Source organism: Tenrec ecaudatus, chromosome 14, assembly GCF_050624435.1.
Source record: "Tenrec ecaudatus isolate mTenEca1 chromosome 14, mTenEca1.hap1, whole genome shotgun sequence".
Classification (NCBI taxonomy): Eukaryota; Metazoa; Chordata; class Mammalia; order Afrosoricida; family Tenrecidae; genus Tenrec; species Tenrec ecaudatus.
The window spans coordinates 10,256,659-10,385,631 of NC_134543.1; the positions used below are offsets into that span (position 1 = coordinate 10,256,659).

The 128,973-nt window shown below is 52.5% G+C and overlaps 1 protein-coding gene across 3 annotated transcripts; it reads left to right on the forward strand.

The window, feature by feature from the left end:
- The first annotated feature begins 36,619 nt into the window (after nt 1-36,619).
- On the forward strand, nt 36,620-106,671 carry PRIMA1 (proline rich membrane anchor 1). Of its 3 annotated transcripts, XR_012779664.1 has the most exons (6): nt 36,620-36,755; nt 37,488-37,609; nt 46,027-46,162; nt 89,577-89,706; nt 99,461-99,595; nt 103,499-106,671. XR_012779664.1 is itself a non-coding variant. In XM_075530577.1 (5 exons), exons 2-5 carry the CDS (start codon nt 37,517-37,519, stop codon nt 103,599-103,601), a joined length of 462 nt encoding a protein of 153 aa, XP_075386692.1. In that variant the 5' UTR covers nt 36,620-36,755; nt 37,488-37,516; the 3' UTR covers nt 103,602-106,671. The 3 variants fall into 3 exon arrangements, 2 of the variants coding, with proteins under 2 accessions (XP_075386692.1, XP_075386693.1); XM_075530577.1 differs by lacking the exon at nt 99,461-99,595; XM_075530578.1 differs by lacking the exons at nt 36,620-36,755; nt 99,461-99,595 and adding an exon at nt 36,795-36,908.
- The last annotated feature ends 22,302 nt before the right edge of the window (nt 106,672-128,973 follow it).

The window sequence follows — 128,973 nt, forward strand, 5'->3', positions numbered from 1 at the left end:
GGACCCGGTTCTCTCCTAAGGGGATAGGCTTCACCTTCAGGGTGCGCACTGTCAGGGAGCGGTCAGGATGCCTCCCAGGGTCCGCGGCAGCACATTCCCGGTCTGGCCTCCCGTCACCAACGGCAGGTCCCTGAAGCTCTTTACCCTCCTCTTCCCCATCAGCAAGGCTAGAGCCACAGGGAGGACCCACTGGTGGGGAACTGGGCAGGAAGGCAGAGAGAGGCCTGCCCTCCCTAACGATCTACCATCTCTCCCCACCCCTTTCCAGCAGCTCAGTGCCATGGCTGAAGTGATTCCCAACTTCCATAAATCAGGAAGCTGAGGTTCCCAGAGAGCTGAAACCATTTGCTCCGCGTCACATAGCTGGCAAGAGACGGAGAAGAGCTTCAAATCCAGAACGGCCTCCCTCCAAGCCCAGCTCCTCTCCACCCCAGCCGGACGCTGCCCGCACCCTCAGAAGCACCACATTCCTGTCTCGAGCAGGGAGTGGGGTGGGGGCACCCCACATGAGAGGTAAGGGGAGGAATATGAGAGATGGCTCCTTGGACCAGGTCCTCGCTCAGGAAGCAGCACTCCCAGAGAAACGTAGGTGCACAAGGGCTGGGCCCACGGGAGGGCAGAGCCCGTGGCGGGGTACAGTAGAGGCCCCCTGAAAGAAGCAGAAAATAGGAAGAGGGGCAGTGGCCTTTCCAGAAGGGGTGATCTCCCAGATGCCAAGCCTGTGGGCACCCTCTCGATTCGGACCCACAGTGACCCCGTGTGTTATAGAGTGGGTCGGCTCCACAGGGCGTTTTCTGGCTGTCACCTTGACAAAGATGGCTGGGTCTTCCTTCCACTGTGCTGCTTGGCAGGTTCAAACCACCAACGCCCATGTTAGAGTCCAGTGGGAAAGGGCCAGGGGAATGGGGACCAAAGAGCCACCTTCTCTCTCCGCTGCTCCAGCCCCCCAGCTCTCAGCCTAGGTGAGAAGAGAGGGCCCATGAGGGCCAGGAGGATGCACTCCACAGGGGCAGTGAAGGGCCTGCCTGTCAGTATGTTTGGGGGTGGGGGGTGGAGGGGTATGTGGCAGAGTCCCAGTGCCCTCAGAAGTGGCTGCGTCACTTGCGGCTGACTCCCCAGGTATTGGTTATCCAGGTCTTCCACAGACAGGGGGGGCATTCTGACAGTTGTGAGTTCAAACGCCAGCTGAGCAGCCTTGAGTAGACCACTTCCCCTTTCCCAGTCCCCATCCCTCCTCCATGGGACTGAGTAGGATGTCAGCCTTGCTGGGTCATTGGGGACATTCACTAAGGCCACCGGGGCCATGGAGATTCATTGGAGAGGCCATCTGGAGACCAGAGACCTGGCACAACCTGACAGCCGAGCCTCGATCCTGCCTCTTCCATTTCCAGTTGGTGACTCAGGGCCAGTCACACTGGACCACCGCTTCCTCTCCTGACAAATGGAGAGAGACGGGCGTGTGCCAGACTGCCAGCAAGACAAAACCAGGGTGTTGTCTAGAAAGTGCCCCGCATGGCAGCTGGTCTCCCAGACAAACTGAAATACCAAAGTCACTGCCACTGACTCATACAATTTAAAGGACAGGATAGAGCTGCCCTCTGAGTTCCTGAAACCCTCTTTGCATGGTAGAAAAGCCTCGGATTTCTCCTGAGGAGCGGCTGGCTGGTGGTTTCCAACCACAGTTGCACATGAGATAACCAAGAGTTATTATAGACCCCAGAGTGGTCAAAGGCACCGTCCCTTAAACTGGATTCAGTAGGGAGACCCTTCCCTGACCCTGAGCGGGTCCTTGGCAATTCCGCTCCCCAGTATAGCCCATGCAAATGTTTTTGTTGACTGTATTGGTGGGGTAGTTTTTTCAGCATCTATTCTGTGTCGTGTTTTTTTAACCACCTCTCGTGATGCTGGCTGTGGGGTGCTGGGGAAGCAAGCTCCCTAACCTCCAGAAGCGTCTGTTTGGGGTGCAAATGGCTCATCTACACATAGCTTTCAGCCACTGGGGCAGAGGGCAGATCAAGTGCTGTTAGCACGCAGGGAAAGCAGAGAACCATGCTGGCTGCAGTGGGGAGGAGGCCGGGCTGGTGAAGGCCAGGGAAGAATGCCGGCAGGAGGGGGCACTCCAGATGGGCTTTAAAGAGAGCCTTTGTTGTAAGTGAGAGGGGCAGAGTTTTTTGGGGGAGTGGGCAAGTTTAGCCCGAACAGAGGTGCAAGGCTGAGACAAGAGAAGTTATGCTGGGAGACTCTGTGCTTACAAAAATCTCAGTGAGGGAAGGGTGTTACAGTGGGTTTTCAAGAGAAACAGTGTGTCTATAGAAAGAGATTTAGTTCAAGAAATGGTTCCCACCGTTGTAGAAGTAGTGGGTGCGCCCAGGTCAGGTCAAGCCCACACATGGGTCAGATGTCAGCTGGTGGCTTCTCCTGACTCCTGCTGCTGCAGGGGCTGAGACACAGGAAGCAGGACAGTGACGCTGGAAGACCCCAGGCTGGCGGACGCAGAACTGAGTGAATCCAAGCCAGCCGTTCCGCTGATGGTGTGTTGGATCAGCAGGAGATAGGACAAGGGACCTAGGGACCAGATGCAGGATCCAGTTCCAGCCACAGAAATGAGCTGACTCACTGTGAATCCATACCAAGTGACAGGCACACCCACACCCAGAACGTAACCTCCCTCCGTTGAATGTAGATTGTGACCTGATTAAGGAGATGGCACGCCACCCTGTTCTTCGCACAGCATCTTGGCTGTTCCGCAGAAGATCCCGTCATGGGGTCGACCACACCACACTGTACCATGCTGCTGTTGCTAGTGTTTGGTGCTGTTGAGTCAGTTCCGACGCACAGTGACCCCGTGCACAACAGAACAAGACACTGCACAGCCCTGTCAAGACGGAATGAAGCAGGCACTGGGGACTCACAGCCTTTTGGAGGTGAAGTCAATGGCTCCTCCCCAAGGAGGAGATGCAGAACAAGCGTAGGGGACAGGGGACCATGGAGGGGTACCCAACATATTTCCTAGACGTTGTGCTGAAGCAAGGAAACCTGACTGGGCAGATGCCTGACTCCTGGCCTAAAGGCTGACAGCTGGAACCTGCCCAGCCAGCTGCAGTGCGAAAGTCTGTCCTGGGGATCTGCTTGAGTAATGACCGCCAAGAACCCCCTAGGGAGCAGTTGCGCTCTGTGACACGCAGGCCTCCGGGAGTGGATGCTGAAGGCAGGCTTCATAAGCCGCTGGAGGGACAGGGGCACCATCACACGCACAACTGGGCTTGGGCGGGGTGGCCATCTGACAGGCTCCTTTGACGGCGTGAAGAAGTGTATCCTTACAGTGGGGCCACGCCTTTGACCCAGGGCGGCCGGCCTGAAGCTCTTTTGGCGAGGTTTCCTTGGCTCTGTGTGGGTACCAGTAGGGTCTCTGGTGTCCAGCTCTGTGGAGCTGTGGGCAGGGGGCCCTCCAGGAGGGGCACTGAGGCTCTGGAAGAGGGGACTCCTCCACTGTCTTCCTGGCAGTTCCAAAGGAGTCCTGGGCCGCCTGTCTTGAAGCAAATGGAACAGCCAAGCCTCCACTGACGCTGCCCAGGCCCTCCCTCTCTTGCCTCCAGGCGGCTAGGAGCACACACATCCCCGACAGCACAGAGGAATTCTTTACAGAACTCTGTCTCGGTGGGGGTGTGTGTGCAACGTGTATTAACGATTGGCTCATTTGCTAAATAATTCAAGACGTCCCTGCTGGTGAAAGCATCGTGAAGATGACACAGGTGTGAGTCAAGCCGGCACGTGGCCCCTTCCTGGAGCCGGACTGGAGGCCGGTTGTACTTCCAGAGCAGATGGATGAGCCTGATTGTGTGTGCACGCTCTCACAGCTGGGGACAAGTCCAATGACTGTGGACACCTTGTCTGGAGGAGTGGGCTCGTGGGTGCACTCCATGCACATGTGCGTGAGGAACATGCACGTGGTGTGGGTGGAATTTTGTGTAGGAAGGGGACGGCCAATGGTTGGTGGGAAAAGGGAATGAGAAGAGAGTGGGGCTTCCCCGGGAGCTTCGTGAAGCCCCTGTGTGTTCTGAGTCAGAATGACGCTCCGAAGGAATTACTCTGATGGTCTCAGGATCGATCGTCTGTGCTGTTAGCATTTCTTTGGTTTCCTGTGCTAGACCTTGAGAACCCAGGTGAGCCTGACCCAAGCCAGGCCTCATAGGCACGTGAATGTTGGACACTGAATGAGTTGAATGGTGGGGTGGGGGGAGAATCTTGATAGCGCAGTGGGCTGCTGAAAGGACAAGCCAATCTGTTTTGGGAAAAGTGAGGAAGTACAGCCAGCTTGCACCTTCGAGGCAAGGAGGGTGAGACTTTGTCCTCACATGCTTGGGACACGTTGGCAGGAGAGACCAGTCCCTGGAGAAAGACGGCATGCTTGGTAAAGCAGAGGGGTGGCGAACAAGAGGAAGCCCTCGAGGTGGATGGACATGGTGGCTGAAACAATGGGCTCAGGCGCAGGGACAACTGTGAGGCTGGCGCAGGACTGGGCAGTAGCTTGTCTGTTGCGCACAGGGCGGCTATGGGTCAGAACTGACTCCGTGACGCCTAAAAATAACAATAAAGTCCCCGTGCTGGGAACAGTTGTTTGTTCTTAATGTTCTTAACGATGTACGTAAATCCTTCTTAATAAAAACCATTCAGGTCAGAAGAAACTGGGAAATATTGAGGGGCAGTGAAGAGCTGGACTGTGGGGGTGGGAGGACGGAGGTTGGAAAAAAGCTAGAATCTTGTCTCCTGCTTGAAGCCTTCCCTAAATCCCCAGGTTGTGATGCTTAGCATGATGCCTGGGCCGCAGTCATTACCGAGCCATGTAGTAATTAAAGAATAAACAGGAAGAGGATGAGAGGAAGGATCCGGTAAATGGAAAGACCTCATGCCTTCCTTGTCAATACGTTTCTGCCAGAGCCGTTTACAGGAGGGGGCCTGGTCCAGCCAGAGGGGAGGGAGGGAGGGCGGGCGGGATGTGCTAAGGTGTCCACTTCGGGTTCTATCTGCCCAGTGCTTGTCGGTTGCTTAGGTTTCTGGGCTCCTGTCGAGGGCATCTGTTTGGTTTGGCTAAAACATTTTGTTGAGGTTTGGGTGAAAGTTTTCAGAGCAAGTTAGTTCCCCATTCTACAGGTCATACCCATTTTGCTTTGTGAACTTTCCTTCAGTCCCTTCAGTGGGATAGCATTCTGCCCACTTCCTGGCTGGGGACCAAAAGCCATTCAGAAGATGGACAAAAACCCACAAGATCTGAATGCTGCACCTCTGTCTTGTGACCACACGGACACCTGAGGTCCCTTGGAAGAGAATGGAGGGGTCTGTGCTCGGGGCCCCATCGTGTCTTAGTCTTCTCGCAAAACCCCAACAAAAATCCCACAAGGGAGGGGGTGAGTTTTACAAACGGAAAGGAGTTTTCTCACGCAAGTCTGAAGTCAGGGCGTCGGTTCTAGGACGATGGGAAAGGTTCTTGTCCCGTCCTCTGCTGGTCCCTGGTTCCTTAGGGATTGTCACATGGCCCCGGCGTCTGCCTGCCTCCCATCTCATCTCTACTTATTCTCTCAGTTGGTGGCTCAGTCTGCTCTTTTGGTTTTTCGAACGAGATTGCTCTAAGATATGTCCTAGACGATGCCTGCCGCCTTCACTTAGCAAAGAAAGCCCATTCCCTAATGGTATTACCCACACAGGGGTAGGGGTCAGGATTCCCCACGCAGATGTTTCTGATGTGTAATTAATGTAATAATAGGGCAACACGGGGAGTGGTCTCCGTCTGGGCTCCTCCACCCTGGCCTGTTGCCCTGTTTCTTCCAAACTCCGTTCCCTCACATGACCCCATAGTTCATGCAGTCCATGTTCATCCCAAAGGGCAGCTCTGGGGCTGGGGGTCGCCAGCTCCTCTCCTCCCAGGTCCCACAGACTTGTGTGCAGTTGTGACACCAATTACAGAGACATGAGTGTCAAAGCCCCCAATGCCGACCGTAGAGGTGTCTGCTTCTCCACTTGGCTTGGTCATTCTCTGCTTTGAGCGTACTGCACCTCTGTGACGATGAGTCAGTCTGTCTGTGCGAGTTACGTCTTTCTGTTGAATACCCGTTCCGTGAAGCCTGGAAGATCCCCATGGCTCCCCAGTAACATTCTTTGTCTAATAGGACGACGATGCACATGCTTCCTTTTGCTCGGCGTTCCCCTGATGTGGCTTCTTCCACCCATTTACTTGTGGCAGAGCAATAACTTTTTGCTGAAAGAGCCTCTTTTGTAGACAGGCCTGGCGGTTTGCTCCAGTCTGACACTCCCTGCTTTTCCGCTGGACAATTCAATCCATTTGCATGGAATGTAATCACTGTTGGGGTTGGTTCCAATGGACAACCTCACTCCGTTTCTCTCTTCATCGCTGATGGTTTGGCTTTCTCTCTCTCCTGCCCTGCTTCCGCATTGTCAGCATTCCATGCCAGCTCTATGACTCTACTTTTAAGGATAGTTAAAAATGCCTCTCTGCGTCTCAGGTCTTAAACGCTTGAAAATAAACAAGCTGTCGTGCGTTCATTTCCCACCCTGTGCTCAGTCTGGCCCTGCCCTCCACTCAGGTGCCCAACTCCTGGACCCTGGCTCTTTCCAGTGAAAGAAGAGGCAGGCATCAGTGACAATGGGATGTCAATTGAGTGAGTCGTATGTTCCAGGTACTGTACACACCCTCTCATGTAATCCTTATGAATCCCCATCACTAAGAGCCCCACAAAACAAACCCACTGCCATTGAGTCTATCCCGACTCCTGATGACCCTATACTACAAAGCAGGACTGCTCCCTAAGCTTTCCAGGATCGTGCATCTGGACAACAGACAGCCTGGCCTTTCTCCCTCACAGTGGCTGGTGGGTTTGAACCTCTGGCCTACTGGTTAGCAGCCCAACCCTTAACCCTCTCCACCACCCCTGATAGTTAGGGATACTGCTGCCACTTAACCAGAGGAAATGAAGGTCCGGGGAGCGTTGTTTCTGGGAAGAACAGGTCTGAATGTCATGGGACAAAAGGTGTATGTGTACAGAAAATGAATTTGCTCGGTCGCCTTTCACCCAATCTACACTAACAAAACACCACGAATATATATCCAGCTGTTAAATGGTATTTTATAGAAGAGAGTGCCGAATGAACTTGATAGTAGGGGGGCTGAGTTCAATGAAACACCTTTTTGTATTTGAGCATTTCCGCACAACAAAAGCAGGCAAAAGAAAGTTTGTTTCCAAACAAGCAGCCATCTAAGTGAGATGCCAACTAAGATCACATGGAAGAAGCACACCAACACCAGTGACTCCAGGACTGCAAGCCTATAATCTAAAGCTGAAGGAGGGACTAGTATCAAAGCCTCCATGGTGAGATTCTGGTTTGCAGAAGTGGGAGCCCAAGATACACTTGTGAGATCTGCATAGGAAACCAGCTGCCGGTGATTTCTCTCCATCCACAATGGAGGCGTGGGAAGAAACTGGTCACCAAGCAGAGTGCACTGGAGAGACGACTACAAGAGATCTAAATGGTGAACCCGACTTGAAAGGTTAGAACTCTGTTAGTTGATCGCCCCTCTGATGCATGTTGGGCCTGATCTGGTTTTCAATATTATCTGTGATTTTCTGTTTTTTGTTTTTTCATATTGGGGTTTATCTCATATGTATTTTGTGATTGGGGGTAGCCCTTTTGAATTTTTGTGATATGTTTTCTGTTGTTCAGTATATGAAACCCAGGATTGATGAACCTTTAGAGATTGCAAGTAGAATAAGGGTTCCTGGGGGGGGGGGCGAAGGGGGAGGGATAGTGGTTGGGGGGGGGGAACAAGGGGTAAAGGGGAGCTGATATCAAGGGGTTCAAGAAGGAAGACAATTTTCTGAAACTGATTGTGATAACAATTGTACAATACTGTTTGATATGCTTGAACGATGGAACAATATGATACCTGTATTAACTCCCAAGAAAATGGGTTGGGGGAGGGGGGCGGAGGAAATAGGGAAGAGAAGGGAGGATGCAGGAAGTGGGGAGGAGGAAGGAGGGAGAAAAGCAGGCAGGCCCGTTTCCCTGACTCTGCCTAGAGCTTTTTCAGTTACAGGTCTCAGTTCTGCCCGCTCCTCCTTGGGGACATCTACCTGCCCGGCCCCACCTGTCGCAGTACATTCTCACAACTTTCTCCCTTTTGTTTTCACAACAGAGATAAACCTCAATTTTTTGGGGGGGGACCTTGAAAATATTAAAAACCAGATCAAGGTCAAAGTGTATCCAATGTATCCATGTGGGCTTAGTGGCTGTCTCACTTAGATGACTGCTTGTTTATACCAGCCTTTACAACCCCAGGCGACATTCTTTCTGGGGGCTGGGCACCGTCTAATGCCCTCATCACACTGTGCTGTAGCACCCACTTCCTTCCTGTGTCCTTCCGGAGACTGCGTTTCTCCTAGTGCCACGCCGTGACAATGAATTGTTCTTAGAGTGGAGCTAGGGTTAATCGAGATCCCCAAATCCATTCCTGAATCTCTGTTTTCGATGGGCCTCTGGTTCACCTTAGTGACAGCTTGGTTATTTTATGACAGAGAATCTTACGGATCACCTCCCTGGGGCAAAGGGCCTTCTGGTTGTGGTTCTTTAACTGAGCCCATGGTGGTGTATTTCAGACTCTTGAAGCTCTGAGAACATGACACTTCAGGGCACAACTGTGTGTGTGCTCCAAGTGGGGTGGGCCACGGGTTAGATCTTGGAAGGGCAGGGCTGCTCTGCACATCCCGTGTGATGACACTTGTCACTGGGTGAGGACTTCTTGGCACCAAAGCACGCAGCTGGTCTTAGTTCTCACTAGTGAGTACGCATTGTGCTGTGATCCGCATGATCATCAGTTCGAAACCACCAGCAGCTCCTCGGGAGAAAGACTGGGCTTGGGCTTTCTATTCCTGTAGAGTCTCAGAAACCCACAGTGGGGAGGGGGTGGTCACTATGAGTCAGCGTTGACTCGATGGCAGTGAGTTGGGTTTGGGTTTCCTCTTACCAGAAAAGACACCCAGGTCCTTCCACACAGTCCAAGAAACCCCGAGCTGCCCACAGCCAGCTCAGGATGGCCCTCCTGACAGCCTGCTCTTGCTTTCTCAGTCCCCTGTTCCTGCAGACTCTTCACTTGGCCCCCTGCCTCAGCCTGCTTTGTGTGGAGCCCAATGTAAAACAGCAAGTCGCATCCCTTCATGTATTAGGATGCGTTTTCCAAAGAAATAAAACCAGGGACAGCCATAAATGTATCAGAAACAGCTGTACATCAAGGGACCAGCCCAGCCTAGTACAACTCAAGTGCCTGGGTCAGCCGTTAGCTGGAGCCCTGTCCCATACTCACCCAACTGCTAGCTGATGCAGCAGGAAGGGGAGCAGGAGGCAGGGCCCTCGCCGGCCGGTGGGGACAGAGTCTCATGGATCCAGGGTTGGCAGGAACATGGCAGGGTACCTGGACTGCCACCCCAGAGCCAGACAGAGAGCCCTAGCAAGCAGGAGTGAGGAGCAAGAGAGAGGTCAGTCCTCCTCAGGGTCCCTCTTATAAAAAGACCTTACTTCCAAGAAGGTGTCACCAGGCGCTGACCTGATGGGTAGGTTGGGCTCCACCCCTACCTTCACTCGGGTGCAACAAGTTGACGTAAACTCTAACCCTCACACCCCTCTTCTGTGGAGGCCACACTTTCTAGGTCCATCGTATTCCCTGCTCCTTGTATTCAACCGGCATTGTCTGAGCACTTGGTATGCGGCAGGCCCCGGGAATAGACTGGAGCAGGCATGACCTCAGCCAGCAGTCTCGGCACGGTCGCCCCAGACAGAAGCACCGGCAAGGGGAGTACCCTGTCAAGGCCACAGGGAGCCCAGAGGCGGGTCTCTAAGTCGGAGGGGGTCTGAGTAGGCCTGCTGGCAAGGTCGGCAGCTAGAAACCACCAGCCACTCTGAGAGAGAAAGGCGAGCTTTCCATTCCTGCAGAGAGTTACAGTCCAGGAACCCACAGGCGGTTCTACCCGGTTCTATAGGGTCACTATGAGTTGGACCCGATTAGATGGCGGTGGAGTTGGTTTTGGTTTGTATGCCTGAGCAGAGCAGTACAAAGGATACAGAGTCATTAATGAGACCAGTCAAGGGTTAAACGTTACTTCGATCCCGCCCGGTCAGGAGTGAGAGAAAAGGCTTTGTGAGGAAACAAGTGCTAGGGACTTGGGGTTTGTTTAGTTTGTGTTTTAAGATTTCTGAAGAGCTTTTTCCAGGGTTCAGCCATGTGCCCCTTAGAGCTTCCTTCATGCCAACCTCTCCACCATCTTTCCAAGATAGGCACAATTACCTAAGCAATGGAGACAAGAAATGAGATCACCTGCCTGCGCTGACACAGGTACTAAAGGACAGAACCACAATGCAAGGATAGACCAACCAGATGCTAGATCCCAAGGTCTTCCCTCCCAGAATGCACTTCCTTTGACAGAGCTGGTGGAGAAGGCTGGGGCTAGATCAGAAGGAAGAGGCCCCGGGTGGTGAAGCAGTTAATGAAAGCGGCAGTTACATAGTCTCCTGTCTTCTTGAGTGAAGGGGTGGAGTCTAGCCTGTCAATCAGGTCATAGCCAATGAGGCCTCTGTGTGGACATGGCCTTCTCCTGAGGATTCTGGGAACTCCTGTCTTCCTCCCTGGAGGTGGGACACACATTCTCTCTGCTTCAGATTCCTGTTGACAAGTCACATGGAGCCACACTGATGGCAACCAGAGCCCTGGAGCTGGAGGAGCTGTGAGTTAGCCTGAGTGGAACCATCTTTTAACAGTCTCCATTTTGTATCAAGCTATGGAAATTCCCCTGAGGTTAAAGGTCAAGCAAACATTGGCCAGAAAATGGCAGCTGCAAGATAAAGGCCACACACTATTCTCGAATTTTAAAAAGTTTTAAAATGTCAAACTAACTGCAAGGTCTGCTTCTGTTCTTGCTTGCTTGCTTGCTTGCACAGCTGCAAAGCCCCATTGCTTACCCCACCCTAAAATACCCAAGTCTGTGAGCAATCAAGGCCAGTCCCTCGAGCTGTACTCATGGGGCGCTGGTCCCTGCGCAGGTTTTTCTCTTTTCCCTTTTTCAAAGAAACTGTTTTGTTTTATACCAGAATCTGAGTTGTTCTTGTCCAGTTTATGTATATTTGGAGGTTCCACCAAGATCCGGTGACTGAGTTGTACATTAGCGGGACAAGCGAGACACCGAGAACGGGTGTTCTCCTCAGTCAGTGCCGCAACTAGGGGAAAGCCTTGGAGAGACGTTCCTCCACCCCCGTTGTCGGGTCCTGCCCAGAGCGCTAACAGGTTGGTGTGCACACTCCGGGTTGGGAGGATAGGCTCGGTTGGACGCAACCTTTGGGCACTCCCAGAGGGCCAGAGAGATGTCTCTGCATTCTCCTGATATCTTAAATTAATGCCCTGGTGGTGGGATCTTATTATTTGTCTTGTATGGTTAGGTCTCGTATTGACTGTTTATTGTTGTTTTTGTTGTGTGGGGCTTGCTTACGCTCCGCTTGTCTTCCGTGGCTGTTTAGTTTTCTTAACAGGCGAAGTGAAATGATGGGACAGACACAGTCAACTCCACTCCAGTGACTTTTTGAATAATTTCTCTGACTGGTTTATGTCATGTTTGGGGTTTAAAACAAAATCTTCTCATCTCAGGACCTTTTGTGAGACAGATTGGGTTGTGGGAGTGCCTGATTGGCCCTTAGAGGGCACCTTTTCCCTACTTCTCTTATACCAGGTGCAGAAATATGTCTATGGAAAACCAGGTCACCCGGATAAAATCCCCTACATAGATGTGTGGATTGACATAGCCTCTAATCCTCTTCCGTATATTCAGAAGTTTTTCCTCCCAAAGCAGGTCCTGGTGGCAGTGGAAAAGGAGACTCCGATAAAAAACAAGAAGCCCCAGGGACTTTACCCTGTCCTCCAGAGTGCTGAAGGGGGGAGCTTGAAACCCGTCCTCAACCCCAAGCCCCTCTTGAGGCAGCCAGGCCCCCTGCTCTGCTTCCTCCCCCATACCCGTCTGCCAGGGTAGACCTGGCACCCAATACTACGGAGGCTGCCCCATTCAGTCCTCCCCACACCCGGCAGTGGGGGGGAGGGGGAGGTATACACTGAAGCAGCAGGCAAACAGGGCAAGCCTGCTGAAGTCCCAGTCGGTATTTTTGCCTTGAGACAAACTGTTCCTCCACCTGGGGTGGGCCAAGCGGTACCTTTCATGGTTTATGTCCCTTTATCCACCAGTGACCTTTACAACTGGAAGCAACAAAACCCGTCCTTCTCTGATAAGCCCCAAGGCTTAACTCCTTATGGAAACTATTTTTCATACCCACTAGCCCACGTGGAATGATTGTCAGCAACTTTTACAGGTTCTCTTCAGGGCAGAAGAACAGAAAAGAATCCAGAGGGAAACCCATAAGATTCTACTCAGGGCAGACGGACAGCCAGTGGCTGCCCCGCATTTACAAGAAGCTTTGTTTCCAACCCGGCACCCGCTATGAGACCCCAACAACATGCAGGGCAGGGGAGCCCTGATAAGTATCGCCAATTTCTGTTGCAGAGCCTCGGGGGTGGGGGGGGCTGCTAAAAGCCCATTAATCTGTCTAAGGTGAGGGAGAAAGTGCAGAAAGCTATGGGTGAATCACCAGCTGCTTTTCTTGAACATCTGGTGGAGGCTCACAGTCTGTATGCCCCAACTGACCCAGAGGCCCCTGAGAACCACCGGGCCATCGATGTAGCTTTTATAGCTCAGTCAGCCCCAGACATCTGAAAAAAACTTCAAAAGCTTGATGGGTTTGAGGGGAAAAATCTTAGTGAATTAATAGAGATAGCCCAAAAAGTTTATAACAACAGGGAGGATCCACCAATAACTGCTTCATGGCAGATGGCTAATCATGGCAGCCGCTTTTAGAGAAGAAGAGGGAAAAAAACATGGTCTTGTAAGGGAGGGAGTGAAAACAGTGTGTTTATTGCAAATGCATGGGACACTGGAAAAAGATTGCCCGGAGAAGCTACAAAAAGACATTGAGAAAGTTCCAGTTTTACTATCCCAAAGTGATGACTAGGGCCTTCAGGGCTCCAAAAATTCAGGCCCCCAGGAGCCCAGGCTAACTTTAAATGTAGGGGGCCACCTGGCAAACTTCTTAGTGGATACCGGTGCAACCTTCTCCGTCTTAAAAGAGACTCAAGGGACTCTGTCCTCGACAAAAGCTTCTATGACTGGAGCCACTGGAAAGCCTAAAGCTTGCCCATGGTCTACAGCCAGGGTCACCGACTTAGCGCGGCACAATCACCCATTCCTTCCTTGTCATCCCTGACTGCCCGTACCCATTGCTGGGGTGGGATTTGTTACATAAATTAAATGCCGTCATTTCATTTAACTCCACGGACAAAGTGACATCTGTGAAAATAAACCCAACTGAAGAACCGGTGCCTCAACTTACAGTATCTGTTCCATTATCTGAAGAATACATTCTATTCTCAGACCCGGAGCCAACCTCAGGCTCTGAGGAACTGTTAAGTTAGTGGATAAAAACTATCCCTGAGCTCTGGGCTGAATACAATCCCCCAGGATTGGCCCACCATCAGCCACCAGTGGTCCTTCAGCTTCTCAGCACCGCTACTCCCGTCAGAAAACGGCAATACCCACTGTCCAAGGAAGCCCGGGAGGGCATAGTGCCCCACGTCAACCGGCTGAGAGAGGCAGCTATTCTAGTGCTCTGCCACTCGCCCTGGAATACACCCCTGCTCCCAGTTCGAAAACCAGGAACCAATGACTTTACACCAGTGCAGGACTTCAGGGAAGCCAATGCCCGGGTAGTCACTATCCATCCAGTGATGCCTAACCCCTACACCTTGCTAACCTTTTGCCCCCTGAGCATACTTGGTATTCAGTGGTAGATTTAAAGGATGCCTTCTTTTCTATTCCTTTGTCTCCCCTAAGCAAGCCCATTTTGGCCTTTGAAAGCGTTGATCCGCAAGGAACTTTCACTGGGCGATTAACCTGGACTCGTTCCAATGGTTCAAAAACTCTCCAACCCTCTTTGGGGAGGCACTGACTTAGAATCTCCAGGAATTCAGAGTAAACAATCCCCACCTGACCTTGCTGCAGTGTGTAGATGACCTCCTGCTAGCAGCTGCTGAAAAAAAGAGTTGCCAGGATGCAACCAAAAACCTACTGCAGCACCTGGCCTTCCTGGAGTACCAGGTATCAGGAAAGAAAGCACAACTATGCATCACAACGGCCATGTACTTGAGTTATCAGCTCCAGGTGGGACAGAGAAAATTGTCTGCCAGCAGAATCAATGTAGTCCTTCAAATAGCCTTCCCAGAGACGAAATGCAAGGTACGTGAATTCTTGGGTGCGGTAGGATATTGCCATTTGTGGATATTTGGTTTTGCAGAGATCGCCAAGCCCCTGTATGAAAGCACCAGAGGAGGACAGGAAGTAACAAAACCCCCCGAGCGGGAGGCCGCCTTTGAAAAGCTGAAAGGGGCCCTCTTGGCAGCCCCAGCCTTGGCTCTTCCAGACCTGCAGAAGCCGTTTGAACCCTTTGTGGCAGAAGGTAAGGGGGTAGCCAAGGGAGTCCTTACGCAGTGCCTGGGACCATGGAGTAGACCCATGGCCTACATATCTAAAAAGTTGGACCCAGTTGCTGCTGGCTGGCCAGGATGTATACGAGCCATAGTGGCCACTGCGGTGCTGGTAAAAGAAGCTTCAAACTCATGCTGGACCAGGACATTAGTCACAGGAGGGCACTCAGTCCAGAGCCTGCTAAGAAGCCCTCCTGACCACTGGATGACAAATGCCCGCTTGCTCCAGTACCAGGTATTGTTACTCAATCCTCCCAGTGTCCAGTTCTCCAAAACAGCTACCCTCAACCCCACAACTCTTGCCGGATGAGGTCGGGGAATAACTAATCCACAACTGTGTGGAGACCTTGGAAACCATCTCCAACATCCGGCCAGACTTAACTGATGTAGCCCTGACGTCTGCAGACCTAGAGTTCTTCTCAGACGGCAGCAGCTTCGTAAAGGATGGCGTCCGGCAGGCAGGGCTGCGGTCACCACGGAAACTGAGGTTTTGTGGTCCACCTCCCTGCCCCCAGGGGGCCTCAGCCCAAAAGGCAGAACTTATGGCCCTGACACGGGCACTCAAGCTGGGAAAGGAAAGTCCGTCAACATATGGGCAGATCGCCATGATTCTTTTACTTCAGCTCACTTCCATGGAGCCCTTATCAAGAAAGGGGCCTGCTAACCTCCGAAGGAGAGGAAATCGAGCACAAGGCTGAAATACAAGACCTCCTTCGAGCCTTGTGGGACCTAAGAGTCTCGCTATAATCCGTTGCAAGGCCCATCAATGAGGAGACTCAAAGGTGATCGAGGCAACCACCTGGCTGACCAGGCAGCCAAGAAGGCAGCATTGGCATCACCAAGGCCAGTTATGGCACTGAACCAAGGCCAGTTATGGCACTGGCACAAGCAGAAGGTAAGTGGCCTCTTACCTTGTTCCAGCCAAACCTGCCTGCTCGCCCCTGCTACTCAAAACAGGAACGGGAATCGGCACACCAGCCAGCAAAAAGGCTGGTCAGATAGCTTGTGCTGAAGACCCTGACGGGTGGCTGATTCTCCCTGATCACCGCAAGTTGGTCCCTGAGGCGATTGGCAGGGAATTGGTGGATCAGTTGCATCAGACCACTCATTTGGGAGGAACCAAACTGTACTTGTACCTGTCTAAACAATACAAAATTCCAAATCTCCAAAAGTGGACACAGGCGACGGCTGAAAAATGCCTCACCTGCGCCCAAGTAAACAACCCCCACAGAACATGCCAGCCACCTCAGCCACGAGAGCGAGGACATTCCCCCAGTCAATACTGAGAAGTGGACTTTACTGAGGTAAAGCCAGGATTGTATGGTTATAAATATTAGCTGGTCTTTGTAGATACCTTCTCTGGTTGGACAGAGGCTTTACCAACCACAGCAGAAACGGCCACCATGGTATGTAAACTGCTGTTAAGTGAGAGCCTCCCTAGATCTGGCATTCCCTGGTGCATTGGCTCTGACAATGGCCCTGCCTTCATGGCACACATTTCTAAAATTATAAGAAAAATTGTATACATTAACCTAAAACTCCATTGTGCCTATGGGCCCCAAAGTTCAGGTCAAGTGGAGAGAATGAACAGAGCCTTAAAAGAGGTGCTAACTAAAATATGCACAGAAACTGGCGAGAACTGGGTAAGACTTTTGCCTTTTGCTTTAATGCGTGTCCATTGAACCCCTTACCTCGAAAACCTTGCGCCTTATGAAATTATGTATGGTAGACCCCTCCTTTCCTACCTTCGGTTGGAATGGAGCAGTTGGCTCACCTCACTAATATATATAGAACTTTTAAAGTCTACACAGGCTGTGCAGGGAGTCCGCAGCACTAACCACGCCTTGTTGCACGGCCTCCACCATCCAGACACCGCAGGAGATCCCAGATCGGAGCAGTTGCATGGATCGGGACCCTTCCATGACCTGACCTCAGAGGACTGGGTCAAGTGGCACAAGACCCCTGCACTCTAGCCAATGTGGACTGGGCCGTACCAGGTAATCCTCGCCACTCCCATTGCGGTAAAGGTTTCAGGCAAGTTGCCATGGATCCACCACACCCAAGCGAAGAGAACCATGGTGGGGCATGTTCCCAAGAAACGAACCAGACAGAAAACAGACAACCCACTCAAGGTAAAGCTGCAAAAGATGCCCTAGTTGAACGAATCCTACTGTGTAGTATCGGGGTCAACGCTAACCCCCATTGACCACACCGTACATTTGGATGCTGACAGACTTTTCTGCCGGCACTGTCATAAACACCAGCGCTCCCTCCATGCTTGCCCCCACCTTTGAGTTTGATTCATGTACCCTGTTTAAGCAAAAGATAACAATTGACCCCACTTCACATTATGGCTGGGGGGGGGGGGTCTGTCCTTCAAAATTGTTTATGGGTGTGGGGATGCAGGGATAGAATGGTTGCTGCAAACAACAGATATATACGCGTGCCCAGCCGACGGTGGCCCTTCATGCCAGCCTAACACCGAGTTTTATTGTGCCAGTGGGGATGTGAAATTATGGTAGCTGGGAACTGGGAGCCTAACCATAAAGGTGCTTGTTCCCATTTTTGGAGAAAAGGGCATTATCATTGGTCGGTATGCCAGGTCGGGGCTTGCAACCCCATAAAGTGGCAAGTTAAAAACCACCAATCACGAGAATGGTAACTGGAAAAACCTGGGGAGTTAGATTATATGTCAGTGGACCAGATCAAAAGCGGCTTGTTCCTACAAAACCTGCCCAGCCTATTGGACCCAACAAGGTTCTAAATCCTCATCCTGTAAAACCCAGGCCCACACCCCTGCCTCATGTTACCAGGACATATAACACTGAAGTAACCTCACACATAGCCCAGAGCCTGAGGAAGCCAAAGTAAACTCCCCCGTGTTAGCAGAAGTAAAAACCCTAGAAACCTTTTCGGCTTTTATAAATGCTACTAACCCAAACTTCACCAGCGATGGTTGGCTATGTCATAACCTGGCACCACCCTACTTTGTAGGAATTGGATCTAACGATACGTCCTCAGTAGCCAACATCACACTGTCCGATTATAATAATAACAGTAATGTGTGCAGGTGGAAGGAAGCCGGGTAAAGGTCTGCCCTAACCCTGGAAAACATACAAGGGAAAGGACACTGTTACCAAACCAGCTGGAAACCCCAGCGGTATAGTCAGTATTGTGCCAGTGTTTCTGTTATACCCAGGTCCAAGGAACCCTTTCTGTTAGTAGCCCCACCAGGAATGTGGTTTGCTTGTTCTACTGGAGTCACTCCCTGCCTGTTCTCTACAACCTTACTCGCCTCTAACCATTCTGGACTTTGTATATTACTTCATATTTTACCCCCAAGTATTTCTGTATTCCGGAGAAGCTGGGTGGCAGCATTTTAACACTTATTCCAGAGTCAAAAGAACCCCCATATTGGTTCCTTTATTTGTGGGACTAGGTGTAGCCGGGTCAGCATCAGTAGGAACGGTGGCCTTAATACAAGGAAATGAAAATTATAAAATTTTAAGTCAACAGATTGATAATGATTTACTGGATGTAGAGAAGTCTGTCAGTTATCTAGAAAAATCCCTCAATTCCCTTGATGAAGTAGTATTACAAAACAGGCAAGGATTGGACCTTTTATTTCTTAAGCAAGGCGGCCTTTGTATGGCTCTGGGTGAAACTTGCTGCTTTTCTGCCAACCATTCAGGAATAATCAAAAATAGTTTAGCTTCAGTCAGAAAAAGATTAAGTGAGCGAGAAGAAAACAGAAAAAGCCAAGAAAGTTTGTCCAGCAAATGTTTAGCTGGTCTCCATGGCTCACCACATTTAATCTCCAGCCTAGCAGGCCCTTTGCTTTTGCTTTTAATAGGACTAACTTGTGGCCTGCTAATCATCAATAAATTAGTGCCGTTGGTACAAGACCAAGTACAGTCTGTCAAATTGTTGGTACAATTTAAATCGTATGAGCGGCTAGCCCAGAGTGAGCCCCCACCACAGCCCTATGAACGCTCGCACCTGGAAGATTCACAGGTGTAACAACCACAGGGAGGAATGTGATAGTTAGCCTGAGTGGAACCATCTTGTAGCAGTCTCCATTTTGTATCAAGCGATGGAAATTCCCCTGAGGCTGTAAGATAAGGCCACACACTATTCTCGAAGAAAAATAAGTTTTAAAATGTCAAGCTAACTGCAAAGTCTACTTCTGTTCTTGCTTGCTTGCACAGCTGAAAAGCCCCATTGTTTACCCCACCCTATAAAAACCCAAGTCTGTGAGCGATCAGGGCCAGTCCTTGGAGCTAGACTCGCGGGGGGTTAGGGGGGTGGGGGTGGGGAGTCTGGTCCCTGAACAGGTTTTTCTCTTTTTCCTTTTTCAAATAGACCAGAATCTGAGTTGTTCTTGTCCAGTACAACAGAGCCACATGGAGACCTGAGATGCTTCCACCACCACTGGATCCACAAGACTTTCTACCCACTAGCCTGTGATCTTCCTGCATTCGGCATCATTGCTTGTGTTGCGTGAGTCTGCAGAAGAATTTATAGACTGGTACTGGACATAATGGGCTAATATTGGACTTATGGACTTGATCTGGACTGGGCTGGGATATTTTCTTAATAAACAATTACTCCTGGATATAAAACTCTCTCTTACACACATATGAGTGTCTCTGGATTTGCTTCTCCAGTCTACCCAGACTAACACAATGAGCTCAGCTGCTAACCCAAAAGCTGGAAGACAGGTCTGGTGATCGATCCCCCTAACCCCCACCCCAAAATCCAACCCATAAGCCGACTCCTTGCCATCAAGTCCATTCTGACTCATGGGGATGACACGAGACAGAACAGAACAGTGCCGCAGGGCTTCCAAGACAGTAAATCTCAGTGCCAGTAGACAACCTCATCTTCCTCCCATGGATTGGTCGGTGGGTTTGAACCACCGACCTTGTGGTTAGGAGGTACAGATCTCCTTGAAAACCTGATGGAGCCCAATTCTCTACCCAGGGTGTCATCATGTGTTGGCTTCAGTTCCAGGGCTGCTGCTGTCATGGAGAGCAGGAAGCTCCAGGATCCGGACTCAGGAGTGTTCAGCTCAGATGGGATTTTTTCAAAGATAAAGGTGGAGGGTGTTACAACCTGCCCTCCTGTGTTCTACAGTGTGAGGACGGCCTTGACCAAAGTGGGCCAGGTGGTCAAGGGTCAGGAGTGCCCCTGTGAAGCAGGCGTGGGAGTGGCAGCGATCATTCACACACCCCTCCCCTTTTTCCTTGAGGTTTCAGGGTGCCTCCCCAGTGCTAACCTTCCATGGTCTGGGATTTTAGTTAGGAAAAGTGACATTCTCCTATGGTGTTACTCCTCTCCAAAAAAGCTAAGCAGCAGCATCTCCTGAGCAGCCAGGCCCTCCAGGGTGCGATGACAGACCCACGGACTATTTTTGACTCATCCTGCTCTTTTCCAGAACAATCTTAATTAAGTGGAAGGTGCCAGTGGTTGGAGGAGAATGTACCAACTGCCTCTCAAAGTAACTCTGATTAATAGCAGAGCCACACAAGTGTCACCATAACTGGGCCACGTGACATCATACAAATGACCGTCTGTTGCTATTTTTAAGTAATGTTTATTAGAATCTCTCGGCGTGTAATAAATTTAATTTACAGCCGATCTTGCAGCCCGCCTTACCCATGGCCCCCCCTGTGGCTCTGCTCATTAACATACTCAGGGAAGAAATGAGTTTTCTCCCGAGTTCTCCCATTCTGTTTTCCCCTCCTAATGAGGGCAGCTTGCGGAGCTCTTCGAGGGAGAATTTTCTCCAGCCATCTTCCAAACCAACCATCCTAGATGCTCACACTTTTAAATTATCACAGAGCACACGGCATAATTCACGTTCGATCCTGGGGCCAAGTGGGGAGGGAAAGAGTGAATCACCCCGGCTCCTGTGAGCAAGAGCCCGCAGGGGGAGGAAGAGAGGAATGAGGAGCATTCCGGCTGGAGACTGAGAGCTCTCCAAACAAATCAACTGCTGTAAGAAAGTACAGCCAGACGGGTCCTTAGACGCCAGGGTGGAGAGAGACTTCACCACCAATCCAAAGTAAGGATCGACCAGATGTAAGGACCAATCCAAACGCAGATGGGGAGGGACAAATCCTAGAAAAGCACTCCAGGTTTGGTATAATGGAGGGTCAGGGCAAACGAGGGACACACCAGAGAGATGGGGTGTTCAGCTGAGTTCTCTGGAGAAGTAAAACCCGTGGTGTGTTGTTGTTGTCAGGTGCCATCGAGTCAGTTTCAAGTGATACGTCCCCGATGTACAACAGAACCAAAGATTGCCTGGTCTTGCCCCATCCTCACACTGGTTTTTAAGTTTGAGCCCATCGATGCAGCCACTGTGCCAATCCAGCTGGTTGAGGGCTCCTCTTGTTCGCTGCCCCTCTACACTACCGAGCATGATGCCTCTCTTCAGGGCCAGGTCTCTCCTGACAACATGCCTCTAAGGGGCACGTTGGCTGTACTTCTTCCAAGACTACCTTTAGGCAGTCCATGGTACTGTCAGCATTCTTCGCCAGCACCATAATTCAAATGCATCGATTCATATTAAAAAGCATTTTATATAATAAGAAAGTGGCTCAGACAGGTGTAGCGGTGGTCAAGTCCAGTCTGGTTCAAGTCCATGGATCAGATGCTAAACCGGAGCCTTTCATAGCTGCCAGGGCTGATGAACCAGGAAGCTGGAAGACCCCAGGCTGGTGAAGGCAGAGGTGCAGGAAGACAAGATCAGCAATCAGACTCAGGGCTGTAGAGCTGAATGAACCCACGGTTAGCAGCCAGTATGACAGGCTGCTGAGAGCACTTGAGGTTAGCAGGAATGTTGGGAGTCGACGAGCCAGGTGCAAGATCCAGACCAGGAAGAAGGAAAACGGTTCAGGCCTTCCTACTGCCACATTCCAGAGGAGACTTCCTGTCAGTTGTATGAAGGCTATGCCCTGATTAAGGCAGTAGCACTCCACCCCAATCTTCCCACAAATGCTGGGCTGCTCACAGAATATTCCATCATGAGGTTGATTACATTATGCTAGACCACATCATCCTGGCTCGGCCAAGTGGGCATAGACCCTAACTATCACAGATGGATTGACATAATAGCCACGGCCACAGACTCAAACAGACCAACACTCATGAAGACGGTGCAGGGCCAAGTGTCCTAGGCTGGTTTCTTGAGAGAAGTAGAATAAGCAGAGCACAAATATCTCAAGGAAATGGTGGCTAGGGAGGCGGGTAAGTCCCAAATCCACGAGTCAGACCTCAGGTGGAGGTTTCTCTGAACTCCTGTGGCTGGAAGTTGCTGGTGAACCTATCATCTATTGGTCAGAACACAGTCTGTTGGCTCTCAGACATGCAGAAGCTGGTGAATCCCCGACTCTGCAGCTCAGGCAACAGGCTGCTAGCCTAAGTCCCAAGAAAATGAAAATGAGCCAGATCCAGGATTCAGAGAAAGATCAAGAGACTTCCAGAACAATATCTGTCTGTCTGTCTATCTATCTATCTATCTATCTATCAATCTATCTATCTATTTAATTCAGGTCACATTCCCTAAGAAAATCCCCTTACATCACTGAAAGAATATGACTTAAAAGGTTATTACTTGAATGACCCCCTCTTCTAAGGCTGTGACTCAGCATACAGCCCCCCTAATCTCACCTCATTACAGATACCCCCCCAAAAATAAATAAATCATGGCCATCAAGTCTATTCCAACTTAAAGCAGCCCTATATAGAGTTTCTGAGACTATAAATCCATCTGGGAACAGAAAGCCTCATCCTTCTCCCACAGAGTAGCAGGTGGGTTTGAACCACCACACCTTACAGGTAGTCATCCAATACTTAACTCATAGCACGGCCCTGTCTCCTTTCATGAACTTATTGAGGTAAGAATTTACAACACATAATATGGAGGATAATTACAAGGTGTCACAATAGGGAGGACAGACACACAGCACTGGGAATCACAGCTGCCTCTATTAACCACCACACTGGGCAGCACTTCATTCTGGTGGAGTCAACTACTTAATATGGCCCTTTCCGCCAGAATCCCTTTGGTCATGTATTGTAAGTTCTAGCCTCTGTGCCTGTGATTATGATTTCATTTTGGAGGGAGTTTTATGTTATGCTAATGGGCAGGATTCAGGTGGGATGTATTTTGAATTCCTACTGGATGTTTACTTGTGTTTCATTGACTATGTGATGGCATTCAATTGCTCCTATGGATTTATGAACTTTGGACTTGGGACTTCACAGCACCCACAACCACGTGAGCCATTTCCTTAAAGTTTTATGAGTACTGTGAGATATTGTAGCAAACTGAAGAACCCCAGGGCGTGATGGGATATACTAAGGGGAGAGGTGGTAGCGGATTCTGGGGATGATGGAGTGATACAGAATTTTGGAAAGGTTGAACATATGTGACATCTTTAATCTCCACAACATGGGGACTAGCCTTGGATGAATTTTTCTAAAATGAATACTTTCCCCAGGCATGTTGGAGCTAACTTAAGAGCCCCGAGAACCACCACAAATCTATCCAATTGATTGTTGTCCTTTCTGGAGAGCGAGCGAAGATCTCTAGTCTAGAAGCCGAGAGACCAGGGTCTAATCCTGCTTCTGAAGCTGGATTGGCCTTTTAGGGAATGTACTCTTCTTCGTCCCTCCCTGTTTGCTGTTAGCTAGAGAGTCGGCATGACTGGGCATCACCTGGTACCACTAGGTTAAAAGGGCCCTAGACAAGGGCGGTGCATTAACGAGCTGGCAGCAGCCTCGGTCATGCTCTCTGGAGCACCGTACAGGCCCAGCCTCCTTTGACCAGAGAGATAAATAAACATGTTCAAGCCTCTGTTCATTGGGGACATCTGCCATTCTCTGCTGACCCTAATTTTGAACTAATCTATAACCTTGCTCAAAATGTTGTTTCTTTATTATACTTAAAATTACATATAATTCACAGAGCTCCACTGAACGATTTTCATGAGCTCCCATCCTAACTAAATCCATTGCAACCAAGTCAATTCTAATTCACAGGGTCCGTATATAGTGTTTCTAAGATGTTGGCAGTCCGTATGGGAGCAGATTGCCTCATCTTTCCCCCTCAGAGAAGTTGGTGGGTTTGAACCACCAACCCTACAATCCCACACTTACCCAACAGGACCATGAGGGCTCCTTTTCAGAAGCCCCGGAGCTTTAAAAATGAAGTAAATATCAAAGACACAAATTTGGACAAGTCACTTCCTTTCCTTAGGCGTCACCAGTCCTACCCGGCATTTGCACGGCATTTCTCACTCCTGTGCTCCTGCGGGCATGGTTGTTACGCACTGGCTGCTAATTGCAGTGACAGCAGTTCAAACCATCAGCTGATTTTCTGCTTCCATCAAGAGTTACAGGACGCCCACGGGGGCAGTTCTACCCTGACCTAGGGTCCCTACGAATCAGATTTGACTCGACGGCAGTAAGTCTGATTCTCGCTTTTGTGGTCTTAGGCAACACCAGCACTGTCGTGATTATCTCTTCCCACAGATGAGACAATGGAGGCTCAGGGTGTTAAATAATTGCTCACGATGACACACCTGGAGCCCAACTGTTATTCAAATCTAAACCCTGAGACGAGACTCCAGCTCAGGCGCTCAGCCGGTGTGGCTCACCTGCCTTCCTTCTGTCCACATCCCCTGCATCCAATTCCTCCTCGTCGTCACCAGAGTGTCCATCACCATGTACCATGTCACACTGAAGGATCCTAGGGGGACAACATTGAATGACCAGGAAGCCTCAAATGAGGACAGAAGGAATGCCCAGGGAGAGTTACTGTCCCTTGCAGAACTGGTTGGCATCCCACCATTTTAGGAGGTAGCATCTGACCAAGAACCAGCGGTAGTAAAGGTTAAAGGCAGAGATCCACGCTGTACTGAAGCCATTGGCCCAAATCAAGGCTCTAGCAGATGAGAGAATACCAAGCGAAATGCTTCAGCAACCTAAGGTAGCCCTGGAAGGGCTCACTTACCTATGCCAAGAAATTTGGAAGACAGATACTTGGCCAACTGACTGGGAGAGACTCACACTTGTGCTCGCTGGAAAGAAAGGTGACCCAACAGGACATGCAAATTACTGGACAATATCTTTCATGGCACGCACAAAGGAAAAGATCGCTGAAGGTAAATTAAAGCTTCTTACGGCAGGACAGCAACAGGAAGCTGCCAGAAATCCAAGCCAGGTTCAGGGCTATCATCGTTGACATCAGATGGATCTTGGCGGAAAGCAGAGAACACCAGAAGGATGCCGGCTTGTGTTTTATTATCTATGCAAAGGAATCCGACTGTGTGGCTCATGATAAACCGTGGAGAACGCTGTGATGAGTGGGAATTCCAGAACACTAACTGTGTTCATGCAGCACAGGTATCGCCTTCAGGAGGCAACCATTGGAACACAGCGGGGAGAGACGGAACAGTTCGTTTGTTTTAGAAAGAAAGGTGTGCATCGGGGTTCTGCCCTTTCACCAGACTTATTCACTCTGTGCTGAACAAGCAGAGAAGCTGGAGTGGATGAGGAAGAGCGGGGCATGGATTGAAGGAAAGCTCATTAACAACTTGCTTGTAGTATGCAGATGCGACCGCCTTGCTCCCTGAAAGCCATGAGGACTTGAAGCACTTACTGGTGAGCATCAGAGACGGCAGACTTCAATGTGGGTCATACCTCAACAGAAAGGAAACAATCCTGGCAATTGGACCAATACACAGCATGGTGATAAAATGAAAAGAGATTCAAGTGCCCGAGGTTCTGCTTTAATTGGATCCACGATCCACACTCATCTAGATGGCAGTCAAAAAAGTTCAGAAAATATGTTGCATTGGGCACATCTGCTGCACAAGACCCCTTTCATGTGTTGAAGAGCAAGAATGTTCCTGGGATCCAGGCCTGGCCCGGAACCTGTAGTCAATACCTGTTTGTGGAGTGGCTAAATGAGCAAGTGTAATTTCAACCACCTTCAGTAACAGTCAGATCGAATGAGTGCTTCCTGCAGCAGATCCGAGGCCTCGACTGATGCACACGGTCCACACTTGGCTGCTAACCCTCTAGGTGAGCTGTTCGGACCCACCCTCAGGTAGCTGAGAAGACAGACCTGGTGGTGCACTTCTGAATCATCAGCCATGGAAAGCCCTTTGGAGCCCAGTTCTAGCCCGACAACACATGAGGCCAGGAGTCGGGAGCCACTTCACCGTCACTGGTTTATCCTCCTCTGAGAAGCGCCTGTGCTGAGAACGCTTATCTGCAACAGTTGGGTGCTGGGCTGACCAACTTAGGTGTTAGCAGCAGATTTTCAAGGCCTGGAAGCTTCTGACATTTCTGACTAAAGTAAACAGCAAAATCCTCATTCCCAGCACACACAAAAAATCCCCAAAGCGCAACTGAAAGGCAGGTTTGCCTCCAGGCAGACACCTCGGTGTGAAAATCCCACGGTCAACAAGAAGAGACCGAGTCTAGCACCATATGGGGGATCAAAAGCCACTCCCGCAAGAGGAGAAGCCAAATGTAAAGCCGGGCAAGTGGTCTCTCCCTTTGTTCGTTCAGTCCACAAACGTGCTGTGGGCCATCCGCGGTTGTCGGTTCCCACGTTATAGTTGGTTGCAGCTGCTGTGTGAATCCAGCGTGTTGTCCCTGTTCCAGTCCCCTGGAGGATGGTGGGCTCTTGGTTTGGGTGCTCCCCACAGCAGAGTGGAGAACGAGGGCGTGGGGGCAGGTGATTTACTTGGGAGGTGTTTCCAGAAGCAGGTGAGGGGGACCTGGGGGAGCGAGACAGAGCCGGAGAAGTCAGTTAAGGTTGTGCTACAGAACTACGTAGTACTGAGGGATGGAGTGACCACTGGGGACCCACTGAGACTATGCAGATTGACCCTCCCAACTGTCCCTGCCAAACAGCCAGCTGAGTTCCTGTCACCTTCCCACCTGACCGCTCAGGGCGGTGTGGAGGTGGCAACTCCAGCATTTCCAGGCTGTGCCCACTGAGCAGGCTGCCTCGAGGTCTCTGCACCCATGGTGGGGCATTCTGGAGAACCTGTCTACAGGGCTTTGACTGACACCCTACTTGGACCTTGGGTTGCCTCCAGCCAAGGAATCCTGCCCTCCTGGAACATCCATCCTAGCGAAGGAGATTCTGAGTAAACAGAAATAAGACAAATCCATCAATGATGGGTTGGAGAGGGGAAGGATTGGGGGGAAACACAGCACAGAGAATGAGAGGGAGTGGAGGGAGCTGCCCTGTGCGTCGCGTGTCCAGGCCCCAACTTGTTGGAAGGGGACAGCTGAGCTAAGACTTAGATGACCCGAGGAGAAAGAGAGGCATTCCTGATGTCTGGGAAAGACTGCTCCAGGCAGAGGGAGCAGCAGGGTGCAGCGCTGGGGCACGGGAGAGACAGATGAGGAGAAGGTGAGGCTGGACAGGTGAGGAGGGACCACACCCACCCCCCAGGCCCAGCAGCCTGTTCATTCATTTGATGACGTGCATCTCCAATATGCACAGAGTTCCTCGGGCATGCTGAGGAGCTCCTGTGGTTCAGTGGCCAAGGCGCTAGGAAGCGAACCCCAAAGTCAGCTCCTTGGATCCACCGGTGGGTTCAAGGTGGGAGCAAGGTGACAGTTGCTTCCCTGAGAAGCCATGGAAATCCTATGGGAGAAGCTCTCTTCTGTCCTTGAAGGTCACGAAGACTCAGGATGGACAAGCTGGTCCCCTGGTCTTGTAGTAAAGATTGGACACTGTCAGGTACCTGAATTCAAAGGAAGTACACGTGGGAGGTTCCCTGCCTGGATGCCTCTCCCCACGAGTGGAGGAATCTCTCTGCAGGGCTTAGACAGAGCTGCTTTCTTGTCAGCTTGTTCTGCCCCAGCCCTGAGCTACTTGCCGGCTGTCTAACATCCCCTACAGCCATCCAGCAAAGGCACCACATCCCCAGCTGCTGGACCCAGACTCAGGGCAACCCCACGGAGGCCAAAGTCGCTCTGACCACCACCCGGTTCCCGGTAGCTGATGTTTCAGCAGTCGATCCCTGGACTTGTCTTCTAACGTGTCTCTGGGTAGACCCCAACTTACAGACTTTTGGTTAGCCAGCCCCACCCAGGGACCCCCAAGGTGAATACAGCATGCCACTTTTACAGCCAGGGAAACAGCTCAGGAAACTTTCAGCTTCAAGCACTCAACGGCAGAGCCCTTTCCACTATCCTCCCTCCGTGGCTACACACACCCTTTTGACTGCAGTCCAGCATGAGAGGTGCCACTGAGGATGGGAGAGCAAGCACTGGCTGAGTAGGAACCAGTCAAGACAACAAGAAGGAGAGGCAGTTTTTGTTTTGTTTTGTTTTGTTTTGTTTTCTCCAGAGGACGCAGCTCAAGCAAGGCAGGGAGGTGGGGAGTAGCAATGTATTTGCTGGGGAGCTGCGAGGCCATCGAGGGAGGAAGGAGCCGAGTCTGGGCCAGAAGTCCTGTGTGCAGGACTGGGTTCATGAGGGGCTTTCAGCAGGGAAGAGAAACCACTGTGTTTGAAGTTTAGAGGGTTTGCACAAGAGCAGCACAAAGATCACACCAACCTCCTCCAGCTACACCAGGGGGAAGGAGGATCTCACCAGGGGGAAGGGGGATCTCACTCCACATCAGCCCAAGGCTGATATCTAACTCCCTACTTTGTCTGACCAACCATCCCTCCCACACACTCCACTTCCCTGCTGAATTCAATAAGCCATTGCAATGGCCACCCCGAACTCACAGACAGTATGGATTTTTTTTTTAGGGAAGTTTAGCCGGCTACAAATGAGCATCAGAAATGTTAAGGACACAGCTCTGTTGTCCTTAACACCTCTTCCCAGCCATGCCATTCTCTCTCTGGTCCTCAGCCTCTGAGAGACCTGGTTCCATGATCTTTGCCCTTCTTGGGAAAGTGTTACAAAGTTCCTGTAGAGCTGATAAAAGGGCACTCCACTCAGCCAATCAGCTTCCCACCTGAAGGTACGCTTTCTCGGAAGTCCACCTCTCTGCTTGGGGCTTCACTGGTGCTGCCTCTGCTGCCACGGCCTCTTCACAGAGGGATCTCAGGACTCAAAAGATAGGCTTGTTTCATGGTCACGAGGGCCTTCATTCCTGCTTCTAAGATGGCTCACTTTATACCCAGTGCAATGGAAAGGCTGACCAATCCCAGGTTAGAATCCCATACACCTTATTTGCATGCTCCCACCCAGGAATCTGGTGACAGTTACAAAGAACATGGGTGGGAGAGGCAAAGCAAGTAATCTAGTGCAGTGCCGCATGCTTCTCCTCCCTCTATTTGAAAGTGAGATCTTGGCTAATAGGACCTGACTCTTTGTCCTGAGCTCAATTGAGGAGCTGGCTCTCAGCTAGGAGGGCATCCCTTCCTGGTGAAGGTTAGGGTGTTTGGACTGGACTGGCCCTGCCAAAGGAGCAGCCTGGATGGTCTCTTGGATCATGCCTGTTTGGATTCTTCAGGGGAGTAGAAAAATGGCAGGAAGTCAGGCTGAGACATTGGCCAAGCCCAGTGTGAATACCTGTCTCCAAATGCTGGCTCTCTCCCTAATACTGAAGCGATGAAGGCATGGAAGAAACAATACAGATGGTCTCAAATGAAAGTTAAGAATATAGGTTGCTTCTTGACTCTCCCCAATGCTCAAATGTCAATATGCAGAGGGATTTGGACTAAAATGTTCTCAGGGAAGAATTAAGTCAAAATTTGGAGTGAAGCAAGGATGTTCACACACACACACACACACACACACACACACACACGCACGCACACACACACACACCCTACATAAGGGATCCTGCACAGCTCTTTGATTACAGGTGTGGGACTAACCTCAGAGGGACAGCTACCCAGGCACACCTTGTGTGCAAAACCCAGCAGGGACTTGAGGCTTCCACCCACCACCCCTGGCTCGTCAGGAGAACGTGCTTTCTGGACAGGTTGACCATGACCTGTGACGTGTGACGCTGACTGGTCCCTACTTCATTCAAGCAGAGGCCTGCTGTGCATCCGGGGGTCACTAAGGGTCAGCGCCGACTCGATGCACCTAACAGGAGCAGCCATGTTCTTTTAAAAGTAATTGTGTGTTCATTTGCAGAATCTTCATACATAATTAGGGAATTTCATGGTTTGGCAATGAATACTCCCTCACAGGTTAAAAGCATGTGTGTGTGTGTGTGTGTGTGTGTGTGTGTGTGTGTGTGTGTGTTTTATTCCAAAACACCCTGATGCCTTTTAGCACCCTTACAGAAAAGCAGCATCTTGCCCCTTTGTCCTTCAAGTCATTCCATCGGACAGGGTGTTATGCTGTGGTGACTTGTCCACTGCTGTGATTCTAGAAGCTGCGTCCCCAGGTTTTCAAACCCCAGCAGGGCCATCCATGGTGAAGAAGGCTTCAGCAGAGCTTGAAGACTCACACAGATGCGTAAGAAAGGCCTGAGTACCTACCTTAGAAAACCCGCCAATGCAAACCACGTGGATCACAACCAAACACTGCCCAGCAGCTTGCTTGCTTGTGACACATGGTCTGGAAGGACCCATCGCTGGAGGAAAGCGTCACGCTTGATGGCGTAGATGTCCAGCGTTGGTGAGGAGGACTCTCGGGGTGGGGGGCGGATGGGTGTCATAGCTGTGAGATAGACTGGACAGTGCTGGCGGCTGTGACGAGGATGCAGAACGGGCCAAAGTTTTAATCTATTGCAGGTTAGGTTACCAGGAGTAGGCGGGTAACTCATTGACATTGGATGGTCCTTTGAAAAATACTAGCGATTGTCTTCGCTTCTTTCCTTCCCTTTATTTCTCTCTCTTCCTTGTTCCTGTTTTTATTTTTAGCAGTTACTATGTGTCAGCCTAAGTGTTCCTATAAATTGCCTCATTTAATCTTCTAAGAACCCTGTGATCTAAGTATGATAATCCCGGATCGATGGAGGAAGTCATCAGACATCAGAGTCTTAGGGAACTCATCGATGACACAGAGAACAGGAACCAAGGAAACTCACCAAGGGTGACACAGCGAGCAGGAATCAAGGCGCCTGACTCAGGGAGCTAGGTGTTCTTGGCCAACATGAGCCTTTTCCCTTCTAGAACTTTCTGGTGCTTACAGGAAAGGGGAGAGCGGAGGAAAACCACGAGGATGGTCTTTCAGTTCTTTCAAGTCTCCAGAGTTACGCAAATGAAAGAAAATACCTGGCTGTTAGGTTTCTCCTGTCTGATTTTCTGCATGTGGCCACAGCCTCTAGAAGCTGCCTCCCTCTGGAGTCCCTGGAAAAGAGGGCTTGCAGGAAGGCTAGTGGGGTGGCACCTGTGGAGTGTGCGATCCCAGCTCAGCAAGAGCCAGGGGAAACGGGAAGGCAGGCAGCGAGTCAGAGGCGGTGCTTCATTCACCTGCATATCATTTTGCCAGGGAACACAGCCAATGGTGCCGTCACGCATGACATATTTAAATAAGCCAGATGCTACCATGACGGGAGAAAGGGAGAAGACTTATTGATAGGATCATTCTGGAGTCTCGCTTCTCACTGATCAAAAGTCATTGAATTCTTTCAGGCTGTGTCCCTCATCCTTGCTAATAGCTACCGGGGAAGCCACATCCTACTTGTTGGGAGTTGGGGGGCAGCGGGATGGGGAGTGGAGGTGGAGGGGGCTTCATCTGAGTCTGGGATCGGTGGTAGGATTCCCAAATCTCCTTAGACTCATCTCCCACACAGTTGTGGCCTCTGACAACGTGGCCTGGTGGAGGCTCTGCTGGAACTCAGCCCTCACTCTGGCAGAGGCCGAGGGAGACAGAGCAGTGGAGCTCATGGCAGCCCTTTCCATTCCACAGCATCCACGGGCTGACGAGGTGGGTGGGACCAAGCAAATTTGGCGACTCATAGATTGAGTCCAATACAGTCCACCCCTTGTCTCATTTAGAGTTGCTGGAATTCCTGTGATCTTTAGATCTAATTTAAGATAAAAATATCAACCATTTGAGAGAGGAGGTATAAGTGCAACTGTTCAAGGTGGTGGCCCACGATTTCCACCTAAAAACACACGAAAGGAGGATCATCTCCTGCAATAGTTCCACAGCGTCAGCTGTTCCTCGTTCCATACTTGGTACTCCATATTTGATCTGTGCAGTTCCCCTATGCAAGCCTTCAGGGAATAGCCACCAATGATGTTCTCGAGGACGCCAGTGCCCCTTTACCGGTGTGGCTCTGTCTCAGTAAAGGCCATGTTCTCTGGGGCTCTGGAGCGCATGGTTATGGTGATCTCGGGTCTCGGATGTAACATTTGCACCTCTCTGAGTCTTTTCTCAAAATTGTGCCAAGGGAGTTTGTCATTGTCATCTCATTTACTGTAGGCTATGGTGGTTACACGTTGGGCTATGAAACCACCTGCCACTCCAAGGGTGAAAGACAGGACTTTCTACTCCCATGAAGAGTTAGACCCTCAGAAACTCACAGGGGCAGTTCTACCCTGTTCTATAGGGTTGCTATGAGCCAGTATTGACTTGAGGGCTGTGCACTTGGTTTTATTTAATTTATATTTGGGTTTATCATCATAAGAACAAGCACCCACTCATGGGGTGCCTGCCCCAATGAGGTCATAGCTTGGTCTCCAAACTATTCTATTCTGACAAGGAGTAACTAGGTGCTTCTCCCAGCCAAGGGATTTGGGTATCCAAGGCTTTCAGACTTGTCCATCCAAATGTCTGTATTCTAGATCAGGGGGTCAGCAAACTGTGGCTTGTGAGCCACATGCAGCTCTCTCAGAATGTACGTGTGGCTCTGAAGTAAAACCGAAAAATCTTAAAGAATACTTTCCAGATAGTGGTGATTGCATTTGTTTGTAAATATATATTTATGGCCCTCAAACCATTTTTAAATTGTCATGAGGGACAGGATTGACCCTTCCATCTCAAAAGTTTGCGAACCCCTGTTGTAGGTGGTGTGGTCCACCTATTTCCTCTCAGATCTCTGACCTGGATGGATGATACTTTTGAGGCTGTGGATTTAGTCATCTTTTCAACTATTAGATCCTAGGCTTGATCTGATACTATCAGATCCTAGGTTTTCAGCACAGTCAGTCTTGTGGATATCGAGAGATGAGAGTATGCTTAAAGCTTTCCCCACAAATGCCTTACATTGGCCATTAGCTGCTCTGAGTCTATCATGTTCTTCTTGTGGGACCTCCAGGCTGTAAGAAGAAGTAACCTAATCCCACAACCCTTAAGATGACCAAATAATTCCCCTACATTGATCAGGTGCAGCAGTCACCTGTACCTCACTTCAATTGGCCACAGGTTAAAACTCTAGTAGTGGTGACATCACTGTGTGCCGGGTGTGACCCGTGCTCACCACCAGCTAACTCCAGAGTCCTGTCCTAAAGGTCTGTTACTAAGACCACACTTGAGGTACCCCTCGCCTGAGCCTGAGCTTTCTAGAAACGGGAGCATGTGACGATGCTTGTTTGCTAGCTTTCCATGGCATGATGGGACTCTAAAGCACTTGGGAAGGGAAGCAGGCGGGGAGAGTGGTGACGACAGGGCTGTGAGTTCCTGAGCTGGCCCGTGTTTCACACTGGACATCTCCTGATGGACCGATGTCAGTCCAGGTGGACTAGAGAAACAAATCCATAGACACTCATAAGAAAGAGGTTTGTATAAGAAAGAGGTTTATATACAAGAAAATTGAATATTGAGAAAACATCCCAGTCCAGTCCAGATCAAGTCCATAAGTCCAATATTATCCCATATGTCTGATACCAATCTATAAAGTCCTCTTCAGACTCACACAACACATGCAATGACGCCAAATGCAGGGAGATCACAGGCCAGTGGGTGGGAAGTCGTGTGGATCCAGCGGCGTTATAAGCATCTCAGCACTGGCAGGGTCTCCATGTGGCTTCTCCAGCTCCAGAGGTCTGGCTCCATCAGCCGATGACTCAAAGGGAGTGAGTAGAGAGAGTGTGTCTCCCACCTCCAGGGAGGAATACAGGAGTTAACAGATCCTCAGGAGAAGGTGATGCCCACACAGAGGCCTCATTGGCTATATCCTGATTGACAGGCTAGACTCCACCCTACACTCTTAATCCTCAAATGGACACCTGATGCTGTAACTGTCAAATGGAATCACTGCTCTCCATGTGGTGGATCGCTGGCAGCCCTCATTGTTCACGGTCAACATTTGCACCTACAAGCCCCTCAGGCCCAGCATTTCAGGGTGGAGTTCCCTGGTCTTTCTGGACAGATCCCATGAGCCGTGCTGTGGTCTCTCCCTGCGGAAGGCTGGCATTTGGAGGGCACCGGCAGGTGAAGAGGTGACTCTCAGGAGACTCACAGGTTGGGGTCAATCTAGAAATACTGAGGGCCCAATGAGTAACACAGCTCCTTTCCAGGACACAAAAGGGCAGTGGGGGGGGGCGGGGGCTCCAAAATGTTGAACCTGTAGTCAGGGTCCACTTCTCAGTCCCGGGTAAAGGTGGGGAGCCTGGATAAGTTGCTACATGAGACAATGGCATTTGCCTCAGAAACAAAGTAAAACAGTGATGCAAAGAACCATGGGACAGGGGCAGGAACGGGGGGAGGGGGAGGTGCAGGGGCTGTTTGCAAAAAGGGCAGAGGTTGTTGCCACAGCTTCAACCTGCAGTCGGATGTATGGGTATGGAGCTTAGCCCCGCCCCCCCTTCCCCACAGCATGAGAATATACACTGTTGATTTGACTTCGGCTGACCAAGAGTGGCTCAGAGTCCTGCTTCCAACTGTTTGGTGAGAGAAAATCAGCCCCCCCACCCCCCTCCCACCCCAGTCCTTTTCTTCCCAGGCTTAAGGGCAGGGACAATAATCAGTACTGCATTGTCCGCTTTTCTACGCCCATCCCCAGGGGCTCTGTCTGGCTGTCAGTGGTACCCACAGACACTGTATATGCACGCATGAATGAGACATTGAGTGCGTGCGTGAACGAACAAACGTCTCCTCATCCTTGTCAAGGAGGTTGGTTCGCAAGGCCCGAATGCTCCCCCACCCCCAGTAGGCCAACTCATCAGAGAACTTCACTCCAGGACCCCACAGGCCCCATGCCGGTCCTCTCCTCCCACACCACAAAACACCAGGTGCCTTCAAGTGGGCTTCAACCCCCACTCACGGCAGCCACGTCAGTGTGTCCGGAGTATCGTTTCCAAGAACTGGTTCGTCAGAGGCACATCAGTGAGTCACTGCCATCAAGTCAATACTGGCTCTCAGAGACCCGAGTGGTTACGACTGGGGCTGCCATCCTCAAGGCCGGCCGTTTGAGACCACTGGCTGCTCTGAGGGAGAAAGATGGGGCTTTCTATTCCTATAAATAGTTTCAGCCTCAGAAACTCACAGGGGGCAGTTCTACCTTGTTCTGTGGGGTTGCAATGAGTCAGAAGCAGATAGCCAGACTCTTGTTTTTCCTGAGGTGCCTCCAGGTGGACTCAAATCTCCAGCCTCTCTGTCAGCAGCCAAGTAGACTTCCAAAGGGTGAGTGAGTTGTGCTGTGGGGTAGGGGACAGACCCTAGAGGACAGACCCCTTTCTCAATCACCACTATCCTGGGGCAACAGCACCCAGGGAAATGGCTTAGTTGATCATCAGTCTCCCTGATCAAACCGGAGTTCCAGGAACGGTGGGATGGGGTGCATCAGTCTCCCGCAGGGTGCCGCGGGAGTCACGTGAGAGGAGGCTGGGTGGAAGCAGTGTGCAGGCACTAAAGGGAGGCGGTTGTTGATAGCAGCGGCCACCATGACCCTAGGTAAGTGACGTCTGGTCCACTCCATCCTCATGACCTTTGAGGTGGTTGAGGCAATGATAGGGCTTCTCAAAGTGACCTACTTTTTAGCCAGCACATGCAAGGCAGCTACTTTTAATTAGAGTCTCTGTTTATCTGGGGTGACTTGAAGGGAAACCCATTGGCCTCCAGTTGAGTTGCACGGGGTTTCTGAGCCTACATCTCAGCGGCTCAGACAGTCTCATCTTTCTCCTGCTGAGCACCTGGTGACCTTGAACCACTGGCCTTGAGGCTAACAGCTCAAAGCTTAACCCAATGGGGGAAAATGCTCAGAAACAATTTATTCAGTTAAGGCGCTTGGGTATGGATTCTCCTCTGGTCCCCTGAGACCGCTGGTCCCCTGGCTCAGCCTAAAACTGGACGAGGGCAGACATTGGTGGCCATCTGGGACCCCACAACGCGGTGCCCAGGCTGAAATGCTGCCCTGAAGCCCCCCAGGCCCACTGGTTTGAAAACAGTGGGTTGGGGATACTTCCCGGAGGTCCGACTTGTTGATGAGCTTTCCTGGAGCAGAAGAGTCTGCAGTTGGTCAAGGAGACGTCGCAGGGAGTCTGAGGACCTCCCTACAGCTGCCCACAACTCTGGCCCATAGGAGATGGAGGTATGGGCACGAGGCCCCAAGAAGGGGAGGTGGCCTGCGGATGCTGACCCTGTGAAGCGCAAAGGGCGTCTCCCCAAGTGCGTCCTTGCCCCTTGACCGCTGAAGGAATTGGGAAGGTGGTAAGCACAACCCCCCACTCCTCGCCCCCACTACCCCCCCACCGGGATGGAGCACCCTGGTCCTCCCCGGGCGGAAAGAGAGCTCTCAGCGCCCACTACACAATCGCCTCGCTAGATGGAGACGCGGCCTCACTGCAGCGGCGGCGCCTGCGGGCGCGGGCGGGCGGGCGGCGGCGGCGGGGCTGGCGCGGCTCACGTCTGTTTTCCTCTTTCGTGCCGTGTTGATCTCGCCTCCGCCCGCGGCCCTGCTGCCCGCGCGGCCGCCCCGGCCCGCGCCCCCGCCGCTGCCTCTCGCGGGCCGGCGTGACGGGCGCGGCCAGCCGGCACGGGCGCGGCGCGGCGCCACCGGGCAGCGCGGGCACCCGGGCGGCCTCGGCGCGGCCAGCTCCCGGCGCCTGGGAGTCCTTCCCCGCCTCCGCTCGCTCGGCCCGGCCCGGGGTGCCGCCCTCCGGCCCCGCGCCCCGCGCCCCGGCCCCGCACCCCGCAGGCCCCAGCCGCTCGCAAACTTTTGCTCCGGTGCCGGACGCTCCTCCCCGCACGCGAAGCCCCCCAGCGCCCGCGCCGCCCCAGGGTGAGCACCGAGGCCCCGCCTACGGGGCGGGAGACTGGGGAGGCGGCGGGCTTTAAGTGGGGGCCGTCCGGCGGCTCGGAGGCAGAGCTGCGGCCGGGGTCTCGGAGCGCCCTTCCCGGCGCCCAGGAGCCGCTGGGGCCTCAGCCAGCCCAGGTGGCACGAGGCACAGGAGGGGCGAGGGCGGAGCTGGAGGCGGCGGCGGGGGGCGGGATGGGGGTGTAGCGGGGAGGGCAAATGGGGGTGCGCTCTGAGGATCCTCTGTTGCAGTGTACGCAGTGAGAGCCGCGGGGCAGAGCGGGGGCGCGCAGCTCGCGGTCTCGGCTGGTGTGCCCGCAGGGTTAGCGAGTGTGCCCACAGGAGGGGGAGTGGTGCCCGCCGGTTGGAAGGGTGCGCGCAGTGGGAGTGAGTTGTGCATGGCTGTTGCTAGAGGTGTGCACTGGCCAAGGTGTGCATGCACGCAGGATTGTGGGGGTGTGCGCGTGGCCACGGTGTACTCTCAGGGTTGGGGTGCAGCGGGAGAAGGTGTGAGTTCTGGGCTGCAGACTTCCTAAGAGTGTGCACGCACGGGGTCAGCGGGTGGGCAGGCTGCGCTGAAGACATCCCAGGGTGAGGGGCGTGCCTGCCCCCGCTGCGGGTTGGTTTGTGTGTGCAGTGGAGCGGCTGCTGCAGCGGCGGTGGTGTTGGAGCGACAGCGCATCTGACCCGAGTCTCCTCGACTTGGTCCCCTGACAGTTCGCCCGTGAGCGGCGCCCCTGGCCGAGATGCTGCTCAGGGACCTGGTGCTGCGCCCAGGATGCTGCTGGTCCTCGCTGCTGCTGCACTGCGCCCTCCACCCGCTCTGGGGCTTCGTGCAGGTGAGCCGGGCGTGGGCTGGGCACTGCTGCCAGGCGTCCTGAACTGTGTGCCTGTGGGCAAGTGCCCCTGCAGCGGCCCCTCCTATTGGTCCTGGAAAGAGTTTGGGATTCGAAAGGATGCTAGGGCCTCCCAAATGTCCGCCACCCCTTTAGAGAGAGACCTGGTCAGTGGCCTGGTCCCCTGCAGGGCAGGGCCTTGAAGCAGAAGGGGCAGAGGAATACAGTATCTTGCAAAAACGTGGAGGGAAAAAAAAAGCAGTGGGGCTTAACAAACAAACAAACAAACAAACAAAAAAAGAACCAGGAATTTAGAGTCTTCATTTCCCATTAGAAACACGGAAAAACTTAAAATTAGGCTTCTCCAACTGGCCTTCTCAGCAGTTAGGAGTTAGGATGTGGAGAGCCTGTCATGGGGGACAGAGGGAGGGACTGTCAGTCAGGACTGCCTGAGGATGAGCATCCCACCCTGGACCCCCAAGCCCCCCAGGCAGAAGTCAGGCAGCCACCAGCTGGACTTACTTCTGTTGGGGAGAGAGATTGACTAACAGGGTTTGAGTGCCTTCCAGAATGTTCCCAGTCAGTGGGACAATGGAGTGAGTGGTCAAGGGGTGGACTTTGGTGGCATCCAACCCTGCCTTTTGCTACTGGGAGACTTTGAGCAGGTCCTTCATCTCTCTAAGCCCCATCTTCTTCCTCACTGTGTGCCATAGTGAGTATGTGATGAGATCAGGCTAGGAAGGAGCAGCGTGCAGGACCCAGAACTTGAGAAGTGCTGACTGAGGGTAATCACGGTTGGCAAAGGGGAGAATAACGTAGCTCTTAGGTCTGGCCACAGCGTACCTCTACCAGCCCCCCCCCCCCATACACACAAAACACACCCCAGTTGTTATTGATTCAGCAGCTCTGGAAGGTGTTGTTGACCCCTTCATGTGGTTCTGGTAGCACCTTAGGGCTTGGGGACTGCCCTGAGTTGGAGCCTGGAGAAGTATAGGGGTCATTTGCCAGTCTGTGCTGGTGGGGCCTTTGCTGGGCACCAGCTCCATCCAAACTGCTCAGATGGTGACCTAGGTGACAGAGGGAGCCAGTGTAGTGTAAAGGGTGGCCAGTGGACCCCTCCTCAACTCCCCAGTGGCAATCTGCCTCCGTTACCCTCTCAGGCTGGCCTCTGTCTCACTCACAATTGCTTTCCTTTCGGAACTGGCAGCTTGTTTAATGTGTGAGGCGGCAGTGAGGAAGCTCAGCTGAACCTGCTCCAGAGTCGGGTTTTGTCACTTCTAAGCCCTCCGGCGGTTGGGGCCAGCTTCCCTTGTCAATCAGCTTTGAGCTGAACCTCTAGGGCTGCGGTCATGCATTTTTGATCCCCCCGTTGTTTACCGTTTTCTCTCTGCCCTACGAGTTCTCTGATACTCTGGACAGAAACTTGTCGATGTTGCTGTTTCCAAAGCTAGACGTTCTGATGCGCAGACTGCGGTTCCTGGTGTAGTTGGGTGCTGTGTACTCAGTTCTGCCTCCTGGCAACCCCGAGTTAAACAGAATAAGGCCCTGCCCCATCCTGCACCACCCCCGCCACCCCTGCCACCCATGGTGGCACCGCAGCATCAGCCCACCACGCGGAGGGGACGCGTCCTCTGTTTCACCGCACCTCTTCTCTGCTGACCATGGTGTCTTTTTCCTGGTCCCTGCCAGATTCCCTTTTTAAAGTATCCTTTAGCCAACAGTACTCACACACATTGTGCGTGTGCGTGTGTGTGTGTGTGTGTGTGTGTGTGTTTCAGATGTTGCCCAATTCAAAGCCACGGAAGTTCAGTAAAAAAGAGGTTCTGCCGACAAGTACAGTAGGTAACATCTTGGCTTCAGACTTTGGGGGAAAAAAATGAATTAACGAATGATTGGGACTTAGACATGGGGCCTTTGGAACCAGGGGCCTGGTCTCAAAGCCAAAGGGCCAAACCCAGCGGGACACAGAAGAGGGATGGGACAGCAGGCAGACATGTGCTTTCTTATAAGCCTAGGGAGTGAAATCAGTCTTGTCATAGGAGTTTCTTCACTCTAAAGGAAGCACCGTGAGCGCTCCATACCTTCCTGAGCATCTTGCCAGAGGACAACCCCCCAGATGGTCAACAGTAGGGAGGGTGCACCAAGATCGCAGGATGTGAGGAGGCAGAGGACCTGTGGTTCCCCAAAGCACCATGTTCCTCCGTTGAAATCAACCCAAAGTCCCTAACTGCTCTCTGGATGCTCAGAAACGTACTCCTTGAAGTCAGATGGCACTTAGATGGTCAGACGACATGGGGGATGGGTGGACCATGTCCTAGCCATTCGCTTCCTTTCTTTCATGGGCCTAGCACTGAGCTTTTGTGATTTCGGGTTCTTCTCAGTTCACTCCCTCCGATCAGAGAGGCTGAGAGATTTATTGGGCGTGACAGCAATGTGTCTCATCAAGTTACTGTGGAGCTGGCTGGCCTCCATAAAGGATGCCAGAAGCCGTCATTTCTGATGACCAGGGAGGCAGGCCCTGGCCAGGCGGTGGGGCTCCAGCGTCCTGAGGCGTGGCTCCCTCAGACCCAAGAGGTGCCAGCTCCCCCTCCCCTCCACACACACACACCCGAGCCTGCTTCAGGAGGCAGCAGACTCTACAGGGCGCTTGCTCTGTGCAGAGCCTCCTGTTCCTGCCAGGAAAGGAGCCAGGGCTGCCCTCAGAGGGTTGATAGTGGGTGGTAGAGAGATCACCAAGCACGTTATGATAGGCAAGAGAGCTCAGATGAGCCAGGGGTCAGCCAGCAGATCAGACTTGGCTGAGGAGCCCAGGATGTCTGACAGATGCAGTACGTAAGGGTGAGGGTGAGGAGGCAAGGTGAGCAGCCAGGTGATGAGCGCTGGCCGAGGGAGCAGCCCCGAGGCCTGAGGAGAGGAGGGGGCCTTGGAGAAAGCTCCCACAGGCCAGCACCAGGGAAGGCCACTAACCAAGCGTGTTCGTTTTGGGCTTGACTCTGGGGGCTGTAGAGACAACTGGGGGTGTTAAGCAAGAGATGACACCATCTCAGATTGACATTGTAGAAAGTTCTAGCACAGGCAATGCGTTTGAGAAGGAGGAACGAGGCCAGGGGCAGAGACGCTGGTGAAAGAGTGTCGTTACCTCACTTAGTAAATACAAGTACAGGACACCCAGCCGAATGGAATGCCAGCTGAGCGTGGTTGATGATTTCTTTTTAAGTCCTGTATTTTAACTGGCAATTCCTGGGAGGAGTGCTGTTCAGGAGGAGACAGCGGTGGTGGCCTGGTTTAGACAGGTGGCAGTGATCTCAGATGGCATGGTGCCCACAGCCCAGCATCAGGACCCCTTCTCCACAATCTGTCTCTCCTCAGTGGCCCCCCACCAGGGGCACAGAGGCACAGAGGAGGAGAAGGAGGAGTTCTGTTATCTTTCACAGACCCAGTGGCTGTGCAATGGGTTGCAAACTGCAAGGTCAGCAGTTTAAAACCACCAGCTGCTCCATGGGGGAAAGACAAGGCTTTCTACTCCCATCAAGAGTTACAGCCTTGGTGATACTGGGAGGGTGGGGGGAGGGTAGGTTAGAAAGGGGGACCCAATTACAAGGATCTACACATGACTTTCTCCTTGGGGGATGGACAACAGAAAAGTGGGTGAAGGGAGACGTTGGACAGGGCAAGATACGATGAAATAATAATTTATAAATTATCAAGGGTTCATGGGGGGCGGAGCGGGAAGGGGAAAAATGAGGAGATGATGCCAGGGGCTTAGGTGGAGAGCAAGTGTTTGGAGAATGATGAGGTCAATAAATGTACAAATGTGCTTTACACAATTAATGCATGTATGGATTGTGATAAGAGTTTTATGAGCCCCTAATAAAATGATTGTGATATAAGTTGTATGAGCCCCTAATAAAATGATTTTTTTAAAAAAGAGTTCCAGCCTTGGAAACCCACAGGGATAGTTTTACCCTTTCGTGTGGGGTCGTTGTGAATTGGCCTCAACTTGATGGCAGTGAGAGAAGTCCCGGTGAGCAAGGGGACCTACCTGCAGGACCTTTTCTCCGTGACTATAGCGCTGACAGCATGCGGAGCCCACCAGAAGGCTGCAGAGCGGGGACAGGAAGTGGTCACCAGCAGTATTTGTGGCAGTGTTTGTTCTGTGAACTGAGAGCAAGTCACTTACCTCCCCGGCCTCCACCCCTTCTAAGGCGAGTCCATCCTAGAGCAGGTGAACTTTCTGTAGGGACTCCCCAAGCTGTAGAGTAGCCAGGAGCTGAGACCTGGTGCCCCAGGCTTCCTCTCCATGGGGCTAAATATAGCAAAGTCAACTGATAGAACCACAAATGGAGCCGGCGGGGCAAATGGATGGTTACTCTGCTCCTGGGGGCACCCATCCTCCAAGACTTCTAGCCAAGCACAGACTTCTTACTGAGCAAGTGTGTTGTCCCAGCCATTGAGTGTGAATGAGAATACCGGTCACTCTGGTCATTCACAGGACAAGAGGGTGTGTGTCTTGTGTCTGCTACCCAATAACTCAAAACCAAATTCACTTCCATTGAGTCAATTCTGACTCACATGAGCATGTAGGGCAGAGTAGAACTGCCCTTGTGGGTTTCTGAGACTCTAACACAGGATTTATGGGGAGTAGAAAGCCTCATCTTTCCCAAAAAGCGGCTGGTGGTGTCGAGCTGCACCGTACCACCAGGGATGCTTTGGAGAAGCAAAGCACAGGCTGCCTACCTGCCTGCTCCGAAAGTCGTTCACAATAAATTGTGGAGGAGATGTCCCTCACCACCATTGAGTGGATTCCCTCTCATTATGACCCCATGAGCCGGGGTCGCACCGGCCCCACAAGGGAGACAGAAAGGATAGGTCTGGGTCAGGGCAGCTTGCCCAGAAAGGTCCTTTCAGAGCTGCGTCATTGAAGAACGACTTGAACTCGGCAATTGTATGTTGTGGTTGTTCGCTGCCATCAGTCATCCGGACCCCACACACACAGAGGAAAGACAGCCGAGTCCTGCCCACCCCCTGTGATGGGTCACAGAGCTGGCCCTTGGCTAGTTTTCACAGAAGTATCAGTCGAGATATCAAACGAACGAAACGAACGAGCGTCACAGTGCATCAATCTGCTGCAAACAACCTCTTTGAAGGGTTAGCAAGGATGTTGCTTTGAGGGCGAAGGTGCACTTGACCCAAGCCAGGGTGTTTCCCATCACCTCCCACGCATGTGACAGTTGGGCAGTGAGCAAGGAGGACAGCAGAAGAACTGATGTGTCTGAATCCTGGTGGTGGCGAGGACGATGGAAAGTCCCGGGGACTGCCCGAAGAACAGATGCATCTGTCTTGGAGGAAGGCGAGCCAGGACGCTCCTTAGCAGCCAGGAGGGGAGACTTGGTCACGTATTTTAGACCCGTTCCTGAGAAAGGACTTCGTGTTTGACAGCGTAGAGGGTCAGCGGGAAAGAAGGAGACGGGGTGACACAACTGCTTCAACAAGGGGCGCAAACATAACAACAGTGGTGAGGACGGCGTGGGACGGAACTGCGTTTTGTCCTGCTGTTCGTACGGTCCTTCTGAATCTGGGAGCTCCATGACACACAGCCTCCGTGGACAGACAGACAGACAGACAAACACAGACAGACAGGAGGAGCTTCGGCCAGAAATCAAACTGTGTTTTCCTTCATGGAAGGTGAGAACTCTACCTTGGAACCACCTATCATCTGCCTCCTGATAAATATATTAAACTAATTTTTTAAACTCACTGCCATCGAGTCAACGCCGGCTCCTAGTGACCCTCTAGGACAGGGTAGAACTGCCCCTGTGAGTTTCTGAGACTGCATATCTTTATGGGAGTACAAAGCCTTGTCTTTCTCCCTCGGAGTGGCTGGTGGTTTCGAACTGCTGACCTTGATTAGTATCCCAATGTGCAGCCTCTACACCACCTGGGGTCCAGATAACCAAAGGTCCAGTTCACAGAGGCTCAGCAGCCCCAGACTCACGTCCTGGAGGCTGGGGAGAGATGCTTCAGGTGGAGCATGCCCCTAGGGGGAGGGTAGACCAGAGCAAATGCTTTTGTGACTGCAGTCAGTTGGCTAAGCGTGGAGTCGGCTGAGGCCTTCACGTTTGGGGGGGGAGGGTCCCTGATCCCGTACATCCTACAAGTGCCACACGCTCCCTCCCTGCCACCGCCCGCTGTCTTCAGCCTGGCACCTTGGCCCCGATTCCCCCGCGACTGCACAGAATGTAACACTTGCTCACTCCCGTGCCCTCATAGCCTCCCACAGAAATAGGTCACTGGGTTGGGCTGGTGATGCAAGCGTGTTGCTCTTGAACTTCTGCGCGTAGACCGCACTGCACCGAGTGGGAAAGTAATTGCTTTGGCAATGACGTTGCTGGAAGTTCAGACACTGTAGAGTTTGGCGGGGACACGGTTGAAGTGGCCAGCCATGGAGGGAAGGAACTTTTGAGTAAGCCCCGTAGGCTTCAGAGATCAGGCTTCAGGGTGGGCCATGGGACCCCAGAGCCCTCAGAGGAGCCTGTGGGCTTGGCCCTGGCCTGGAAGGAGTTAACTGGCTGGCTCTGTGGAATACTTCCTCAAATGTGCACACCTCCCCACCCCCTATCCTGGGCCTGTGCTTCCCAGGGGGAGAGGAGATTGCTTTCAGGTTTGACAGGCTGTCAGTGGTCCTTTAAGAACCAAGACCAGGGGCCAGGAGGAGCCTCTTGGAGTCCTTGGCTTTAAGTGATACTGCAGGCCAGCCACCTCCTGCGGCTTTCCCAGCAGCCAGTTACTCCAACCTGGGCAGCCCAGGGGAGCTCTTTGAGTCTCTGCTTTGCAGCCCAGGCCACTGAACCAGTGACCACACATCAGCTCCGACTCACGGGCCACACATGTGGCAGGGTAGACCTGTGCTTCACAGGGCTTGCGATGGCCATTTAACAAAAAAATTTTTTTTTCTGGAAGTAGATTTTCAGGCCTTTCTTCTGTGGCCTCTCTAGGGGTGGATCTAGAACCCACCCACCGCCAAATTAGCAGCAGAGCATGTTAACTATTTGCACCACTCAGGGACTCCCAGGGCAGGGAGGTTGGGGTTCTGGGTATGTGAGCTCTTTGAGTTGACAGTCTGAAAAGAGAGGCATGGCTGTCTTTGAGAGGGGGTGTCCTGGAGGGCTGGGGCACGGGGGGTGGGTGGGATGGTGGGGCACCAGCTCTTCTCTTTGTGCCTTAAAATTGGCCAAAGACACAGAATGTGAGACTCCTGGTGTCATGAGGTGAGCACTGGACTGCTAGCTGAGAGGTTGGTGACCCGTGGGATGGCCCTGGCTTCACTGTTACTCCACCAGGGCTCTGCTGGGTTCTAAGAGCAAAAAGACCCAGCTCCTTTCCTCAGAGAACTTCAGTCCACTGGTGAGGACAGACACTGACCAGTTAGTCTCCTACCCATCACTTTCGGTCCCCAGGTGGAAACTGATGTCAGAAGAGCATTGTAAGGGTGTCATCTGCCCAGAGAGGTCAGAGATGCTGCCCCAGGGAGAGGCTCACCAGTAGCGGTGGCAGGGGGACAGGGAACGGGGCACATCCTGGACACGGGAGCAGCCTATTCCAAGGCCGTGAAGTGGGAGTGACCTTGGCCAGGGTCCAGGAACTGAAAAAGCATAGCAGAGAGGACACGGTGGGCTTGTGGGACCAGGTAGGGCTGGAGGCATTGCCTGGAACCCTGAGATGCCCTGAGTGTTGGGCAGGCCTTCTGGAGCTCTTAGAGGTGGAGGAGGTTGGCTGGGTGTGCTTTTATCTGGAGACTAGATGGCAGGTTGGGTAGGCTGCTCTGAGCCTCTTGACCTTGGGGACAATGGAGTAGAGGCTCCGACGGATCAGGTCACCCTCCCTCCAGCATGATGGCTCCCCTATCACATCCCCTGTGTAAGGCAGCGAGGCCATCCCAAGCCATAGCAAGAGAGAAGACAGTGCCTTGGCACAGCCTAGAAGCAAGGAAGACCAGAGGGGTGGCATACTTGGCTTCCGGGGGAGGGGACGGGTGATGTCACTGTCCTGCCACTGTCCAGTGTGAGAACTCTGGCAGGGATTTCTCCACCATGAGCATCAGTTTCCCCACTTGTGCAGTAGGGAGGGTATGCAAGCCAGGCTTCATGTTCTCGTGTGGGGCTTCTACTGCCCAGGTGACTTGCCCAAAACATCCCAGCTGGCCCCTGGCTGAGCTGGAGGGAAACCCTGCTCTCTAAACCGCCCCAGGCGTCCTCTCCTTTGAGCCATCTGTCTCACTTCCCTCTCCTCCGTGCCTGGGTCTTGCAGGTGAACCAGTGGGTGTGCAAAGTCACAGGCTGGCCAGGAGGTGGGCAGGGACCATTTCAACTCCTAGGGAGCTCACGGTCTTCTCTGCCTTGGGCGGGTGCCCATATCCACAGGTTACTCTCGGTGAGCCCCAGAAGTCCTGCTCCAAGGTGACCGACAGCTGCCAACACATCTGCCAGTGCCGGCCCCCTCCCCCTCTGCCCCCACCGCCGCCTCCACCGCCGCCTCCCAGGCTCCTCTCGGCCCCACGTAAGTAAAGGCTAAGGTTCACTCCGCTGCCGGGTTTTCTCAGTGTGTTTTCCGGGGCTCAGGACAGCCCTGCTTCCTTGTAATTTTCCACTGGCCGAGCAGGAGGGAAGCCAAGTCCCAACTTTTCCCTGCAGTCTGCAAACCGCCTTCCCCCCACCACGCTCCCGGGAGCAGAGAGGCGTTCTTCTCCAGCGGTTAATCAGATGAAAGTCAATCTCTATCTAATGAGTGGTTCTGCCTGGATTCTTCTGAAGGGCAGGCGCTCCATGGAGTGGGGGGACTGGGGGGTTGGCACTGGGCACTGTTTCGAAATACCCCTCTCAGCCACACACGCTCATGTTTCGATCATAAATCACAAATGAAGGAGACGATTAGCGTGGAAACTGACATCGAGAGATGATGAGTGTGGAAAGGGACATCGCGGCTCAGGGAGCAGTTACATGGATACCTCTTGGCCATTTGCTACGGATTCATCTCAAACACCACCACCACACACATTCACACATACTCCCAATCACACACACAATCATACACACTTGTTTGCTTGGACCATTTCATCTCTGAACAATTTGATTGCTTGATCGATCTGACAAAGAAGGGTGTCTTTAGCTAGAGGGTCTCAGGGGCCGCCTCCACTTATTTCAATGCTCAGCTTACAAGGGCTGGTTGATAAGGTTTCCAAACAGGGCATCTGTATTGAGACTGAAAGCTCACACCGCAGCCCCGAGAAAGCCCTCCATCCTGCCTGTTTCCACCTAGGAAACATCGCCCTGCAGTTCTTTGGGGCGTGTGTTAAATGACCTTGACCGGGCTTATGGTCCACCTGGGAGATGATGATCCCAGACTCTTAGCATCCAATCAGGCTGCAGTGTTACAGGGACTCTGCAGTGTGTGGGGATTTCTGCATGTGTGTCTCAGGCGCCACCTGTGTCTCCATCCTTATCTGCCCCCGCTGGGGCCCCAAACCCAACCCACTGCCATCAAGCCGATTTTGACACACAGCCGGGTTTCAGAGGCTGGCAGTCTTTCTCAGAACAGACAGTGTCATCTTTCTTACTCAGAGCGGCTGGTGGTTTCGAACCTCTGACCTTGCCGTTGCCTCTCGGCAGTTCAGAGCCACCAGGGCTCTAGTGCTTGAAAGACAATGCTGGAATTCCCCGCATGGCTCGAGGGCCGTGTGATCCAGTGCAGGCTCAGGGCCTGCTGAGTCTGATTCATTGGAGTTATTATAAAATGTCGGGGGAGATTCAAATGCAAGTTAATCAAGTTGGGACCCTTGGCCTCACAGACCACTGCTCCAGACCCCAGACAAGTCCTGTCTCTGAAGAACCCTACGCCGTGATGCTCCCTGTCCTAGTTTCTTATCACCGATGGGAGCCATTGAGTTAGTCCCACTCATAGGACCCGTGTGACCATAGAACTGTCTCCTAGGATTTGCTCAGCAGTCGTCTTTACAAAAGCCGACCCCAGGGCTTTTCTCCCATGGAGCCCTTGGGTGGGTGTGAACTGCCAACCTTTTGCTTAGCCGTTAAGAACTTAGCCGTCAGTGCTTCCTGGTCCTTCATATCTCAGTGCTGCTAAAGCAGATATGCCATTGGTGGGCGGCCTTCGAGAGCAGAGACTTCTCTACCAGTTTAGGAGGCTAGAAGTTTGGATGCATCGCTGACTCGAGTGGGAAGATTCGCCCTCTGTCTACCTGTGGCGGGGTGGGAGAGCATTCTTGCCTCAGTGTCTCCAGTGGACAGTTCTTGGTGTTCCTGGGCTCGTCCCCTGGTCGGTCTCTCCATTGCCTTCACGGCTCTTTAACATTTCAGAAATGATCGACCTCGACACATTGTGGTTACTTGTTAGGATCACACTGTTCTCTGAGTACCATATCCACGTAGAGTCTGAAATCATCTCCCTCTACTGCAGGGACCTGCATGGATCCTTTAGGGAACTCCGGGCAGAGAGGAGCCCTCCTCTCCACCAAGGTGCTAAGCAGGGGGCAGGATGGGATCCTCTGGGCAGTATGGAGGGGGGTTGGGGTAGTCAGCAGGCTGGACTCAGACGTGACAGTGATGGTGAGGGTGGCGTGGGACCGGGCAGTGTCTCCTTTTGCTATGCACAATGTCGCCACAAGTCAGCATCGGCTCATAGGCGCTTAACTCTACGCCAGGCTGGAGTCCAGTGGAAGACTCGAGATCAAGCAGGCTCCAGATCAGGCACAGGGGTGGCGGGTGGGGGAGTCACAGAAAGGGGAGGAGGGACAGGGAGTCTCCTCTGAGAGTGGAGGGGACAGAGGAGGCCTAGCCTTGAGTTTTGGGCCTAAGAGAGTCCTGCTGCGGAAGGCATCTCAGGGGGGTTTATTACCAAAACTAAAAGGGAGGGGCGATGGGAAGGGTCAGGTTTCGGTTTAGGCTCCTGCAACAGAGTGAGGAAGACAGCCGAAGAAGGGCAGCATTGGTGTGATGGTGGTAGGGAGGGGAAGGACACGATGCTTGGTCAAGTCGAGGGTCCTTGTAAAAGAGGAAGACTCTCAAGGAGATGGACTGGCCCAGCGGCTGCAACAGTGGCCGCAAAGACAATACTGATCATGAGGCTGGGGCGGGACCAACAACATGTCCTTCTGCTGGGCGCCAGGTCACTGTGAGTCAGGACCAGCTAGGTGGCACCTGCGGAATATTCAAGCAGCGGCCCTGCCAGGCCCATACTCTTCAATGCCGGGGCTCGTCCCCTGGACCAGCGGAGGTCCCATGCCCACCCTTGGCCCCATTATGGTGACCGACACTTGGTCAGGCCTGAGCCACGTGACCACACCTGGAGTGGGGTCTCCGGAAGGGCTAGTGCCCGTTTGAAGGGTAAGGACAGTGTAAAGAACTGCTGGGTCCCCACAGGAAGAACAGGCCGGATGGGCAATAACCCAAGAAAACGGACACAGACTGGGAGGGGAGCAGCTGAACTCCACAGCCATGGCGGGCCTGGGAGCTGGGAGACCAATGAGACCAGTGCCCAGGAATGTGTATACATGATACATTCTCTAGATCATCCGGGTCCTCCACCCGGGAGCCTGTTCACAAAAGACACGCATCTGGCAGAGCTGTGGTCCATGGGTAACATCTGCCTGTCTGCTGTATAATCCCAGAGGAGTTACCCTCTCCCGGAGGCCTGGCGGCTTTGAAGCTGAGCATCCTTTGGGGGCCTTCCGGGGGTGAGCCTTGAGTTTTCTGGGTGCTGGGCTGCCGAAGGATGGAGAAGCCAGTGCCAGGTCATCTGCAGAAGGTATCCACTGGAGTGGGGGTGGGGTGTCCTTTCCTGCCGACTTTCTGGGTGCGTGGGCTCCAGCCACACCCCAGTCTGTGACCCTATCAGGCCATCTGGTGTCTTTGCATCCCTGTCCCTCACACGGGCCTCTCCTCACCTGTCACTCACTGGCAGCCTGCTCTGCGGCCCGCCTGGCTTTGGTACATGGTGGGAAGCAGAGGCCCAGGGTTTGAGTCATGGCCAGGCCATGGACCCAGGTGAGGGGCCGGGTTTCATGAGTCAAAGGTGGTGGGCTAGCCCTGCCATGCCCTCTGATGTTAAGAGGGCCGTTTAGTGCATGCCTACTTGAGGGCTTCCCCTTCCTCCTGGAGCTGATTTAGGGTTGGAAGCCCACGGGTGAAAAGTGCACAGAGCTTTGGGAAACAGGGCAGGTGTATGCTACTGCAAGCCTCTCTGGTCAGGGGCAGTGCAGGGGGCAGGGGGCGGGTGGGGGTGGGGGTGGCTGTGTGGGGAGGAGAGGCTGCTGCCGGGAAACCGCACCAGCTGCCGTGCAGTCTGTTCCGACACACGCCAGAGAAGAGCTGAGCCCTGCTGGGTTTGCCCCGGTGGGCGCGCCTGACGTAGCCCACCAAGCCTTTTGTCCTCAGCACGTTGGGACAGACTCAAACCTCCAACCTTCTGGTGAGCAGCTGAGCCCCTGCATCATGTGGGGACCCTACTTGGAAGTGGGTACATCCCAAAGGGAGATGGGAGAGGGAAGACCGGAGAGGGAGGAGACCCCAGGGTCCAGATTGTGTGCAGGGAGAACAGGGGAATCCTGGCTGCTAGTAGTGGAGATGGTGTGCCTGAACTCGGAGCCCGGGGATCTGGAAGGTGGTGTGTGTGTGTGTGTGTGTGTGTGTGTGTGTGTGTGTGTGTGTACCAGAAAGACACATCTGTGGACAAACAGACCTGGGGAAAGGGGCTTGCCCTGTGTAATGGCTGGAATCGGTGGTCAGGATGATCAGTCTCGTCCCTCCTCCAAACACAGAGGCCAGGACTTCTCTCCTGTGCAGGGTGACCCCTGGGCCCAGTTAACCTGGGATTCCTGATTTGAGCCCGAAAGTCCTGCATTCTGGGAGACCCCTCTGTCCCGGGCAAACAGGGGCAGTTGGCTATTACACAGCTGGACAACCTTTGGGCCACCTTTGGGTCAAGGCTAATGATTTTGCAAATTTGGTTCTTGTTATATCAGGCGGTTGCAAGAGGTTCATGGGAAAACCGAACAAACCAATCCCACTGTACTTTCAATCTCACTTTCCCACGAGCTGTTCGAAGCCCTCTCTTCTTTGTATCTGATGTCTTTGCTGCATGTCATTTTTCCATGAGCCTCTCACTCAGCCCTGTGTCTCCCTCCCCAGCCTCAGAGGGAAGCCAGGTGAGACCACCCCGTTGTCCCAAGCAATACCTGTGGTCCAGACGGAGCAGGTCAAGGACATGGGTGGCCAGAAGGTTCCACAGACTCTTGGGCTCAGGGGATGTCTGCCCTTTTGTAAGCATTTGTAAGTTCTGTACTCTTTGTTGGGGGGGGGGTGTTCCTCAAGGCTGAGTGTGCATCAGAAGCCCCCAGAGAGTTGCTCACCCCAGTATTCCTGATCAATGGGGAACTAGTTGGCATGGAGGCAATTCAGAGCCCGGCGACCCATGGGAATCAGTGTTGAACCTTGCTCCCTGACTTCTCCCAAAGCTGGACTTTCAGACCTACAGGTGAGGTCTGAGGATTTGTGCTTTAACTCAGTGTTCTGGGCCCGCAGACACGGTTGGCTGGGGAGCTCATGCGGGGAACCAGTGCCCTGGAGTTGACTCAGCCTGCCTGCTCCTGGCTCTGTGACGCTGGGCTCGTCACGTCCCTCTCTGTCTCCCTCTCTGTGAAGTGGGGTTGGTGCGCAGGGCAGCTGTGGCAGTGGGTGATGATACAGGCTACTTCAGGCAGACAGATAGTTGGGCCCGCAGGGGGGTGGCTGAGCCCAACCCCTTGGCCCTCCAGACCTGGCCCCACCCTTGCTCATAAGCTTAACGGCTCAGAGTTTCAAGGAATTTTGGTGGTGTCGTGGGCGACCCATGGGACTGCTAGCTGTAGTTCGAAACCAACAGCTGCTCCTGGGGAGAAAGATGAGTCTCGGGAACCCAGAGGGACAGTTCCACTCTGTCCTGTAAGATTGTGAGGTGCCAGAACTGACTCTGTCTCGGAGCTTCAATGTCCCCATCTGCACGCCGACTGCAGAGGGCTGTTGGGAGGTGGCAGTGTACGTGGACTCCAAAAATTCATAGAAAAATGGAATGAAAAGATAGTGGCATTTTCCCACAACTTTTTGAAGCCCCCCACCCACACACTCCCACCCCTGCCCTCACGTAAAACACGGCACAGAGGCGGGAACCCAGTGAACACGCAGCAGAAACAGCATCGATAAGGCTCTCTACTCCTGTAAAGAGGGACAGTCTCAGAAACCCACAGGGGCAGTCCCACCCTGGCCTACGCGGCATCGGCTCAGTGGCAGTGAGTTGAGTGGATTGTACCAGCAACAGGTCATTAGCCTTCCAAGGGCGTCCCTGGGCAGTGCCAGCAGCTCATGTGCTTGTCCTGACCCCAAATTCGAGGCTGGAGTCCACAGAGAGACACCAGGAAGACAGGCTTGGCGCTCTCCGTCCCATCAGCCGGCCCAGAAGGCCCCGTGAGGCCCAGCCCTGCTCTGACACGAACAGCCCCGGGATGAGTCAGAGTCGGCCCCAGGGCAGTGGTGAAGCCTCTCGTGGGGAACTGTCTAAATCTGGTCCCGGCTGCTACTCCACTGAGAAATCAATCAGACAAGGGGCTCAAGGAAGGAGTGGGCTGTTCAGGGGTGTCTGCAGATGCCCCGAGCTAGGTTTTCAAAATAACGGAAAACTTAATGCCGTCAAGTCGACGCTGACTCACTCCGACCCTGTGGGGCAGTGGGTAGTACTTCCCCTGTGAGTTTTCCAGACTGGAACTCTTTGTGGGGGTAGAATGCCCTGTCTTTCTCCCGAGGAGCGGCTGGTGGTTTCAAACTGCTGGCCTTGCAGTTAGCAGCCTAACTCACAACCACTAAGTTGCCAGGGCTGGTTTTCAGTCGGGGTGGGGTGTGGGGAGAGGCAGGGAGGAAGAAGAACCGAAAAGTTTTTAGGAGAGTTCCCCCCCGGATCCTTCCAGGGGATCTCTGCTAGGCATGTGCTCCTCAGAGCCGAGTGGGGTGCTCCTGCAGAAGTCGTGTGGGTGGGGGTGAGCCCTGGCAGAGGCAGAGGATGTGCTGGCGTCTGCCTGAGCCCCTGGCTGGGCTCTGGAGCCAGGCTGGCTCAGTGAATGTCAGTGAGGCCGTGACTCAGATGGCTGAGGTCGGGGAAGCAGCGAGGCCGGCCCTCGGGGAAGAGCATGCCCTCCCCCTCGGCTTCAGCGCACTGCAGCCCAAAATAGCTGTAGGAGGCCGGAGGCACCAGCCCCCACCTCCATCCGAAGTGCCTGATGGGAGTTCAAGCCCTGCTATAGATTCCATCGGCATGTCTTTTGTTCTAAGAATAAAATCACCAGAGAGGTTAGGTGCCTCCTCGGAGGTCACCAAGCAGGGCTGGAGCAAGATATGGTGCTGCCCAGCCTTTCACCAGGAAAGAAGCAAGTGGACTTCATCCATTCTTGAAAGTACTTCTTTCTCACCCAGAAAACTTGGAGGGGAAAAAAAATCCTGTTGCTCTTGAGTTGGTTCCAACTCTTTGCTACCCTATCCTATCCCACTGGGGCTGAGCAGAACCATCCCCCAAATGCCAATCTTTACAGAAGTGGACTGACATGTTTTTTTTCTCCCAAGGAGAGACTGGGGCCCCCCGACTTCCAGCCTTTGGGTTAGCTGCTAAGCTCTTGACCACTTGGCCACCTGGCTCTGTAGGAAACTAAATGTATTCCAGCATTGTGGCAGGCATGGCTTCCCTTCCCTCCAACTCAAACCCAAACTCCCTGCCATCGAGTCAGTAGTGACTCATTGTGACCCCTGTGGGTTTCCCACACTGTAACTCTTTGTGGGAGTAGAAAACCCAGCCTTTCTCCCAGGGAGCTGCTGGTGGTTTTGAACTGCCAACCATGTGGATCGCAGCCCAAGGCATACCCACTACACCAGCTAGCATAGACTGGGAAGACAGAGAACAGTGTGTGCAGTGTGGTTGGCCGGTGCTGTCAAGCTGGTTTCGACTCAGAGTGACTCTGTAATAGAGTTGTTTGAGCCCACGGTCATAGGCACGGTCTCAATCCATCTCCTTGAGGCCCTTCCTCTTTTCCGTTGACCCTCCACTTTACGAAGCACAATGCCCCTCCGCAGGGACTGGTACTTCCTGCTAGCCTCTCCAAAGTGAGATGAAGGTTCACCATCCTTGATGCTAAGAAACATGCTGGCTGCACTCCTTACAAGTCAGATTGGTTCGTTCTCTGGCAGTCTTTGGTACTGCCCTAGTCCTAGCCAACAACATTGTTCAAAGGCAGTACTTCTTTGAACTTCCTTCTGACTTGCCCAGCTTTGGTATGTATCTGAGGCAATGGAAAAGCCATGGCTTGGTGTGTCAGTCCAGGTAGACTAGAGAAACAAATCCAGGGGGACTCATGTGTATAAAAGGGAATTTTATATAAAGGGTAACTGTACAATAAGAAAGCATCTCAACCCAATCCAGTCCAAGCCCATAAGTCCGATATTAGCCCATCTGTCCAACACCAATCTATAAAGTCCTCTTCAGACTCACGAAACACATGCAATGACGTCAAGTGCAGGATGATCCCAGGACAATGGGTGGGAAATCTTTGGGTCCAGTGGCATTGTAAGCATCTCAGCACTGGCAGGGGTCTCCACATGACTTCTCTATCTTCAGAGGTCTGGTTGCATCAGGGTAGGTCCATATGGCTCCTCCAGCTCAGGGCACTAGAGTAGTTCCATGTGTCTTGTCAGCTGCAATGTCTCCCAGGAAGTAAGCCGAGAAAGAGAGAGAGAGAGAGAGAGAGAGAGAGAGATGTCTCCTACCTCCAAGGAGGAAATACCAGATTTCTCAGAATCCTCAGGAGAAGGCCAGGCCCACGCATAGTCCTCATTGGCTGTGACCCGACTGACAGACTAGACTCCACCCCTTCACTCTTCATCCTCTCAAGCCCTAAATTGACAGCAGATGATGTCACTATGACACTTAGGTTAGGGGCACCATAGTCTTCAAAGTGACAGCTTTTCTTTCTTTTTTTTAACACGTTAAGGGGTCTTTTGCAGCAGAATTGCCCAAAGCAATGCATCATTTGATCCCCAACCACTGCTCTGAACGTGGACCCAAGTCGAATGACGTCCTTGCCAACCTCCATCTTCCCTCCTTTTGTCTTTTGCACTCAGGGGCCCAGTTGTGAGGGGTTTTGTCTCCTTTCTGTCAGGGGTTCCCCTCTTGAGCTGTGTCAGTCAGTGTTCCGGGCCTGCTTCACACTTGGCAGATGAGGTGGTGTTATCTGTGGACACTCACTGCTGTCCAGCCAGTTCCGCACCTTCAAAATCAAACTCCTTGCCGCCAAGTTCGTGCCGACGCACAGTGACCCTGTAGGATGGAGTCGAATGGCCTCTGTGGGCTTCTAAGACTGGAACACATCATATACCGGGAGCAGAAAGCCCATCTGCTGTCCGGGGAATGGGTGGTGGTTTCTAACTACTGACCTGATGCTGATCGCCCAGTCCTTCTTCAGAGAGTCCGGTTTCTCAGACTTTACTCAGCACACGGATTGAATCTGTGTGGCGGACAGACAGAGCCCTGGTGCATGCCTTCCCTGACTTTGAACTGCCCGGCGTCCCCTTGTTCTGTGGGGAAGGCCTCCCCTGGGTCTACGCATGGGAACCACATGCGCACTCCTTTTCCACAGCCAACAGAACGCGTTGCGAGAGCGACTCTTGTTCCCAGACAAGAGCATCTGAGACCTATAAGAGCTTTCATAGTCACTGCCTTTTTAAAAGGCGGGTTCCAGTTGCTTTTTGTTTTTAAGGACTGAACTCCCCCTCCCCAATTCAGTCATCGGCATTGTCTCCACCCTTCCCCTTGTGCCCAGCATGTAAAAGATGGCACGTCTGTACATTTACTTTACAGACCTTCATCGATGTTTGGTGGTCGAGACCCAGCAGGTTCTGGGGATACAGAACGGATTCAAAACACGACCCTGAAAACAGGGAATGGCACCCCTCTGAGGTCTCAGCCCTGGCTGCCTGTGGGGATCCCAGGGGGCTGGTCCTCCCCGGGGGTGTGGGCTTGATTGGTCTGCAGTGGGGCTGGGCACAGCGTCTTTCCCAGCTGGCCTGGGATTCTCAGCCCCCAAGATTGCTCCCCTGACAGTCACACGGGTGCCACCGGCTCTGCGCCAGAAGAGAGGGGCAGAGGAGGTGTTGTGGGCCTTCAGGGGAGAAACGGCTTAGCAGTGGGGTGATCTCAGCCAGAAGTCGAGCCAGCGGGTCCTGGCAAAGCACCCAGCAGCCTCTGCTACGGCAGTGACATCCTTTTTCTGTTTGTGACTGTCCTGGGTGGTGACCTACCCCTGGTCATGCCCAGGGGACGCCGTGAGGATGGGGCTCTTGCTGGACCTATACTTCTCTCTCTACTCCCAAAAAGTATGTTGGTGCTCAGTGCACATTCTCCTATTTTTGTTGTCATTGGCTGTGGTCTAATCTATACAGACCGCATGTGGCAAAGTGGAGCTGCCCCTTCGGGTTTCCTGGATGGTCATCTTTAGGGTCCTTTCTCTTGAAGCCACCAGACAGGGATCAGTTCTCTTTCAGAGACCTTCGTCCGGTTGTAGCCTTTGCTGTGGGGTTTATTTACCCCCCTGGCCATGCTGCAGGCTGGAGCAGAGCGGCCCTGAGGCTCCCGGAGGCCGGGTCAGCTGTATGGAAATGGACACATCGTGCTCCATCTGAGTGACAGCTGGGTTCAGCCTCAGCCATTTGGTGAGCAGCGAGTGCTTATCCGCTGTGCCACAGGCTCTCTCTGTGGTTAAAGGGAGACCGTGTACTATGCAAGAAGGAGTCCTGGTGGTGTCGGGGGCTAGGTGCTGGGTTGGTAACCACCAGGTCAGCAGTTCAAAACCACCAGCCACTCTGGGCAAGAGAGGAGGCTTTCTACTCCCGTAAGGAGCTCCAGTCTCAGAAACCACCAGGGGCTGTCCTACCCTGCCCTGTGGGGCTGCTATGAGCTGGCATCGACTCGATGGCAGAGAGAGAGATAGGGATTATGGGCATAGGGACAGAGCAGTAAATCACGCACCAGGTGTTTATAGAGTGCTGTGCAGGCGCCAAGCACTACGTAGTGGTCACAGCCCAAACATGACAGTGTTCAAGACAGCACGCAGCCTCGGAGAGAGTTCACGGGGAAGATGGAGATTCTGCTCCCTCCCTTGTGGAGTGTGAGGCACCTGCGGTAGCCAGGGAAGGCAGGACACATGGGCTTTTACCCACAATGCACTGGGGTCGGCTGGGAGGGCGGTGTCTATCCCAGGTGAGTACGGCAATCAGGGAAGGTGCCCTGGAGCAGGTTGTGGTTGAGCTGGGCTGCAGGATGGGCATCAGGGAGGGGGGCAGGCGATCCGGCAGAGGGAACAGTGGATGCACAGGAATGAAGACCCAGGAGAGCCTGGTGCACCAGGGTTTGGGAGCTCATGGGAAGAAATGAGCTTGAGGCAAGGCCAGGATGCATGTGGAGAATTGGGGGTGGGGTTTGTTCCTGGGCATTGGGGGGCCCTGAGGGTCTGAGGATCAAGGTTACCTTTAGAAAGAAAGCACTGACTGGGGCTCAATTGCAGGGGACTGAAGGCAATGGGAACAGGGAAGAGGCTGCGGTCCCAGGAAGGAGGAGGTTGGGTCTCTGGGAAGGAGGAGGCTGTGGTTCCAGGGAGGAGGAGGCAGGGGTCCCTGTCTGCCTGGGCCAGGCAGTGCCTGTGGACAGGGCAGGAGATGTGCACAAGAACCGTCAGGATCAGTGACCACCCAAGCCTGGGGTGGGGGGTGTCAGGGAAAATGGAGAATGCAGGTGCCCTGTCTGCGGAGAAACCCAATGGGAGAGAGGACTCGGGAGGGACAGTGCAGCCGTGGGTGTTCTTGAGTTCCAGTTTTTGTTGGTGGCTTTGGGGGACCCTCAGTCAGCCACGTGGGTCTAGAGTTCAGGGGAGAGGCCTGGCTGGTCTTAAGGATCAGGGTCTTCCAGAAGCAATGGTTCCAAAAGGTCCAGAGAGCCCGCAGGGAGGAAGTGAACCTAGATTGGGCAAGTTTGAGAAGGGGCTGGCAAAAGGGAGGAGCCTGGGAGCCAAGAGATGGAGCTGAGCACTGAACATGGTCACTGTATTGGCAGCTAGCTTCTCCCTACTCAACTGGCCCCTCACAACTGAACTCCTTCCACCAGTCAGGGGTGGCTGTGACTGCCAGCCGCTGTGAAGGTGGAGGTGGCATTAAGAGCTCCACACTCAGGAGCCACAGAGACGTTGAAAGGCAGGTCGTGATGGAGGCTGGTGTGGATATCATCCAGGGATGCCCCACGGAGGAGATGGAGCTCACTGTGGGCCTAGAAGATGGGTTTCATGAAGGCACGCAGCCTCCCAGGGGAGAGAGTAGCATGGGCAAGGTTCAGGAAGGAAGGATGGACATGGCTGGGGCAGCTGAGAGTCCCCCACCAGAAAGTTTGCTCAGTGCGGCTATAGGCACGTGCAGAGGCATCAGACGCAGAGCCCTTGGGATGCTAGGAACTTGGGCTGGGAAGAGTGCTGGGGAGGGCATTTTTTAAATAGTCTGACAGTGTTCTATGAGCTGGGGATATGCTGTTGAACAGAAATGCTAAGCTCTCTGCCAACCTGGGGGGGATGTTCTGGGAGAGAAAGCGGGGCTGAGGCCAGGACACAAGGCCCATGATGAACAGGTGAGCCAGCATCATGTTGCCGCTGCTCCTGCTGGTGGCCACGGAGTCATCCTCCACTGACCCTCCACTTTGCCAAGCACGATGCCCTTTATGAGTGACTTGTCTTTTCTGATAGGGTGGCCCAAGTAAGTGAACTGAAGTCTCTCCAGCCTTGCTTCAAGAGAGCATTCTAGTTGTGTTTCTTTGAAGACTGGTGGGCTCCTTCTTCTGGCTGCCCAGGGTATATTCAATGTTCTTCACCAATGCCACACTTGAGCCGCACCAATTCTTCCCTCTTCCCTCTTCATTGTTCATCTTTCACTGCATAGAAAAAGACGGGAAAGGCCATGCCTGGGGTTAGCCATTCATGGCCATCCAAGGGACAGCTTGGCTTTTTAATACTTTCCAGGGGACTTTGACGGCAGCTTTGCCCAATGCAACAAGTGACCTGGTTTCTTCAGTCCTGCTTCCTCCCATGGACACTGATTGTTGGTTAATGTGGAGTGAAATTGTTGCCAGCTTCCATTCTTCTCCATAAGGTGTTAGAAATGGTAGATGCAACCTCCGTAAAGCAGCAAGGTAGGCCAAGGAGGAGCTGGACCAGGCAGCATTCTGCAATGGGAGGTCCTGAATGCAAGGTGACCTTGGAGTGAGGCTTGGCGGAGGTCAAGGAGTGAGCCAGCCAGTTTCTGGGACTATGACCCGGGCTGAGGGAACAGCCGGTTCTGAGGCCTGAGAATTGGGTTGTGGCTAGTGTCGTTGACCAAGCGGACCGAATTGGGGGTGGAGGGACTGGGTGGAAACTGGGATTGGAGAAGACGTGAAGGTGGGGAGAGGCCGATGGATTGGGCATAGAAGAGTTGTGAGGATGTGATTTTTCCTGAGTGACGTGAGGAGACTTGGAGCAGAGGAGGGAGATGAGGTGATGATGGCTTGTCATCGGGCCACTCTGGCCACTGTGTGGCGATTAGCCAGGACAGAAGCAGGGTGCTCTGCCACCGTAAGCTGGGGAAGAGGCGGTGGACACTCAGACCTGGGGCACCAGTGCGGGCCTAATGGTGGAATTCCAGAGGGGAACCATTGACTTCTGAATAAGCCGGCTTCCCGTGGATGGGGTGCTGGAGATGAAGCACAGGGAGAGCTGCCTTTAGTCTGCAACAAATAGCAGCAGTAAATCCCCCTGAAGGTCCCCAGGGATGGTGATGATGGGGCTACATCTTTCAACTCCCCACCAGCCTGCTCCCAGCAAGGCATTCACGAAGCAGCCTCTTAAAGGGCCCTGGGCCTGGTATCATAAAAAAGAGAAACAGATTTCTACATCTGGTGGTTTGAAGATGACCATCTGCTGGGTGGCCGAGGATGGCGGCTGGGTCATGAAGCCTGAGTCCGCCTGGCTTGCATCCTCCCTGGACCTTGGGACAAGCGTTCCTGAGGTTTCCTCTCTGGTCCTCCGTGCCATCCCCTAGCTCCTCAGGCCGGAGGTACCAAGAGGGCCGTGTGTTTGGATACAAGGAGAGAATTGGAGTCTGCAGAAAGCACAATACTTATTTGCTGGGAAATCAATCATTGCTGACATATGCAAACAAAAACCACCATCCACCCGCTCAGGAACAAGAAGCTCACAACCCAAAGCTCTGGGAACTCTGAATCAAGAACCAAATGAGGTGGCGTTTCAGTGGCCCGTAGGAGATGGCGGATGCTCAGGGGACACTTGTTCCTTCTGTTATCCATTCCACATCTACCTCTGAGCTCTTACTCGGGACCTGACCCTGCGGTTGGGGCGGGGGGGGGCGGCATAGTGGTGATTACAGGGGATGAAATGGAGACTACAGAGGGCCCTACTTTAGTAGAGTGGCCAGAGAAGACCTCTCTGAGCTGGCTAATGCTTGAAGGAGCAGGGAGGAGCCTTGTGAAGAACGCTGGTGTAGGTTGTGCATTGAAGAAAGAAGTCCCAGCTCCCCGCAGAGAGCCTGCGGTAGGCCATCGGGCTGGTTCGAGCAAGCCAAGGATGCTCGTGCTGCCAGGGTCCCACGACTGGGGAGGGGGCACGTGACATGGAGGTGGTGAGGTTAACGTCGACTCCGGTGAAGCCAGGTTCTCCCACATGCTCTGGGAGCCCTTGAAGATGTTTTGATGAAGGGGATCGCACTCGCCCAATGTCAATGCAAGGCCACCGTTGGCAGGAGAATAGAGCATATGAGGTGGAGATGCCAGAGGGTGGTGGGAGACCACGTAAGAGCCCATGGCCATCGTGATAAAAATCTGGAATGGTCCTGAACGCTGGCCGGACACAGAGAAAGACAGGTGACCACACGCAGAAGCCTTGCGGAGGCTGAGCCAGCAGGGTGGGGTGAAGGGGGATGGAGGAAAAAGAGAGGGAATTACACTGAGATGAGGCGTGGATGCCAACCAGCCTGCCAAGAGCTGGTTGGTGGCCCTGGGCCATCTGCTGAGCAGGGGCATTGATGTGTGCAGCTGGTGGGCCACCAGGGTAGTTGCATGTGCCGGATGCCCGCGTTACCCAGAGACGAGGAAAGCATTGGCCCTGCGAGAAGCCCGGGGCCAGGGAAGAGAGGGAGTGAAGGGGGTGTGAGCCCTCACTTGGGCAGACAGTGACTGCTTGGAAGAGGTGACGTTGAAGCGGGTCTCAGGATGAGCCCGGATTTTGAAGAAGGGCAGGCATGTGAGGCTTGGTGGAGGAAGCGCCCTGGGTGGGAGTCAGGGGCAAGAGGCCTTTGAGGAGCCTGCATATGTGGTGGGTCTGTATCAGGCATGTGGGGTGCCAGGGCTGGGGAGGGAGATGGAGGTGTGTCTCGGGGTGGATAGAACTGGATGGAGTGTTTACATGTGATTCTGGAAGTGCTGGAAGTTTCTCAACGACCGAGTTCACCATCCAAGTGGTGCTTTACGACCATTCATCTGACTGAGGTGGGAGGGAGGCCAAGGCGCATGTGTGTGTGTGTGTGTGTGTGTGTGTGTGTGTGTGTGTGTGTGTGTGTGTGTGTGTGTTGAGCTCTCGAGAAGACGGCGCCGAGATGCTCCCCTTCCCAGCACTGTTTGCGGGCACTTGATTTATGTTCCTCACCACCCCAGTCCTCCCTCTAAATAAGGTCAGGCTGCACACGGCACAGGCAGTGCTGATCACGCAACCCGGTCAGTCGCTCAAGACTGGCCGTCCCCACTCATCCTTGGGCCCTTGGCTGAGCATCTTGGACCAGACTGTCTAAAAAGCGCTTCACTGTGACGTTGGCCCTGGGGCTCCTGCCCAGGCCTCCCTGAGGAGGTCTGTGGTTGGCAGTGGCTGGAGCGTGGCTCCCGTTGCTTTCTGGGGCTCTGAGGGGCTGGCCAGCACTTTCCTTTTCAGCTCCATCCCACTGGCCCCCCTGGAAAATGCTGGCTCGGGGGGTGGGCTGGGGTGGGGGGAGGATGCTCAACTCTCAGCCCCCAAGTTTTTTCTCCTTCCCTCTGAAGGATTTTCATGAGTCATTTCTTTATTTTTTTTCCATTAAAAGATCATTTTGTTGGGGACCCTTACAGCTCTTGTAACAATGCGCGCATCAATTGTATCAAGCACATTTGTACCTGTGTTGCCACTGTTATTTTCTAGACATTTACTTTCTATTGGAGCCCTTGGTAGCAGTTCCTCTTTTCCCCCTCCTTAGCCCCCTCCCACCCTCGTGACCCCTTGATAAATTATAAATTATGATTAATTATTTTCATATCTTACACAGACCGCTGTCACCCTTTCCCCACGGTCTCTGTTGTTCATCTCCCCGGGGGAGTGGGGGTGTAGTTATGTGTCAATCCTTGCGATAGGTTCCCTCTTCCGCCCCCTCTCTCCCCACCTTCTCCCTCCCCCCTTCTCCCTCCCCTCCTGGAATTGCTACTCCCACTTCTGTTCCTGAATGTCTTGTGTCCAGAGCTCTTACCTCTTATCTGTATCTGTTGTACACGCTCTGGTCTAGCCTGCAGTAAACACACACATTCTTCCAGGGAGTTCTCCCACCCCAGGCACCCTGCTTCTCTGGAGCTGGCTCTGAGCCTACTGGTGGTGCGTACACAACCAGGAGAGAAACACAGCCCCAGGAAGCCCCAGGGAGTCAGAATTGACTCGATGGCTGTGAGTTTGCTTTATCCCCACCCCAGGGGGCCTGGGAAACACCAACTCTGTGGATGACATATTTCTCTTAGAAGTCAGGGGAACCCCCAGCGAGCTCAAGATCACTACACCAAACTCAGACCCACTGTCCTCAAGTCCGTTCCAACTCATGGCCGTCGTCCCAGGTCATAGGAAGGGGACCTGCTCCAGAGGGTTTTGCTTTTTCACAACATTCTTTTATTATTATTGTGAATTACGCAAAGGTGTACAGAGAGATCGGTTTTCCATTTGACGAACCACACACAGCTAGTTTCATGCCACTGACTGCGGTCCCACAATGCTCCGCCACTCCCCCACTTCCTCCCTGCTCATTTGGGTCACCGCATCTCTTTCTTCCAGAAGCAGGGACTGGGTATGTCATGGCCATGAGGAGCCAGCAGTTTGAATCTACAGTGTGCTTCTCAGGGGAAAGAGGAGACTGCCTACTTGGGTAAAGACTAACTGCCTCGGAGACCCACCGCGGCAGCTCTACCCTGTCCTGTTGGCTCCCCAGGAGTCGGAGTCCAGTGAGACAGTGGCAGTGGATGCCACATCTCTGGGCGGCCCAGCATCGGTGCTTTCCTGCGGTGACATGCATTTGGCCACCAAACTGCTTTTGGGGGTTCAGAAATTGCAATGCTGGATGAGGCTCTGTATTGGAAAGCAAAGCTGGGGGTGGGGGGGCTGTTATTGTCTGGCATGTCACAGAACTCCCCAGAAAAAGCATCTTTGCTCAGCTGGTGGGAAGCCACTGCCCTGTTAGACAGTGATCATAGATCTCAATTGAGAGCCTCCCGCTGTGAGTGACAGGAGGTTCCTCCAGGGACCTCACTGAGACCCAGCTTCTCTAGGAGGATCCTCAACTGGGTACTTGGGTGAACTCGTAGATGTCTGCTTCCTTCTACCAGCATGTGCCTGGATGTCTCTAGAACCTTCCGGGCTACTGATCCTATGATACTGTTCGGGAGATTCCAGAGTTAGGGACAGTCAGAGTCAGACCAGTTCTCAGGACCCCACCTAGTGTCCAGGGTTGTGGGCTGAGACTGCAGTAGCGGGGTCTTGTCGCAGGCATTGGCGGCCATGGCGCTGGTGTCTGCAGGCTCCAGGTCGCCGTGATATATGGTGGCGGTGGCCAGTTTCTGGAGCCCGTCCTGGCCGTGGGTGACAGTCCTCAGCTCAGTGACTCCACTCATATCGCTGTCAAGGGAAAGTGATGGGGCGGTCAGTTGCGGTGACCTGTGTGACTGGCTGTCATGGAAGAAAACAGCAGGCGGCCGTGACTGCATCACAGGGAGGTGCTGCTCACTGTCTGCTGGGCTGCGGCATGGGGTGCTCGGGGGCCCAGGGCCCTAAGAAGTGACAGGAGGAGAACACATTATTTTTTCGGCAATTCAAGGTGGCACCTGCTTTCTGCCCTGCTGACACTTGATATTTCCCTTTCTCGTCATCCCGAGGTCCCGGGAATGGAAGACAGGGGCTCCTGCTTTCAAATTCCTTGGAGTCAGCTCAGTTCTGTGCTCGGCAATACAGTTGAGGACATTCTTGGCCGTATCCAAAGGATTGAGGCCCAGGCACCCCTCACTTCCTCCCCTAAAAACCCCAGAACCAAACTCACTGGCCCTGAGTCCTCATCGGTGTTAGACTCTCTTCTTCATGAGTCTCTGTGTGCCGTAAATGGGTGACGATCAGCAAGCTTAAAGATGACTGGTCCTAACCTCGCCAGGGTGTGCTGTGGAAGACAGCCCTGGCAAACTGCTTCTACTAAGAGGGCAGCCAAGAAATGCCTTGGCTCAGTATTACTGTGTCACTCAGTTTCCACGAATCAGAGTCATTTCCACGGCTGCTACCAACCCCAGCTAACCAATGAAAGGTTGGCGGTTTGAAGCCACTGGGAAGAGCCTTGTAACAAAGGCCTGGAGGTCCAGTCCGAGAGGTTTGCACTCAATGTTCTTCCGGCTGAGCCAAAGCCCTCTGCAGCTCCATGCCAGGAAGAAAGGTCTTGGTAGTGGGACACAGACGAACATGCACTGCCATTGCCCTCTCTGGGTGGAGCTTGTTCATGTGTCCCGACGTAGGAATCAGGATGTCCACATCTACAGATGGCATTGTTGTTAGGTGCCAGCGAGTTGGCACCCATCCATAGCAACCTTATGCCCAACAGAAGGGAACACTGCCCAGTCCTGTGCCATCCGCACTAGAGTTCTTATGTTCAAGCCCCTGGTCGCAGCCAGGTGGCCATCCATCTCCTTGTGGGCCTTCCTCTTCGTCGCCGCCCCTCTGCTTTCCCAACCATGACGTCCTTCCCCAGGGACCGGTCTCTCCCGAAATTATTTCAAGGGATGTAAGACAAAGTCTCACCATCCCTGCCTCTAAGGAGCACTCTGGCTGTACTTCTTCCAGACAGATCGGCTTGTCCTTTTGGCAGCCCACGGTACTTGAAGCGTTTGTCGCCAGCGCCACAATGCATAGATTCCTCTCCACCTTCCTTATTCAGCGTCCAACCTTGACGTGCACAGGAGCCGATGGAAAATGCCCAGGCTTGGGTCCAGACAGGGAGGGAGCTTTAAATCCGATAACACAGTCCAATGGGGCCTGACCAAGGGCTCAGCAAAGAGGGGGCTGCCGAGACTCTTGTTCTCGGTTTATGAAGCCATAGAGTTCCTAACTGCCAGAGGTCCCTCTGTAACACGCTCTCGAACCTGAGTCACTTGCTCAGCTTCAAGCAGATCACGTGTGAAGGTTGACGGAGTCGGGTTTGGGCTTTGGTGCAGAGAACAGGGCAGCCGTGGCTTTGTTGGAGAGTGAGCGCAGCAGCATCTCTTTAGGATGCCAACCACTTCCTGGTAGTCCACCTTGTGGGATGGCATGCCTCCGGGGCTTCAGCGCCCTGCACCCTCACCTGCAGCTGCCCTGCTGGCCTGGGTCACTGCCATCTACTTATCAAGGGGTCCTGTTTGGAAAGAGGGCGGCTTCATTGCTCTAGTGAGACTGGGACCTGTCTCCAGCGGCCTGTCGAAGAAAAGGCCATCGACGAGGAAAAGGGATGTGGTGCGGCCCGGAGGGCCCAGGAGGAACAGCCGTGGGTTTGCGTATCCTTTTTCCACCCGAGAAGAACAAGACAGTCTGAACTCTGTTCCCAGATCCCAAATGTCCACGTCATCGAAGCCAGCAAGCAGTCAGGGACAGCCAGAGGCTACCGTTTCCTGGAAGGGGTGCCGGCCTGGCCTCTGCCCCTGTGCAGAGTGAATGGGGTCTTTGTTCTTGGACTTAGAGAACACTGGGTGGTGGGCGGCAAAGGCGCATTGTCCGTAGCGTGGGGGAATGAATGGTAAATGTCTTCGGGAGAGAATGGCTGGCTCTCTTCTTGCATCTATTCTGAGGAGTTCCTCTGTGCAGCCCCCGAGTGGCTGGGGGTCATCCTGAAGGCAAGTGGCTTGGAATCTTAGAAGGTCCCAGCTGGAAGTCCATCAAGTTTAGCTCTTTGGGCTAGCGGTGATTGGTCAAGGGCCATCAGGAGACTGAGAGCATCTCACCACACCAGTCGCTCAACCCACAAACTGGGCTTGAACGGTGGAGGCTCCATCATCTCCAGAACAAACATGGGCATCAGGAAAGAGCCCTGGGAAACTTCCAGCCCCCCTCATTCTTAACCAGGGCATTCTTGTTCCCTGGGGACCATCTGGCAAACTTGGAAGGCATGTGCGGTTTGTCACAGTCGGAAGGGAGATGCTACTGACATTGACTGGATAGAGGTCAGTGATGCTAGCAAAAACCTTATAATGCACAGGGAGACCGCTCTCTGTCCCATCAGAGAATCAGCCAGCCGAAATAGCAGTAGGGCCAAGGTGCAGAACCTGCTCTAGCCCAAGGTCACCATTCCCATTTGGAAGGTGACCCTTGGGATACAAAGAGATGAAATGACTTGCAAATGTTCCAGGGCACTGGAAGCTACACTGTGTGCCATGGACCTACAGAATGGGTGCCTGGCCAGAGGAGAATGAAATTCCTAAGGTGGGAGCTGTGTGCTACAGGGAGACCGGTGGCCCACGGTCGCCATGGGACCTGTGATGGCAGGGTCGTCATGGGTCTGCCCCTGCCCCTGTTCCACATCAGTGGCACAAATATCCACACTAGAGGCTGGGGCCACAGGGCTGCCCTCTGCTTTGCTGTTGTCGCCGAAGCAAGGTGACAGACTTGGAGATCGCGTTCATACAGCTACGCAGCCAGCAAACAAGACAGGATGCGCACGCCTGGCATGGAGCCTCGCTGCTCTGCAGATGCTGCTGTAACTGCTTTGGGCCATCCCTGGGTGGCGTCGCTCAGTCCTGTTGCTTTGCAAGCCCTCTGTGACTTTGCCTCCTGGATCCTTAGGACCCTCGATTTGGCCATCTGTGAAATGGGACTAATAATCCTTGCCTTGTCAATTCCATGGGGTGGGGCGGACCCATAGGAGCGTCAAACAAAAGACTCTGAGAACCAGGTGCTTTGTTGGAGAAAGACGCAGGGTGAGCATCGAAGACCCACGGAAACAGTCCCTCCAACGAACTCATGGAGGATGTGAACATCAGGCCCCATGACCCTGAGGCCAGGAGGACTAGATGGTGCCCAGCTACCGCTACCAACTTCTTTGAGATGGATCACATGAGCATGTTCTAGATAAAACAAGCAAACTCGATTCTGACTCATGGCGAGGGTAGAACTGTCTAGGTGGCTTTCTAAGGCTGAAACTCTTTATGGGAATGGAAAGCTTCATCTTTCTCCTATAGAGCGGTTGGTGGCTTTGAACTGCTGACCTTGCAGGTCTCAGCCCAACACATAACCACTAGGCCACCAGGGCTCCTTTCAAAGTTCTACATAGGGCAGGGGTGGAGGGGTGTGGGGGGGGGGAACCCCTGTGGAACAAAACTCAAAGTCATTCAAATTAAAACTTTTTTTTTTTATGACCAGACTTGCTTTTGGGTAGAGAATAGTGGAACCCCCAGGCCTTGGGCCCTCAATCACCCTTTAGGTCTAGAAATGAACTCACCCCCAGGGCTCAGTTCTCTGCCCAGCGAGGGGCCGAACTAAACACTTAAAGAGGACCACACACCTTTGAAGCATCGACCATTTGGGATCGAAAAGACCAAGTTCAGGTTGGGAAAGAAGGCAGTAGGGGGCCCGGAGCCACAGGGAGCCCGTGGGGTCGGTGGTGCTACACTGGAGAGGAAACCAAATGTGTCACGATTGTTGCCGGAAAAACTGGTCTGTGCTGAAAGCCTTCACTCGGTTGTGTGTGCAGGAAAAAAAGTGAATCGTGTTTTAAAAGAACCTTAATAAAAAGAGAGGGTTCAAGTAACCCCATAGACTCCTCCGTGGCTGTCACCCTAAAGTCAGAGAGAATTGCCTCTGGGAACCAAACAGCACCCTCACCCCCACCCCCTCCTGGGCCAGCACTGCCCCATAGAGCTTTCTGTGACACGGGACATGTTCTCTGTGTCCGCGTCCAGCATGGTAGCCGTTGGGCACACGGGACTGCTGGATGCTTACAGGACGGCTGGTGTGACTGAGGACGTGGATTTTAACTTTTGCTGAAGTTCGGTGACGTGAGAGGTCAACTGCCGTGTGTACTGGTGACCACCGCGTGAGGGTTCCCAGGGGTTACAGGCTGATGACCGCATGACTGGAGGTTGCAGTCTGTTCAAAAGAACCTCAGCACACAGACCCGGCAGTCTCCATCCCCAAACTCAGCCTCTGAATCCCCTGAGGAGGGCAGGTCTACCCTGACACCCTGGGGCCACCATCAGTCATCGGGACAGAAGCTGGTGGTTTGGTGTTTTTAGTTTTTAAGTGTTAGGTTTGGTTTCCCCCTTTAGTACTATAGTTTACTCCCCCTAAATCACAAATAATCCCACCACCACCCCACCCGTTTTAACAAATGCCCACAGAGCGCAGAGATCTTTCTCAGCCATGTCATCAGATCTTGGTGGCCCGACTGGGACAAAATCTCCAGCTTAACCCAAACCGTGACCTTCGGAGCAGGATGTGGCTCTGTCCACAGATGGCTCATGGTTGCTGTGAGGTGGCCATGCGTTGGTTCTGACTCATAGCGACCCCTAGTGCAAGAGAAGGAAGCCCCTCGGCGGGGACCCGCACCAGCCCCACGGTTGGAGCTGTTATCTTGTTGTTTGAGCCCCTTGTGGCAGGCAGCCACCGTTGTCCAGGGCCTTTCTTTGTTCTTGCTGCCCCTCTACTTTCTCAAGCGTGATGTCTTCCTCCTGAGACTGGTCTCTTCCAACAGCACGGCCAAAGAATGTTAGACTGTGTCACCCTCCTCGCCTCTAAGGAGCATTCTGGCGTACTTCTTCCAAGACAGATTTGGTTGTTCTTTTGGTGGCCCATGGGACTTTCAATATCTGTTGCCAGCAACCATCGTTCAAGCGCATCGATTCTTCTTATTCCATTTTCAAAGGCGCAGGAGGTGAATGCAGGTACCATGGCTTTGGGTCAGGTGTGCCGTAGTCCTCACACTGATTTCCCGGACACGACACAGAGCTCTTGTGCGGCAGATTTACCCAACGCAAGGCATCTCTTGCTCTCTTGACTGCTGCTTCCATCAGCATTGATTGTGGACCCAAGCCACATGGCATTCTTGACCATTTCAATCTTTTCTCCATTTATCATGATGTCACCTATGGGTCCAGTTGCTGGGACGTAGGTTTTCTGTATATTGAGTTGTAACCCTTGTGGAAGGCTGCGACCCTCGATCTTCGTCAGCAAGTGCTTGAAGTCCTCCTCGGTTTCCGTAAGTAAGGTGGTATCGTCTGCATGTCGCAGGTGTTAATAAGCCTTCCTTTCATCCCGGTGCTGAGTTCTTCTGCATCGTCCAGTTTCTCTGAGGATTTGCTCAGCTGATTCAGAGTAAAGAAGCATGGTGAAAGGATTCAACCCAACACACACCTTTCCTGATTTTCAACCAGGCAGTATTCCCTTGTTCCGGTCACACAACTGCCTCTGGAGCCATCATCAGTCCAGAGGACTAGCCAAGGGGTTTCCAAGAAGGAACCACCAGGAACAGAGGCTGCTCACGTGGCTCTCTTTTAGGCTAGACTCCAGTTCAGGCCTCAGCCTTTAGAAGGTAGACCAGTACCTCTCAGCGGCCAGCCCATGCATGAGCCTCCCTGGGGAGCAGTTGGAAGTAAGAACGAATCCCCTTCCCTTGTCTTAGGTATTGGTTTTAAAACATTTTGGTGTACTTGAAATAGCCACACAAGACACATGCGGATTCAACAGTTTCTATGTGTGTTATTTGGTGGCAGTGGTTACATGCTGCAGGGGTGCAGCTTTTGTGTCTACCCTTTTACAGATCATCCTGCTACCACACACACACACACACACACACACACCACACACACACACACACACACACACACACACACACACTATTCCTGGTGGCCACCCTAACCTCTGGCCCTATGTTTCTGGTTCTGTTGTTAGACTCTGTTGAGTTGCTTCCAACTCCTTGTGACCCTGTCTGTGTACAACAGACAAAAACAACAAGACAACACAAACCACTGGCCGGTCCTGTGCCGGCCACACAATCCTTGTTCTGCTTGAAGCCATTGCTGAAGCCACTGGGCCAGCCCACCTCCTTGAAGGCCATTGTTCCCTTCCATTAGATGACCATCACTTTACCACACGGGATGCCCACCTCTAGAAACTGCTATCTCCTGATAATATGGACCGGGTACAGGAGACCAATCTTACTAGCCTTGCTTTAAAGGAACGAACGTCCTGGCTGTAGTTTTTCCAACACAGATTTCTTCCTTCTTCTGCCTCCACCCAAATGCATGACCCTCGAGTTGATGCCGACTCCTCATGACCCTACAGGACAGGGTAGAACTGCCCCGTGGCCTCCCAGCACCGTCACTCTTGATGGAGAGAGAAAGCCCCGTCTCTCTCCCAAGGAGTGGCTGGTGGTTTCAAACTTTTGACCGTGCTGTCAGCAGCCCAACGCTTAATCAGGACCCCACCGGGGCTCCTTCTTCGTCTGGCCGTTCACAGTAGAGTCGGTCATCCTCACCAATGGCATCGTTCGTTCAGAGCCATTCGTTCTTCTTGGGTCTCCTTATGCAACCTCCAGCTTCCCCATGCCTGGGAAGCGGTGGACAATGGTCCTCGGCGTGACGGCTTTGCTTCCTAACACTTGAACGAGGTCTTGCGCAGCTCGGCTGACCTCCTGCCTGCTGCTCCCAACGTGTTTTCACCTTTGCTCCATGTATCATGATGTGGCTTACTGGCCCCATTCTCGGGATTTTTTGTTTTCTGTCTGCAAAGGTGTAAACTCAAGAACTTTGATCTCCATCGTTAAGTGCTTCCAGCTCTCCTCGCTTTCAGCAGACAAGGTTGTCAGCTGCACACTGTACGATGTACATGAGCCTAATGCCTGGGCTTCCTACCGTCCGGTTTCCCGGACGCTGTGCTTAGCACGCAGATTGAATCCGTGTGGTGAAATGATGCAGCCCTGATGCATTTCTGTCCAGGATTTTAAGCCACATAGCATTCCCTTGTTTGGTTCAAGACACGGAAAGACTTTACAAGGTACCCAGAGGGACAGTGAGGTGGCCATGGAAGTTGGCACAGGAAGGAGCCTGACTGGGGATGCAGGATGGAGCCAGGCTGCCCACCCCACCACTGAGCTGAAGGTATGCCCTTTCACCAGATGGGAGCCAGGAAGAGTCCTGGAGCCTGCTGACCAAGGTGGCAGGTGTGCCCAGTTCCACTATCAGGCAGCTACAGACTGCCCGTGGTGCCTGCTGGCATCAGCCCTGACTGGCCCTGGGCCTGTCACCGAGGTCACCCTGCCTCCAACTGATTGCCCTGGCGTGATGCCATGCTCCAGGATAATTCAGGACATGTCACCTCAGCTGAGCTCCTCCTTCGCCCTCTGAAGGCTTGCTGTCACGCTGGCAGCCAGCGAGGGAGAAGGGACTTAGAGCAAGCGCTGATTGCTTTGTGTGGCGTCACTCAGCAGGTGTGAACAAGCCGCAGTCCCAGGTCGGGCCTGTCTCCCCACATCGCCACCGCCTAACTTCCAGCCAGGACTCAAACCAGAGCCACAACCTGTCTAGCGACCTCTCCCCAGGGTGCTGACTAATCACAGGAGAAGAGGACCCGCCAGAGAACGAAGTGGGAGAAGTGAAATGTTTGCTCGTACAATAGCAGTTGGGGGCATAATTTCTGGGTCCTCAGACCCTTCTCCGAAGCCTGCCTGAGAATCTCAGGTGAAGAACCCCCTAATCCAGCGGTTCTCAACCTTGGGCCGTGACCCCTTTCACAGGGATCACCCAATTCATAACAGTAGCAAAATTACAGTTATGCAAGAGCCACGAAAATAATTTGATGGTTGGGGGTCACCACAAAATGAGGAACTGTATGGAAGGGCGTGGCATTAGGAAGGTTGAGAGCCAGTGCCCTAAGTGAAAGGCAGGAGCCCTAGTGGCATAGTGGTTAAAAGCGTTGGGCTGAGATCCAAAAGGTGAGCAGTTCGAAACCACTTGCCACTCCTACAGAGAAGCCGGGCTTCCTAGTCCTAGAAAGAGTTGTAGTCTCAGAAACCCACAGGGACAGTTCTACTCTGCCTTCAAGGTTCACCCTGCGTCAGCATCGACTCAATAGCTGTGAATTTGAGTAAGAGGCAGTGACCTGCTCTTCACCCCTACCCCAGATATGCCCAGATCCTCCCTGTGTGCCAGGCAAAGCGAGTCACAATGCCTGCTTCCTACCACAATGCGCATGCGGGAATGGCAGAAGAGTGTCCTTGGTGACAAGCAGCCTCATGGGCCCCAGGAGAGATGAGTAAGTTAGGCAGGGGTCACCGTAGAGGGGCTCAGTGCCTCTCATGCCGACCTTTTTGGGGGAAGCCTAGGCCCCAGCAAGGGGAGCAGAGAGATGTTTGACATGGCTCTACCTCCACCTCTGCCCTGGCAGCTGAGGCCAGCCCTGATTGGATATTTACACAACTCCCCCTCTCCCCCGCACCCCCTCCAACTTCCTATAGAGCTCAGCTTAAGTGTCACTTCCTCAGGGGCTTCCCTGGAAACCTGCTGAATCCTGCTTTTTCCCACGGCCTCCATCCCTGCACTGCTGTCCCAGACTGTCTCCAGCCCTGTATCCCGGGGCTGGTCCCTTGGATCTAGCCCCCGTGTGCCTCTCTTTCCTCATCTCGGAAGCATGGCCTCCACTCCCTGGACACACTGACCCCCTTGTCTTAGCAAGTCCCTCCGCTGTTTACACATACACATACCTGCCTCCTGTGTGCCTGAAGTTTGAGGGGAGTGGGGAGGGGGCAGAGCACCAGCCTGGACAGTGGGGCTCAAGAACCTTCTTCCCACCCTCCACTCGCTGCCTCCCCCTCCTCACCTTCTCCTGTCCTACGCCCCCCCTGCCTTCCCTGTCACCCTGCCTTACCTGTCCTACCCCACCTCCTCGACTGCCTCACAACACCCCCCTCCTTGTCTTCACCATACCTGGTCATCCAAAGTACCCCCCATGCACCCCGAACATCGGCCCCTCTGCTCATCTCTCTGGGGCCAGTGCCATTTGCTCTCGCATGTGCACACACTCACACGCACACTCACACACACGCACACACCATTGCTCCCATCTTCCCTACACCTTCTCCAACCAGCTTAGCTCCCCGGACCCCACCTGCAACAAAACTCCAAAGACTTGAGCCAGCCCCCAGCCTCTGTTTCCTCCCCCTCCACCCACTTCCTGGCTTCCTGACTTAAACTCCTCCCACTGGTAGGTTTCTGGGATGGTTCACCTGTGCTCACCTGGGCTCTGGCTGCTCGGCGCTGAATGAATTCACGCGGCAGAAGCACTTTTGTAATCCAAGTCACTTTTATGAGAGACAGGGACGCTTCAGGTGGTAACGTCTCAGATCGCACACACTCTCCCTGGAAAGCGGGCAAGGCTGCATGGTGGGGGCCGTGGGAGGGGTCACGACCGGAAATACCCGCTTCAGGCCAGGTGGAAGGAGCGAGGGAACTAGCCTGCAGGACAAGAGAGCGACTGCCTGAGGTCCCTGCTGTCGGTCCCCCCACCCCTACTGGAGGGGCAGCGGGGAGGATCTTGGCCATTCTTAAAGGTTGAGTTCAGGCGCACCTGTGGCTTGATGTTGCTGGGGCCTAGTGTGTGTGCCCAGGTTGACCTTCACCTGTGTCTAGGTAACCTTCGTCTGCAAATCCCCGCTTTGGAAGCTATCTTCCCCATCTGTGTCTTGTGTGTGTCAGATTCCTTTCAGATCCCTTTATCGTGGCGTGGCCAGCCTTTTTGTGTATCTGGATCCTGGGCCCGGGCCCTGTGGAAAGTGGGGCCGCAGGAGGCGAATGGGGCCCTTGGCAGGATAGGGGAGGGCAGGTTGGGGAGCTGAGTGGTGTCTGTTGCCAGCTCTCTGGCTGAATCACTCCTTTAACCCTTGCTTCAACCCCAGGGAGGAAAGCCAGACCTGGGCTCCCCCTCTTCCCCTCCCCCAAGCTAACAGCCAATCCTATAGCCCTAGTCAGAGAGGCAGACAGACAGCTGCTCCAGGTCAGAGGCTGGTTCAGAGGCTGGCAAGTCCTCTGACCCATAGTCAGTGGGGATGACGGTGCTGAAGGGGAGATGGCCTGGGAAGTGGGATCAGTCAGGGAGGGTGGGGGCGACCTTGGTAACCTGACAAGAACTGGGGGCATCTGCAGGCAGGGAGAGGAGCTGGGGCAGGTGGAAGGGGTAGGAGGGAACACCTCAGGTTTGGGGTGCCGATGGTGTCACTCTGGGGTTGAGGAAGGGGAGTGGGCTGAGGGAATGGCGAAACAATGGGCAGTGAGTGGGGTAGTATCCCCCAGGAAGAGAGGGCAGAGGGACAGGGCATTGTAACACAAGGGGCAGGCCAGACTGGGAGCAGGGTCAGATCAGAGTGGGGGCCAGGGGCGTTGGGGAAGTCAGGGGGCAGGAGGGAGGAGAGCCAGAGAGGAGAACACAGTTGGGAGTAAAGGTGGGGCAGAGGAGCAAGTTGGGCCAGCTCTCCTTGTGTCTACCTCAGGGGTCAGCCTGCCCAGTACAGCCACCGTCAGCCCTGCCAGTCCTGGGGTTCCGGTACACCTGTGGCCCTGTGCAGGGAATGGAGGTGGCTACTGGTGACCCAGGACTGCAGCGGCCTCCAGCTCACTGGCTGGCATGGACAGGACCCCCAGATGAGATTAGGAGGCTGGGAGATGGCCACAGGGCCTTGAGAGGGGCGGTGGGCAAGAGACAGTCACCCCAACAGGCTGGGTCTCTCTGCCCTCCCCTGGCTCAGCACCCCTTCCCAGGGCTGGAAGCCGGATCCTCCTCTATTGATCACACAGCAGCCCCAGCGATGTCTCCAGGGAGGCTCGTGTGCGCCATTTTGTTTCTGGAAAAGGCAGGCTGCTGAGCCCACCCCACCACAACAAGCCCTCAGGACTAGCTCACTGTGACTAAGGCCACTGCACGGCCTGGGGCTTCCTGCTGTGGGAAACACAGACTTTGGGAAAAGCAACAGGGAAGACATGAGTGGAGGGGGCCTTTGCCCTGGACTCAGAAGCTTGACCCGGAGTCCCCTGGGCAGAAAGGGGTGGGTGGTCCCAGAGTCCCCTGGGAAGACAGGAATAGGGGGGGTCCCAGAGACCCCTGGGCAGACCGGAGCAGTCTCTCAGCTGAGATGGGTACCAGGGACTCCCTCCCCTGGGAAGACAGGGGTAAAGGGGTCCCAGAGCCCCTCTGGCCGACCAAAATAGAGAGTCCCATAGCCGAGATGGGTACCAAGGACACCCTTTCCTGCAGCCACTGGGAAGGAGCACTCCCACTTCCCTGGAAACAATGGCCGATTTCGGAACTTTGTGTCAAACAGCAAGTTCTGAGTTGGTACCTGTGGCTTTTAAGTGCAGCCCACATACCTGGTACCTTTGGGGTGAGAAATGAGCCAGTCACCCCACACCAGGCCAGTCCTCGGGGACTCCCCGGGCCCCTGTGGGAGGGTGGTGCCCTGGCACGGACCTCCCCATTGGCACCACTGAATGGGCCGCAGCTGGCCCAAGGAGACAATGGGGCTCTGTGGGGCAGGGCTGCCCACTTGCTGCGTGGATGGTGGGCAGTGGGCTGTGTCCGGCTGCGCAGCAGGAGCAAGACTGGAGGACAGATATGAAAACAAAGCAAGGAAAGGAAAGGGGTTCACTTGTGCCCCCGAATATGTGTCCTAACGCCTGTACCTGGTGACTTGGCTGCTAACTGAAAGGTTGGTGTTCAAACCCGCTCACTGCTCCACAGATAAGACAGAACAGTCTAGATGCTTAACACTGACCGTCCTGGAAACCCAGGGGCAGCTCTCCTCCGTCTCAAGGACTCCGTGACTCCGACTGAGTGGCCATAGGTTTGAGGGCATGGAGACAAAGAGTAGCCATGCCTTACATAGTCTGAGAGGTGCTAGTCACCGTCCAGGGTGAGCTGAATCCCAAGTTCTTTGGGCATGTGCTGGGTGGGTCCCCCAAGACACCTCTCATAGGGGCAGAGTGTGGTTCCAGTGAGGGACCCCACAGACCCCAAGGACTCACTGAGCCATTAGGCTGTCCTGCAGAGCAGGGGCCATGTGACATCTCTTGGCTTGGCCCCCAGCCCTGAGAGGAGACTGGCAGTATCCCTGACCCCAGGAGGGGGTAGGGGTCCCCAGGTCAGACCTGCTGCTGCAGACTCCCACAGTGCAGTCTGAGTGTGCGCTTGGTTTGGGGAAGCGTGTGGTGTGCATGGACATCAACTCCCTCAGGAAGACTGATCCACACAGCTCAGGGGAACTGCATGAGCTGGGCTCCCCCGCCCCTGCCCCCATGGGTGGCCATCAGCTGCTGAGCTGGCTGCTGGGCTGTGGCAGAGGCAGGAAGCAGAGAGTGAGGGAGAGTGCTGCTCCTGCTGCTGCGCTCCCGCCTCACCTGTTGGTAATTAAGACCAATTAAGAACCCAGCCACTTCAGCTCCTGGGGAACAATGGGCAGTCTGGGCATGAGTCATCAAAGACTTTGAAAGTCAGACATGAGTGATGTCAACTCACTCAAGTGGACCGCACTATCCTAACCATCACATCCAGCCCCCTCCTCTCCTCACACCGCAGCCATGCTACTGCAAAATGCGTATGCCGAGAATTGGCAGAGAGCTGGGGAAACTCAACAAAACCCACTGCCATCGAGTCAGTGCTGACTCACAGTGACCCTATAGGACAGGGTAGAAACTGCCCCTGTGGGTTTCCAAGACTGAGGCTCCTTACAGGAGTAGGAAGCCTTGTCTTTCTTCCACAGAGTGGCTGGTGGTTTCAAACTGCTGACCTTACAGCTCCCAGCCCAACACATAACCACTATGCCACCAGGATGCCTATCAATAAATAGTTGGTTAGTCGATATCTTATTATCATCCCACATTCGGAGTGTTGGTCTGTGGTGCTCAAGAAATGGGTACCCAGCTGGCTTCAAGAGGTGACCACCCATGGGGCCAAGAGGCCAAGCCAGGGACGCAGCCTTAGCCTCCATGTCACATGAAGATGTGATTTAAAAACCAAGAGCAGCCTGGCTACTCCTTCTCCCAAGACTCAGACCACTGGGTTGCAGTCAGCCCGTCAATCAAAATCTCCTGGGCACTGCTGCCTCTGAGGAGAGGCACGTGGCAGGCTTCCCAGGTCTCATAAATCAGTGATGGAGCAAGAAGGAGCAGAGGTTAATCACTGGACTGCTAATGGAAAGATCGGTAGTTTGAGCCCCACAGCCACCCCAAGGGGGGAAGATGAGGTTGTCTGCTTCCGTAAGGATTTGTAATCCCAAAAATCCTCTGGGGCCAGCTCTACGCCTTTCCACAGGGTCGAAATACATCTGAATCAACTCGGCAGTCGTGGGTTTGACTGACACAGGGCACACCTGGGTTTAAATTCTGACAGGCTGTTGTGGCCTCAGTTTCCCCATAAATAAAACTCAAGGACATCAGGTCCCTTTCAACTAACTCATAGATACCCTGCAGGGCTGAGTAGAGCTGCCCCCTTTGGTTTCGGAAGCTATAAACCAGGGGTTCTCAACCTTCCTAATGTCATGACCCTTTCATACAGTTCCTGATGTGGTGGTGACCCCCCAACCATAAAACTACTTTCATTGTACTTCATCACTGTCATTTTGCTACTGTGATGAATCAGGCGACCCCAGTGAAAGGGTCGTTCGACAACGCCCCCCCCCCCAAAGGGGTCGCAACCCACAGGTTGAAAACCACTGCTATAAACCCTTCTGGGGCCAAAAAGCCTCTTTCCTCCTGGAGGTTCGTAGCACAGCAAGCAGTCCACTCGGCCCCCAGACTCCGTTTGCTTATAAAAAGCCTGCCTCCAGGCTGCCCACTGCTGCCCTCAGTCAGTGCCTGGAAGGAGTTGGTCCCCAAAGGACAGCTGCTTCTTCTGGAACCCACAGGAATGTTGCTTCATCTGACTAAAGGCTTCTCTGAAGAAGTCTATCTTTCAACTCACATGCTGTTTTCTTTTTCGTAAGATCATTTTATCGGGGGCTCTTATAACAATCCATACATCAAACACATCTGTACATAGGTTGCCATCAACCTTTTAAAACCTGTTCTGTGGTATCAGTTCCTCATTTTTTCCCCTCCATCGCCCACTCTCCCTCCCTCATGATCCCCTGATAATTTAAAAATTATTATTTTCATATCTTATACCGATTGCTCTCTCCCTTCTCCCGTGTTTCTGTTGTTCGTCCCATGGCTGGAGGGGGGGGGGCGTGTTATACATCAATCATTGAGACCAGTTTCCTCTTTCTCCCCCCTCCGTAGCCCCTACCCTCATGGTCTCTCCATCCCCATTCTTGGTCCTGGATACTGTCACATGTGGTTTTCATCTCTAGAAATTCAATTTGGTTGAACTGAATGTCTATCTAACTTCTTGCAAGAGCAAAACTGAATTTTAGACGTACAGAAAAACTGTAAGGACATCTCTGGATCCCCCTCACTAGGTGCCCCCCCACCTCACATTGCTGTGGATCATTTGCCAAAATGGAAAAGCCAACATAGGCGCATCCCTACTAAAGAAATCGACACTTTCTTTGAATTCCACCGATTTTCCCATGAATACGCTCTTTCCATTCCGAGGTCCACCACAGAGTCCTGCGGCTCACGCACGCTCCCTGCCTCTGTGGCCACTCTGTGACCCCGAATGCCTTGAGGAGTACTGCCTGGTGTCCGACAAGTGTGGCCCCTACAATCTGGTGTCTTTCGCATGATTGGACTGCCATCGTTAACTCTGGAAAGAATTCAGAGCTGAGACACCCTTCTTGCCTCAGCCCATCAGGGGATGTCATGTCCACGTGACGTGACTGGGGATGTGACCCTCATTGCCTGGCTAAGACGGTGTTTGCTGGGCTTCTCAGCAGTGACTAGTCTTCATTTTCCTCTCCTTTGTTGTTCTAGACCACTCTCAAGTGGGGTGATGGGGTGGTGGGAAGATAACACAGAATTAAGCTCCCCATTATGGGATAGTTTTGCAAGTAAATTCTCTCCTTTCCCCCATTTATTTTATTCACTGAATTGCTCGTGTATATAGACCCATGTTATGCCTTTTGTTGTTGGCATGGGGCCCAGCTTTGTCTACTGGGAACTCTTTCAGATTCATTCCTGGACCCCATCTTTCTGTGTTCGGGACCCTTTCTGACAAGGTCTACCCGGGCTCCTCCTGTGTTTTACCTGCTCCAACCCTCCAGCCAGACATTTCTTCAAGAGTGCTTCTTTTAATTGCCAGGTGGTATTTGGAAGGCAAGGCCCAGACCTGGGTTTGTGCTTCCCTTTTGAACATATGGTCGACCGTGGTAACTCTCTGAGGATCCTTGTCTGCTAATCCTAACATCTTGCCTCAGTTCCATCAACTGTGACGCAGCTCCTTGTGAGGAGTTGGACTTTCCTACTGTTTTGTGCACCTGATAATTGTTTGTTCTGTGGCAGACATTGCGAGTGTCCTCTTGTGGGAAGCTAGATCTTCTTATGCTCCTATAAATAGTCTTAAATGTTGTACTTTGTTGGGTACACTGATGCAAAAGACCCCTTTAAAGGTACAAAAGCCAAGTTATCACTTTGGCGACAGAGGTGCGCGTGACCTAAGCCATGGCTTTTCACAGGCAGGTGAAAGATGGATGAAGAATAAGAAAGGCCAGGGGAGGGTGGGTGCCTTTGAATCAGCATGCTGGTAAAGAATATTGAATACACATGGACTGCCAGAAGAACAAACACGTCTGTCTTGGAAGATGTATAGAACATTCTGGCATCCTTAATGTTCTTAGCAGTGAGGCTGGTGAGCCTTCATCTCATGTGTGCCGGGCATGTCGAAGCCCTGGGAGGAGGACATCATGCTTGGTCCAGTAGAGGCCAGCAAAGAAGAGAAAGTTCCCCCCGCCCACACACACACACAGTTGGATTGACACAGTGGCTGCAACAAAGCCCAACCGCGAGGATGGCACGGGGCCTGCAGGGTGGTGGCCCGTGGTGCATAGAGTTGCTCCCAGTTAGCACGAACTCAACAGCTCCTGACGCCACGCCCTCCGCATAGAGCCTTGAGCATTGTCCTGGAGCGCCTGTACGTGCCTGGGAGCAGTCCAGCCATTCCAGCTGCTCCTTGGAACATTGGTCAGACGGAAATGGGGCAGAAGCCATCAAAGTCATTCCAACGGTTGGCCGCCTCGTGTGCTTCAGAGCAGGCCTGCTGACTGTAGGGTCGCTATGGGTCAACGTTGACTCGATGGCAGTGACTGTGGCTCTTGTTGTTGCTGTTACTGTGGTGGTCTGGGTGGTAATGGTCCTGACGGGTAACTGCTTGAGTGCTAACCGGAGGCCAGCAGCTCTTGCCCACCAGCTGCTCCTCAGGAGAAAGGGGAGGCCGCCTGCTCTCATAAAGTGTTGGGTGGCTACAATCATCAGACCTGACTTGACCGCCGTGCTTTGCTTGGTGATCTTCAGAAGTGGATCCAAGCCATCCCTCAAAAAACAAATCAACAACAAACACTGCCATCGGGGCGCTGATGCCGAGTCGGAGTGACCCTATAGGACAAGGAACAACTGCCTCTGTGGGCCTACCAGACTATGACTCTTAAAGGCAGTAGAATGCCACATCTCCCCGGGGGCTTCGAACTGCTGACCTTGTGGTTAGTGCAGCCCAACGTGTAAGCCAGTACACCATCCGGGCTCCAAAGCCATTCCTGGGTGGATTCAAATGACCAACCTTACAGTTAGTAGCTGAGCACGCTGGAACTCCCTGCTCAAGCTGGGCTCAACTGTCTCCCACCAGTGAGGCAAGCTTAAACCTGTTGAAAAGCAAGGATGTTACTTTGAGGACTAAGGTGTGCCCGACCCAAGCCGTGGCGTTTTCAATTGCCTCATAACGCATGTGAGAGTGGAACACTGAATCAATGCATTTGAATTATGGCGCTGACGGAGAATTGAAAGTACCAGGGACTGCCCAAGCAACAAGCACATCTGTCTGGCAAGAAGCCCAGGCAGAGTGCTCCTTAGGGGCAAGGATGGCGAGATTTCATCTCATGTACTTTGGACAAGTTATAGGAGAGACCAGTCCCCGGAGAAGGCATCTTGCTTGATAAAGAGGAGGAGAGAAAACGAGGAAGGCCCTCAATGGGATGAATTGGCGGTGGCTTCCACAATGGCCTCAAACCTAGTGCAGGACCAGGCAGTGTTTCTTTCTGTTGTACATAAAGGAAGGTCACTGTGATTGGATCCAACTTGACAGCACCTAATAACCATAGCGGTGAGGCCAAACCTTTGTGGGACGTCTCCCTTGAGTGCCACGAATTCTCAGGCTGTTCAGCCTGGCGAGTGGGAACAGGCTTTCCTCCACCCCTGTGAGTATTGCTACATCTGGTCCTTGCGGGTGGTTCTGGCCCCGGCCATGGGCAGTTTTCTCCAGAGCCTGGGCTGACCAGCTCTGTGCAGACCAGACCAGGACAACCCTGTGAGGCTCTGCAGGGCTTCTCTGCATACTGCGCACTCTTCTCCGCTGCTCTGTCCGGAAGATTCCAGATGCTTCGGCCTCCTGGGACTCTCCGTTCCAGCTCCCCAACTTAGCTGGCCTCCTGGGCTCTATTCTGCCTTCCCCCTCCCTGCACCACTCTCTCCGGGCGGTGAGCTGAAACTCTCCTACGACTCACCTCATTGGTTTGCTGTCTCTGAGGGATCAGTCTCTCCCTTTGCCCGGTGGCTGCTGATTTGAAAACCATATTTCATATGTTTTCCTGAGCTATTTCAAGTAGGAGGGCAAATCAGTTCCCAGTTGCCCGATCTCTGCTGGAAGCAGAAGTCCCACTGTCATCCTTCAACAAGGCCCTCGTAGTTCTTAACTTATTGCCCCTGACCCTGCGGAGCCCTACGTTTCTCTCTAATGTCCAGTCCCGTCATCTTTACAGGCATCCTGAGCGGCTAATGCACACAGCAGACAAAACCTCATCGCGTCTCCAGAGAGAGGAGGTGATGACCCCATGATGTCACCACCTCGCCTGCCTCTCGGTCCGCCTTGCAGAGTCTCGGCCGGCCAAGAGCAAGGCGAGTAGAAGAGGCAGCCTCGTGGCAGGACTGGATGTCCTCCGGGCCGCCTCGGCGTCCCTGGCGGAGCCCCTGGCCACTGCCTTCACCTCTCGGCCACCTCGGCACACTGCGGCTTCCTCCCTTGGAAACAAATGACCCGTCACCTTCTGTATGGCCATCTTGTACCTGTCTCCTCTTCTCTCAGAGACCACTGGCCCTGAGACCAAGGCAATCCAGTCCAGGGCGGCTTTGGGATGGCTACCTCGGGGGCTATCTGGGCACCAGTTTCAGTCTGATTTATAGCTGTCCTCGGGCCCCTAGCGCAGGGCTCCGCACCGAAGGTGTTCAGGCGCCGTGGGAAGGAATGGATGCTTTGGGGGGCTTGACCTTCTCAAGTATAAGCCATTGCTCTGCCTCTGTGGGGTGCTGAGGGACGCACCTGGAAAGAGGCAGTGGTGGGATTCTAATAATTCCACTGCCCTAATGACCGTTTGAAGTATTAAACAAAAGGAAAGACAACACTGAAAGGTAGTTTGTCATTTCTTCTTTTTTTTCTCCAGTGATATAGCACTGATGAACCACATAAGTATCCTCACGTTCTCTTTTTTCCATTTTATTTTATTTTTTAAATTAAAAATCATTTTATTGGGGGCTTATACAACTCTTATCACAATCCAGACATCCACCCATTATGCCGAGCACATTTGTACATTCGTTGCTCTCATCGTTCTCCAAACATTTGCTCTCCATTTAAGCCCTTGGTATCAGCTCCTTATTTTCCCTTCCTTTCCTGCTCACAAACCCATGATAATTTATCAATTATTATTATCTTGTCATGTCTTACATTGTCCAATGTCGCCCCCTCTTCACCCACTTTTCTGTTTTCCATCATTTCATGCAGTCAGTGCTTAAATAAGAATAAGGAAAGGCACACACAGAAGCTAGATTGTTTTAAGAGTTCTAAAATACCAATGGAAAATAAGATTTAATTATACCTGGCCAGAAAAGAAAAAAAAAGTGTTACTTAAGGTATTTCCATATTGCTTCTTTGTATTGGTTTATATAGTTAATATTGCTGCTTGGTCGGTGTCTTGACTTACAGTAATGTTTGCTTTCTTCCCGGGCGTCATCGATGGTGTGATTTATTCCTGACTGGCTTTTCGCAGGAGGAGTGGGATCCCATCCCTTTGTTGTTGTTGGTATTGTCAGGTGCCATTGAGTCAGCTCCGACCCAAAGGGATCCCGTGCACGGCAGAAGGAAGCACTGCCTGGTCCTGCGCCATCCTCCCACTTAGTCCCATGCCCGAGCCCACTGAGGCAGCCACCATGCCCATCCATCTCATTGAGCGCCTGCCTCTCTGTTGCCGCCCTTCTACTTCCCCAGGGACTGGTCTCTCCCAACAATATGTCCAAAGCATGTACTATGAAGTCTTGCCCTCCTTGCCTCTAAGGAGCACTCTGGCCTTACTTCTTCCCAGGCAAGTGGGTTTGTCCTTCGAGCAGTCCGTGGGACTGTCCAGTCTTTTCCAGCCCCGCCATTCAAATGCATCGACTCTCCTCCAGCTTCCTTAGTCAGTGCACAACTTTCACAGGCACATGATGCAACGGGGTGTACCCCAGCTCGGGTCAGGGGCACCGTACTCCTCCAAGAAACAGCTCGTCCTCAATACGGTCTCGCGCAGCAGATTTGCCTAATGCAATGCGTCTTTTGATCTCTTGACTGCTGCTTCCATGAGCATTGCTGTGGAGCCAAGTAAGACCAACTCCTTGACAACATTAACCTTTTCTCCATTTATCATGCTGTTACCTATTGGTACAGTCGTGAGCGTTTAGTAATCTGTACTGAAGGTTACAATCCTTGATCTTCATCAGCAAGGGCTTCAAGTCCTCCTCACTTTCAGCAAGCAGTTGTGTTGTCTGCACACTGCAGGTTGTTCATAAGGCTTCCTCCCATCCGGATGTTGAACGCTTCTTCATAGCACCCGGCTTCTTTTGACAGTTGCTCAGCATATAGATTGAACAAGTATGGTGAGAGGATACAACCCTGATTTATACCTTTCTCGATTATAAAGCATGCAGTATTCCCTTGTTCTGTTCCCTTGTTCTGTTCCTCTTGATCTGTGTAGAATAGCGGCTCTCAACATGTGGGTTGTGACCCCTTTAGGGGTCAAGCGACCCTTTCACAGAGGTCACCCAATTCATAACAGTACCAAAATTACAGTTATGAAGTAGCAACAAAAATAATTTGATGGTTGGCGGTGGTGGTCACCACAACATGAGGAACTGTATGAAAGGGTTACGGCATTAGGAAGGCTGAGGACCAGTGGTGTAGAAGTTTCGAATGAGCACAATGAAGTGTTCCAGAATTCCCATTCTTCTCAAGTTATTCACAGTGTATTGTGGTCCACACAGTCAGGTAGCTGTGCATAGTCCATGGGATACAAGTCACCATCTTCTGGTATTCTCTACCTCGAGCCAAGATCCATCTGACATCAACGGGGATTTCCCTTGTTCCAAGCCCTCTCCCAAATCCCGCCTGAAAGTCCGGCAGTTCCCTGTCAATGTGCTGCTGGAACTGTCTTACATTCTTTAGAGGTAGGCCAATTACACAATAGCCATTGTGCTCGAACTATTAGAAACAATGAGGTAATTTTTTCTTGGAACATACTATGTTCATCTTTGAAAAATCCCTTTCTGCTTCTGCTGAACAATTGTCCTGATCATATTTTTAGCTCTTTGAACACTTTCAGGAATTGCATAGTTCACTCATAATAGCTCATGAGAATTTGGGGCCATGCTGAAGCAGGTAACAGTGTGTCACTTTCTGGTTGTTTGGCACTCTCTCTTCTTACATTATGGGTTTGTTTACTAACGTGACAAATGCAAGGGGATAGAAGTGTAGGATTTCATCAAAAGTATGAGTTTTAGGAAATGAATAAACAAATCTTGTAAGCATATTTCCTTCTAAATGTTTATACCAGTGGACGGAATGGACATTTCTGTGGGCGCTTCGAATACGCTGTTGCTCAGAGGAATGTTAAAAGAGTAAGGATGTCGATTTGTGACTTCCCCATTGGGTGGCTTTCCAGCTGCCCACCTTAGCTAGAACCCTGATTACACGTACCATTTTAACAACCAGTTCACCACACTCAACAAAGACTTACGTGTTGATTCTGCAGAATTGGTGGGAAGCCACTGGCTAGAGGTCTAAGATTTATGCCTCCGACGAGGTTTGGCAAAATACCCTCTCTTGGTCAACCTGTTAGAGGGAAATGGAGGGTCGTGCTGGGCCTCAAACATCACCCCGCTGCTTTCAGGGTCAAGTGCATTCTTGGAAACAAAAAATCTCAGAAACAGAGTGCCCACCTCATTAGCAGGACACACACACACACACACACACAGATCTTGAAAAGAGGCAAGGGTGAAATTTCTTGCCACATTCTAAGGGAGGCTGCTAAGAATGAATCCTTCCTTTTGAAGTGGAGGGCCACTCTGAGCAAGGACCCTGGTTGACATGTTTTTCTTTTAGGGGAACAGTTCTACCCTGTGTAAGAGTGTCCAGATCATTGTGGGATGTTTAACATCTAGATCAGTGGTTTTCAACCCCTTTGGGGGTCGAAAGACCCTTTCACAGGGGTCGCTTAAGACCATTGGAAAACACATATTTCTGATGGTCTTAGGAACCGAGACACTGCTCCTCTATCCATCTCCAGGTGGGTCCACCCACCTCTGAGTACCCAGCTTGAAGACTGTTACCCATGCTACACCATGCTTCAAGACAAAGTTTCATTTCTTTATCATTAGCAATAAATATTTCACAATATAGAATGACATATTGTTTTGTGATGAATCACTGTACATTAATCGTGTTCAATTTGTAACAATGAAAATACATCCTGCATATCAGATGTTTGCATGATGATTCACAACAGTAGCAAAATTATAGTGATGGAGTAGCAACGAAAATAATTTCATGATTTGGGGGGGTCACCACATGAGGAATTGTATGAAAGGGTTGCAGCATGAGGAAGCTTGAGAACCATGGACTTAGAGTCAAGCGGGCTCGCATTACTGTGGCTGCCAAGACCCATGCCTCATTCCCAGGTGTCCGCTGGAACGTGGAGCTGGCCCTGGGGGAGAACCTCGCTCTGGTTGATGGATTCCCCAGGATAAGCAGGCACTTGGGACAACCTTTCCTGGACCATTAGTATGCAGGTGTGCAGCTCATTGTGGCTACAGACATGGCCCTCGGGGGCTTGCTCAGAACGGTTACCGCCTGAGGTGAGGTCTACAGAATCCAAATTTGCTGCCCATAGCAGTGAAACTAGGAGGCAAGCCCCCTGGGGCTGGGGCTTCAGTAGGTCAGCTTGTGCTGGGGACTCTGCAGCTGGTGACCACTGAGCCACTCCGGCAGCTGCTCCCAACCAGGACATGGAGGGAAGGACGACGTGGTGTCTGTGAGTAATCGCAGGGAAGGACAGCTTCAGAGGGGCACAGGGATTCTGTATGCGGCTCCTTTTTCTTGATTTTAGAGTTGATCCCTGTTTTAAATAATCCCGCCTATGTCTTAAGGATCTCTGGTGAGGTGGTACGGTAGGTCACTCGCTGGGCTGCTCACCTCAGGGTCAGCAGTATAGACCTACCAGTGGATCCCTGGGCGAAAGATTGAGGTGTGCAGTTCAAACCCACCAGCCACTCTGAGGGAGCAGGAGGAGGCTTTCTGCTCCCGTGGCCTCGACAACCCACAGGTGCCCTCCTTCCCCGTCCTACGGGGCTGCTGGGCATCAGAATGGACTCAGTGATAGTGCATGTCGGTTCGTCTTTGAGTGTGTGTCTCCTTAGTGTGGGGTTTCTAAAGGCTGGGCCTGGCCTGGCTGCACCTGTCTCCTGTCATGCTTGGCCAAGCCTTCTTTCTGGAAGCTCGTCCATACGGGATTGGTTGTTGCGATGACCCAAGACTGCCCTCGGCCCCTCGCATTCAGGAGTGGGCCTCCGGCTCCAGTTCCCTCAGAAGCCGAGTCCCAGGTGGTATCAAAGGTTAACCTTCTCCCCTGAGAACCCCAAACAGGATGTCCGAGGCCCCTGGTAAGAAAGAGTTGGCCATATACTTCCAGAAAACCAGACATGGGAAATGAACTGACACCAAGAGCCCAAGTAGAGAGAAATGTTTTGAGAATGGTGACAGCAACAAATGTACAAATGTGCTCGACACAACAGCAGATGTATAAGTTGTGATCAGAGCCCCCAATAAAATGATTTAAAAAACAAAAACCACGGAGCCTTTCTGCTGTGACACACGCGATCACCTAGCATCAGAATCGACTTGTGGGTAACTAGCTTCCCTCGGCCTCCGCGGTCTCCTGACCCGGCAACGCTGGTTCTAGAACCATTCCTCCCTGAACTCCGCATGAGCCCAACCACGTGGGCCAGCCAGCTTGGTGTCCCTTTAAAGGGAATCATCTGTATGCTAGACGAACCAGCCACCACCCGAGAGTGACATGGCCATGTCTTAACAACCCTTGTATCCAAATACTTATAGTAGCTTCGGTAACCCTAGTCCAAGCCAGGGAGCAGACCCGCTGTCCATCCACAGGGGAGGGGATAAGCAAGCGGCCTATGTTCATACAGGGATGCGCCACTCAGCCGTGCAAAGGACTGCCTGAAGTGGGCACCCCACCGAGATGGAGTGCAAAGACACTATGTTAACGAGGAGGCCACAGAACATTGAGGCACCGAGAGCCGAGAGCCCATCTCCCGGAATCTCAGGCCCGGCCATCTCCTCTGGGAGTTTAGGAGTCTGCAGAGTGGCTGCCCCGCAGGGTGGGGACTGGTCAGAAGCAGGCAAGGAGTCTTTTCTGGTGGGTGCCAGAACTGTTGCTATAGGGTGATAGAGGGGAGGCTTACACGGTGTGCGTGTTGGTGAAAATCAGTCAGCTGGAACATGGAAGGGGAAGACATTTCCCTGAATGTCAGTCACACCTTGATGATGCTGATGATGTCACCGGGGGTGGCCATTGTTCTCCACCTGTATCTCCTGGTCTCGGTTCATTCCATGAGACTGGGGTGTAGTTTGGATTCTTCTGTAAAGCCTTGAAGACATGCCTAAACTCACAATCCCTTCTTCCTCATTCCATCTCTTCCCCTCTCATTCCTTCCTAACCCCCCTCCCTCCTGCTCTCTCCTTCCTTCACCTGCTCTGTCCATACCTCCCTCTCCCATCCCTTCGCAGTTCAGAGTTTTTTTCCCATGGTGCATTGGTCTCTCTAGAGCCTCCGAGATGCAGCCATGTGCTGTGTGGGATTGGCTCCTGCTGTGCCCAGAAGAGAATGTCATGGGCCAGGGTTACACCTGTGCTGTAGGTGACCCCAACCCAGCCTGCACTAAGTGGGGGGAGGCAGGTTTACCCAGCACCAGGTGGGGACTGCGTGGAGCTCTAACCCTCAGCAGCAGCTGCTTCTTCAATGGCAGGTGCATGAATGGCCATGGGCCGTTGGCTCTGGGTGGTCCACCGCCCCTCTGGAGACCAGGAAACAGAGTTCCTGCCCTCTTCATGGGGTGGGTCCTTCCTGGCCTCTTCAAGCGTCTAGTCACCCCGGGGCATCTCTCGCTCTATAGCTGTATCCTTCTCCTCTCGCCTCAGACCCAGGCCATCATACTCAGCAGGGTTCCTAGTAACGTGAGAGTATCTTTGAAGACCCATTACGCACAAAGTCACGTACGGCATGCATCTGTCGGGCAGGAAGGCGCCCAGAGGCGGGGTAGAGCTTTTGTCTTGGGCAGCTAAGCCCATGGCCAGCAGTTCATCAAGAGAAAGATGAGACTTTCTACTCCTGTCGAGAGGTATCGTCTTGAACCCCTCCCTCCCCAGGGGAAGTTCTACCTTGTCTCCTAGGTCGTCTGTGGGTCAGCATGGGCTAGAGGGCCGTGCATGTGGTTTGGATTTCGTTAGGGAAGGACACCAGTCAATCCATCTAGCTGCCTGGGCAAACGGAACCGGCCAAGGGCACCCAGCACACAGGCCACGCCCTGGAGTGAGAGCCTGAGTCTGAGCAGAGTGAGTTTAAGAAGCTGGGCTTGGCTGGCCGCCCCTTCTCATACTCTACCCTTCCTCCCACCAAGTCCCCAGTGCTCCCTGCTCCCTGCCCCCACCTCCAGAGGCACCGGATTTAATGCCTCCACTGAGAGAATGAGATGTCTGTTATCTTTCATGGGGAATTAAGCCTGACCCTGCTGTCAGCTAGCGCATGGCCAGGGAAGATGGATGGTTCAGGGCGAAGTGCTTAACCTCTGCTCTGGGAACGTCAGGGCCAGGAAGGAGGTACTGGGTGTGTGTGTGGGGGGGAGGGGGTGAGCCTGGCAGGGGGCCAGCCATGATGTCACTGCTGTGGAGTGGGGGTGGGGACGGCCTAGGGCCTTCTTTCCGGTGACGGATGATGGGAGGCCCACAGTCCGGGTCACCAGGCAGCCGGCTGTGTCTGCCGGCCCAGGGGGCTCAGCCGTTCCTGTTTCTTTCTTTCAGCCCCCAACTCCACGTCGTGTCCCGATGAGGAGAGCTGGTGGTCAGGGCTGGCGGTCACCATCGCCGTCTGCTGCGTCTCCCTGGTGTTCCTGACCGTGCTTGTCATCATCTGCTACAAAGCCATCAAAAGGTGAGTGCCGCCTGTTTGCCTGCCACGCGTGTCCCCAGCCACAGGAGACTGGGAGAACATCTCGCGGGCGGCGTCGCCCCCATTCCGCAGTCATTAGCATTGTTGGCCTCTCTCTGCCATGCCTGCTCACGTCTGTCTCCTAGGGTCATTCTCTCTTCTCTGGGATGCCTGACTGTCATTCGCAGACAGGACACCCCTGTCACGTGTAGGAAGTTGTGCCCAGCCAAGGAGCCCTTTTGGCACTGTCCAGTAAGGGTGGGGCTGCTAACCACAGGGTCGGCGGTTCAAACCCACCAGCAGCCCCGAGGAAGACACTGGAAGCAAATAGATTCATAGCAAACCCTACGTAGTCTCACTGTGACTCAAAAACGGTTGGTTAGTTGGCTGGTTGGCTGGTTGGTTGATTGGCTGGTTGGTTGGTTGGTTGGCTGGTTGGTTGGTTGGCTGGTTGGCTGGTTGGTTGGCTGGTTAGTTGGTTGGTTGGTTTTGGGTTGAGCAAGCACTGAATGTCAAGAGAAGCCCCAGTGGCGTAGTGGTTACGCATTAGACTGCAATCCGCATGATTGGCAGTTCAAAACCACCAGTAGCTCCTCAGGAGGAAGACTGGGTTCGATGCCCATAAACAGTTTGTCTTGGGAGCCCACAGGGGAAAATGGCTATATCAGCATGGACTTGATGGCAGTGGGTTGGATTTGAGTTTTTTATCGCACATCAGGCCAAGAGGAATTTGGGGTGACCTGTAGATGGGGCTCACCCAGGATCAGGGTATATGGAAACCTTCTTACAGGGCTGGGTGGTGAGGCCAGGGGTGGAGGCGCCATGCTGGCTTGCAGTGGGGACTCGACATTGGAATCCGATCTGAATTCAGACCTCAATTCAAACCGTGTGGCTGGGAGGATATCTCGTTACCGCCCTGTTTGTAAACTAGACAGAACAACTGCCTACTGCTCTGGGCTGGGAGCAGTGGTGACTCAGGGGGAGACCCTGGTGGCCCATCCCCAGCCAGTGAAACACCTGTGTGCCCACCACCCATGGCCCGTGGAGGCTTGGGTGCAGTCAGGGCGCTGAATGGGTTTCAGCAGAAGCTTTTAAACTAAGACCAGGAAGAAAGGCTTGTCCACTTCCAAATATTCAGTTGTCACAGCAGCCCGGGCCCAGTGTGCGTGGATCCGAGACTGACCGGAGCCACTGAAACCATGACAACCCTTCTGGGGACCTAGTGCAATGCCTTCCATAAACAATGTGTGTGAGGGGGCCTCACGAGGCCGGCGGGAAAATGCAATGAAGTGATACTAGAATTTCTCCACCAGCTGTTGGAAACTCCTTCGGTCCCTGTGGCGGGCCTCATACCACGTACAGCACCAGCTTCTGCTGTGCAGACGTCTTCGCAGGGACGGACGTGCCAGGAAGGGCCGGGCAGCAGAGCGTGGGGGTTCCCTGGGGACACAGGGACAGTCAAGATGTTTGAGAGGGGTGGGCTTTCCACCGATGTGACACCTCAGCTGGGCTTTGAAGGGTGACAAGGAGTGTGACCTGAGGGCAAGCCCCCCCTTCCTTGATGCCTGAGAAAACAGTATGCTGGGCCCCATCCCAGGGGCGTCTGGGAGAGCTGGAGTTGGGGTCTGCAGGGCAGCCTGGCTGAGACCTGCCAAGGTCAGGGCTGTGTCCAGGGACTGTGTCCACGGACTCTGGGGGTGTGGAATCAGCCAAGGCTGCAGCGGCTCCCCCTGCAGGCTGATGGCTGTGATGAGGTCCCCCAACCCCCAGCCGTTATCAACACCCTCAGCTTCAGAGACCTTGAAGGAACACAGACCCTGACAAGCAAAAAAAAAAAAATCACACAGTGCCAAACCCAAACCCCGCAGCCAGGGAGTTAATTCAGACACGCATCAACCCTCCTTACGGTTTCCGAGGCTGCTCATCTTGATGGAAGCAGACTGCCTCCTCTTTCTCCTGAGCAGCAACTGCTGGGTTTGAACCTCCGGCCTTGCTGTTAGTGGCCCAACACCTAACCCAAGGCGCCACTCAAACCAGCTACCACAGAGTTGACTCTGATCCACGGAGACCCCACATGTGCCAGGGAAGAACAGGGTCTCCTAGAGGTTTTAATAGCTCCTTTGTTGGAAGTAGACCACAGTCTTTCTTCCGAGACACATCGGAGTGGGCTCAGACCTTGCTCTGGTCAAGGCTTCACCAGGCAGCCTGAAAGGTAATAAACCAGACTCAGTGCCATGACGAATCCATTCCGACTCACAGTGACCCTAAAGGGCAGGGTAGGACTGCCTCTGCGGGTTTCAGAGACTGTTACTCTCCATGGGAGTAGAAAGCCTTATTTTTCCTCCTGCAAGCCTCTCATGGTTTCAAACTGCTGACCTTGAGGTTAGTAGCCCGTCGAGTGACCACTACGCCACCGGGGCGCCTCTTTGAGGGTAAAAGCAGTTTTGCTAATATAATAGTGTTTTTAAAAAGGGGTGTGATTGCACAAACGTCCCCTGTGACCCAGAGTTGGAGACTCCACAGTAAGAAGCCACAGAGCGTGACAGCGTTTCGTGACATACTTTTTTATCATTTTATTGGGGGCTCATACAACTCTTATCACAATCTATACATCCATCCATTGTGTGTTAGTCTGGGTACATTAGAGAAACAAACCCACAGGAACTCATATGTATACGAGCGAGTTTTATATGAAGGGTAAGTGCACATCAAGAAAACATCCCAACCCAGGGCTGCCCAAGCCCACAAGTCCAACATTAACTCATATATCCCACACCAATCCACAAAGTCCTCCTCCATCTCACAAAACACACACTATGACGCCGACTGCAGGAGGAAAGCTGAATCAGTGAACGTGTAAGCATCTCAGTGCTGGCAGGGTCTTCACACGGCTGCCCCAGCACCCAGGGCTGCATCGGGCAGGTACATGTGGCTTCTCCTCAGAGATCTCTTGCAGGAAGTGAGCCTTGCCAGCTGAAGCAGGGAACTGACTAAGTCAGCTGCACCCTGTTCCAACCATCAGAAAGAAAGAGACCCGAGAACTTGAACGGCGAGGTTCACTGAGACATTTATCTCTCCGCCCTTCAATTAACCCCACATGTGTTTATCAACCAAGTTGGCACAATAAACTTTAAACATCTCACATTGTGTCAAGCACATTTGTACATTTGTTGCCATCATCATTCTCAAAACATTTGCTTTCTACTTGGGTCCTTGGTATCAGTTCCTCATTCACACCCCGCCCCCCGCGCTCCTCCCTCATGAACCCTTGATAATTTATAAATTATTATTATGTTGTCATATATTACACTGTCCAATGTCTCCCTTCACCCACTTTTCTGTTGTCTGTCCCCCAGGGAGGAGGTTATTTGTAGATCCTTATAGTCAGTTCCCCCTTTCTACCCCACCCTCCCTCCACCCTCCCAGTATCACCACTCTCACTACTGGTCCTGAAGGGATCATCCATCCTGGATTCCCTGTGTTTCCAGTTCCTATCTGTACCAGTGTACATCCTCTGGTCTAGCCAGATTTGTAAGGTAGAATTGGGATCATGATAGTGGGGTGAGGGGAGGGAGGGAGGCATTTAGGAACTAGAGGAAAGTTATATGTTTCATCATTGATACACTGTCCCCTGACTGGCTCATCTCCTCCCCGCGACCCTTCTGTAAGGGGATCTCTTGACGCACTTTCCAACAGTGGTTCCACATCATTTCACTTCAATACTTCACGGGAAGAAAGAGCAAAAGATGAAGCTACAAGTCTTAATCAGCAATAAGTATGACCCTACCACAAGTGCACTGTTGGCTTGTGGCCTGAAGGTCCTGCAGAGCGGAGAGGTGACAGGGGGCAAGAGGAGCCCAGAGGGACAGGAGGGTACCAGGACCTGCCTCCAGCCAGCAAGATTCACCCCACCCCAGCGTAGCTGGCGAGGGCCAACCCACCTGTGTTTCTCCCCAGAGGAAACCAGGGTTTCTTGCTCACAGCCAAGATTTTGCTTTTTTTTTTTTTAATCAAAACAAATCCATCTGAAACCAGCCTTTTTTGTCAGGAAACAAGACATTCCATGACACCATAAAACCCCAAGGAGGGGAGTTTGGGGGTCAATCCCCACATCAACACTTTCTCTTTCAAATTCTCACAACCTGGCATCCCATGAGGAGGGAGGGTCCCAGGAAACCCTTGTGAGTGCCCCCAACACCGCCATTCTAGATGGTTCTAGCTGGAGTCTCAAGGAGGCGATTCTGCAGGTGGCACCGCGGCACTGAAGGGGTGTCGGTCATGAGGGTGAGGGAGAAGACTCTAGAGGGACCAGGGCTCCAGCACCTGGCTCTCCTGTCACCTGTCACATGCCTGACCCAGGGTCCCCACAGGCAGGAGGGTGTTGGTCCATAGTCAGTGAATCACAGCTCCACCCTGTGCCTCAGAAAGCACTCCCCAAGGCCCAGCTCTGCTGGGTGGTACGTAATGGAGGTGCCAGGGCTGTGGGTGCCCAGAGGGGGGGGTGCCTCACCCAGAAGCCTCACCAAAGCAGGCTCCTTGGGGATATGAAGGTGGGTGGTCAGGCAAGGGGCTGAGGACAGTGTCCTTGCCCTGGAACCAGCCTGTGCAGTGACCACCCCCCAAGGACAGTGAACTATTCCCAAAGCCTGAGTATCGCAAACCCTGCTCCACAGTACCCTAAATCCCATAGGTCTCCCAGCCCCGGAGCTCCTGCTACTTGCATATCTGTGGGCTCACCATCCTGAGCACATTAGAAGCAAATGTCTTTAGCAATAACCCGGGATCAAGCCTTTGTGCCCCTCGCCCAGGCCCCCTGCCTGCCCCAGGACAGGTTAGAGCTGCCCCAGGGCCCACAACGGGGTGTCAAGACCCCCGGGGTCTGTTCCCAGCCCCACCGGCTTGCTCCCGGGGCCCCAGATTTCCTCATCTGTGGATTGAGAGTCCTTCGTGGCTCTGCTCAGCACCCTGAGCCTGTTTACTGGGACCAAGGAGGACCCCCACTCCGTCAGTCTCCTGGAATGACTGCCCCCGGCCTGGCTGGGCTTGGTGTGCACTTTGATCAGCCGTCTTTGAAGGCCTGAGTGTAGGTCCAGACAAGAGCTGGCAAGATAGATGGGAGTATGCCCACTGCTCCAGAGGGGGGCTGCTCTTCTGCCTGGAGGAGGGAGCCCCACAAGCCTGAGGTGTCCCCCAAGGTGAGACCTTGGTCCTGGAGTGCCCCATGCAGCTTCTCCAATGGCCACCCCCCTGCAGGCCCCACCTGGACCAGTTCCAGCCCCAGTCCCAGGCAGAATCCCTCGGCTTCATAGGCATCTCAGGGTACACAACGCACGGCCACCAAGTCACTGCCAACTCACAGTGACGCTGTAAGACAGGGAGGAACTGACCCACGAAATGTCTGAGACTGCCACTCTTTAGGGGAGTAGAAAGCCTCAGCTTGCTCCTGTGGAGCGGCAGGTGGTTTCAAACCGCTGGCCTTGCAGTGAGTGGTCCCTCGTGTAATCACTACACCACCAGGGTTCCTTTCCCAGGGTGCAGGCCCCCACCTTTGCCGTCCATCTGTCATCAGGCCACAGACGGGCTGTTTCCTCCTTCTAATTGACAAGGCCAAGGGGAGGCTGCAGAGCATCTTGGCCAACCCTTCCTTGCCGGCAGGAAGCGGGTGCATCTGGGTGGGTCCCCACGCAGGCCTCCCAAGTGTCCACAGGCTCAAAGCCACCCTAGACCCTCCAGTTGCTGGCGATGTCGGTGTTGGTTCACAAGCACATTCTGAGCACCTATGGACTTTCCTATTGAGTCTGATAGTCAGGAAAGACTGGCTAAGGCACTGAAGCTGAGAGAGAGAGAGAGAGAGAGAGAGAGAGAGAGAGAGAGAGAGAGAGAGAGAGAGAGAGAGAGAGAGAGAGAGAGGAGGAGGAGGAGGAGGAGGAGGAGGAGGAGGAGGAGGAGGAGGAGGAGGAGGAGGAGGAGAAGAGACTATGTCCAGTTATCTCTGCTTCGTGGGGCTGAGAACAGTTCCTCCCTCCCTAGAGTTTTTATGAAGGTGATTTGTCCAAAGCAGATCGCCAGGCCTGTCGCCCTAGTGCTTCTGGGTGGGTGCAAGTGCCAACCTTTGTGGGTGGCTGAGGTCTTCCCCTCCGGCACCTCCCAGGGACTCTGATTAAACACGCACACACACACACACACACACACACACACACACACACACACACACAAAACAAGCTCAGAAGCAGAGTGACTTCAGAGATTGATCCAAACCAAACTCATGGCCATCGGATGGATGCCAGCTCATGGCAGCCTTATAGGACAGAGTAGAACTGCCCCTGTCGGTTTCTGAGACTGTAACTCTCTCGCTCTTTTTGTTCTTCCAATTTTTTTAAATTTTATTGGACGTTAAAACATATATCACGTCATTCCATAGCTCAGTCATGTCGAGCAGTATTGGACAATTGCTGCCACAATCAGTTTCCAAACATTCTTTCCCTTCCTGGACTCCGGGACATCAGCTTCCGTTTACCCCCACCCCCACCCTACCCCCCATCACCAGAATCCCTTATTTTACTTGCTGTCCCTATAAGTTCATCAATCCTGAGCTTCCTATACCGAAAACCAGAAAACCATAGAAGACAAATTCAAGAGAGTAACACCTCCCAATGAGATAACACCTCTGAGATAAACCCCAACATGAATAAGCAAAAAGAAATGCAGAAAATGTTGAAAACCAAATCAGGTCCAACATGCATCAGAAGGGGGTGTCAACTGACAAGGTTTGAAACGCTTGATCTTTGAGACTGTAACTTTTTTGGGGGGAGGGGGGTACAAGGAGCTCATTGCTTCTTGTCCCTTTATTCTGTTATTATGTTTTAAATCATCTTATTGGGGCCGCTCTTACAAATCTTATGATAATCCATCATTCGATTGTATTAAGCACACTTGTACATGCTGTGCAACTCGTGTATAAGCCGAGTTTTTCAGCACACTGTTTATGCAGTTTTGTGGTAAAATTAGGTGCCTCGGCTGATATTCGGGTCGGCTTATACTCGAGTATATAAAGGGATGTTGCCGTCAACATTTTCAAAACAGTTTCTTTCTACTTTAGCCCTTGGTATCAGCTGCTCTTTGACAGAAGTGGGAAAGTCTCATCTTTCTCCCAAAGAGCAGCCGGTGGTTTCAAACTGCCGGCCTCCTAGTTAGCAGCTCAGTGTGTAACCACTGCACCACTGGGGCTCCTGGATGAGCATGCGATGAAGCGGAAGAAAGAAAACACACAAGCAAACCAGGATATTGGGAGCAAGGAAGTCTGTGATCTCTTGACACCCTATAATGGAAGATACACGATCCAGAGTCCTCCCCCAGCCCACATACCCAGAGAACACACTCCCCTGTCCCCCCCACTTCCCTCCTTGTTTGTCAGGGAGTCAGTTCCCACCTGTGTGCAGAGCTGGACTGCTCCATCGCCTACCAGGACTGTGACTTTTCCGATGTAAATTGCCAGATCTGTCTTGGAGGTGCCTCTGGGTGGTTTCAAACTGTCAACCTCTTGACTAGAAGTCAAGTGCTTAACCACTGCCCGCCCCCCAACCTCCTCCTCCACTTGCAGGTATGTCCCACGGCGGATCCTATGTTTATTTGGTATGTCAATGGAATACATGCTCCCCGCAGTCACGCAGTGTACTATGATTGGCTGCCTTTCCTTGACGTCATCAAATGCATCAGGGCGATCTGCTTCCCCCAGGCTTCGTCTCCGAACCCCCAGACGGCTCTGGGACTCTCACAATTGGGTTGGGGTTCTCTCCTCCAGCAGCCTCTGGGTGGCGGACTCCACCTGGGGGACCAGCTCCATCCGCTCCCTCTCCTCTGGTTCTGTGTTGCTTTCATTTCAGCCGCGCAGTCGAATTTACCCAGCCCCTTCCCTGCACCCTCAATTCAATAGAGACGTCGCAAAATGGGTTTCCCTTTTAGGGTTTGCTGCCTTCTTGGGGCTTTAAGATGACTCCCAATAGGTGTCAAGAAGGAGAGACCTGATGTCCCCAAGGCAGCCGGACTGCGATGGGCAGATGACCAATGGGTTTCCTGTGGTTTCTGAGCAAGAAGGAGCCTCCTGGTCTCCCCATTCCCTGTCCCTCTTGTCTTAGAGAAAAAGAAACGGAGATGTGAAGGGGGATGAAAATGACTCCAGCCAGCCGGAGGTCCAGCCTGATGGACCGCCTCCTACAATGATGCTTCTTCCTCCTAGAGCCCTCAATCCAGGCCCCCATCCCATCCCCCTCTTCAGTGGAGTCTCCGACTTGTCCCTTGGGACCCACCTCAACCACCCCTGCCCTGAGATGCCACCAGGACAGGGGGACTGCTTCTCCCCCCAAACGCTGGAGCCATAGCCCTTCCAAGGGGACACACGGTACTGTCTGCTGCAGCGGGGCGTCTTGTTGGCGTTCTCCTGCGGGCACATGTGTGTGCACGTGTGTAGTAACAGTCATTTCCATCTTACTCAGCGCCCGGCCCACACGCCTGGCAGGGCGCCGGGCACGTAGTAGCGATCCAGAGGCGGACTCCTCAGTGTGAATGGGGCTTGTTTATGTGGGCTTGCCAGATTCTACCTTGCAAATGGACAACTGCTATTTAGAAATGCCGTCAACTCACATGGGTTTTTTAATAGCCTCCATCTGGGTCAGGGTAAACAGCATGTGTCTGATCTTAAATGCCTGGCCCAAACCTACCTCTCTCTCTCTCTCTCTCTCTCTCTCTCTCTCTCTCTCTCTCTCTCTCTCTCTCTCTCTCTCTCTCTCTCTCTCTCTCTCTCTCTCGTCTCTCTCCTCCTCCGCCCTCTGCCATCTCCCTCCACACCCATCATCTCAGCCTTCTCCTCCACCACACAGGGGCATGGGGACATACCCGCTGACTCAGCGGCCCTCGGCCCCGCCAAGCGGCACAGCCTCCCTCCCACCTGCACATGACACACACTCAGGGAGAAACCCTGCCCATCTGCGCCCACCCCACCCGGGGGAGGCAGGGGACATTCCACTGTGTCTCATTCCGAGCAGCTCTCCCCACCGGCCCCTGCTCGGTCTCCAACTGCTTCACCGAGCCCAGGGCCATCAGAGGGGAAGAGGGAAAGGGCAGATGGGCCATCGGTCAGCGAGAAGACCAGGGGGCAGGACGTGGGTGGACGTGCTCCATCCATCCCCGGCTCACCACCGTCTTACCAACGCAACAACTCCACCTTAGACGCACCTTGGAGTGTTTTGGTGTAAAGATGTGTCGTATTCTCCCGTGACCTAAGTCCTCTTCAGCCAGCCTGGGACCGAACTGCCAGTCCCAGCCGTCGCTTCTCATTGGCCCCTGTAGTACCTCCCCTGTATGCATTCAAACCCACTGTCTCTGGTTGTCCGGGCACTGACGTAAGCAGTGGTCTCATCCAAGAAGGATGGCCTTTTGGTCAAGTGCTTGACCTTGGTGCCTGGCCTTGGCTGCTCCCAAAGCACTTTCTCCTGGAGGCTGCCTGGATTCAGGGATGGAGGGCGGGTGGTCGTGTGCTTTGTTACAGATTCAAGGCTGGGTTTTCCAACCCCAGGGCTAGGTCTCTGTTCCCACTGGACCCCCTGCCATCTTCCCGGCTGCCTGGGTTGGGTTTTGCCTCTGGGATACCGGTGGTCTCCGGGTGGGGAGCCCCCTCCTCTAGGCAGAAGCCTTGCGCACATCTATCAAGTCGGTCTCTGAATGTGGCCAAGAAGCTCACTCACCTTTCTCTTGGTTTTAGGAACCAGGCCATTTAGGGAGCCAGGTGGGGCCCTCTGCCTGGGCCAAGGTGAAATGGCCCTCTTTGGTTGAGGGGGACTCGGCGGGTCCTAGCCCCTCTCCCTAATGTTTCTGCAGTGCCCCCCTGGGGTGCACAGTAAGTAGGAAGCCCGTGGAGGTGGGAACATGCAGGCTGTGGCCAGCCCCCCTGGGCACTCCCGCTCCTCCCTCCCCACTAGCAATGCTGATAGCTAACCTCATGAACCCTCGGTGTGCGCCTGCTACAACCTGCTTGAGACTCTTTAACACGATGAATCCACACCCAGACCCTGCGGAGTGGCCCCCTCGGGTGTGCAGGAAAACTGAGGCAGAAAGAGGTATGTGATTTGGCCAACGTCTCTCAACTAGGAAGTAGTGGCATGGTGCGTTAGTCCAGGTTGACTAGAGAAACACATTCATAGACACTCACCTGTGGATAAGAAAAAGCTTCTTATCAAAGAGCAATTGTATATTGAGAAAACATCCCAACCCAGTCCAGATCAAGGCCATAAGTCCGATATTAGCCCCTATGTCCGATACTAGTCCATAAATCCCTCTTTAGACTCACACAGCACACGCAATGATGCCGAATGCAGGAAGATCACAGGCCAGCGGGTTAGAGGTCTTGTGGATCCAGTGGCGGTAGAAGAATCTCAATGCTGGTGCAGGTCTCCACGTGTCTCCTCCAGTTCTCTGAGTGTCTCCACAGCAAGAAAGGGAAGGCAAAGAGAGAGCTGTGTGTATCTGGCCTCCAGCGAGCTATTTCTCTCTGTAGTGCCTCCAAATGAGGTCATCAAGCGTGATCTGATTGACAGGCTAGACTCCACCCCTTTGCTCAAGTTGACAGATTATGTAACTGCTACACGTGGGCTTTGCTGAGCTGTGAGAGCAACAGCCCCCACCCCCACCCCAAGCCAGCTCTCTGCTGGGTCCCCTCCCAGTGCTGTTTTTGGGAGAGGGCAGGGGTGGGGGTTGGGGGAGTGCAGAAGCCGAGCCTCCAGCTCTAGGTACAGGCAGAAATGCTCTGGGAGGGAATTGAGGCAGTACGCATGGGCAGTGAGTGGTTTGGGGCCACCTCAGTAGTCAGGAGAGGAGCAGACCAAGGCCACATTGCAGGAAGCCTCCCCACCCCCAAAGTCACTTCCTCCCCTCCACCCAGCTCAGGCTCTGGATGGTGCCAGGCTGGGTGACTGGGCCAGCCAGCAATGTCTTCTTTGCTGGGTGAGACTCCTTGCCAGCCTGCTGGTCCTCAAGTCCCTGGAGCATCAGGCTTGTCCCGGCTCCTGGCTGCAGAGCTAACTGCACCCACCACCCCCACCATCTTGCCCCTCACGCTAGCCCGCTGCCCCCCAGGCTGCCCCACTCCCTGGGAACTCCAGACTCCTTCATTGCTTCATGGATTATCCATCCTCAGAAGCTCTTAATCCTGTATCCTCAGGGACCTGGATGGGGGTCGGTGGATTCTTTGTAGGCCTAGATATACTGAACATTCAGGAGAATCTTGGTGTCGATTTACCTGTTTGTGTCTTCTGAAGGAGCCCTGGTGTAGTGGTCACGCTTCAGGCTACGATCTCTGAGGTCAACAGTTCGACACCCCCAAGCACTTCTTGGGAGAAGGATGAGGCATTTTACTCCCATAAAGAGTTAGTCTTGGAACCCACAGGGGCAGCTCCGCCCTGTCCTGTAGCATCGCTGTGAGTCAGCATCGACTCGAAGGCAGTGAGTAGTAACAGAATCTTCTGGAATCCAGTCAACCTCGTACATCGATGATACATTAGGGACCCCAAGTTAGGCCCTTGGCCTCCCTATAAGGAACAGCATAGCCCCCACTATAATAAATAACTATCTGCCCCCAGCACCCTAGTTTTCCAGGCCGCACAAACCCCCTGAGCCCCAAGCTAAGCCTATTCAGCAGCATGAGAGCTGCCCCAGGTGTCCAGAGAAGGACGGACCAAGTGGGGGTGGCGGGTAGGAGGGGAGAAAAGGGTGCCGGCCAGGAGAGCTGGGACAGCTAGCGAAAACAAGCCCAGGGGCCAAGGGGGAGTTAGTAGGTGTGCCTGTGAGCCCAGGCATTCCGTGAGGGACCCGCTGCACACAGGCTGCAGGTCTGAGCCCCACAAACCTTGCTGGAATGAGCTGGCCTCTTTGGAGACTCAGACCGGGGCTGGCTGGCCTGAAAGGCTCCCTCTGACTGATCTGACCCCAGAGCCTGTGTGTGGGGAGCCCCTTCGGGGAAAGCAAATTTCATGGATAGACTTGTGGGCTGGGAGATGTTTCCGCAGACCACCATGAACCGGCCAGTGGTCTTTGGGCAAGCCACAACTCCCTTTAAGCCTCAGTTTCTCCCAGACCTCCCTGCTTCCGGGCGCCGTGGTGAGAAGGAACGTGGACGTGCTGGTCCTTGCCCAAAGCATGACCCTCCCTGGAAGTGACTGTAGGCTCGTGGGTGGTCATCCTAGATGGCACAGCGAAGGGGCACGGCCCCCCAGACAGTTGGGTCTGCCCTCCCGTCCTCGGGGAGCTCTTACCGCAGCAGGAGCCATTTCTGGTTCTGTTCTCAGCACATTGCCCCTGAGCAGGTGCGGTCTATTCATCCCACCTTATAAACCTACTGATAACAACCTCACAGCACCAGCAGCCCCCCTGCCTAATCCCCTACACTAATTCAGAAAAGCCTCTCCCCAGAGGCATCAAACTTGTCACCAACAACCAGTCCTCTCACGCTGGGGAGGAGCAGTCAGTCCCCGGGCTGTGGACAATGACCCTAACTGGTCAAGGTGGGGCAAAGACCACCAGGGCTCACTCAGATCAGCCTGTGCTCTTTGGGGGCACAGCAGGGGGCCTGAGTGTTCGCTCCCTGGGGATGTGAGTCATCAGGCAGGAGGCAGCAGTCCTGCAGCATGGGATCGGGCCAGGCATGGAGCTGCCCACGTCTTGGGCCCCACATCTGCCCACGTCTTGGGCCCACGTCAGCGTCCTCTTGGAAGAGCAGAGGTGGCAGGTAGGGTTTAAGCCCAGCTAAGAAGCAGTAACACTGCGGACTGAGCGTGTGTGCCGGGTTTTTCTCAAAGCCGCCTTTCTGCACAGAGAGGGGTGGCTCTGGGGATTCAGTGGCTGCTGGCCATCTGGCTCTGGAGGAAGTGCCCATTCGCCATCAGTGACCCCCTCCCTGTTGTCCTACACCATCACAGTCACCGTCAGCACCTAGTGACTATTGCCATCGCAGCCCTGGTGGCAGAGTGGGGTACACATGGGGCTTCCAGGGGTAAGGTGAGCAGTTTCAACCCCCCCAGTTCCTTGGCTTTCTGCTCCCGCCAAGATTTACACCCTCGGAAACCCAAAGGGGCCGTGTCTGCCCTGTCCTATAGGGTCACTGTGAGCCTGAATTGACTCGTAGACAGTGGGTAATTATCACCATGGCCACCACCAATATTACCACCCCTACGACATCTACCACCACTGTCTTTACCAGAACAATAACCCAACCACCATCACCACGCTAGCATCACCACCGTCACCATCACCACTGTCCCTGCACCCACCATTATTGCCATCGCCCCACTGTGAACACCACCCCGCCCCCTACCACCATACCCCGTTCATCCCATGGTCCCTTTGCCTTGACCACCCCGAGGCCCTACTGTGAACACTGGTCATTAGTGTCTCTCTTCCGCTGACTGGCCGCACTCCCCAAATTGTCACGTTCTCATCTGTTGGCTGCTTGGATGATCACCCCAACCTTACCACTAGGCTGGCACCCATTCTGACACATCCCCACATGAGCCCACCATCCCAGCCTCGTGACTAACGGCTCCCCTTCCCCTCCCAGCCACCCCCTGACTTGCATAACAGAGTGTGTGGTCACCTGGCTGGTGTAGCTGACACCTGGCTCCTGACCGACCCCATGGGGGCCAGCAGCCCGGGGATACTAACCCTGAGCAGGGAGGCTGGTGGGTTTCCTGCGGGGGCCCCACACTCACTGACAATGAATGAGGTCTCTCCTCCTCCCCCCCTCTTCCAGGAAACCACTGAGAAAAGATGAAAATAGCTCTGGGGCCACGGAGTACCCCATGACCGCCGCGCAGAGCACCAAAGAGGTGGACGTGAACAACGCGGTGGTGTGAGTCTGAAGCCCTGCACCCGCTGGCCAGAGGGACACCTTGGTGGCACGGTGGACATGGGAAAGCAGGAGGACACGAGCTGACCCTGGGCTTGCCCAGGACTTCATGGCCTTGCAGGCTTCGCCTCTCCCAAAGAGGAAACCCTCCACCTCCCGGCCCTGTCCCCATGCAGCCCGCGGCCGAGTCACCGCCAGGGATCCTCCACAGCCTATCTATCCCCTGTCCTGTGTGCGACCCAGCGTCCCCCAGCTGCTGTCTGAAGCATTTGCTCTGCCAGGGGACAGGGGGGACTCTGTCTACTTGTTCCTTTCACTGGAAGGGAGGTATCCCAGGCTCAGCCTGGCATGGCCACTGGTACAGCCCTGAGACAGCCCTCAGAGGTTCCTGCACACATCTGTCGTCATCTGCCCCTTGCTGTCTGCCACTCCTCGGTGCCTGCCTTTCTTTCCACTCCCGACCACCCAGGCCAGGCCTGTGAGCGGCCCTGACAGCTGTGGGCCATCTGACCGACCCTCTCCTGACCAGGAAAGCCCACTCCTATCCAGGGATGGGGTCTGCCTTTTTAGGGCGACAACGACTCTCTGAGCCCTGGGCAACTGGTAAGGGCAGAGGCCACTACCCCTGTTCTTAGCCATAGTCTCAGACCACACAGAGGACCATGAGTCCACGTGAGCCAAGCCCTGCCCTCTCCCACTGGAGGCCCCAACTGTGCCTCCAGGTGGTACTTGGGCCTTCCTGAGAGCCTGCCCCATCTTACCCCAGAGGAGGGAGGTTTCCCAGCGTCCCCTATAAATGTCACCTGTCTGAAGTCCAGAAAGTGTTGGACATGCCCCAGTGGGTGACACATGCACAGCAGGAATGTGGAGGAGGCAGATGAGCCCCAGGCTCGGTCACTCTGGTCCCCAGGCTTGCCTGCTCTAAGAAGCTCAGTTCCAGGAGCCTCATGGGTCTCTCCCCTGGCCCCACATGGGCTCAGAAGGAACCCTGGAGCCCTCTGGCCATGCAGGGACTTAGCTGGGTGCGTTTATCTGCCCCTCAGACCCCATGAGAATCAGGGCGTTATGGCCTGTGCAGAGGTCTGGGTATCTCTGTCTGGGGAGGTGTGTGGGGGGGCGGGGGGCGGTGCTGTCAGCCTCTCCACATCCTACCCGAGCCCGAGGTGCCGGCTGGGGATCCGCGGGCACAACCGCCTTAAAACCCTTCTTCCCCTCCAGCTGCCCGAGGAATCGGGCTTGGTTTAGATCCAAGTTCTGCTTGTCCAGCATGCCCTGGGCATGGTCTTGTGCCTCCCACCACCTCCATCACTACCTGACACCCCCCACCCCCACCAACACACACACACACACATCTTGCATACACACCTGGAGAGTGTGTCACAGCAAGTCTGCACAGCCCCCAGTGGCTGGCGCTAAGGGATGGGGGTGTGGCTGGGCCAGTTGCTTACTGCCCCCCTCCTGCCTGCTGACCCTCCTGCCTGTGCTCAGAGGCCCCCAGGCATAACCAATGGGAAAGTACCTGGGAGCTTGAACCAGTCAGGAGCTGGAGGTCAGAGGACAGCTTCCTGTCCGGGCACCCTTAGATTGCTTCAGGCGAGAGGTGGGCATCCTGGAGGGACAAGGGCATAGGGCACAGCTCAGCCCTTCACACATCGTCCAGACCCCGGCTGAAACCGGTAAAGCCTGCATGGGGCGAATGTTTCCTGTGCTCCGCTGCTAACCTAACAGACTGGAGGTTCAAGGCCCCTCAGATGAAAGGTCTGGCACCCCGTTCCTGGAAGAGCAGCCACTGACAAGCCTGTGAAGCACACAGGACCCCTCGGATCCACAAGAGGTTTCCAGGAGCCGATGGGACAGCAGCTGACTGAATCCTCTAGCCCAGGACCCCTCCCCACCCGATCCTCACATAGCACCCCGTCTGTGGGGACTCATCCTCTTCCCTGCACCAGGACTCTAGAGTTAGTGTTTGCATGCAGGGGTGCAGAGTGAGAAAGCTCTTGTGCTTGAGTGTCTGGAATCCCTTCTCAGGGGCTCCTGAAACTCACAGGAGGAAGCCAGCTTTGAAAAAGGCATTCACTTGGGAACAATTCCCCAACCCCTGAACCAGCCATTCCGAGGTGCACAGGCTGACAGCCCATCAGCAGCACCCTCCCCCACCCCTGCCCCCCCACCCAGGGAGGAAGGCTGACCCCACACACACACCTCGACATTTGGTCAAGTATAGAACCATTCATAGTTAAGGGCAGCTTTCAGAATTTAAATGGCATCTAGAATTCTGGTGGCCTAGTAGGCTAACTCGCTCAAGTGCTCACCACCAGGTCTGAGGTTCTAGCCCACCAACTGCTACGTGGGAGAAAAATGAGGCTCCATAAAGATTTGGCATTGACTCCCCACTGGTGATGGTTGGTTCCCTTTTGCCTCTTTGAGGGGCCTCCAAAGGAGCCCTGGGCTGGGGCTGGTGGTGGTGGTGAAAACATTCAGCTTCTTCCTGAAAGGTTGCCAGGCCAATCCCCCCAGCCCCTCTGCAGGAGAAGGATGAGGCCGGCTGCTTCAGCTGAGACTGATGGTCTTGGAAACCCTTGTCGACAGCCCCACTCTCCCCTCTGGGGCGGTCCCAAGTCTGCGTCGGCTCAGCCCACAAAATCTTTAAGTGGTCTTTAGAAGCTTCTGAAGCCAGTTGGGGAGGAAAAACAAATAGGTATAAAAATATAGACAATACATTATATATAGTTATATATATTGAAAGAGATATTATATATATAATTACTATACTCTCTGTATCTGTATAAAGTACGATTGAAGCCACCCGACTGGTGTGCGCTATCTAATGCATGAATGTAGATACCCCAGGCTCGGCTTCAGAGCCCTGAGCCCAGTGGACAGGTGACAATGGGTCTCCCTCGGACTCCTGACTCCACGGACTAATGTGGCCGCTGGCCCTCTGGGGAGCCCCCTGTGCAAACCCAGTGGTACACTGCCGCCTGGGAAGGGAGCCCGCCGCGTGTCGGGTGTGCCATGGGCTACTTACGAGGAGAACACCGTGGCTTTTTTTTATTTTCAATAAAAATATCCTTATAGAGATGGCTGCACATTGTTGTTCGTGGAGGGTGCTGACGCTGGGCGTGGAGGGCAGGGGGGTGGTATTGGAGTAGGTGTGGGACTGGGGATCCTTCCTAGAAGTCTTGCTGCACACCAAAGATGGAGCTTGGGGACTACCCTGTGTTGTTTCTGTATTGTGTGCCCCTAACACCCTCAAAGGTTGGTATACATGGGCACTTCAAAGGTACCCATCCTGTGGCCTTCTCCCATCCCGATGGGTCCTTGAATCCATTAGTTATGGGATTAGTTATTAGTTACTGTCTTAGTTATCCAGTGCTACTGTAGCCCAAATACCACACAGGTGGTTTTTAAAAGCTGTGAATTATTTAATATGGTTCTAGCCAGCTATAAATAACTGGGTGGGACTATGTAAATGAGTGCTTGTGGCCAATGTAGGGGGTTGGACAGTTAAAAATAGGATTTGTGACACACTTGTGAAGGTGGGGTCCTGCAAATAAAGTCTAAGAACCCTAACCTGGGGACTGATCAGTTTTGTCATCACTGGGCTTAAAAGAGAGCCAGTTGCAGCACCAGGGCATCTGACTACCACCAAAAAGAGATGGGCGTGGAGTATGTCCTTTGGACCCAGGTTCCTATCCTGAGAGCTCCTGGGCCCCGGGGCCTCTGTAACAACAGACGTGAGAAGCAGCAGCAGAAAAATAGCAGTAACAGCCGTCTCAGCTTCCCATCCCATAGAATAAGAAAGCTACATGTCTTTGGGCTGAGGTTTGTTGGTGGAGTAGGGAGCCCCTGGGCACTTATTGGCAGAGCTGAGAGTTTTATCACACATTTACAAGCAAGGCAGATAAAACGACCAAACCAAACTCACTGCCATCAAGTCGATGCACATTCATAGTGAAACTACAGGACAGACTAGAACTGCCTCTGTGGGTTCCTGAGACTGTAACGCTGTATGGGAGTAGAAGGCCCTGTCTTGCTCTCAAGGAGCTGGTGGTTTTAGAACTGCTGATTATGTGCATCGCAGCCCACTGTGTAACCATGAAGCGATCAGGAGACCTAGCCGAAGGCCAGAGAAAGATCTACTGTGGGCCTGGCTGAGAAGAAGTGCTCCTGAACAAAGAACTGTATCCTAAACATTCTTGAACCTGACTTGCAACCTATAACTTCCCTGGTAAGTCCCATGGTTGTGAGTATGGTCTGTAAGTTCTGAGTGGGTCTTGCAATGAATTATCCAACCCCAACAGCAAAGAAGTAGAGTGTGCAGTGTGATTGATGCAGAATTGGTTTAAAAAAAAGTGGGAAGGTGGAGGAATGGACTTCTCTCTTATAGAAATCAGCTTTGGGCCAATGCTGCTTGTGACAGAAATCTCTTTCCTCAGCACTTTAGGAGATGAGATGTTTGAATTCAGGGCGCAGGCGTTCTCCCAGTGTCAACTTGTCTCCTCGGTTTATGTTTCCTGGCTCCGTGGAGATCTCTGTGAGGCTTGGCATCCTCCTTTCCCTCTGTAGCCTCCCCTGATCCTTTTGTCTCTCTTAAGAGATTGACTCAAGACTCCCCCCTCCATTAATCTTGCCTCACTAACATAACAAAACCACCAGCAGTGATGCTGCACTGGCGTGGAGGTTAGGGTATGTATGCAACACTGATGGATGCAATTCAATCCAGGTGGCCGTGGTCCTCAGGGGCCGTCGACCAGGGTCTGACCCACAGCAACCCCGCGCAGAACACTGCCCCATCCTGTGCCAGGCTCACAACTGTCCCTGTGCTGGAACAAGCTGCAGCATGAGCCACTCCAGTCTGCTGGGCCTCAGGGGACTCTGCATGGCCAGTGTGAAAGCAAGGAGCAACCGGGGCAAGCCAGGAAGAACCGGTCACCCAAATTGGACAAATGCTCCAAGGGGGCAGGAAGCAGTTGGTGGCCCAGGGCTGGTGAGGGAGAAGGTGGGGACTGGCAGGAGCCAGTGGCTGTTGCTGATCCTCCTGCTAGGTCCATCTGCACTTCTAGATCCCAACACCCAGGCAGCCGTGGCCCGCTGCAGCCCGTACAGACAGTGCCCGAGGCGGCATGCCCACCACTGCCTCGGCCACAGAGCAGAGCATGGTCCTGCAGAGCCATTCCTTCCACACCAGTCTTTGGTCAAAGGATCGTGCCCAGGCCAGAGTCCTCTTTCCTCCTAGCAAGCTTCCCTGGAGGAAAGGGGTCCTGTCCTGACAGCCCACCTCAGACGAGGGTCATCTGAAGTCACAAAGACGTTTCCTCAAAGTGATGGCCTCCCAGGAGCTTCCTGAGCAAAGGTGGCTCCGTCATCTTTTCCAAAGCAAACAAAACCTACTCTACCCTCTTCTAAGGCAACTGGGGTCCACGTGATATATCAGAGAGGGCCGCCAGTAATTCTCCCAGAACAAAGTTGGCTCCGCTGTGACCTGCTGTCTCCATCATCAGAAGTAGAAGCAACTGTCAGCTCTCATGGTTACATCCCGACCTGACACCCCTTCATTTTTAAAAAGTAAATCTTTCCTTCCAGACCCTGGTATCCAGGGAAAATGACACTCGTATAAGGGATCCAAAGGACCTGCTCCTCAAAGGGGGCTTCTGGAGATGGACTTGGGGTGAGGGAGTTCTGCAGGGGTGTTCACATCCTGAAGACTATCAGAGTGAGCCCAGTGCAGGGGGCCTTGGACCTTGTGGTACTCACCTAATCTGGTGTCAATTTAAGGATGAAGGGTGTAGGGGTGGAGTCTAGGCTGTCAATCTGGAGATAGCCAATGAGACTTCTGTGTGGGCATGGCCTTCTCCTGAGAATTCTGGGAAATCTGGGACTTCCTCCTTGGAGGCAGGAGAGACACTCTCTCTGCCACTCCCTGGGAGACATTGCAGAAGACAAGTCACATGGACCCAACCAGATCAGAAGCCAGAGAAGCCTCAGAGAGACCCCTACCAGCGCTGAGATGTTTTCCATGACACTGAATCCAAAGACTTTCTGCTCACTGGCTTGTGATCGTCCTGCATTTGGCTTCATTACATGTTTTTCATGAGTCTGAAAAGGATTTTATAGATTGGTATCAGACATATGGGCTTATATCAGACTTATGGCCTTGGACTGGGTTGGATGTTTTCTCAATGTTCAATTCTCTTGCATATGAACCTCTCCCTTACATACATATTCATGTTTATGAATTTGTTTCTCTAGTCTACTCAGACTAACACAGACCTCACACAGAGGGGCCCTGAAAGAGAGGGTGTGGCAACGTCAGCTGCACAGGGTCCATTGCGGTGATCCCCAGTGTGTCCCCAAGGAGCAGGGCCTCACCCTTTCCTCATGAAGAATCTCAATGTGAACATCCAGAGGCAGGGGGGGTGGTGGATCTCATCTGGTGGTTTGCCCTAACCTTCCAGATGGGACATAGCCTCAGGGCTCCTCAGGCTGGCTTTGAGAATTCAATCTTGTATTTCATTTTGATGCCCATTAAAAAAGAATGTGTATGGTGTGGCAGCAGGGTGGGGAGTAGAAGCAGCATCTGGATCAGGGGAACTCCGCACCCCCATAACTCAGGCCCCATGTCTGGCTCCCAGCCAAGTAGCGCTACTGCCATGGTTGCAAACAGCCAGCTGCTCCTCGGGAGAAAGCCGAGGCCATCTCTACCCATAAGGAGTTCCAGTCTCGGACACCCACAGGGGTGGTGCTACCCTGTCCTGGGGTGGGGGGTGGGGTCACTGAGTCAGCGTCAACTTAATGGCATCAAGGCTTCATTGCTGCTGTTGTTTCTAATTGTATGGGAGCAGATCTTCATGTCTTCCTTCCGAGGACCCACTGGGGTTTGAACTGCCAACCTTCCTGCTTGCACCGAGTGGTTAACTGCTGCCCCACCAGATCAGACCTAATTGTTAAACCTCCCGGGGCTTCCAATAAGAGATGAACGGAACTCCCTACTCTGGCTCCTAGAGTCTTTTCTGCTGTCACCTCTACTGTCCCCAGCATCCTCAGCTGTCACTCTCCCCACGGAGTCACCTAGCCTTCCTGCTGATGTCTCGCCTGGGCCACCTCCTTTCCATTGCAGGCCTTTGCGAGCACTCTTTCTCCCCGCCGCCCAGAGGGGCTTTCTTTGGCCACCCTTTTTCACCAGGACGGCCACAAGAACAAACAGATCCGTCTTGGAAGAAGTGGGGCCAGGGATGGCGAGACTTCAGCTCAGACTGTGGACATGTTGTCAGGGGAGAGCAGTCCTTGGAGAAGGACGGCACGCTCGGTGGAGGGAAGGGGCAGCGAAAAGGAGGAAGACTCTTACCAAGATGGACTGCCACCGGGGCTGCCACACTGGACGCTCCCACAGCCACTGGACGATGGCGTGGGGCTGGCGGTCTTTCATTCCCTGGTACAAAGCATCACTGTGGGGCAGAACGGACTTGAGGCCACCTCACAACCGTCTCTCTCTAAGGAAAGGCCCTGGTGGGACGAGTCCGTGGCTGCTCCCACAACCTGAGAATCTGCGTGTGTCGATTACAGCGAAGACAGCAGCACCCCTCTGTTACAGCCGAGATCACCAGGAGCCGAACAGACTGGACTGGAGGGCACGAGACGTGGGCAGTCACTCCGGAACCCACCACCGCGTGGTCTGCGCCCCCCTGGGGAGCCCGTGATCTCTGCGTGCAGCACAGACCCACCTCCCACAAGCACATGCGAGCTGTGAGAACATATGCTCTAAAGCCCCCAATAAGCTAATTTAAAAAAAGAAAATCAAAGAATTGATATCTTTGAATCGTGGGGTTGGCAAAGAATATTGAGTAGACCATGGCCTTCCAGAAGAATGAGCCAGTCTGTCTGGGAAGAAGTGGGGGTAGAATGCTCTGTAGAGGTGAGGATGGCAAGAGCCTGACTCACATGCTTCAGACATGCACTTGAACGAGGACGCTGTGCTTGGGAATGCACAGGGCTATTTAAAAAGAAGCAGAAGGTAGACCCTGTGGTAGCTGATGATTTTCTGTCACCTGGACTTGTGTTCGGTTTGTATTCAACATGGAATTGAATTTGTATCCAAATACCTTGTGGTAGTTAGATGATTTTATGTCAACTTGAAATCATATGAAAGTGTAGGGGTGGAACCCAACCTGCTAATCAGGTCTCAGCCTGAAGAGGCCTCCTTGGGGCATAGCCTTCTTATAAGGAAGAAACTGGAGCTTCCCTCTCTCTGTCCTCCCACTCTCTTGCTTTCTGGGATTCTGTCTCTAGGGCCCCATGTGGGCCACCAACCCTGAGAGCTGTTGGTGCCCTGCCATGTCCCCACTGACCTTGGATCCAAGCCACTCTGCACCCTCCCGTCTGTGAGCTTCCTGCTTCAGCTTTCCGCATCACCAGCCTGCAGCAACGTGAGTCTAGCAGGGGACTTTTGGACTGGACTGGGATGCCTTCTTGATAGAAGCTCTTTCTTATACGTAGATGAGCATGACTAGATTTGTTTCTCTAGACAATCTGGCCTGAGATGACTTGACATGAAGACCCCATCAATGGACTCACCTATAGCCACGACTGTGAGAATGGTGGAGGACAGAACGATGTTTCATTCTGTTGTGCATTGGGGTCACCACGAATTGGGGCCAACTCAACAGCACTGGGCTGGTTACATCAACTAGACATACTTGGAAGTAGGGGTGGGGCCAACCTATCAGTCAGGCCATGGCCTGATGATGTCACTTCCTTGGGGGTGTGGCCTTCTGTATCAAAGAGAGATCCTGAGAAGAACTGAGCTCTCTCTTGCCCCTTCCCTTTCTGCAGGATGTGGATCCCGTTTCTGGTTTGCTGATCCCCTGTTGTGTTGCCTGGAGATCCTAGGAGCCATCAACAGGGTGCCTATCTTAGATTCAGTCAGCCGAACTCGGATTCATTCAGCTCTGCATCCACCAGTCTGTGGGCTTCCCACTCGGCTTTCCTGCTCCTGTTTGTTGGTTTCCATCATTACACAAATCAAAAGAAGCCTCAATTTATATCTACAGCGTACCTACTCCTACAACTGTGTGAGCCATGTGTTGACACAAATCCCTCTATCTACACATACACATATCACTGGTTTTGCCTGTAGAGAACCCAGCCCAACACAAGCACCTAATAGCAGCAGATATTCATAACAACAAAACGTTTTTTTTCTGGTCAGTCTGCCCCTTTAGTTACTTATAACCGGGAAAGCATGCCTACAAGGCTGACACTCTGCTAGTTCACTTTTGGCACCTTCTATTCTGCGCCAGTCGGAGCTGTCATTGTCTTTACCCAGTTACAAGGACACTTCAATTCTCTGGCTTCAGCTGCACACCCCACCAGCAGGAGACATTATTTTGATGAGTGCTGGGGTTTATATATAATTGCTGATTTTAGAAAAAAATCATTTTATTGGAGCTCTTACAATTCTTATCACAATACACACATCCATCCATTGTATATTTGTTGCCATCGTTTTCAAAACATTTTCTTTCTACTTGAGCCCTTGGTATCAGCTCCTCATTTTCCCCTCCCTCCCTCCATCCCTCATGAACCCTTGATAATGTATATATTTTTTTCATGTCTTACACTGACAGGTGTAAGACTTTTCTGTTGTCTGTCCCCCTGGGAGGGGGCTTTATGTAGATCATTATGATAGGTTTCCCCCTTTTACCCCCTGCTTACCTCTTACCTTCCTGATAAGGCTACTCTCAATATTGGTCGTGAGGGGTTTATCTGTCCTGGATTCTCTGTGTTTTGAACTGTTATCTGTACCAGTGTACATGTTCTGGTCTAGCCAGATTTACAAGGTAGAATTGGGGTCATGATAGTGGTGGGGGGGGGGACGCATTAAAGAACTATAGGAAAGTTGTATGTTTCATCAGTGCTATACTGACCGGCTCATCTCTTTTTTTGTGATCCTTCTGTAAGGGGATGTCCAGTTATCTACAGATGGGCTTTGGGTCTCCACTTCACAATCTCCCTCATTCACAATGATATGATTTTTTTGTTCTGGGTCTTTGATGCTTGATATCTGATCCTATTGACACCTCATGATCACACAGACTGGTGTGCTTCTTCCATATGAGCTTTGTTGCTTCTCAGCTAGATGGATGTTTGTTTATCTTCAAGTATTTAAGACCCCAGACACTATATATTTTGATAGCCGGGCACCATCAGCTTTCTTCACCATATTAGCTTATGCACCCATTTGTCTTCAGTGATTGTGTTGGGAAAGTGAGCATCACAGAATGCCAGGTTATTAGAACAAAGTGTTCTTGCATTGAGGGAGGACTTGAGTAGAGGCCCAATGTCTGTCTGCTACCTTAATACTAAGCCTATAAATATATGCACATAGATCTATTTCCATATGATTATATATAAATGTATTTACATATGTACATGCCTGTATATAGCCCTGTATAAATGCTCTTTGCCTCCTACTTCTCTATTTCCTTTTACATTCCTCTTGTCCCACTATCCTCTTCTGCCTTCATTTGGGTTTCAGTAATTCCTCTCAGTTGCACTGCCCTTGATCAAGCCCTACCAGGCATCCTATACCCTCGCCATCAATTTTAGATCGCTTGTTGTTTCCTTGTCTCTGCGTTTGTTAACATACACTTCCTTTTCCTGCCTCCCCTTCTCCTGTGTCTCCCCAGAACTGTTGGTCCTGTTGTTCTCTCCTCAGGATTGTTTACCCTGAGTGTCTTATCTAGATAGACATGCAGAGACAATAACAAGTACAAAAACAAGACAGAGTTAAATAACAAAAGAAAAGAAAACAACAGTAAAAAGGAAAAGCCTATAAATAGTTCAAGGTCTGTTTATTGACCTTTAGGAGTGTTTTCCAGTCCAGTCTGATGGGGTACCACACCCTGACCCCAAAGTCTATTTTTGGTATTTCCTGGGGACTTAATTGCTTTGTTCCTCTTGGTGCTCTGTTGCCTGCTCTTAGTGTTTCCCCCCTGGTGTGGTGGGGTCAGATGGGACACAGTTCCCACACTGTGCCTCCAGTGTTGTCCCTTGAAGCATTATGGGTCAGTGAATTATGTCATGTCTTGTAGTGGGGCTGGTCCTGTGGTCCTTTCTGTGTGTTGATTTCTCTGAGCAGGTATGGTGGGCCAGGGCTTGGTGGACCAGGATGCGTTCCACTCTCTCTCCTTCCTCCTTTGCTTGCTCCTGTGTGCTTGGATCAGACTTGCCCCTCTTCCTAAGTGTAGCTTCAGTGCTGTCCCCTGAAGTGAATTCTTCTGGGGAAGGGGAACTGTTCACGCGGTTGGGATTGGGGCTGGCCCACAGACCTCTTTATTGGATCCCTGCTTCAAGGCGGTATGTTGCATTCACATCTTGGCTTACTGGGTTGAAGTCTGGTCCCTCCCTCCCTCTTCTGTGGAGATATAAACAACCCCCTCCCCTTGGGTGGGTTAGTGCCCTGTTCCCCGCTCACTACCCATGTCTTTTTTTTCCCTTTCCCTTCCTTTTTAGTTAGCTTCTATCTGTACCCCTGCATTTGGTCTGGTCCCTGCCATACTACCTGGACCTCACCCCAGGAATGTTTGTATCCAGTAGCTTTTTCCCTATGCTCCTTTTGCATTTTTAACTTTACCTCAGTGGACTCATGTTGTACTTGTCCATTTGTGCGTGGCTTACTTTGCTTAGCATGATTTCCTCTAGTTCTTCCCATGCGGCGATGCGCTTCATTCATTCATCACAGCTTTTTAGGTATGTGCAGTACTCCATTGTATGTATGTACCACCGTTTTGTTAATCCATTTGTCCGTTGATGGAAATTTAGGTTGTTTCCAACTCTGCAATTGTGAACTGTGCTGCAGTGAACATTGGAACACAGATGTTTGGCCTTGGTTTGTTTCTTTATTTTCTTGGTATATCCCCAACAGGGCAATAGCTGGGTCATATAGCTGGGTCATATAGTAGCTTGGTTTCCATCTGTTTTAGATAACGCTAAATTGGTTTCCATAGTGGTTGTACATGCCTGCAGGTCCAACAGCAGTGGATGAGAGTTCCTATCTCACCACGGCCCCTCCAACACTTGCTGCTTTCTGATTTTTTGAATTGAGGGTGTTAGGTGAAATCTCATCGTTGTAATTTGCATTTCTATTATGGCTAATGATCAGGAATATTTTCTTGTATGTTTATTGGCCTTTAGGATTTCTTCCCTGTGAAACTTCTGTTCAGGTCCTTTGCCCACCTTCTCAGTGGGCAATTAGTTTCTATTCTTTTTGGAAGCTAGCAGAGTATTGTAGATTTTACTAATAAGGCCTTTGTGTGATGTGTCATTGCTAAAGATGTTTTCCCAGTCCATGGGGTCTCTTATTAGTCTCTTGATGAATTCTTTCCATGCACACAGGTGTTTAATCTTTAGTATATCCCACTTGTCTATTTTTGACTCATCTGTATTTGTGTCCTTCCCTATTTCTGATAGCCTCTGATAGCCTATGTATTCCCTGTGCCAAAGGTCTCAGGTTTGTTCCAATTCCCTCACTGATGACCCTAATAGTTTGGGGTTTTGCTTTGAGGTCTGTGATCCACCTTGAGTTTATTCTTGTGCATGCAGTGAGGTAAGGGTCTTGCTTCATTTTCCTGCAGGTATATATCCATTTTTTCCAGCACCACTTGTTAAAGAGGGCATCTGCTTCCCATTGGATCTTTTTTGGGTCTTTATCAAAGATCACTTGTCTGTATGCTGATGATTTTATTTCTGGCTTTTCAGTTCTTTTCCATTGGTCTGAGTATCTGTCATTATACCAGTACCATGTGGTTTTGACCACTGTGGCTGTATAATATGTGGTAAAGTCAGGTAAAGCAAGCCCTCCCACTCTGCCGTTCTTCTTGAAGAGTTTTCTGCTAATTCTGGGCTTCTTCCCTCTCCATATGAGTTGGTAATCAGTTTTTCCAATTCATTGAAGAAAGATGATGGTATTTGTATCGGGATAGCATTAAAGTTGTATAGTGCCCAGGGAAGAACTGACATCTTTACTATATTGAGCCTTCCAACCCACGAGCATGGGATATTCTTCCATTTGTTGAGGTCACTCTTGGTTTCTTTTAATAGTGTTCTGTAGTTTTCCTCATACAAATCTTTTGGGGTTCTTTTTAGTCAGATATATCCCTAGATATTTCAATTTGTGCTTGGCTATTATGAAGGGTATCACCTTTTTTATTTCCTTCTTCTATGGTCTTGTCCAATGTGTATAACAGTCCAATAGACTTCTGCTTGTTGATCTTGTATCCTGCCACTGTCCCATATTCCTCTATTGCTTCCAGTACTCCCCTTGTGGAGCTTTTGGGATTTTCAATATATAAAATAATATCATCTGTGAATAGCGATAGCTTCACTTCTTCCTTCCCCAGGCGAAGACCTTTGATGTCTCTTCTTTGCCTTATGCTGTTAGCTGGGACCTCCAGTATGATGTTAAATAAGAGTGGGGACACGGGCGTTTTTGTCTGGGCCCCTTTTTCTTTTCTTTTTTTTTTAAACATTTTATTAGGGGCTCATACAACTCTTATCACAATCCATACATATGCATACCTCAATTGTATACAGCACATCCGTACATTCTTTGCCCTAATCATTTTCAAAGCATTTGCTCTCCACTTAAGCCCTTTGCATCAGGTTCTCTTTTTCCCCCTCCCTCCCCGCTCCCCCCTCCCCCCTCCCTCATGAGTCCTTGATAATTTATAGATTATTATTTTCTCATATCTTGCCCTATCCGGCGTCTCTCTTCACCCCCTTCTCTGTTGTACGTCCCCCAGGGAGGAGGTCACATGTGGATCCTTGTAATCAGTTCCCCCTTTCCAAACCACTCACCCTCTACTCTCCCAGTATCACCCCTTTCCCCCTGGTTCTGAAGGTATCATCCACCCTAGATTCCCTGTGCCTCCAGCTCCTATATGCACCCGTGTACAACCTCTGCTCTATCCAGACTTGCAAGGTAGAATTCAGATCATGGTAGTTGGGGGAGGAAGCATCCAGGATCTGGGGGAAAGCTGTATTCTTCATCAGTGCTACATCGCACCCTGACTGACTCATCTCCTCCCCTAGACCCCTCTGTGAGGGGATCTCCAGTGGCTGAAAAATGGGCTTTGGGTCTCCACTCTGCACTTCCCCCTTTATTCACTATGGTAAGATTTTTTTTGATGATGCCTTATCCATGATCCCTTTGGCACCTCATGATCGCACAGGCTGGTGTGCTTCTTCCATGTGGTCTTTGTTGCTTCTGAGCAAGATGGCCGCTTGTTCACCTTCAAGCCTTTAAGACCCCAGACACTATCTCTTTTGATAACCAGGCACCATCAGCTTTCTTCGCCACATTTGCTTATGCACCCATTTGTCCTTGGCGATCGTACCATGGAGGTGTGCAGCCAATGATATGTTATTTTGTTCTTTGATGCCTGATAACTGATCCCTTCAGGACCACGTGATCACACAGGCTGGTGTGTTCTTCCATGTGGGCTTTGTTGCTTCTGAGCTAGATGGCCGCTTGTTTATCTTCAAGCCTTTAAGACCCCAGACACGATCTCTTTTGATAGCTGGGCACCATCAGCTTTCTTCACCACATTTACTTGTTCACCCGCTTTGGCTTCAGCAGTTGTGTCAGGAGGGTGAGCATCATAGAATGCTAATTTAATAGAAGATAGTATTCATGCGTTGAGGGAGTGCTTGAGTAGAGGCCCAAGGTTCTTCCGCCACCTTAATACTAAACCTATAAATATAGACACATAGATCTATTTCCCCATCCTCATATATATATTTACATGTACATGTCTTTGTCTAGACCTCTATAAATGCCCTTTGCCGCCTAGCTCTTTCCTCTATTTCCCTTGACTTTCCTCCTGCCCCAGTATCATGCTCCGTCCCCACCTGGGTTACAGCTATACCTCTTCTTTACGTAGTCTTACCATTGATTGTTCCCTACCAGGCCTGCCACTCCCCACTCACCACCAATTTGGATCTCATGTTGTTCCCTTGTCCCTGGGCTTGTTAACACCACTTCCTTACCACCACCCCACCTCCCCTATCCCAAGTCGCCCCGGAACTGTTGGTCCCGTTGTTTTTCCTCCAGTAAGTTCATCCAGCCTGTCTTATTTAGACAGACCTGTGGAGATAATAACATGCACAAAAACAAGACAGAGGAAAACAAAGCAACAGTATACAACCAGACAACAAGACAGCAACAACAAACCACTGACAAAGAACAAAACAAAACACATCAAGAAAGAAAAGCTTGTAGTTAGTTCAAGAATCATTTGTTGGCCTTTAGAAGTGTTTTCCAGTCCAGTCTGTTGGGGCACCACGCCCTGGCCCCAAAGTCCACCTTCAGCATCCCCTGGGGACCTTGCCGCTCCACTCCCTTGCTGTTCCGCTGCACTCCCCCAGTGCTTTGCCTCGGTGTGGTGGGATCAGGTCAGGTGCAATTCTCGCACTGTGTCTCCAGTGCTGTCCCCTGTAGCGCCATGGGTCACTGAGGGACATCATGTCTCATCGTGAGGCCAGTCATGTTGTCCTCTCTGTGAACTCTGGGCCCCTTTTTCAAAGGGATTGTGTTTGTCTTTTCTCCATTGACTACCATGTTGGCTGTTGATTTTTCATATATACCTAGTACTATATTGAGAAATTTTCCTTCGAGTCCTATCTTCTGGATAATCGCTGATTTTGTCAAATGTTCTGAAGTGGGATTTGTGAACTTATATCAATAACTTTTCTAAAACAAAGTAGTGATTAAAGGAAAAGAAAGAGAAAAACAAAAGTTTTCCTTTCGAATACTAATAGTCTCATCACCAATAATGTTGTAATTCAATGTAGAAAGATTTTACAAAGCTATTCTGTTGCCATTATTCCTATGCTCTGAGACATCGGATATTTAAACAATTTACAACTTCGTTTTGCATCGTAAATCATACGTAAACGCATGATACATAAAGTACAATATACATCTCATATTACTATTGAAATGATAAAAATGTTCATGTGTACGAATTATTGATTATATAACTCTTTGATAACTAAATAGCGAAATGGACAACTTAAAGCATGCAGTGCAGGGGATGCTTTATTTGTTGGTACCTGGTTAGAAATAATCCTCAATCTTAAATTCAGGTTTTTTTTAAAAAAATTAAGTCCTTTACATTTTCTCTTTAAAAGTCTCACTGTCTAATAAATATGTACCTGATTTAAATACAACTTTCAAGGATTCCGTTTTAATTATGGTTTTAAGATGCTGTTCTTGTTGGTGCCCTTGAGTCAGTTCCATCCCACAGGGACCCCGTGCCCAACAGAACAAGACCCTACCTGTTCCTGTGCCAGCCTCAGAAGCGCTCCTGTGCCTCAGTTCATTGCTGCAGCCGCTGTGTCAAGCCGTTGTATGGAACGTCTTCTTCCTTTCCACTGGCCCTCACTTTACAACGCATGATGTCCTTCCCAGGGATTGGTCTCTCCTGATAACATCTCCAAAAAGTTTTGAGTCACGAAGTCTTGAGTCATTTTAAAAGATAGTGACTAATTCTAATTGATATGTGCTTGAACTAACGTATCCAATAGATTCACGTTTTACATATTTATTTTCAAGTATTGCTGGCGTATCTTTTTTTATCATAACGGTGCAGGTATATTCTGTCCTGCCAGGCGGGTATATGAACAATAAGAGCCAAGAGACAAAAGACACATGCTCAACAGCTCAGCAGACCAGATGATGGCTCAAAAACTCAAGCTCATGGTCATCAAACCGATTCTGACTCAGCGTGACCCTGAAGGCAGTAGAAAAGCCCCTTTGGATTTCCAAGACCTTCCACCTTACAGAAGGAGACAGCCTCATCTTTCTCCCACAGAGCAGCTGGTGGGTTCGAACTGGTACCCCTGTGGTTAACAATTCAATGCATAACACCACCATATTTCTGACTGGGTTTCAGAAGTGGGGGAAACCGAGCCCCAAAGTCCATCTCATGAGTCACCTGGAGAGTTCCTAGGTTGCCTTGGGAAATGAAAAGCATCGGCCGCAGGACCGGGGCTGCTGGGACCGGGACCTGAAACTACTGCTACAATGTGACAGACAGAGCAGACGAAGTGGAAGGCCCTCTTGCATAGTCTGCTTGAGATCGCCTTCTTCTTGCCAAGCAGAATCTGCCACTCCGTGGCCACCACGCTGAATCTTCGTTGATTAAAGGGAACTTTCTTGAGATGGCTGAAAAGCTTTCACAACGTGACCTGGTGCTGAAAAAGCCCCCATGACGCTGAAGAGGAACGAGTTCATGTAAACGAAGCCTCCGTCTCTTATCTTTCCCCCAACGCTCAGAATGGGTTTCTGGTTGCCCTGGAACAAACACCCTGTGAAGGAGAAGCTTGTCATAGGTGCCGAGTCTGCGGAGCACTCTGAAATCCTGCCCCACGCACCCCTGGCATATCACACTCTGACCAGGTGTCCAGAATGATCCACTTTGCAAAAGTCAATGGTAGGGAAGTTGAAAGGAAAAAAGGTTGCTCTAGGATCCTTCCCTCCAAAGGAGGAAAAGAGCCGCTGGCCTCCGTTCTGACCGCCTGGCCAAACCGGGAAGCGGTGGTCCGGACATAAGTAAGGCCAAGGCTGTGATGATGCAGCCACCGTGACTGGAGACTGAGGGAGCCTACGGGTCACTGTGAAGTAGAAGATGAAGAAAGGTGTATTTCATGGGCACGCGGACGCGGACCATTCTCCTTACCTGTGCGCTAGCCCTCTTGCTGAAAATGTACCTTCCGAATGTTGTCTTCTGTTTGGAACTCTTTGGACAGCGTTTCTTTCTTTTCTTCTTCCAGCCATCGATGGGTTGTGGTATGGACCCAACTGAAGTGCCTGGGAGAAGCCTATCAACCACCCACCAGAGTGCCCCTCAGGCTGCGGTTAAGCCGGCTAACGAAAGGGGCAGCAAATGTGTGGTGGTGATCGAAACTCTTTGGGATCCACACACAAATTTGGACTCGAGAGGGACAGCACAAGGTCTTTCGTCTGTTGTCTGTGACGTCCTGTTGCACACTGGGATGCTAACCACAAAGTCACCAGTTTGTAAGCACCAGCCACTTCCCGAAAGAAAGGCAAGGCTTTCTTCTCTTGTTAAGAGTTACAGCCTCGGAGACCCACTCAGGAAGGTCTACCCTGGCTTACAGGGTTGAAACTGGGAGTTGGAATTTGGTTTATGTGGCTGGTTGTGATGTTTTTCAGGAAATCCCTCCCACCCAGCAGCACCTGCACACTCAGGACTTGATTCTAGGCCAGGTGGTGACAAACCTGGGAGTGCTTTCTCTGTACAGGGAGCATGGCCCATGCAACCGATCAGGCACTTTTAAAGACAGGCAACTATGGAATTGCATGGGAATTGAAGAGAGGAGCCAAATCTGGAGAGCAGAGCCAGGTTTAAGAAGAGGATGGTGGGGGTGGGAAGAAACACTGGGCTTGCTCTTCAAGAAGGAAGCAGGAGGGCGGGGAAAAGCTTGAGTGCATTGATCACTTTGATTCTGAACTCTGACCGGAGCAAGAGCCACCGAGGAGTAGCGGCCGGGTTGGAGGCTGTTCAGAGTCTCTTATCTGTCACTGAAGAGGCGGTAAAGATCGCTGCAGTAGTCACATATGCTGGTGTCAACTTGGGACTTGAAAGGATTCAGCGTGAAGGGGTGGAGTCTAGTCTGTCAATCGGGTCATAGTCAATGAGACGCCTGTGTGAGTGGGATCATCTCCTGGGAACTCTGGGAACGCCTGAATTTCCTCCATGGAGGCGGGAGATACTTTCTCTTTCAGCTCACTCCCTGAGAGATGCTCTACTGACAAGACACGCGGCACCACACTGATAGACCCGTGCCCTGGGAACTGGAGGAGCCACGTGGAGCCCCTGCCAGCGCTGAGATGCTTACACCACCACTGGATCCACAAGACTACCACCCACGGGCCCGTGACCTTCTGCATTCCGCATCATTGCATGTGTTTCATTGAGTCTGAAGAAGACTTTATACATTGGTATCAGACATATGGGCTAATAGTGGACTTATGGACTCCATCTGGACTGGGCTGGGATGTTTTCTCAACATTCAGCTGCTCTTGTATATAAAGCTCTTTCTTATACACATGTAAGCGTCTATAGATTTGTTTCTCTAGTCTACCCAGGCTAACACAGTATCCATTTCCAAAACAGACCACTTTCCATGAGGAGGTATTCGAGCGTGTGTTTTAGTGGGAACACCAGGACGGGGAGGAACCTGAAAGCACCTGAGAATGATCTGGAAGCACCCAAAGATTGGGTATCTTCAGATGATTTGACATCATAGCTGAATGGGATTTCAAAGACTCTCCCCCAGCCTTTCACCAAGTCTAACATTCTTCTGCCGCTCTGTGTTGTCAGTGGATTCGAGTGAGAGGCGCTTCTCAAAGATGAAATGTATAAGCAACTACTTGTATCCTAGGAGCCTTGGTGGTGTCGTGGTCATGTGTTGGGCTGCTAACCTGAAGGTCAGCAATTCTCAACCACCAGTCATTCCACGGGAGAAAGATGAAGCTTTCTGCTCCCGTAAAGAGTTACAGTCTCAGGAAGCCACAGGGCGGTTCCACCCTGTCCAACAGTGTCGCTGTGAGTCAGCATCGGCTCAATGGCAGTGAGTCTTTGCATTCTACCACGGGATGGCCAAGGCCTTTCCGACTGGCAATGTAATCCATTGAAAGCGAATTGGAGAAAGGCATTGGTGTTGACGAAGTGATCCATAAGTTCAAAGCTTTGGGGTCCAGGAAAGGAAAGATCTGAGCATGCTGAGAGGTTCACTAAGTGCACAAATGCTTGTGTATTGTTCCTGTTTATTTTTGTGGCATCAGTTCATCAATGAATATCTTTTCAGGTGTATTTGTCAACACATTCTACCTTACTTGGGCCATTGTTGATTATGCAAACTTAATCCAGTCATCTGTCTTCAAAGGAGTACAGCCAGAATGCTCATTAGAGGTGAAGATTTAGAGCAGCGGTTCTCAACCTGTGGGTGGCGACCCCTTTGGGGGTCGAATAACCCTTTCACATGGATCACCCAATTCATAACAGTAGCAAAATGATAGCGATGAACTAGTAGCGAAAATAATTTTATGGTTGGGGGTCACCACTACAAGAGGAACTGTATTAAAGGGTCGCAGCATGAGGAAGGTTGAGAACCACTGGTTTAGAGACTTGGTCTCATGAGGACTTGGACATATTACCAGGCGAGACCCGTCCCTGGAGGAGGACTTCAGGCTTGGTAGAGTAGCTGGTGCTCAGTAAAGAAGCTCCCCAGTGAGATGGATGGATGGAACACGGTGGCTGAGGCAACGGGCTCAAACATGGCCGTGATGGCGCTGAACAACAGCAATCCAGGAAAGGATCTCATGTAAACGTGTAAAACATTAACACGAATGTAATTTTGATATAATTCTTAAGTGTCTTCACCTTGAACTTGATTGTTCCCAAATCCTAACCACGTGAAATGATGTAAGTGTAAGTACCGTTAGGGTACGACATCTGATATTGTCATTTAAAAGCGTAGTTTTAATCATGCCAATGTCTACATTGGGAGCCCTGGTGGTGTGGTGGTTTCGCTTTGGGCTGCAACCTGAAAGGTCAGCATTTTGAAACCACCAGCCACTGCACAGGAGCAAGATGAGGCTGCCGGCCCCTGCACAGATTTATAGCCTGGAAGACCCACAAGGACAGTTCTCCTTGGGCTGTAGGGTCACTGTGAGCCAGAGTTGACTTGATGGCGGTGAGTTTGAGTTTCTGTCACAATTATTCCCATTCTCCAAACCCATTGCCATCGAGTGTGTTCTGACTTATAGTGACACTATAGGAGATTTCCAAGACTATAATTCTTTTTTCTAATAAATCATTTTATTGGGGGCTCTTACAACACTTGATACATCAATTGTATCAAGCACATTTGTACATATGTTGCCACTATCCTTTTCTTTTTAAAAATGTTATTATTATATTTATTCTTCTAATTAAAAAAATTATAATTTCTAGAATGCATTACATAGTTACTTTAAAAAATCATTTTATCGGGGACTCGTACAACTCTTACCACAATCCATAAATCCATACATCATTGTGTCAAGCACATTTGTATATTTGTTGCCCTCATCATTCTCAAAACATTTGCTTTCTACTTGTGCCCTTGATATCAGCTCCTCTTTTTTACTTCCCCCCCATAGACCCCTGATAAATTATCATTATTTTTATATCTCACACCACCTGCTGTCTCCCCCCACCCACGTTACTGTTGTTCGTCCCCCTGGATGGGGGGTGGTGTTACACATTGATCATTGTAGTCAGTTCCCCATTTCTCCTCCTTCTCCCCCCACCTTCCCCTTACCCTCATGGTATCACTATTCTCATTCGTGTTCCTGAGGAGTTTATCTGTCCTGGATTCCATGTGTCAAGAGCTCTCTTATCTGTACCAGTGCACACGCTCTGGTCTATCTGGATTTGTAAGGTAGAACTGGGGTCATGATAGTGGGGACGGGAGGAAGCATTAAGGAACTAGAGTAATGTTGTATGTTCATCAGTGCTACAATGCACCCTGGCTGGCTTGTCCCTCCCTTGTGACCCTTCTATGAGGGGATGTCCAACTGTCTACAGATGGGCTTTGGGTCTCCATTCTGACCCCTCTCATTCACATTGAAATGGTTGTTTGTTTTGGGTCTTCTGATGCATGATACCTGATCCTGTGGACACCATGTGATCACACAGGTTGGTGTGCTTCTTCCATGTGGGCTTCAATGTTTCCCTGCTAGATGGCCACTTGCTTAACTTCAAGCCTTTAAGACCCCAGACACTATATCTTGTAATAGCCGGGCACCACCAGCTTTCTTGACCACATTAGCTTATGCACTCAAGGACAAGAATTCTTTACCAGAGCAGACAGCCTCATCTTTCTTCCAAGGAGAGCTGGTAGGTTTGACCTTCAGACCTTGAGGTTATCAGTGCCTGACCCACAGTGCTACCAGGGCTCATTATTGTTGTCATTATATTCTGTGATAGGTGGTAAAGAGATTTATAAGTAACGATAGGTTGCTGTTGTTATTGTTCGGTGCTGTCAAGTTGGTTCCAACTCATATTGGTTCTGTGGACAAGAGCACTAAGCACCAACCAGTCCTCACATCGGTTGGTATGTTTGAGCTCCTAATGACAGTGGGTCTGTTAATCCACGTCCTTGATGTGCCTCCTCTTTTTCACTGTCCCAATACTTTACAAATATATATACTTGTGTATCTGTGAGATAGATATATTCTGCAAAGTCTGGTACAGGACGTGGTCCCTGGCGCTGAGGACAACAACCTTTAGTGGCACCACTGGCCCAGCCCCAGTGGGGAAGAGGGCATCACAGCCTCGCCACCAAAGACCCTGCAGTGCCCTGCATTGCTGTGTTCCCTCCCGCACCCTGTCTGGCTGAAACTTCCCCTACATCCGCCCCCCCCACCCCTGTCCCGCCTCTCCTCTCCTATCTGAGTGGCCATCCATCGCGGTTTCCTGGAGAAGAATAAAGAGCATATCCATTTATTAGTTTCAAAATATTATCCCCGCGGGGAACACAATGCTGTGTCCATGCGCACGCAGCCCGGAGCAAGGGAAGCGGCCAGATGGTGCTGGATTTCCCAATCTCTCATTCACTCTGCTGGAGAGCTGCGTCCAGGCGCCCGCTCACAGAGTCTGAGCCAGAGTCCTGCGGGGCAAGCTGAGTGCCCGCAGTGAAACGCCATCTGTCACCCAGGGTGCTGCCGCGCACGTGCGCAACGGCCAGCGCGGGGCTGGCACAGGATCCCTGGGTGGTCTGTGGCTTGTCACCCTTGTTGATTGCCACCCTGTGGTACGTACCTGACATACAGCTTGTCCTCCGGGGGCCGCCAGGACCCGCCCCCAAACCCGCCGCCATCAAGTGGATGCCAACTTGTGGCGACCCTGTGCGCTCCAGAGTGGAACTGCCCCGCGGGGCTTGCTTGGCTGTCATTTTGGGAGAAGCAGAGTGCCAGCCAGGTCTTTCTCCAGATGAGCGGCCTCATCCGTGTGAGCCTCTCACCTTAAATTTAGTCGCACACAGACCGCCCACGTGCACTACCCTGGCTCCTACCAAAGCACGTGGAGAGAGGAATGACCACCTCCGCTTTAGCAAGCTCACTGGGTGCAGTTTGATGCACAGCCTTGCTGGCTGAACGCGAAGACAACTTGAACTACGTAAGGACTAATGAGACTCCGACTATACAGCCTTCGGTATGGGTGGCACCTCAACACCCAGAGCCACAAATCCTCATGGCGGGATTAATAGGTAACATCCTGATCGGTGGAGAAAAGATAGAAAATACTGAGGATTTCATTTTGCTTGGATCCACAGACAGCACCTGCGGAAGCAGCAGTCGGGAAATCTAACGATGCCCTTCTGCATTGGGCAGATCTGCGACAAAGGGCCTCTGATTTGAAGTGTTCAAAAGCAAAGACAGCACTCTAAGGACTAAACTATGCCGGATTCAAGCAATCTCCTCTTGTCTCCCCCGTCCATATGGAAACTGGGCCACAAACAAAGAAGGCTGAAGAAGAGTCGATGCTTTTGAGTGATGGTGTTGACCAAGATTCTTGAAGATAACCTGAACTGTCAGAGAACCAATACGTCTGTCTTGGAAGAAGCGCCGCTTCTCCTTAGAAGCAAAGCCAGTGAGACTTTATCTCACGTGCTTTGGGCGTGTGTCAGGAGAGACCGGTCCCTGGAGAAGGACATCATGCTTGGTAAAGTGGAGGGGCAGCGCAAGAGAGGGGGACCCTTGACGTGCTGGACTGACACCGTGGCTGCAACAACGGGCTCTCACACCTGGGTACCTTTGTGAGGGTGGCGCGTGACCTGGCCGCGTTCCGTTCTGTCTCGCACGAGAATGGGCTGTGGCACCTGACAGGTACAGCAGCTTTTCAGCCCATGAAGCCATTGCTTAAGAAGATTCACTGACCTGGCCACAGCCAGAGCAGGTTAAGGAGAAAGTCCCAAATCCAACCCTGGCTGCTGGGCCTGGGCCTCTATCTCCTCCCCCTGCAACAATACCACCATCCCACCATCCCCTCCAAATCAGGGTGGAGAGCTCAAAGCCTCGGCCTCCTCCCCGCCCGCCACCCGCAGCCCGCCACCCGCCAGGCAGCGTGATTGTCATCACCTGGAGATCACTTCTTCTCAGGCTTGATTACTCCCTGCCTCCTTCCTTCTCCGAGTGGCCACTTCAAGGAGCAGAAATCGGGCATCCACCAGGCGGCCCAGCGAGGGCCCCTCCTCAGGTCTGCCTGCAGGGCCATCGAGGCTGCGCGGTTAAAAGGCACCCAAACAGGCAAATCTGTCTCTTCCACATGTCCTGGGAAGCTGAGTTAGTTAGTTTATTGTGCCAACCTGGCCAATAAACACATGTGGGGTTAATTGAAGGGCAGAGGGACAAATGGCTTGCGTCTTTCTAGTTCTGGGGTTTCTTGCTTTCTGATGGTCGGGCCAGGGTGCAGCTGCCTTGGCCAGTTCCCTGCTTTAGCAGGCAGGGCTCACTTCCTGCAGGATGTCCCTGAGGAGAAGCTACATGGACCTGCCCCGATGCAGCCTTTGGTGATGGAGCAGCCGTTTGGAGACCCCTGCCAGTGCTGAGATGCTTACACGTTTACTGACTCGGCTTTCCTCCTGCTGTCGGCATCATTGCATCCGTTTTGTGAGATGGAGGAGGACTTTGTGGATTGGTATTGGACGTGTGGGTTAATGTTGGACTTGTGGGCTTGGTCAGTGCGGGTTGGGATATTTTCTTGATGCACACTTAATCTTTATATAAAACTCTCTTATACACGAGTTTCTGTGGATTTGTTCCTTTAAAGTACCCAGACATAGCACAGAAGCCTTCCTGGAAGAGTGGAGGCCAGGGACTCACTGAGCCCCACCTACCTGACCTCAGTTCCCCCCAGAAAAGATACAAGACTATTGGGGGTGGGGGAGACAGCCTAAGGTGGGGATTGGGGGCAGACAGGAATGGAGGAGAGGGCCTGCTGAGTGATCCTGGGTCAATCTGTCCCCTCCCAGGGTCCATGAAGTGAGAGAGCCAGTCTAAGCCAGGTGACTCCCTACAGCAGGGCCCACAGTGAATGATGGGCCTTCTACCCAGAGGGGACAGCATGTCTGTCTGTGACTCTTAGTTGCTTCCGGCTTGCGGATGAGATTGAGGATGTAGCTGTACTCCACTTGGGCTCCCATGCTCCACCAAGGGACCTAGCCAAAGGCTCAACACACACACCTGCCTTGTGTGCAGGGTCAGCCACCAGCAGAACCCCCGTCACAGTTACTGCGATAGCCAG

Bases quoted from the DNA above. Each gene is read 5' to 3' on its own strand.
- PRIMA1 (XM_075530577.1), top strand. From the start codon at position 37,517: ATGCTGCTCAGGGACCTGGTGCTGCGCCCAGGATGCTGCTGGTCCTCG. The intron at 37,610-46,026 runs GTGAGCCGGGCG...CCATATCCACAG, and splicing joins CGCTCTGGGGCTTCGTGCAG to GTTACTCTCGGTGAGCCCCA. The intron at 89,707-103,498 runs GTGAGTGCCGCC...CCCCTCTTCCAG, and splicing joins TGCTACAAAGCCATCAAAAG to GAAACCACTGAGAAAAGATG.